Source organism: Salvelinus namaycush, chromosome 34 (genome assembly GCF_016432855.1).
Source record: "Salvelinus namaycush isolate Seneca chromosome 34, SaNama_1.0, whole genome shotgun sequence".
NCBI classification, from domain to species: domain Eukaryota; kingdom Metazoa; phylum Chordata; class Actinopteri; order Salmoniformes; family Salmonidae; genus Salvelinus; species Salvelinus namaycush.
This window is the reverse complement of record NC_052340.1, coordinates 18601818-18739389: the sequence shown is the minus strand read 5'-3', so window position 1 is coordinate 18739389 and position 137572 is coordinate 18601818. Positions and strand designations below refer to the sequence as shown.

General features: G+C 42.2%; 3 protein-coding genes across 3 annotated transcripts; 1 reads left to right on the top strand and 2 right to left on the bottom strand.

The window, feature by feature from the left end:
* Nucleotides 1-16453: 16453 nt before the first annotated feature.
* On the bottom strand, nucleotides 16454-84806 carry LOC120028880 (nectin-3-like protein). Its single transcript, XM_038974133.1, has 7 exons — nucleotides 84680-84806; nucleotides 35543-35890; nucleotides 27324-27508; nucleotides 26935-27049; nucleotides 25379-25496; nucleotides 25009-25160; nucleotides 16454-19661 (listed from the first exon to the last, which is right to left on the bottom strand). Exons 1-7 carry the CDS (start codon nucleotides 84771-84773, stop codon nucleotides 18997-18999), a joined length of 1677 nt encoding a protein of 558 aa, XP_038830061.1. The 5' UTR covers nucleotides 84774-84806; the 3' UTR covers nucleotides 16454-18996.
* Nucleotides 84807-96623: 11817 nt separating this feature from the next.
* LOC120029048 (diablo homolog, mitochondrial-like) lies at nucleotides 96624-101149 on the bottom strand. The gene is made up of 6 exons (XM_038974340.1): nucleotides 100831-101149; nucleotides 100543-100675; nucleotides 98640-98765; nucleotides 98354-98464; nucleotides 97961-98057; nucleotides 96624-97331 (listed from the first exon to the last, which is right to left on the bottom strand). Exons 1-6 carry the CDS (start codon nucleotides 100938-100940, stop codon nucleotides 97132-97134), a joined length of 777 nt encoding a protein of 258 aa, XP_038830268.1. The 5' UTR covers nucleotides 100941-101149; the 3' UTR covers nucleotides 96624-97131.
* A 14296-nt stretch (nucleotides 101150-115445) lies between these two features.
* LOC120028411 (odorant receptor 131-2-like) lies at nucleotides 115446-116402 on the top strand. The gene has a single exon (XM_038973637.1). It carries the CDS (start codon nucleotides 115446-115448, stop codon nucleotides 116400-116402), a length of 957 nt encoding a protein of 318 aa, XP_038829565.1.
* Nucleotides 116403-137572: the final 21170 nt, after the last annotated feature.

Here is a 137572-nt window from a genome sequence, read left to right as displayed (position 1 = left end):
GGTTCTGGTTTGGTTACTGGCTGTACTGTATGTGTATGTGCCTGGCTTGTCCTGGCTAGGCCAGTGAGATCCAAGGTGGAGTCCACCATGCCTGGCACCACTCCTGGTATCCCCTGCTGCAGGGATCTTTCCAGAGTATAGGCAGAGAGCTTCTTCCAGTGCCAACCAACCCTACAGGTCCCAAGCATGGGGGAGGTGACTCATAATATCAGCCCATCATCCAAGAGCTGGTCAAAAGCAGTGCCCAAATATGGGAGGCATACATGGACATGTTCTTTGTTTACAACCAAGACCCTAGGCATGGACTAAAAATGCCTTTGACTGTTGTTGTTTTTGTTGGTGCACTAGCTGGAATGCTCACAGTACCTCAGGAAATGCCCTTTTGAACCACAACGCTTCAAGGAGCAAAGCAGAGGAGCCACAAATGAAAAGGTCATTTATGTTGACAGTCAACAGTCAATATATATTTATGTTGACAGTCAACCCACACACTCAATATTCACCTTTAAAGGGACATAAAGTAAAACATACTGTAGCAGTCAAACTCAACTCATGGCTGCCATCTATAGGCTTGCAGTTACTAATGGACATTTCTGACATGAGGAAAGAGAAAATAATGTAAGAGCCAGGAAAAGCTACAGTACACTCACAAGCTCATAGTCTAAATGCTACGCTTGCAAATGTGACAAAAAACATTTCCATGACATCATAGCTCTGTAAAATAAAAGAAGACATTTGCTCTTTCCTAGACAAAAATCTCTCTCTTTTATATGAGACTGCATCCATCCACTAGGCCAGGGAAGTGGCCGTGGGTCTAAATGCTGTGTCATCCTTACTTCTGCCTCCTCCTCGCTCTAGTTCCCTCAGATCATAATTCAACTAAAATTAAAGTGGCAATTAGCAGTAGAAACAATAACAAAAGTTCCCCTCCCCTGTTTCTGTAAAAAGCTGAGGGTAGCCTAGCGGTTAAGAGCGTTAGGCCAGGAACTGGAAGGTTGCTGGTTTGAATCCCCAAAGCTGACTAGGTTGAAAATCTCTCGATGTGCCCTTGAGCAAAGTTATTAACCCAAGTTGCTTAGGATAAGAGTGTCTGCTAAATGACCAAGAATGAATGGGGTTGGAGAAATGTAACCACTTTCAAATTCATAGACAGAGCTGAGATGCAAGGACCTCATCCATGAGACCACATCATGTTTTGAGGCTTGTTACATTTACTTTGTTTATAAACATTGGAGTAAAATAAGCTTATATTTTGGGTTCTGATGGGGTACGACAGTTGAACAAAGCTCATGAGGCATTTCTAAGTTATATTCTTGAAGATGGATATATATGGATATATATCATTTATTCATAGGTCCAAAACTGTATGTAGCAATTGCTGATTTCCCCTTTAAATCAGCCCAGAATACAATGGAGGATAAACATTTCAAAGCTCTTGCTTGTGATAATGGCATCAACTGACTCTGGATGCGTCCCATGGCACTCTATTCCCTATATAGTGCACTACTTCTGACCAGAGCCCTAAGGGTTCCTGTCATGGATCCCTCCGGAACTTTCATCATGCACACCTGTCCCCTTTTCCCACTGATTAGTATTTGTTTACAGTTGAAGTCGGAAGTTTACATACATTTAGGTTGGAGTCATTAAAACTCGTTTTTCAACCACTCCACAAATTTCTTGTTAACAAACTATAGTTTTGGCAAGTCAGTTAGGACATCTACTTTGTGCATGACACAAGTCATTTTTCCAACAATTGTTTACAGACAGATTATTTTACTTATATTTCACTGTATCACAATTCCAGTGGGTCAGAAGTTTACATACATTAAGTTGACTGTGCCTTTAAAAAGCTTGGAAAAATCCAGAAAATTATGTCATGGCTTTAGAAGCTTCTGATAGGCTAATTGACATAATTTTAAGAGTTGGAGTTGTATATGTGGATGTATTTCAAGGCCTACCTTCAAACTCAATTTCTTTTTTAAAGAAATCAGCCAAGACCTCCACAAGTTTGGTTCATCTTTGGGAGCAATTTCCAAACGCCTGAAGGTACCACGTTCATCTGTACAAACAATAGTACGCAAGTATAAACACCATGAGTCCACGCAGCTGTCATACCGCTCAGGAAGGAAACGCATTCTGTCTCCTAGTGATGAACGTACTTTGGTGCGAAAAGCGCAAATCAATCCCAGAACAACAGCAAAGGACCTTGTGAAGATGCTGGAGGAAACAGGTACCAAAGTATCTATATCCACAGTAAAACGAGTCCTATATCCACATAACCTGAAAGGCCGCTCAGCAAGGAAGAAGCCACTGCTCTAAAACCGCCATAAAAAAGCCAGACTACTATTTGCAACTGCACATGGGAACAAAGATCATACTTTTTGGAGAAATGTCCTCTGGTCTGATGAAACAAAAATAGAACTGTTTCCCGAACGTGAAGCACGGTGGTGGCAGCATCATGTTGTGGGGGTGCTTTGCTGCAGGAGGTACTGGTGCACTTCACAAAATAGATGGCATCATGAGGCAGGAAAAGTATGTGGATATATTGAAGCAACATCTCAAGACATCAGTCAAGAGGTTAAAGCTTGGTCGCAAATGGGTCTTCCAAATGGACAATGACCCCAAGCATACTTCCAAAGTTGTGGCAAAATGGCTTAAGGACAACAAAGTCAAGGTATTGGATTGGCCATCACAAAGCCCTGACCTCAATCCTATAGAACATTTGTTGGCAGAACTGAAAAAGCGTGTGCGAACAAGGAGGCCTACAAACCTGACTCAGTCACACCAGCTCTGTCAGGAGGACTGGGCCAAAATTCACCCAACTTATTGTGGGAAGCTGTTGAAAGGCTACACGAAACATTTGACCCAAGTTAAACAATTTAAAGGCAATGCTACCAAATACTAATTGAGTGTATGTAAACTTCTGACCCAGTGGGAATGTGATGAAAGAAATAAAAGCTGAAATAAGTAATTCTCTCTACTATTATTCTGACATTTCACATTCTTAAAATAAAGTGGTGATCCTAACTGACCTAAGACAGGGAATTTTTACTAGGATTAAATGTCAGGAATTGTTAAAAACTGAGTTTAAATGAATTTGACTAAGGTGTATGTGCACTTCCGACTTCAACTGTATATGTGCCCTTTGGTGTCCATTGGGGGGTTGATTATCGTTACTATGTCCGTTGATCGTGTGAGTACCTGTGCTGTGTGTTTTGGCTTTCGTGCCATTGTGGATTACGCAGATGGTTACGGGTCTCGTCCCGTGTGATAATCATTGTGCACGTGTGTTATCTATTCGAGGTACTCCTCGCTCTTTCGTTTGGGTTTCAACCCTGTGTGTTGTATACGTGTTTGTTTGGTCCCTGTGCCTTTACATGGCATGCTGTAATTTGGGTGCAATAAAAAAAACTATTCCTGTGCTTGTCTCCCGATCCTTCATGCCAACATTACAGTTCCATTTGTAGCTCTGTTGGTAGAGCATGGTGCTACTAACACCAGGGTAGTGGGTTTGATTCGCGGGACCACCAACAGTAAAATGTTTACATGGATGATTATAAGTCACTTTGGATAAAAGCGTCTGCTAAATGGCATATATTATTTGGAAAAGGGTGTCATTTAGCACTCAAAGGCTGACTCCAGGGCTGGAAGTGCAGAGTGTTGGCCCGACAGGGTGACCAGGGATGATCCAAAGGTCTGGGCCAAGAATACACATGCATGGATGATGAGAGCAGAGCTCCCTGAAATCCTTCATGGTGCCTATGGGACCAATGCATTCCTGTTACTCACTCTACTGTAGGTTGGAGGCCTAGCTGTGTTGATACAGGAATCACCATAATCACAACTGGATCTGTAGAGGCAGACTCTCTCTGTCCAATTAACCTTTAACCTCACAGCAGCAATAGACCTAATCACGACCTGGCCTGATCAATATATAACCATTCACCCAATGCTTTTCACATAAGCATCCAAACAGAGAAATATTTCTTGCGGACTCTGAATAACCTTTATCCCTATTCTCTTCGCCTTATGGATCTTGACCTGTGTTGAACCTGTGCTGAGTTAGCGTTCACACCAATGTTCACACAGTCCTGGTGTCTATCTACGAGTGTGATCTATGGTGCTGATTGCTGATGACAGCCCAGTATAGGTTTGAGAGGCAATAGTTCAAACCCCAGCCCTACCTCTCCGCTCCCCATCCTCCTCTCTCCAGGCTACAAGCCTCATCCACCCTGGATCATTGTTGATGGAGCCATTGATCCCCTTAATGGGCCAAGGTTAATTAAAAGCAATTAGTCATGTCCTGCACCTATATTGTGGGGAGTAACCTATAGTCAACTCTTATCTATGCCTGAGGCTCTGATCCTGTTGAAATCTATTCTGCTACTTCATACAATATGTGCACACACATATTAACATCAAATCTAACATAATAAATAATAACTATGGTATGTCAAATATGAAAGATGTCGCCAGACAGTGATATGGTAATACTGTATGTTTTGTTTATATAGTAGATGTTATACAGTACCAGTGTATGATATCATTTGTAATATTCAGCGTGAGAGAGGACAACAAGGGAAATCCTTTTATATCCATGTAATGAAAAGAGCAGCAGTCAGTCCTTCCACGGACCCTGTGGATGGTCTCTCACCTGAATGTCAGGCTAAATGTCACTGACTATGAGCTTTGGTGCCATATCAGAGGCAGGCCTGCGATCCATAAATAAACTCCATTATTCCCCAGGCCCACCACACCATCAAAGATAAGTACAAACAACACCTTCAAAACAGCCTTAACAGCCCTAGAAAGGTCACAATAGTTTCTTCTTACATTAATTAGATTTAGTTTCCTGCATGAGAGGGAAAAGATTGCGGTTCATGTTGTCCTTGAGACACGCTAAGTCAGTGTGGGAAATGAAGTTAATGATTGAGAGGCATGTTTCAGTGACTCCAGGGCCTGGCAGTAGAAATGGAAGATGTTTAAACTGAAATAATAACCTTCAGTGAATTTTACGGTTTGGGTTTCTTTAGCATATAGTAGATTGGATAGTAAAATGCCTGCTGCCGTTTTCAAACCTGAGAGATGATCTTTATGATACCGTTTATGAGATTATTCCAGTGGCATTGGATTGCATCTAAATTCTCTCAAACAACTTGAAAACCACTTAAATGTGAAACAGGAAATTGCACTTTACAAAAGAATCGGATGTGTCTTCTAATACAAAACAATGAAATGTAAAATGAAAATGGAACAACAATGTATTTTCCACTTAGCAACTATTTCAAAATGTGGCAATCAATAAAAAATTGCTTTGTTTTATTGTACCTGAGAAAAACTCACGAAAGGAAACATCAACTGTCACGTTCCTGACCTTATTTCCTTTGTTTTGTCTTTATTTAGTTGGTCAGGATGTGAGCTGGGTGGGTATAGTCTATGTTCTATGTTTCTAGGTTAGGTTTGATTATTGGCCTGATATGGTTCTCAATCAGAGGCAGGTGTTTTACGTTGTCTCTGATTGGGAACCATATTTAGGTTGCCTGTTTTCACTATTGGTTTGTGGGTGATTGTTCCTGTTCGTGCGTTCATGTGTTCTATGTTCACTAGTTCAGGACTGTAGCTTCGTTGGTTTTCGTCTGTTTATTGTTTTTGTTCGTATTGAAAAAGTATTCCAATAAATATGGAAACGTACCACGCTGCGCTTTGGTCCTCCTCTCTTTCCACCGATGAAAGTCATTACAGAATCACCCACCACAAAAGGACCAAGCAGCGTGGTAACGGGCAGCAACAGCAGCAGCAGCAGCGGCCGAAATCTCAGGACTCCTGGACATGGGAGGAGATTTTAAACGGAGAAGGACCCTGGGCACAGGCTGGGGAATATCGCCGCCCCAAAGCTGAGCGGCGGCGATATGAGGAGGCAGCACGGCACCGCGACAGGTACGAGAGGCAGCCCCAGAATTTTTTTGGGGGGGGGGGCACACAGGGAGTGTGGCTAAGCCAGGTAGCAGACCTGAGCTCACTCCTCGTGCTTATTATAAGGAGCGCGTTACTGGTCAGGCACCGTGTTATGCGGTTAAGCGCACGGTGTCGCCAGTATGTGCCCATAGCCCGGTGCGCTATAGGGCAGCCCCCCGAAAGTGTCATGTGAGTGTGGGCATCCAGCCAGGGCGTGGTGTGCCTGCTCAGCGTGTCTGGTCTCCAGTATGCCGTTTCGGTCCAGGGTATCCTGCGCCGGCTCTGCGTGCTGGGTCTCCGGGGCGCTGGGAGGGTGCAGTGCGTCCTATGCCTGCGCTCCGCTCGTGCCGGGCAAATGTGGGAGTGGAGCCTAAGGGAGAGGTGCGTGTAGTAGGCACTAGATCTCCAGTGCTCACCCACAGCCCGGTTCAACCTGTGCCTGCACTCTGGAGGGTCCGGGCTAGAGTAGTATTCCAGCCTGGGGGAGTGGTGCCAAGGCTGCGCACCAGAGCTCCAGTGCTCCCCCACAGCCCGGTCCTTCAGGTGCCTCCTCCTAACACCAAGCCTCCTGTAGGTCTCCCCAGCCTGGTGGGTCCTGTGGCAGCCCCACGCACCAGGCTGTCTCTCCGTCTCCTCCCTACAGGTGTGCCCGTCTGCCCAGCGCCGCCTGCGCTGTCCGTCTGCCCAGCGCCATCTGAGCTGTCTGTCTGCCCAGCGCCACCTGCGCCGCCTGTCTGCCCAGCGCCGTCAGAGCCGCCCGTCTGCCCTGAGCCGTCAGAGCCGCCCGTCTGTCCTGAGCCGTCAGAGCCGCCCGTCTGTCCTGAGCCGTCAGAGCCGCCCGTCTGTCCTGAGCCGTCAGAGCCGCCCGTCTGTCCTAAGCCGCCAGAGCCGCCCGTCTGTCAGGAGCCGCCAGAGCCGCCCGCCAGTCAGGAGCCGCCATAGCCGCCCGCCAGTCAGGAGCCGCCAGAGCCGCACGCCAGTCAGGAGCCGCCAGAGCCGCCCGCCAGTCAGGAGCCGCCAGAGCCGCCCGCCAGTCAGGAGCCGCCAGAGCCGCCCGCCAGTCAGGAGCCGCCAGAGCCGCCCGCCAGTCAGGAGCCGCCAGAGCCGCCCGCCAGTCAGGAGCCGCCAGAGCCGCCCGCCAGCCAGGACCCGCCAGAGCCGTCAGTCAGCCAGGACCTGCCAGAGCCGTCAGTCAGCCAGGACCGGCCAGAGCCGTCAGTCAGCCAGGACCTGCCAGAGCCGTCAGTCAGCCAGGACCTGCCAGAGCCGCCAGCCAGCCAGGAGCTGCCAGAGCCGCCAGCCAGCCAGGAGCTGCCAGAGCCGTCAGTCAGTCCGGAGCTGCCCCTCAGTCCGGAGCTGCCCCTCAGTCCGGAGCTGCCCCTCAGTCCGGAGCTGCCCCTCAGTCCGGAGCTGCCCCTCAGTCCGGAGCTGCCCCTCAGTCCGGGAGCTGCCCCTCAGTCCGGAGCTGCCCCTCCGTCCAGAGGCGCCCATCAGTCCAGTGGGGTTCATTTGGAGGGTCGCCGTTAAGAGGAGGCCACGGAAGCGGGGATTGACTATGGTGGAGTGGGGGCCACGTTCAGCGCCAGAGCCGCCACCGTGGACAGATGCCCACCCAGACCCTCCCCTATAGGTTCAGGTTTTGCGGCCGGAGTCCGCACCTTGGGGGGGTGGGGGGGTACTGTCACGTTCCTGACCTTATTTCCTTTGTTTTGTCTTTATTTAGTTGGTCAGGACGTGAGCTGGGTGGGTATAGTCTATGTTCTATGTTTCTAGGTTAGGTTTGTCTTATTGGTCTGATATGGTTCTCAATCAGAGGCAGGTGTTTTACGTTGTCTCTGATTGGGAACCATATTTAGGTTGCCTGTTTTCACTATTGGTTTGTGGGTGATTGTTCCTGTTCGTGCATTCATGTGTTCTATGTTCACTAGTTCAGGACTGTAGCTTCGTTGGTTTTCGTCTGTTTATTGTTTTTGTTCGTATTGAAAAAGTATTCCAATAAATATGGAAACGTACCACGCTGCGCTTTGGTCCTCCTCTCTTTCCACCGATGAAAGTCATTACATCAACAGGAGACATTGTTGTTCTAGTACTGACTATTAACTAAAGGCTTTGAATTATCCCCATAACAATTTAGAACCACTAATGACTGTAAAAGACTGGTCTAAATGGATAATTCACTGGAAACAAAAAACAGCTATGTTCATAGCTATAATGTAACGGCAGATTTCCTCCTCTTCGTCTGAAGAGGAGGTGTAGGGATCGGACCAAGACGCAGAGTGGAAAGTGTCCATAATTTATTATAAAATTAACTGAACACTACAATGAAACAAATTAACAAATAGAATCCAACCGAAAACAGTCCCGTGTGGCACGAATACTGACACGAAAGACAAACACCCACAAACACACACGTGAACCCCGGCTGCCTAAGTATGATTCTCAATCAGGGACAACGATTGACAGCTGCCTCTGATTGAGAATCATACCAGGCCGAACGCACAAAACCCCAACATAGAAAACAACACATAGACAACCCACCCAACTCACGCCCTGACCATACTAAATAAATACAAAACAGGTCAGGAACGTGACATATAAAATGGAGACAAAAAGTGCTGCAGAGTTTTTAAAGCTAGAATCCTTAGTTGCTACATCCATTTTTGAACTTATGAATGAATATATATCAATCTTGAAGAATATCACTTATAAATGCCTCATGAGCTTAGTTCAACTGTTGTACCCCATCAGAAACCAAAACATCAGCTTGTTTGTAAACAAAGTACATGTACACAAACACTGTATGGCCTCAAAACATGGTTAAAACTCACATTTCTGTATCTTGGATGGTTACAGTAGTCCTTGCCTCCATATCTCTGTCTATGAATTTGAGAAAGGTTACATTTACCCAGGCACGTTCTTCAGATTTTTACCAAAACAGAGGCGTGGAATCCGCTTTGTTATTGTTTAATTTAAGGATTCTAACTTTAATTAGGTTATAACTAAAGACTAAAGTCGTTGTCCTATCAAATCTTTGTTCATATAGATGTGAAATGACTAGTCACCCAGGAGGAGGAGGAATCAACACCCATCCCCCAGCTCTGAAAAAACAGCAGACCTTGTCACAGTCGGGTGGCCCTGCCTGGCCTGGCGCCCCAACCTCCTCTGGCTACTCAGGCTTTACTTGACCGCTGTGTCCACACTTCCACGGCTCTCTCTCTCCCTCTCACAATATATCAATAATGACTCCACATTCAGACTCATAGACACACATCTGCACAAAGCCTGTTCTATTAGGTGCACCCTTAGGTGCACGTTTAGTTGTTTTGCCTAGCACTACACAGCTGATTAAAATCATCAAAGCTTGATGATGAGTTGGTTATTTGAATCAGCTGTGTAGTGCCAAGTTTGGGAAACTTGGCCAACATAAATATTGAGTCTGACTGGGATGACCTGTGTCCCTAGCAACAGAGTTACTGGAGTCATGGTTTGGTACAGTAGACATGCAGAACCTCATTAAAACACATGGGCTGCATCTGAAATGGCTCCCTATTCCTCTAGGTAGTGCACTTCTGACCAGAGCCCATAGGGATCTGTTCAAAAGTAGTGCACTATGTTGGGAATAGGGTGCCTTTTGGGACACAGCCATAGGACTTTCTCTCCTCTATAATTAGTGACTCACTCCTGTCCAGTGTTTGCTTAATGACGTCCAACATCAAGTAAAAAGAGAAAAAAATAGGCACTAAAAAGTCAAATTTTGCCACATATTCCACCTAATAATCTTAGGGGCTCAACATTTTCAGTCAATAAAAAAGGTCTGGAGCCAGACATGGTGGCCAGACGGTTTTATTGCCTTCTGGGATTATACAAGCCAGGCTGAAAAATGAAAGTGCATAGTCACGGTTACCAGCTAGCTACCAGTCCTCTGATCCTTATTGCTAGAGTGACACACTTTCATGACCCCTCCTTTCCAGGTAGCACAGCCAGGGGTGAATTGAAAAACAAAGCCATGGGTCCAAACGGCAGCGTGGCCAAAAGAGAGCTGCCACATAGCATTTGTTCTGCTGTCACCACGGGAGCCACTTGGAGATTTAGCTAATTGAAAGAGCTCAATAACTTTATGATGTTAGTCACCCTTGAGGGCATATAAAATCGTCTGTGTCTGCAAGCCATTTTTAGTTGAGGCATAATCTAAAAGGATTTGTTATTTTACTCTATGCACAGTAACAGTCACCTAAGTCATCTCTCAATAGGCAGTATTACACCATAAGAATCTGTCTCGTTTCATCTTCTTGGGTCATGTGAATATACTCCACAACTTCCTTTTGAAGTTGTGTGATAAAAACAAGCACTAACTGGTCTAAAAGAGGGTTCCAACCCTGACAGCACAGCGAGGGAGGAGACAAGGGCCAAGGTTAACAATGTCAAATCTGATTCACATGGTAAACATCTAACCCTCATGATGCCCTCTATAAGGTACTGTATTATGTAGCGCAAATGGCTCCCTATTTTCTATTTAGTGCACTATGGACTCTTGTCAAAAGTAGTGCACTACATGGGAAACAGAGTGCCTGCCATTTGGGACGCAGTCACAGTAAGTCTTGACCAGCTCCTCTCTCTCTCAATCTCTGGTCCTTTTCCAAGTTAATTTTCTTCTCTCAGTGTGAACAGCAGGCAGTGCCATGTGATTGGTCAGCGGGGAGTAAATTGGGATCATTATTGCAGGTAAACTCAGTGAGCATGAAGGTTCAACCTGACAGGAGTAATGTTGTGAAAGTAGCTGATTTGATGATGGAATATTCCTCTCCAGTCCTCCCCTCCTCTCTCCCTCAGACTGGACCAGTCAAGGTCAGAATGTTGCCTAACCTGATTATACCTAACGTTCCAGACAATGGATTATATCTGCCTCTATAACGTCTGTTATGCCCCAAGTCTCAGACCTGAGAGGCACCCTATTTCCTTTGTAGTGCACTACTTTTGATCTGGGCTCATAGGGCTCTGGTCAAATGTAGTACACTACATAGGGAATAGGGTTCCATTAGGGACAAATACACTGCCTGCAGAAGAAGGGTCCGTCAGTCTCCTCTCCTTCCTCCTAGCAGCGGGAGCAGCAGGTCTAAACTCCAGTCCAGCGCAGCGTGAGTGCAGCACAGGCCAGTGTTAAGTCCCTGTAATTAGGACTTCATGCTGCTCACCTTTAAAGGCCTCTAGATGGGGCCTCTCACATCCCCTCCCTCTATATGTCATGTCATTTATTAGTTTGACATCAGTTGTGTTTTCACCTCATCTTCCCCTCCGCTGTCACACACGTCTGTGTTTTGTTGTGGAACAATGGTATTACTTTGCTCCCTTTGTTTGATTTTCGTATTTTATCATCTAGCATGCTGGATACAGTACTGATTGTGTTTAATTAAGTCAAAAGTGCCTCTGTCTTACAATGGACAAACCTTAAAACTAGTACGTATCTTTAAGGCCAAACTTTCCTAAAATACAAGGCCAACAAAAGTAGTTCAAGTGAGCAAGTCCCAAGCAGTCATTGAGTAGTGAAAGCAGGCATATGGCACTGTCAGTGCATTAGGGTTTTGAACTGATATCTGAGACAACAATCTCAAGTGGTGCTCAAACAAAACCGACAACTCTCTTGGCTGTGAGCCTCTTCATCAAAGCAGGAGTCATATGATGTGTGGTGTCAAGTGTACAAAGGCACAGCTGGCAGTAGAGAAGAGCAAGGAGACAATCATAGACACTATAACAAGTGTTCTATACGGAGACAATACTGTCAGTCTCCAAGCAAACAGACAGCAGAGCACTATGTTTGAGAGGAGGGATGAGACATGGAGTGTGTGGTGTCTACTCCTGCTACTCCTCAGCTGTCTGTCAGGAGGAGTGCCTGTCTGTTTTGAGTGACAGACAGCCAGAGGACAGGTGGAATAAACACAGCTTTAATGCTAAGGATAACAGCAGCTGATCTCTAAAGAACAACAACATGGCCGACAGACAACCTCTCAGGCAGCCAGGGGAAATCACTGGACAGATGGTGCTCTCTGGCACCTTATTACAGTGTAGTGCACTACTTTTGAACAGAGATGAGTCCTGGTCAAAAGTAGGGTGTCATTTGGGATGCACACTAATTCTGACTATCTTGGCTAGTTTGTTGCGTCAGGACAAATATGTCTTAGGATATCGGAATGTATTATGTTCCTTTTGGTCAAATACATTACCCAGTTATGTACTGTATGGACAGTATATTTGACACCAGGCCAGTCCTACTACTATAGTAGTATCTGAGCCTCCACTTCCACCTGCTCTCCCTTGTTCTGTTGTTTTTTTTGTAGGCTATTTCCCAGGGACCATTGCAGTGTTTGGGCCTGAAGGATTTAAATCCATTGAGGATTATATGTGCTCTAGCACTGGAGAACAATGTCGGGGATGTGGGGGTCTTGTAACGTCCCAGTGCGATGACTGCCCACTCATTCTAATCACAGCCCCTTGCATACCATGATGGCAATTAGAGGTTGATCCATAAGGGGCTTAATCCGACCTATGTGAAAGCATGCAGCTCTCTGCCCCTGCCTGCCTTCATTGCAGCATGTCAATGTTTTTGTGTTGAAGTAGCTTAGCCTGGTCCCAGATTTTGTTGTGCTCTTTCCAAGTGACAAGGATTTAGCATGATAGCACAAAGAGACTGGCACTCAGGCTAGCTACTGCAGGCCCGGGATGTAGATATGCATAGTGGTGGATTTTATTAAAGGGGCATTTGGCCCATGGCTGTCATAAAACCCTGATATACAGACCTATGGTATCTAAAGACAGTACCGACCATACTGCACATCTGGACTCTGAGAATAGACACAATATGCCTGAAGTAGATTATGGTAGTACTGTCCACTGAGGGATACTGTACAGTCGTGGCCAAAAGTTGAGAATGACACAAATATACATTTTCACAAAGTCTGCTGCCTCAGTTTGTATGATGGCAATTTGCATATACTACAGAATGTTATGAAGAGTGATCAGATTAATTGCAATTAATTGCAAAGTCCCTCTTTGCCATGCAAATGAACTGAATCCCCCAAAAACATTTCCACTGCATTTCAGCCCTGCCACAAAAGGACCAGCTGACATCATGTCAGTGATTCTCTCGTTAACACAGGTGTGAGTGTTGACGAGGACAAAGCTGGAGATCACTCTGTCATGCTGATTGAGTTCGAATAACAGACTGGAAGCTTCAAAAGGAGGGTGGTGCTTGGAATCATTGTTCTTCCTCTGTCAACCATGGTTACCTGCAAGGAAATACGTGCCGTCATCATTGCTTTGCACAAAAAGGGCTTCACAGGCAAGGGTATTGCTGCCAGTAAGATTGCACCTAAATCAACCATTTATCGGATCATCAAGAATGTCAAGGAGAACGGTTCAATTGTTGTGAAGAAGCCTTCATGGCGCCCAAGAAAGTCCAGCAAGCGCCAGGATCGGGGCACCACCAGTATAGAGCTTGCTCAGGAATGGCAGCAGGCAGGTGTGAGTGCATCTGCACGCACAGTGATGCAAAGACTTTTGGAGGATGGCCTGGTGTCAAGAAGGGCAGCAAAGAAGCCACTTCTTTCCAGGAAAAACATCAGGGACAGACTGATATTCTGCAAAAAGGTACAGGGATTGGACTACTGAGGACTGGGGTAAAGTCATTTTCTCTGATGAATCCCCTTTCCGATTGTTTGAGGCATCTGGAAAAAAGCTTGTCCGGAGAAGACAAGGTGAGCGCTACCATCAGTCTTGTGTCATGCCAACAGTAAAGCATCCTGAGACCATTCATGTGTGGGGTTGCTTCTCAGCCAAGGGAGTGGGCTCACTCACAATTTTGCCTAAGAACACAGCCAATGAATAAAGAATGGTACCAACACATTCTCTGAGAGCAACTTCTCCCAATCATCCAGGAACAGTTTGGTGACGAACAATGCCTTTTCCAGCATGATGGAGCACCTTGCCATAAGGCAAAAGTGATAACTAAGTGGCTCGGGGAACAAAACATCAATATTTTGGGTCCATGGCCAGGAAACTCCCAAGACCTTAATCCCATTGAGAACTTGTGGTCAATCCTCAAGAGGCGGATGGACAAACAAAAACCCACAAATTCTGACAAACTCCAAGCATTGATTATGCAAGAATGGGCTGCCATCAGTCAGGATGTGGCCCAGAAGTTAATTGACAGCATGCCAGGGCTGTCAATTAATTGCAGAGGTCTTGAAAAACACTGCAAATATTGACTCTTTGCATCAACTTCATGTAATTGTCAATAAAAGCCTTTGACACTTATGAAATGTTTGTAATTATACTTCAGTATTCCATAGTAACATCTGACAAAAATATCTAAAGACACTGAAGCAGCAAACTTTGTGGAAATTAATATTTGTGTCATTCTCAAAACTTTTGGCCACGACTGTAAGCTCCCATCACTCTCCACCCTCTCTTTAAAACTTTGTGACAAACACAGCTATCTTCTCATCCAGCAGAGAGAGAGAGAGCAGGCTGGGAACAGCACAGCTACGGTAGAGTATAATCTGTGAAAGGCCCTCAGTCTGAAAACCTTCATTGTCTTTGCTCTCAGTCTCAGAGGAGGTGCTCAGTACAAAAGGGCTTTTGTTGTGCTGTCCTTACCTAGTCTTTAACCAAATACAACCCTTTAGCCGAAAACAATGAATATCCACTGATTCATTCAAACAAAAACGGCTGCTTCTTTCTTTCCTAAATTGCCCTGTTCATTTCACGGGTATTTGTCAAAGAAGTTTCACGCATGCAAATGACTTAATGTACTCCACATTCAGCCACATGTATGATTTGAAAAGGTCAAGTGACTAGGGGAGTATAGAAACAATTTTCTTTTAGGGAGTCATACAGTAGATACTGCATGTTTCCAGGCTTACATTATGTCTGCCAAACACGTAAAGAAAGAGAAATGGCAGTTTTATAGAGAGGAGAGGAAAATGGTGAAAAACAAAGGCTTCAGAAGTAAACCCTTAACCCTCTCCATGGCCTGGCCTGCTATATGAAGTGCACTGAACCAAGTCACCGTGGAGACAGCACTCCACTGCTGATGTATGGAGAACCTTTTCGCCCCGCTCTCCCCCTTGTCTGGCGCCCCGTCTCTCTCTCACGGTCAGAGGTGCAGCACTGACCCATGTGTTCATCTGGGACTGAGAGGTTCCTCTTTCCAAACTGGGCAGTATGACCAGATCACGACACCCATCTGACAGACAGCAGAGAGTTGCTTCTCACTCTGCCATGACATCTCTGCTGTAGATGTTCTGCAGTCCACAGTCCTCGTTACATCACACCAAGGAGAGCTGGCCCGGCCGGCGGTGGCCCTTGACAACATTTTTGTTATAACTGCGCTGCACTCTCTGCAGCATTTAGTTATTTCCGAGCCCATGAGCTCAAACAATTTCTCTGTTCATGTCACGTTCCTGACCTGTTTTCTGTTATTTTTGTATGTGTTTAGTTGGTCAGGGCGTGAGTTGGGGTGGGCATTCATTGTTTTGTGTTTCTATGTTTAGGTCAGGTGTAATTAGCCTTATATGGTTCTCAATCAGGGACAGGTGTTTGACGTTTCCTCTGATTGAGAACCATATAAAGGTAGGCTGTTCACACTGTTTGTTTGTGGGTGATTGTCTCCTGTGTCCGTATATGTTACCACACGGGACTGTATCGTTTGTTTGTAGTCGTGTACCTGTTCGTGCGTTCTTCGTTATATGTAAGTTCACATGTTTTAGGTCAGTCTACGTTCGTTTGTTATTTTGTAGTTTGTTGAAGTGTTATTTCGGTTTTCGTCTTTACTTTAATAAACTTCATTATGTCAAATTATCACGCTGCGCTTTGGTCCAATCCCTACTCCTCCTCTTCGTCTGAAGAGGAGGAGGACAGCCGTTACAGTTCAGCTATGGCCTTTGATGTTCTCTCCCTGGTGCTCTGCTTGTGTTAATTAGCTAATACTTGTTGGGTTGTTTATGGCAAGACTCAAACATTGGGTGGGGTCTATAACTTTAAGCATCAGCTATCAGAGCAGCTGATCGATCTTTGCACCTGTACACAGCCCATCTGTAAATAGCCCACCCAACTACCTCATCCTCATATTGTCATTTCTTTTTTTTCTCCTTTGCACCCCAGTATCGCTACTTGCACATTCATCTTCTGCACATCTATCACTCCAGTGTTTAATTGCTAAATTGTAATTATTTCGCCACTATGGCCTATTTATTGCCTTAACTCCCTAATCTTACTACATTTGCACACTGTATATAGATGTTTCTATTGTGTTATCGACTGTACGTTTGTTTATCCCATGTGTAACTCTGTTGTTTGTGTCGCACTGCTTTGCTTTATCTTGGCCAGATCGCAGTTGTAAATAAGAACTTGTTCTCAACTGGCCAACCTGGTTAAATTAAGGTGAAATCAATTTTTTTTAATATAAAATAATCTAATGCACTGTGACAATTTCAGACCCAAAAAATACAAAACATTTGTTTTTTAATAAAGAATAAAAAAAGCCAGCATATTTACAAAACAATAACATTGACTATGATTCTGGCCTGCTTAGTACTACCCATGTAATTTTCCAGTGAAATACAATTTTCAGGTACATTGTAACTTAAGCTGCTACAAGAGTCTGTGTGTATAAGGCTAAACAATTCACCTTAAGTCAACTGTGCTGGTTTAAAAACAAGCAACAAAATCATAAATACTAAAAAGGACATAAAAAGGCATAAGGCACCAACCTTTCTCTCCAGAGGCCTTCAGGACTTACATCAACACATGAATCATCACACATAGAAATCATGAACATATATACATAAGCAGAAGAATAAACCATAAAGGATTCAAATTAAATGAAAGCAGTATAGGCACAACAATAATCTCTTTCCATTCCAAAGAAGGTCAAGTTGAAAACAAAAGCTTTGCCAAAGTAAACATTCAATCACTTTCTTCCACTCCCAATGAAATTACATGTCAAAGGCCAGCCTGTATTTGGACAAATGTTCAAAACAGGGAGTAAGACCAAGCTAACCTCACATTGTGTGTACAGACAAACAGTCAAAGACATGAGAATCTATCCCTGCATTGTATCTAGCCTACGTGCCCACAACCCCTGGGTGGATGTCTGAGCAGTAGCTAAGCTAAGAAATGTTTTCACCGAGGGGCTTTGTCCATTTTAGTCAGGCACACGCTGGAAGCCTTGAATCAAACAGATAAAACACATGAGTATGCTTGCATACACAGATGCTCTACACATCACTGAGGTCAAACATTTGCCAAGTCCATCCAGGGAGGAGAAGTTAATTAAAAAGCTAAAACTTTGAGGTGAGGGCTGGGCTTTGAACATGGCAGGGTTGGAGTGGCCTAGGCAGCAGGCAGCATGTGGAGTGTGTGTGTGATACGCAAGTGTTTTATGAGCCACCAAAGGGTTGGGAGCAACAAAAAAAAGAAGGATCAAATTAAAAAGAGTGTGCCCTCAATCTGCAAAACCCCAGAAGAAGAAACAAAGAAACCTCAGGCTAAAACCAAGCCCCATCTTGAAATGCCACAGGGAGATCTCCCCCTCTACAACCCCCTCCTCCAACAGTCAGTGTATACATGCTCCCCTCCACCCGACCAATTGACTGAAGAGATCTTGCCTTTAACGGCGAGGCTTTGGAGAGGCCACTTTGATCCTTTAGTTTCTCAGGTAGAACGAAGCTACCGGCTGAGCAGGAACAGGAAATGGAAGGTCAATATCAGCTAATGGAGATATGATCACTGGTGATGTCAACCCTTTTGTAGCTACAACCTCATGTCATGGACTCATTCCCAAATGGAATCCTAATTCCATATATAGTACACTACTTTTGACCAAGGCCCATACGGCTCTGTTCAAAAGTAGTGCACTATGTACAGAATAGGATGCCATTTGGGACAAAGACCATGTCATGGTGCCTGGTTGTGTACTGGAGAAAATCCATCACAGATCCCACTGACACACACTGAGTTTCACTCCTGTCAGCTAACACTGGACAATTGAGGAGTGGAAAAACATTGCCTGGTCCGACAAATCCCGGTTCCTATTGCGTCATGCTGATGACAGTCAGGACTATATGGGTGTACCTAATAACCTGGCCACTGAATGTATATGGAATAGGGTGCCTTTGGGACACAATCTAGAATGTGCCACCAATGCTAAAGAACATGTGCAATACACTGTCCTAAATAGATACACACCTTGAGATGTATTCCTCCGATGTGCTTAAAAGAGTCTTATCACGTACCATAGTCCTGACAGTATCACTGTACATCCTGCTCACAACATGTGGATATATTCTATCGTCATCTAGAACCATAAACTTGGCAAATTGCTCCCTTTTTGTCACATTGTTGAATTCTTTTCCCTTTCACATCTGTATAACAGTTTTAAAACTAAAATATAATCTGATTTAGGTGCTCTCAACAGCAACAAGCAATCAGAATGTAACCTTTATGAAAAAGTCATAAAGTCATATGATTACAGGCAATTGTTTTGGGAAATGTCATTGAATATGAGGGGTTTGAATTGATGCAACATATGGGCACATAGTTTAGAATTTTCAAAAGGGATAGAAATATTTCACTAATGAGGGCTGAAATGCCAGACTCATGACGTAAGACAGGTGTTTACATACATAAAAGCAGAACGACACAACGTGAACCGCTCACATCTGTTGAAACAACGTAGTACAGAGAAAACCTTGCCAAATGAACCCTAGTTCTAAAGTTAAGCGGATAATGACAGCATATTACTGCCATTCCCAGCCTGCGATCATCTGTTGAGATGCTACGACATTATAACACACTCCATATGGAAGTCATATGGAAGTCCTTGGGGTCAGAGCACACAAATGAGCCGGGAATGTTCATTCTTGTCTAGAAGAGTCTGTTTATTGAATTGACAAATTCTCTATAACATATCTATTTCAACGCCTGTTAAATTATTGTCTCACCGAGTCATTTTGAGCCAAAAGGTATTTTCCAGCTTCCCTGTAGCTCTCAGACATACCACTCTCTGCGTGAGATCACAGACCCATCCATGTGGGACACATACTCGCTGTCTGTGCCGTTGTCATAGCAGTCCTCCGGCAGGTAGGGGGAGCCGTTGGTCACAGTGGGAGTGTGAACGAGCGGCCCTTTGGGGTGGTGGATGTTGTTGTGGTTTTCAACAGGGTAGTAGCTGCCCTCCCGGAGGCCCCTGTGGCCGTCGCCCCAGTCCTCCTTGTCCTTGATGTCATTGGGGTAAATTATGTCACCTCCCAGTCCCGGCTTGGGTTTCAGCTCCTGGCTGTCCTTGCAGGTAGAGTTGTGCCCGTCCCCGTAGACCTCCTGCAGCTCGTGGGGCTGGAGCACGTCCAGCTGGGACTCCTTCTGCATGTCGGAGGGGCCCAGGTACTGTTTGGTGTAGTAGTCACCCCTGAAGGTCCTCCGCTTGCGCATGAAGCAAGCTCCGCCCAGGATCAGCAGCAACCCCAGGAGCAGGACCCCGCCCACAGCCCCGCCCACTATGGTACCCAGGCTGCTGTCTGACAGGGAGGCCAGGGTGGGTGAGGTGAAGTGGCCGCTCGCTCCTCGCCGCTTGTTGGGGGCCATGCTGGTGTCACTGGTGTCCAGGAAGAGGAGAGTAGAGGTGGTGGGGACTGGTGCCGTGGTGGGGGGAGGATCTGATGGATGGATAGAAGATGGTTGTGAAAGAGAGAGAGGGGGGGGGCAGAGATGAGGTTTAATGGAGGGAGGGAATGGCATGACAGAATATTTTTTTTTTTAATGTCAGTTAATAATCTGTAGGAATCAATGTCTTTAGTATGAATCTGATTGGTGACACAGTATAATCATTGAATACAGAACAAATAGAATACACTAATGTTTATAACCTGTTAGAAAATGACAGTTTACAAAAAAGCTTAATTGAAATTCTAACACGTTGTTTTGAAAGAGCATATTAATTAAATAAGTAAAGTGTCTGGACAAACACCAAAGGCTCTGGGCTCTGTAAAGGAGTGAGTGACTCTGGGCTCTGTAAAGGAGTGAGTGACTCTGGGCTCTGTAAAGGAGTGAGTGACTCGGGGCTCTGTAAAGGAGTGAGTGACTCGGGGCTCTGTAAAGGAGTGAGTGACTCTGTAAAGGAGTGAGTGACTCTGGTGGAAAGTAAAGAGAAAATGGGGATTTAAGAGGGGAAGACGACTGTGTGTGTGTGTGAGTGCGCACGCGTGCATGCGTGTGATTTGGTCTTCCCCTCTCTCTGGGAAGTCATGTGAGAAGATGAAGCAGTGTGTGATCGATGCGAGGTTCCTGCCTCTGATTTGTCCTTCAGTGGCTAGTTACTGTGATGACACCCAGAGCCAGAGAAGACAGACAAGAGAGACAGACAAAGAAAGACAGACAGAGAGACAGAGCCAGAGAGAGGATTACTGTGTCTGAATATTGACCTCCCTTCAGGACAAAAAGCAGCCTGTATCTCTAGAGACACATGAAGAGCCTGACTACAAAGACACACTGAAAGCTGCACTAGGACCTCATTGTATCTCCAATTAACACTGGAGTCTAAGCTGCACTAGGACTGCTTTCTATCTCCCCTTAACACTGGAGTCTAAGCTGCACTAGGACTGCTTTGTATCTCCCCTTAACACTGGAGTCTAAGCTGCACTAGGACTGCTTTCTATCTCCCCTTAACACTGGAGTCTAAGCTGCACTAGGACTGCTTTCTATCTCCCCTTAACACTGGAGTCTTAGCTACGACTGATCAAATGCAACCAGGATGGCAGCAAGCACAGCCTTCATGGCTGAAATTTACCTGACTGAGTGAGAATCTAACTAACCTGCAATTATAAAGCAGTGACTAAGGGACCAGTGATAATGTAAAGGGGGGAGAAGGGGGAGGGGAGAGGCAGCTCAAGGTCAGTGAGCTGATATATAACGCCTCCTCCTTAGCCTTAAGACAAGCACGCCCAACCTCCAGGGCTGGACCTCCTCATATCAAATCAAATGTAATTTTTCACATGCTTTGTAAACAACAGTGAAATGCTTACTTATGGGTCCTTCCCAACAATTCAGAGAGGAAAAATAGATAATAGAAAAATAATAATACGAGGAATAAATACAGAATGAGTAACGATAACTTGGCTATATACACAGGGTACCATTACAGAGTCGATGTGTAGGGGTACGAGGTCATAGGAAATGATGGCGAAAATATTATGTACAAAAGAGTTTACATAAAAAAACACACAAAATAGCAGAATTGGTGAGGAGCCCGTAAGACAGCAGCTATCCACTGCAGTGCCATCTCATCCTGGTAGCTAGAGAGGGACATGGTGTATGATGGGGAGCACTGAGCACAATATAGGCTCCAATAGGCACAATATACAGTGCATTCGGAAATTATTCAGACTCCTTGACTTTTTCCATATTTTGTTACGTTAAAGCCTTCTAAAATGTATTTAAATTTAAAAAATCCTCATAAATCTACACATAATACCTCATAAGGACAAAGCGAAAACAGGTTTAGACATTTTTGCAAAATTATTACAAATAAAAACTGAAATACCTTATTTACTTAAGTATTCAGACACCTTGCTATGAGACTCGAAATTGAGCTGAGGTGCATCCTGTTTCCATTGATCATCCTTGAGATGTTTCTTCAACTTGATTGGAGTCCACCTGTGGTAAATTCAATTGATTGGACATGATTTGGAAAGGCACACACCTGTCTTTACAAGGTCCCGCAGTTGACAGTGCATGTCAGAGCAAAAACCAAGCCATGAGGTCGAACGAATTGTCTATAGAGCGTCGAGACACAGATCTGGGGAAGGGTACAGAAAAATGTCTGCAGCATAGAAGGTCCCCAAGAACACAGTCGCGTCCATTCTTATATGGAAGAAGTTTGGAACCACCAAGACTCTTCCTAGAGCTGGCCGCCCAGCCAAACTGAGCAATAGGGGGAGAAGGGCCTTGGTCAGGGAGGTGACCAAGAACCCGATAGTCATAATGACAGAGCTCCAGAGTTCCTCTGTGGAGATGAGGAAACCTTCCAGAAGGACAACCATCTCTGCAGCACTTCCAGACGGAAGCCACTCCTCAGTAAAAGGCACATGACAGCCCGCTTGGAGTTTGCCAAAAGGCACCTTAAAGACTCTCAGACCATGAGAAACAAGATTCTCTGGTCTGATTAAACCAAGATTGAACTCTTTGGCCTGAATGCCAAGCATCACATCTGGAGGAAACCTGGCACCATCCCTACGGTGAAGCATGGTGGTGGCAGCATCATGCTGTTGGGATGTTTTTCAGCGGCAGGGACTGGGAGACTAGTCAGGATCTAGGGAAAGATGAACGGAGCAATGTACAGAGAAATCATTGATGAAAACCTGTTCTAGAGCGTTCAGGACCTCAGACTGGGCCGAAGGTTCACCTTCCAACAGGACAACGACCCTAAACACACAGCCAAGACAACGCAGGAGTGGCTTTGGGACAAGTCTCTGGATGTCCTTGAGTGGCCCAGCCAGAGCCCGGACTTGAACCCAATCGAACATCTCTGGAGAGACCTGAAAATAGCTGTGCATTGACGCTCCCCATCCAACCTCTCAGAGATTGAGTGGATCTGCAGAGAAGGGGAGAAACTCCTCAAATACAGTTATGCCAAGCTTGTAGCGTCATACCCACGAAGAATCGAGGCTGTAATCTCTGCCAAAGGTGCTTCAACAAAGTACTGAGTAAAGGGTCTACTTATGTAAATGTGTTATTTAAGTTTATTTTTAATACATTTGTAAAAATGTCTAAAAACCTGTTTTTCCTTTGTCATTATGGGGTATTGTGTGTATATTGATGAGGAAAAAAACAATTTAAGCTGTAACATAACAAAATGTGGAAAAAGTCAAATGGTCTGAATACTTTCGAATGCACTGTACACCTTCCATGGTCAAAGGTGGTGCACTGTATAGGGAATAGGGTGCCATTTGGGACACAAACAATGAGATGCTGCTGGTAGGGAGAAACATTTGCAGCGCCATGCAGGGCACTGTGAAAACATCACAGTGTATCTGAGACAGCCAAGAAGGAGAAGGGCGGGGGATGATACAACATGCTCTGCCTGCCTGCCTGCTACTGTGGCTTAGGCCTAGATGCATCCATGTCCACAGGAGCTTAAAGTGAGAGAAGCGGCATATGCCGGACTCCTCCATGTTGTTGGCTTGGAGAGGCTAGATAATTGCTCAGTGCAAGTCCTTCCTGGACAGCGTGTCAAGCAAGCTTTAGACCACGTCCAAAATGGCACCCTATTACCTTTATAGTGCACTACTTTTGACCAAGGTCCATAGGGCTTTGGGTCAAAAGTAGTGCACTATATAGCGAATATGGTATAATTTGGGGAGCACTCTTAGTTTTCGAGTGAGCGGGACTCCAGTCCGAACCAGGCCTACTCACAGATGGAGCGTGGTGTAATCATAACAACATACAGGAACTCAAGTCTTTTTGTTCACCTGACCTAGAATTCCTTACAATCAAATGCCGCCCATATTATCTCCCTAGAGAATTCTCGTTGGTTATTGTCACAGCCGTGTATATCCCCCCTCAAGCAGATACCACGACGACCCTAAAGGAACTTCACAACTTCAACTTGAAGTCAACCTGCCCTCCAGGACACCTACAGCACCCGATGTCACAGGAAGGCCAAAAAGATCATCAAGAACAACAACCACCCGAGCCACTGCCTGTTCACCCTGCTACCATCCGGAAGGCGAGGTCAGTACAGGTGCATCAAAGCTGGGACCGAGAGACTGAAAAACAGCTTCTATCTCAAGGCCATCAGACTGTTACAGCCATCACTAACACAGAGAGGCTGCTGCCTACATACAGACTCAAATCATTGGCCACTTTAATAATGGATCACTAGTCACTTTAAATAATGCCACTTTAATAATGTTTACATCTCTTACATTACTCATCTCATATGTATATACTGTATCTTATTGCATCTTGCCTATGCCGCTCGGTCATCGCTCATCCATATATTTATATGTACATATTCTTATTCCATCCCTTTAGATTTGTGTGTATTAGGTAGTTGTGGAATTGTTAGATATTACTGCACTGTCGGCACTAGAAGCACAAGCATTTCGCTACACTCACATTAACATCTGTTAACTATGTGTATGTGACCAATACAATTTGATTTTGACCGCCTGCTTTAGTTTGAGGCTCTTCCAGCCTGCTCTCCCGCTCTCAGTGAGAAACCAGAGAGATCGTGTGCCTTGAAAGAATGTGTCTAAGAGTAGCAGTCATTATGTTTGGCTATAGATTAGAAGAAAGAGGCAAATGGGCAGCACAGTTCTCATGCTCCATACCTAAAGAATAATAGAGGAGCCAAACGTAAAGAGAGGAGGAGAGGGAGACGAGAGGAGGGGGATGGGGAAGCTGCTGGCTGTGTGTTCTCCAAGCAGTGTTCGCTTGCATCAGAACAGCCCAGTACCGTAGCCAAGTGAGGCCAAATTTATAAAAACTATGTTTCGAGAGCTTTGGGGGGGAAATCCTCTGTCTGTTTAGCGAGTCAGACATTAATTAATGTGTATTAAATTAAAGTAAATATAATTAGTAATCTCTCGATGAGTGAACGGAAACTCCATGCAGCTCTTACAGCAGAGCATGGGAGCACACATCCTATTTCATGAGGAGGGAATATACTAGCGTCTGTTACTGTATCTGTGTGTAATGCATTGTGTCCAACCCTGACAAATAACCTTGGACAACAAACAAGATAAACAAAAGAAGGGCTAAATGTCTGCACACTGTGGTCCCATTGACAAGCAGGCATATTGTTGCATATTAGTGCATACTGTGTTCCCAAAAACAAACAGCGTGAAACACTACCTCTCTTATCACAGATATCTAATGTTGTCATAACTACAACAGTTTGAACCTTTGGTGCTGATAGTGTGTGTTTATGCTGCTCTTTTCTCCTCTGGTGTCATGGTGGCAGAACTCTGTTTGAAAGGTTTAACGAAGGCCATTCTCTCTCACCTTGTATCCAGACGTGAACGTCATGACTGCGTGGACCGATGTCGTTGTACACCTCACACCTGTACAGTCCAGAGTCATTTCTCTCCAGAGGACGAGTGAAACTAAAAGTGTTGTTCACTATATCCACACCGTCAGGCATCGGCCCATCCAACCTGTAAAGAAAGGAGATCATATACAAACACAGCGATACAAACATTATCTGGATATTACTAGCCAGCAATGATCACAGTAGTCGTGCGTCCAAAATGGCACCCTATTCCCATTATAGAGCACTACTTTTGACCAATGGGGTGCTATTTGTGATGCGGTTTGTGTATAGCATGTTGTGGGGTGTAGTGGGTGGGTAAGCTGCTAGCTAGAGGACCCTGACCTGATCCAGGAGAAGTGGTGGGCAGGTGGGTTTGCTTTGGCTCCACAGTCCAACTTCACATTCTCCTGACCAACAAACCAGTTCTGATCATATCCCACCACCGTCACCTCAGGAGCAACTGGAAAAGAAGCACAATATCTATGAAAATAATGCTTTGATTCTTTATTCTACAATCCTATTATTCTTTATTATTATTATTATTTGTTACTTACTGTAGCTACTTTGTAATAAAGTAGACTAGGGTACATACCATATAGGCCTATTGTACAAGATACACTATGATCAGGATCCTTTAATAACACAATATTCTTTCTATACAAAACAGGAGATTCATTTAAAAAATAAAATACCCTAGAGTGCATTGTGCATTCTACACAATGGCCAATGTGACCTCTAGCAGTACAGTGATGACAAATGAGCTTTCCCCCCAGGAGGAAAAAGCAAGCAATATACGAACAAAACAAGTGATAATCAAAATGAAAAAGCAGAATTGAAGAATTCTACTGCACAGAGGTTTTGTTGGCTGTGTGAAACCTAGAAAACAAACAATGCATGAGAGAGAGAGAGAGAGAGACAGACAGACACAGCCTACCTCAGACAGGTCAGAGCGTGGAGATATAGGGGTAATAATCCACTCTCTCCAGCAGCTCACAACCAGACACTACCAGAGGTATTACAGATACCACTGGCTGTACTGTAATAACTGTAAATAATGACTCTGGTATCCAATTTCCCCTTTTTGATTTCTCTGGAGAGTGAGCAGGCAAAACGTATTACAGTACACGGCCAGGCAGGGAACAAGACGTTATCAGTGTGTCATGTTGACCTTTGCACTCTGTTCATGGTGAAATTGTGCTTCTTTGGCACTTAAAATCGCCTGCCTCTGCATTTGACACGATTTATTGAGCTACAAAGCCTTTCTCTTCCTAACCTCGGCTTTCTGCATCTCCACCCTTCTGCCCCCACCTCCCCCCACCTCTCTTCCACCTGCTGCTGCTGAGGCTTGATCAATATTTCATACAACGCCTTCATTAGCCTGCACTCACATAGTCCAAAATAGATACTACCCACTATTCACCAGTTCAGCTTGCCAAGGAAGCATGCATCAATGATTATAAAATGAAGATTACTCCTTAATGGCCCTTTTATGAGCAAAAGAGGGAAGACAGGGAGTCGGTCCGTTCTCTGTGCAAACTATACTGTAAATCAGGCTATCAATATGATAGGTTATAGATCAGATACAGGCAGCATCACTTCACTGATACATGTGGCAGTTGTCTAAATGTTTATGTAGTCAGAGAGAACATGCTGAAACAACATGAGCAGCAGCTGTCACTGACAGACAACTGAGACAAAACAAATCATCAACCATAAAGCCCACCTATCAGCACAGCAACCACTCTCAAACAGAACACAAAGATAGCTAGCTAGCCCTCTCCTTGTAATGGTGGCACCCATCTCTATATACAAACCATGAAAAAGCTGATCTAGTTGTTCTATTTCAATGACCCTACTGCTCTGCTGTCCTGTATGACCTGGTCCACCCCAACACTCACACTGCACATTGAGCACGTAGGGTATCCTGAACTCAGTCTGCAGGGCCGGGTGGCGCACCACGCAGGTGAGGGTGTGGCCCTGGGAGTGTCTCCGTGGCTCCAACACATAGCGCACCTGGGTGGTGGAGGTGACATGTTGTTAGACGTGTAAATATTTAAGCATATTTAAAGAGTGTTAGTGTGAGCTCTGCATACCTGCTTCATGATCTCTCTCAAATGGAACCCTATTCCCTATATATTTGGCTTTTGCCTAGAGCCCAAGGGCAAAACTGACCAAAACTGGTCTTTGTCAAAAGTAGTGCACTATATAGGAAATAGGCTGACATTTGGAACACAATATGTCGGTACTGTGGTGTGTTGTCAAAGCAGGAGCTCTGTTCTGTTTGTACCTGGGTGGTATAGGTGCCGTTGGGCTCGTCCTGCGTCTGGACCTCAGAGCGGCCAAACAGCTCAGTCTCCCAGGACACCTCAGCTGCAGGCCGGCCGCGCTCCGCTATGCAGGTGGCCGCCACCGACTCATTACCACCATCCACCAGGGCCATTGAACCGGCAGAGACGTAGACCTTGGGCTCCACTAAGGGAAAGAGAGAGATGAGAACACTAGAATGTTCCCAATGTTGCAATTCATTTCGCGGCATTGACAATATACATACAGACAAAAAAAATGAGCGAGAGACGGAGAGGAGACAGCGAGACAGAAGGAGAGAAAGAAAACAAGCGAGAGAGAGAAAAGGGCATGCAGAGAGGTAACAAAACAGAATGGAGAATAGATTACAAAATTAGTATTGATATTTTGTATATGAAGATTAATAAATAATGTGCAACATAAAACAGGGACGGAGATGTGGACAGACAGGAGGAAGTGGCCACGGTACACACACGCTGCTGCCAGACACAGATTGATTTCCTGCATTTCACAGATATCTATTAAACATTGATGAGCCAAGCAATCTGATACTATAGCAGCACTTTGGAGGGAACTCAACTATTTTTATTGTTATTGTGGTGGAGATGTTTGCGAGAGATGTTTGTGAAAGCAATATTATTGTGCAGCATCGACCAAGACATCTCTATTAGAGTGACTTTTGGAGCATCTCCATCAAGCTGTTTGAACTCCATTCCCTTCCTCCTAAATCAAAACAATGGATTTTGTGTTGTAAATGCTGTACTTTCAAACTGCTCCTACTACTCATGGCTTGCTAATATGGTTCATAATGACCTGGAAAACAGTTTAACACAGACCAATGTCAGACATAATACTCAGTGCTGTTGTGTGTCTCTGTTTCATTGTGTGGTGTCCTGTCCTGAGCTGGGGAGGTGGGTTGCTGTTAATGTGTGCTGCTATTCAGTGCTTTATATCCACGTGAAAGGAAAGTGACCGCTGTGACATAGCACTCGACCTGTTCCACAAAGCACTACTTGAACTGTTCTAGTGCACCGACAGACATACTAAATATTAGACACCTCTCATAATCACTAACTGTCAACGCTGACAGCCAGTAGGGGTTTCACTAGGGATGAATATTTCCTACTAAGCTTCAATACCGGGAAAAATGTATATTTATCCCGAGAGTCCCGGGAAATACCGCAAAAATTGGAAGTGCCCATTTAAAGTGTTTAAAACCAAGATATGGTCACTATGACAAAGTTCTCTCCAAATAAGAGCAAATTAAACTGATGATATTTAGTAATGATAGAGTAACTATCTTTGATCGCCAATGACGTTGTGAATTGCGAAACAGGCTGTTCATAAATTATGAGCGTTATCATGTTCCTCAATAACCTAGGCTCTAGGACAGGTGAAGACAACATTTTCCTCATGCCTCTCTGAATTGTTAAAAGACTTCATGTCTGTGACAGAGATACCCATGTAGTGAATTGTGTATAGGTCTATCTGTGTATAGACTGTCTGAAGAGTCACAATGACTGCTCAAAGAGACACGTTCTTGGATAGTCTATACTGTAGGTGTTTCCTGTATTTTTGTTGCGTGTGCAGTCCGGCAGTGTCAATTATGTGTGCACTTTGAATTTATGGCGACTTTGTGTGAAGTAAATACGCTAGGACTAAAGGCTTCCATGCAACAATCTGTTTGAATAATGTGTAATTAAATGTTTTGCTAAATTGATGCTACGCATGTTGTGTATTTGTGGAATTGCAATAGTGCAATTCCACAGGTTCAGGAGAAGGAAGGTGAGGGAGAGAGGCTGGAAAGCGCTACTCCACTTCACAAATTGGCTCTAGTGGTTAAATCTATGATTCAGGGAGCAGCCAGGCTGCCTTTCTTTTCCATCATTACTCATCTGAATCTATTGCCTGGCTACCCAGACACCTTGCTTCAGCCAAACGCTATGCCACACCCTCTGACGTTAGTTTCTTCTCTGCAATGAATCTGGATCTGAGACTTCCCCAACCCTTCACTGAATGTGAACACATTTGGGGGAGTTTGATTGGTCCAGAAACCAATGGGTTGGGCCAGAGCCAGAACACACGTGGGTAAAGCGGTGGTTTAAAAATTGACATTGTCTTTGATACTCAGATTGGTTAGAGACGACTTTGTTTTGTACAAAGCCCCTCGTGCCACTCATCACCTCAAACAACTTCAATGACGGCAGTCTCAGACTAAAGTATGTAGCGAACGACAGAGCAGCAGAAGAATTTAGAGTGAGTTGTCAGGCTACTGAACCTCCCCCACCCTGCTCTCTCTTTGCCATGTCCATTTCTCCTTCCCCTCTCTCTCTCTGTCCGTGGTATCCTTCTCTGCCTCCTCTCCCCGCAGAGGGCAGACACTAACAGCTGCTGGACTTCCTGTTACAGTGACAGCGTGGCACACACACACAGATCCTCCAGACAAGGCCATCGCCCCCAGACATCTGCCATACCCCTCCTCACAGTGGAACCACACCCCAGAGACTCCCTCTTCTAAAAATATACCCCCCCCCGACTGAGCGTGCACAGAAGCTCTGTTCTGTTAGGGGGGCATCCTGGCACACCATAGCCCACACCCCTATCCCCTTCCCTCCAGTGTAACAAAATTAGGGGGACGTGCTAATTTGAAGAGGCTGTCGGGGAGGGAGGTGGGTCAGTTTTATCTCATTGAGTGCAGAGGATAATGACTTTACGTCAGACAGGCAGAGAGCAGGCAGTGGGAGCCGTGTCGGCCCCGTCCCATTGCCCGGCTCCTATAGGCTCTGATGAACACCTAGGGCTGGACGGTATACCATATTTTACGATATACCGGTATTGATGCAAGGACTGGTTCAGATTTTTACTTTACCTTCTATAAAAGGTATTTGAATGTTTGGTTTGTTAAATGTGATACGCCGTGTGTAACATCCATTTTCATAGTTTACTTTGCTACTTGAATCATCTCTCTCCGCTCTCTCTCTCCATGCCGCTTTCCACACAGACCAAGCTTTGCCCCATCCCTCAAGGAGTGCATTTATTGTTCCTCAAATGCGAGACAGACACTTGCATTCAGTCTGCATAATCAATACAGCATATGCAACAATGTTGATGAAAACGATGCTGTTTTCACAATGCTTCTTTATATAAATCCACTAGCGTTCTATAATTACACTATTAGATTGTGTTTCTTACATCTACAAATAGCTAGTTTGTCTTTTTTTGGCAAGTTGGGCCTAAATCTTGTTAGCCTCTAATGCTAATCGCTAGTTAGCTAGCTAGCTAATAAATGTACTGAGTCAGAACAAATGTAATTAGCTATACATACATACAGCCTGATAATACTACTGGTGGTGTAGACCTAAATCAGCATGTTGTTTGTGTAACAGTATCTAAATCAAAGAGGAATACGCAAAGTATGAATATGTTAGCTACATCAAATAGCTGTTACCAATTTATTTTGCATTAGATGGAGTTTACCACCTGCTTTGGGCTGCATGAAGTAGCTAAGAGAAAACGTTAAATGTAGCCAAAGATTATAGGGTCCCCTATGAAACGCTTATAAACACTTTGGTTCCTACCCTGTCACAATAACTCCTCCCTGGCATATTTATACATTGTCATGTCAAACAACACTGTATTCAAAGTGCCCACTATTATATTCTAACTATATAATTAGAATAATCGTTGTATTTCCATGATTACAACAGTTCACCCAAGGGTTTTGCTCTAAATCGCAAGTCAAATAGCAATTGCAACATTTGGTTAAAAATAAGGCCTAGAGTGTTTGCCCATATCGTGCAGCCCTACGTGGCAGTATGGAAATTATCTCAAATGAGTGCAGGAAATGCAGAAAATGTATGAAAATGCAAAAATACAATTTGGGGTTGAATTGAACAGTATAAAACAACCAGAACGGAAAAAGACCCATTGCAATCACTTAGAATGTATGTGTTGCCACTAGGGCTGTTACGGTGACCATACTACTGCCACACTAGTGGTCACGAGTCATGATGGTAGTCAAATTCCATGTGATCATTTAGTCACGGTAATTAGTCTTCTCCCAGTTCTGATGCTGCTGATGGTCATTAGTATCCTACCAAACTTACTAACTGCCTGGTATTCCGCACTCTATTGTCCCTCTAATCACTCTGACATCAATGCAAATGTAATCGAAAATCTAATCAAACACTTCATGAGAACCCATTGGCTCCTGTTGCACAACATTTCTATAGGCTATGCAATTGTGTGAGAAAACAGAGTGAAGGCCTCTATTAAAAAGAGGAGGATCCCATCAGTTTTCTATAGGCCAGGTCTACTATATTTATTTCTCAACCTTCCTAATATTAAGCACATTGCTTCTCTTTAAAACAGAAGTATAGCCTACCTGGCTGGCATGAAAATGAACCACGAGAAAAGCTTCCTCCATTCGCTATTTAAGTGCATAGATGACATGCATTTTTCCCCCACTGCCCCTGTTTCGAGACAGGTGCATGATAATGTTAAAGTCCATTCTAAATCAAAACAAAATTCACACATATATTATTTAGTATATGTAAAGAGAAGATTAAATCAAGAATAGTGTGATGGGTGATAATATTAGCCTATCACCTGCAAATTATATATGATCAATTATGAATGATGACCAGCTTAAGGCAAACAGCGCATGATTTTTTATGCGACTTTTTCCAAATCCTAGTCACACACTTCATGTAGCCTAGCACATAGGCCTATATGTTTTGATATGGTTTGTATCACAACTAAAGCGGCCAAATAAATTCTTAAAATTAAGCACATTAATCCGCTTTACATTGGGTGTCGAGCCTAACTGCCACACATACGCAGCACATGAGTTTCAAGTTTGGGAAAGATCATTTTCATCATAAAAATACACGTTTATAATAAAAGCATTACATGCATAATCGCATTTGTGTTCACTTTGTGAAAATTGTGTTTTCCTTCTAATGGAACATTCAAGCTTATAGCCTACAGTCATGAGCACATTGCTGCGCTTATAATGTGAATAAATATCCTAATAGTTTATCAACACTTTAAGCTAAGCCTTCTCATCTGTTTCATCAGACTCACTGCTTAAAACAGGGTTTTTTATGCTAGTGGTTGTATTCATTTGGGATCTATCGCATATGTTTGGAATATTTATTTCTCGCACAGAATAGGTCAACTTTTGTACTATGGGGGATAGTAGATTGACATAGGCTGGTGCTTTTGCTGTTCGTTAGACCTACTCATCTTGTTGGCTGACGAAAAGTAAATGTGGACAGTTCTTCCAATATCTTGAATATGCATTTCGGAATTGGACTGTCTTCACTTGTAACCTGTAAGAAAGACCCGATCATGTGAGTGAGAGGTGCTTCGGCACACAGAGGGGGGGGGAATTATAATTATTTTCTTCATATCATGTTTCTTTAGACCTGTTTAAAATAAATAATGGATTTATTGTGATGCTGTAGTCTATATTACATGGATTTATTATACTTTAAAAAATGTAAATGTTCCAAAGGTCTACATCGGTGGCTTGTAGGCTATGAGTGGAAGACAGGAGATCCTAAATGTGTTTATGTTAATTAATGGGTCAATTACCATGAGACCAACAGTTATTTGCTTGACAATCACAGGCTGACAAAATTTCATGACCGCCACAGCCCTAGTTGCTACCCTACGGTCACGCACTACTCAAAGCAGATGTATAACTTTTATTATTGAAAAAACATCAAAATATCAAATTCCCGGCCTACCGTTCAATTTTTTTTCTTCTAAATACGTGATATAATATTTTGGCCATATTGCCCAGGCCTATGAGCGCAACTGACAAAGCGAGCCAAACAGGACTACAGTTGAACTGTATGGCCAGTGGTCAAACCATGCATTATCTCCACAGTTTTGACAGATCAATCAATCAGTACACTTTAAAATAATTACAATGATCACCAATCACTGCACTTGTGGGGCTCATTGGATGATCAAGTAAATCCTAGAGAATGGATATTTTGACTATCTAATGCAACAACTTTTAACAATAAAACAATACAATTTGACCCTGAACAAGTTTTGCAATGGCACTGCACTTCTGCAAGGTTATGTTCTCTTTAGCTTTTATGACTCAGCTGAAAAGAGAAGATGTTATTGCTCCACATCAAATGCATCTCGGAGGACCTGAGCCCTACCTAGGACCATGCCTCAGGACTACCTGGCCTGATGGCTCCTTGCTGTCCCCAGTCCACCTGGTTGTGCTGCTGCTCCAGTTTCAACTGTTCTGCCTGCGGCTATGGAACCCTGACCTGTTCACCGGACGTGCTACCTTGCTGTTTTCGACTCTCTCTCTTTCTACCGCACATGCTGTCTCTAACTGAATGATCGGCTATGAAAAGCCAACTGACATTTACTCCTGAGGTGCTGACCTGTTGCACCCACTGTGATTATTATTATTTGACGCTCCTGGTCATCTGTGAACGTTTGTTATAATCTCCACCCGCCACAGCCAGAAGAGGACTGGCCACCCCCCAGAGCCTGGTTCCTCTCTAGGTTTCTTCCTAGGTTCCTGCATTTCTAGGGAGTTTTTCCTAGCCAGTGTGCTTCTATATCTGCATTGCTTGCTGTTTGGGGTTTTAGGCTGGGTTTCTGTGTAGCACTTTGTGACATTGGCTGATGTAAAATGGGCTTTATAAATACATTTGATTGATTGATGTCATGAACAGTGAGCTATGCAGAGAGATCTGGGCCGGAGTAGAAGAACGCTTATGGTTTGATGATATAATAATAACTCAGAAAGTGAAAGTGGAGCTGGGCCAGACTATGGAGTTTGCCGCAATGTCAGGCCTAGTAGCATCAGTTGGCATCTTCATTAATGCAGCTTTTTTAAGTGTTGTCTTGTTAACTTTTAGAAATCTTGGCAGAAACTCAGTTTCTTAGAAAACTGCAGGTTTCTCACTTCCTCGCCAGCAATAAAAATCCCAAACAAAAGGTAATTCTAATTTTCAGAATTTCGGTGGTGGTGTATTATTCCCTTTCCATTGTTTACAGGTGGGGGTTGGGGCTGAAGTAGCAAAGCTCCTCCTACCATTAAAACGTAAGTAACCCTGTGCCTTTTGTGTGGTTAGGAGGAAGGGGGTGGGAGAGAAAGAAAGGGGGGGAGGGGTGTATTACCTGAAAGTAGACTGCACTCCTCTTATTAGATTAATATCTGTCCCAGACTACTTATTCTTACAACCGTCAGATTTCTAAAAAACGTTGTAAGAAAGGGAAGCATTTTTTTTTTTTACTGCTATGAGCTTCTGGTTTTTATAACAGTGATTATTCTCAGAAGCGGAGCGTACCCACTCAGTGTTAAGAAATAATACACCCCCAATAAACAACAACACAGTAAAGGAAGGCTGTGGAAGCCCAGGCTCAGTCCCAAATTACACTATTCCCCATGGGTCCTGGTCAAAAGGAGTGCACTAGAGAATAAAGTGCCATTTGGGACTCAGACAGAGTAAAGGTAGATGTGGGCTAATGGAAGGCTGTGGAGGCCCAGACACTTGAGTCGAGTCAGGCAGCGTCCTGTCACAGCAGTACTTAATGTAGCCCTAATTAGTTATCCGAGTCTCAAAATGGCACCCTACTCCCTATATTGTGCCCTACTTTCACCAGTCAAAAGCAGTGAACTAAATAGGGAATAGGGTGCTATTTGGGACTCAGTCTCAAGAGAGATACACATGAAGCCTGGCTGCAGCTTTCATCACTGTCCACAATCCAATCAACCATTATAGGGGTGGAAACATGCTGACCGCATAACAATCTTTAAGTTCACTTTCCACTTTCAGTAAGGTGCTACTTTAATGTTTCCAGACAAGTTGGAACCTTTACGTGTGGATTTGTTTATATTAAGTCAGTAAATCTATGAGGCATTTGGCTTCTACAGTAATAGCTGTATGAATATTTATCAAGGACAAGTCTGAATTGACCTCCGATTATTCATGGGACAGTGTGAAGATTTTCTGAGGAAGGACATTCAGGTAAAATGGAGCTGGTGCTGTATTCTTCATGGTGGATGCAGAGTGTATGTCCCAAATGGCACCCTATTCCCCATTTAGAGCACTCCTTTTGACCAGGGCCCATTGGGGCTGCATCCAAAATGTCCCCCCACTTCCTCTATAGTGCACCACTTTTGACCAGGGCCGACACAGTCTAAAGAGTTCCACGTACCGAGTATATTGACGGTGATGGATGCCTGCGTGTTTCCCAACGGGAAAGTCGCCACTTTACACGTGTAAGACCCAATGTCCTGAAAACCCACGCCTTCCAGGATGATGGTGGCATCGTGCACGGAGGGGTTCATGAAGGACAAGCGCCTGGCGTAGTCTGGGGAGATGGAGATGCCAAACTGGGGGTTGAAGACGGCCAGGGTGATGGTGCCTGAGGGCAGGCGACGCTCCCAGGAGCTCTGGGTGAGGCTGAGGTTGGTGTCCACCTCCACCCTGCAGCCCAGAGTAATGTTCTTCCCCAGCACAGCACTCACCCTCTCTGGGACCAGCACCTCATTACTGCTCACACCTATAGACAGGGGGAAGGGGAGGGACAGTCAGCTAGATATAAACAAACACGGTTACAGGAGAGATCCATGTTGTTGAGACCAGTCATAAAAAGAAAGACTGTAATCAGTCAAAAAGGAGAACAGCATAGTCTTACTTATTTTCAACTTTTATTACACTTTTTCTATTCCTCTTTCATGCTTTTATTCAGAAACAACCACCCCTTCCAAACCATAGAAACCAAACCGCCTTGATGAGATCATCCTACATTATGAAACATACTATATCACGTCAATTCCCTCTCATGTTACTCTTCCTATGGGAATGGGCTGACCTGACTCCTTTCTGGAACAACTAGTCATGCCGTATGTTTGTGATATTAAGATGGTATTTCAACAGTTTAGCAAGGGCTGGGATTTAAGCTTTTTGAAGGGGTTCATCAGGGAAAAGTGTCTGGATCTGGAACCCCTCAGTGTGTGAACACCACATATTCAGCCACCCTGTTCACCACATAACGTTCTCACTGTCCCTGCTGCTAATTGTTAGAGCACCTTGCCATATAAAGTCAAAGCATTAACAATAAAAAAAAACTTTTATGGAAGGAGATTAAACATAACAAGCAATTTGACGTTTTTTTCCGTTTTTGAAAGTCCCTTTCATCTGTGTCTATGCACACCACATGTTTATTTGGAAGTTATTTTCAGCTTGCTGTAACATGTAAACGTGGGAATTTCATGGGGGCTGGCTGGCTGGTTTGGATACTGTGATTGAGTAAAGGTGCAGAAAGCCAATGGAGAGAGGATGAGCACATGATTATGGCACAATGCTGTCAACAGTGGGAATCAGCCGCTTCAATGGACGGAAATTAGGCAATGAAGCCCAACATCATTCAACAGTATTGTGTCCCTCTACTTTTTGTTTTCCTTTGCTTGGAATGTAGAAGTTTCATGATACAAGCCTACTAGGCTTATTTGACTTATAGTAGATAAGACACTAGTCTGTCTAGGGGGTGTACTTGTACATCAAGTTAAGCCTACTTCTTACTAGATAGGACTAACGCCTCGTGCTGAATGTTTGCAGTAACTAGCTAGTCTAACCATTTAAAAAAATTAGCAACACATGCCTACTGTAACATTTAGAAACACCACAGGCAGCAAAATCTGAATGAATCACTAGCCTACAACTTAATGAGGGAATATGAATTTGAAATAAATGTTAAATTACTGGTTAGGCCTATATCTAGAATCATGGGAAAAATCTATTCCAACAAGGAAAAGACCCGAGTCAAATGTCTCTAACCATAATAACGCCAATGAGTTATTGATACCCACATATATATTTAAACATTAAGTTTATATGAACTTTTACAACCCTGTCGTCTAGATTGAATTGTTGGGGGCACCCCTCGTTGTAAATCTTGCACTAGCCTTGAAGTTTTTACATGAACTGAATGCCATTCAAAACATTCAGTGTAAGGTCTAAGTTTTCTTAACGCAATTTAAAAAGTTATATTTGGGAGATCTAAATTTCCACCTACAAATGTGTGTGGAGTAACCTAATAAAAGTGGCTGGTACTTTGGGATCCTTGGCATGAATATGAGTGGTAAACCGCAGCTATGCTATCCTGGCTAAGAGGGAATATAGGCTCTCCTTCTCCCGCAATTTCAGGGATCATGTACATGCAGACGCACACACACGCACTATCTTTCCACTATAAAAACTGAGGGTGAATGTGCGAGCAATCTGAGCATGTGTGTATGATTATTTGTTATTCTTTAATTATTTGTTATTCTTATCTCTTACTTTTGGGGGGGTATTTTCTTAAAACTGCATTGTTGGTTAAGAGCTTGTAAGTAAGCATTTCACTGTAAGGTCTACTACACCTGTTGTATTCGGAGCATGTGACAAATATTATTTTATTTTATTCAGGCATTTTGTTTAGAGGATATTTTCTTACCTTTACTTTATTTAACTAGGCAAGTCAGTTAAGAACAAATTCTTATTTACAATGACGGCCTACCCCGGCCCAATATTCTCTATGCATTATACCGCCTCCAACGTTCTAATTTACTTCTGACCGGGTTGATGACTTCCGGAGTGAGTTCTGCTATTATTTTTTATCATTAGCTTACTAGCTAGCTAACTGTCGCCGATGCTTTTCTGACTGAAATAGTTCGCAATGACTACGTTTAAATTACAGCCCCGCGAAGGAGGTGCTAATGAACATTGTTCAGTGCCTCTGTGTTCAGTTTCTTCCAAATGTAATGGTATTGTGACCTTCCATCGTTTCCCAGTCGATGTAGAGCTCAGAAAAAGGTGGTTGGTGGCAGTACGTCGTGACAACTTTACTGTCACCAAACACACAAAGGTGTGTAGTATACACATTTCGTCGAAAGTGACTTTGTTGAGGGAAAAATTGGGGGGCGACAATACCTAAAAAGAGGTGTTGTTCCTACTGTCTTCGCGTGGAACTGGCAAATTCAAAAGATACCTGGTGTTTGGGAAAGAAGACTGAAACCTCCTGCTCCGACTGAGGGGGTTGAAGAACAAGGTGCGCTGCCTGTGGACTGTGCCGTCTCTGATCCGGTCCAGAGCATGGGCCAAGCCAGTGTAAATGTACATGTTTATTTGCTAGCAGCAAAATAATAATTTGTTTATCTACGACATGTATCAATTATTTGTGTTGTAGTGAATATCAGTTTGTGTGGAGCTTGTATTGGCTTTAATTAGGCAATGAGGTAACAGGGGTGGGGGAAAGAAATCAAGTAAACACAGAATAGCCAGAATGCAAGATTGAATACAATGTCAGAGATGTGTAATTGATTAACTGAACTGTTGAACATTTGCTGAAATACATTTTTTAAACAATTCTATTCTACTGTAGATTTCGTCACAAGAACAATACTTATTTTTCATAAAACCACTAAACTTGGCACCCATGCAGGGGATCCATTCAGGTGCGAGATAGACACTTCTGCAAGTAGTGGTAAAAATAAAAGTGGTCAACCTTCTCTCTTATAGTTTTTGAAACCTGTAGATCTTTATATATCCTTTCAACTAGGATGTCCTCCTGTGCACAGATGACAAGGGTCACACCAGCTACAACCTGTGAGAAGGATTTGACCTTGCACCTGCCAGTAGTAAGCATGCGATCTCTTCAACTTCAGCTCTCTATTCTGTATCTTCAGGTAAGGGCAGTCAACATAACATTGGTACATTTGGGCACTTGACCTCTAAGAGTCCAAAGTGTGGTCTTACATTGGGATCAAATATGATGCCACCTGGAGAGGATCCTAACCACGGAGCATCTGAGTGCACTACGAAGCCACACGGAAAGAAGTTAACATTCTTCAGTGTGCAGTACTCCTGTACAGCCACTGGCTCCATGGGTAGCCCCCTCTTCATCTCCATGGTCTGCATACCAGATCCCTTGAACATCCGCTCAGCTAGGTGGTCAGCTGAGGTCTCTCCCCGGACATGGCAAACCTCTCGGAAACGAGAGGATGTTATCCTCATTTTCCTGAGCTGATGCCATTCCAGGCTGCTCCTCTGCTCCCTTGTAGCAACTTCGACTTTGTATGATATCTCGTAGGTTGTCTCTAATGCCTTGAGGTGGAACTGCTGATGGCTAAGGACGTAAGCACACTAGGAAGCCTGAAGCCATCTAACGGAAGTATTGGTGGAGAAGGGGCATCGGCAATCTTCACAATTTCAAGGGTCTTTGGCTGTGGAAGCTGATAGGATAGAACACTGCCGGCTTGCACTGGCCCAAAGACGGACTCAACCAGGGGCACGTCAGCTGACATTTCCATTGTTGTCACAAGAGGGGCAGTAAGTGGAGAAAAGTTGGCATACGTTTCTGAGACGTGGAGTAGGTCCATGTCAGGCATGTATCCATTGAGTGCTTTGTAGAGAGAACTTCTGCAAAACATTTAAAAACCTTAACATCAGGTTAGAGAGATTATTATGACAAAGACTCATGTAACTATTCCAGAAACAGCACAAGCCCAAAAGTTCAAATAAAATGAATAAAATATACAGATTTATAGATTAAATATTTCCCCCCAGTCTTTGTCCCAAACATTTGTCATTACATCGTAAAGACGCCACGGCTTATCATCTGGATACAAAAACAATCACAAGATAATGTTTTCTAAAATGTTCCCATTCTAGGAACCTCCAACTTACCTTATTCCATCAGCACACAAGTTAGTAGGTTTACTGAACTCTATCCCATCAACCGGACCTGGTTTCACACCCTAATTAACAAGGATTTACTGTTACATAGGCTGAATACTTTTCAGGTGCATTTTTTTTGTTGATATTGATAGACTCACAAGTGTTCTTGGCTTGTGCCAACGCTGTTCTGTGTCTGTGCAGCTGTGAACTGGTGGTGCAGCAGGAATGTTTAGTTGAGAGTAGTGTGCTGTCTGGTAAAGAAGAGCCACCAGATGATTGCACAGAGCACTTCCTGCAACACAGGAGCAGTGGCTTTGGACCACTATCACTGGTACGGAGTGCTTTAACACCATCTGTGAAGATAAGACCGAAGTGAGAAAGAATGATGCGGCCCATAAATAACAAACATAGTAGTGTCTAGTCTTCTTAACTAGGGGCTCATTTAACTATACAGGAATACATTGTGTCTCAGTAACACAATTACCAAACACGGCATCAACAGATCTTTACCAAATAACCTGTTAAGTGGGCAATTCTAAATTGGGATTGGGACCCATCATTAATATCTATCTACTGATAAGATTAAACGTTGACACTGTCTCCAACACATTTTGACCATGATGACAGTGTCCCACAGGAGATGTTTAACAAGGTCCCTAGTAGCTATCTATAACCTTTCCCTACTCTCATGCTGTGCGGCTTTTCACTCTTCCTTATGGACCTGTGACAGGCAGCCCTCACGGTGATCTCCCCTGTCAATGTATCTTTGTTAGATACTGTGTAGAAGACATGAATAACAATTATTTTTAGCTTGCAAATATAGCTAGCAAGCATAACTTAACCAAGCTAACGAAAATACACACATTCTCAGGTAGATTCTGTCAACGTTACATCCTTTTACGAAGTAACTAGCTAGCTACAGTTAATAGTTAAATTAGCTAACTAATGATTGTAGCTAGCTAACGTTATATCTGTCACTGACTTGGTACTCACCTTCATAGTTGTCTATGTAGCTTCATATATACATCTTGAACCCCTTTTCATTCTTGCTAGCTGGAGTCTCGGAGGCTGATTTAACAATTCGATGTACAGTACATCATTAATATTAATTTGAGGCAAGTCCTGAAGACACCTAGTAAAAAACTGCGACATAGTGGTAGTAACGTTATTTCGTCGGAAATTGCCAAACAGATAGGAAGTGTGTTTAGAACGTTCAATCATAGAATGTGCATAAGGGCTATTGTACTCCCAATCACAGCCGGATGTGATGCGGCCTGGATTCGAATCAGGGACTGCAGTGTTGCCTCTTGCACTGAGATGCAGTGCTTTCCATGGCCAAATAGTTGTGTGTGTGTGTTGCACCACATTGAGTTGTGTTGTGCTGTGTTTGTTTAGCGTCAGTTTGCCGTGCTGTCACAGTATCCTCTGTGTGTATTGGTGTGGTTGAGAGCCAGGGTCAGTGTAAGCTACGCAGCCAGTCTCCACTCAGAACACTGAGCCGGGACAACAGCTGCTCCTGCACTCTGACTATCCCTGGGACCAACGCACCCGGACCACCAAGTGCTTCTACTGGCCTACCTACCATAACAATGTCACACATACAAAAGGAGCGTGAGCACACACACACACACACACACACACACACACACACACACACACACACACACACACACACACACACACACACACACACACACACACACACACACACACACACACACACACACACAAGCAGGAGCAATACATAACCATGAAGACACAAGCTACTGTAACATGGGAATACATCAATCAGTAAAAACAGATGGAGGACAGGAGGGTAATAAAAAGAAACTCATTCAAACATACAGCTTTTTCTGTGCAGCAGTAGTAGGAGAGTGAGTACCCTGACATGCTTGGCATGTGTGACAGGCATGTTGATACAGGCACAGGCATGACACACGTCTCAGACTGACTGGGCCACTACGCTCTGCTAGGCTAGCAGCATGCCCCACATACTGTACCTGCCACACAGTGCCACCATTCCTACATACATAGCTAGGCTACTACAACAAGCAACCAGCAAGACAGTCAGTGTGTCTGTCTGGGACTGCCTCCAAAATGGTACCTAATTCAATTCCCAATATAGTGCACTACTTTTGACCAGAGCCCTATGGGTCTCGGTGAAAAGTAGTGCACTATTATAGGAAAAAGGTTACATTTGGGACGCCCCCGCAGTCCAAGCAAGCATCAAGGCAGTGTGTCTTTCGGTTTCAGCCTCTGGGTCCAGGTCTGTGAAAGCACACAGGGAAACTAGACTCCCTCCTAAATGCTGTTCTGTAAAACAAACATAGATGGAGGGAAGAGTTTAGTGCTGTACCCACCCCCCTCCTCCCACCCCCGCCACCACAGGAGAGGAGACAGATGGCTTCTGCCTGGGACTCCAATACTACAGCCAGGAGAGTGTGGCCGGCTAGGCTCTCCCCCAAATGGCACCCTACCCTGTTTATAATGCACTAATTTAGTTTTTGACAAGAGCCCTATGGGCCCCGGTTAGAAGTATTATAGAACAGCTCTAGGCCCGCAATCAAAACAAATAATCCAACAATGAAATAGAATCTGAAAAAAAAACTGGAGGTAAGTAAATGGGAACAGGGCGTTAAACAAAACAAGGCATGCTGTTCCACCAGGGAAGGAGAACCTTTAAAACACAGACACCCCTGCGGATCAGAGAGGAGTGGAGGCACTGTAGGCTGCAAGATGGGCTGTTTCCCAAATGGTACCCTATGCCCTATGTAGTGCGCTACTTTTGACCAGGGCCCTAGTGGCACTATATAGGGAATAGGGTGCCATTGGGGAACGCATCCATTGTCTCTGTCCAATCCACTGCCTCTCTATGAAGACACAATCTGTTCACTGTTCTATTCTAGGAGAAATAGGCTACTTTCATTTCAGATCTCATTAAAACAAAGCCATTCTCTTTATTACTAGTCCTAGTTTTTATGCCTTACTTACAGCTGATATTTTAACGCATTCTGCACTTCACTCATCCTCTGTTGCTTAATGTAGGAAGAGAATAATCACTAGTGATGCACCGATATGATATTTTTGGCAGATATCGATATCCGATATCTTCCTTGCCCCCCAAAAAATGATAGCTATATTTAACATTTTAGCAGCCTTATAAGCATTCTAGTACAGTTAAATAGTTAACACACACACACACACGCAGCGATCTAAGGCACTGCATCTCAGTGCAAGAGGCGTCACTGCAGTCCCTGGTTCGAATCCAGGCTACATCCAGGAGTCCCATTGGGCGGCGCATTATTGGGCCAGCGTCGTCCGGGTTTGGCCGGGGTAGGCCGTCATTGTAAATAAGAATTTGTTCTTAACTGACTTGCCAAGTTAAATAAAGGTTACACACACAAAAAAGTTATTTTGCTGGTATTTACATATGTCCCCATTACCAGTAAAACATAATCAAAACCTATTTCTTTCACTCACTTGCTGTGCTGTTTCGTTGTTCATTTGTTCAGTTGTTTCATTCGTTCAGTTGTTTCATTCTCAACCAGGATTTCTAAGGAAAGCCTTTTGGGTCTTTGCGTGTCAAAAAATATACTATTTAACACTATTTGACGTGTCAAATAACACTATTTGACAGCTAGCTAGCTCATGAATGCAAACAATGTTCTTCCCCAAAACATAGCAAAACGATAAACGATCATCTAAAATAACCCTAATTTATAAGACGGTTCTTATTTGATTAATGGTGGTTGGACCCATCTATGTGAAGCTAGCCACAATAAGGATTAGCCACAACAGTGGACTTTGCAGTTAGCCTTCAAAATAAAAGTATGGCATAATTCTACTATTTGTATTCATTTGCATCACTGTCAATGACATACTTTTATTTTCAAGGCAAACCGCAAATTCCACTATTGTGCCTAATCCTTATTGTGGCTAGTTTCACAACACATAACCCGGTCTGGTCGAGCATTACTAGACAGATGAAGCTAGCTGGCTGCTTATAACGTTAGCTTTGGGCAACAGGGTTAAGTAGCTGGCTCGCTATTTATTTTCATGAACTGATGTTCATTTTCAATAGGCGAACAACAAGTGGCAACCTAGCTAATACTTACTCACAACGATTCCTAAATCATTGCTAAGAATAATGAAAATGACTTCAGTTTCCACTGGTCATTGTTTTCAGGCTGGTTGTATTAGTGCTAGCTAGGTACCAAGCTAAAGCTAGTTACCCCAAAAGTTGCAGTCGAACAAATTATGCTTTATTACCAATGTGGTATTGAAAACACATCATTCGTGGCCGGTGTTTACTTGTTTGCAGACTTTTTAGTACAGCTTTGACAGTGATACTGTACCTTTTTTGACACGCAAAGACCCAAACGGCGTTCCATAGTATGTATGTCGTGAAGCTAATAGCAGTGACGCTATTACTGTGTAACTTCGGTAGGGCAACATCTGAAAAATAGCGCACTTGGTAGTGTTTCGCCAGTCGGCGAAAGCCAACATCACCCACGACAGAGAACGGTTGATTGTCAAGGGCAATGAATGCCATTATCTTGGCTTTAATGGATTTCGCCTTTGTCTCGCTGAAATGTTCTTACTCTTTCAAATGACTGCTCGACTTGTTGACTGCTCGATCCACACAGCAGACATTGTGGGCTAAGTTAGGAATGCTGTGTTACACGTGTAGCGCAAAATTTTGCGTGGCGTCATTACATCATGTAACTACGTTATATTAGTATGCACGTCAGCTTTAACATCGGTTGCATATCGACGTTAAACTAGACATCGGCCGATACCGATGTTGGCATTTTTAGCTGAAATCGTCCGATTCCGATATGTTCACCGATATATCGTGCATTGCTAATAATCACCTAGCTCTCTTGCCCCCCGCCTAAATTATGCAGAGTATTGGTTTCAATGGAATGTTTTGGCCCTAAATTAGCACGACCAAGGAAAAAGACTAGGGGAAACGCTGAAGCCTTCATGCACGGTAGTAGTCCTGGCATCAAATGAACAAGATGACTAAGGGAAAGAGGCCAAACAATCAATTGATGAATGTTATGACTGCTAACATATGAGGACTCTCTCAGAGAATAGCCTAAGCCTACTTAAGACAGGATATTACAAAGAGAGGAAGCAGAACAAACATTTATATTAGGCCCCTATATGGATGGAAAACCTGAGAACCCATCAGGCAGGGTAGGAATGAACTCATGAAAAGGATATGCTATGCTGGCCCTTTGAAGTACACTTTCTGTTTGTTTGTTTCTCTCCCTCCTGACGCCACTAATTGTGACAAGCTGCTCTGAACACTGTAATGGTAAATCAAAACCAGCTTGCTTGGCAACCAGCTTAAACATTCCACACTGGCCACTTGACGAGCCAAAATCCCCCACCCACACAGAGCTGACCCGGCCTCGGCCCTGATCTTCCCCAAAGAACTTACATGTTCCCTGGGTTGTTGTCCTCTCCTCTCCACAGTCTGGTCTGGAGGAAGCAAGAGAGACTCGGCACAGAGACAAGAGACCCAAAGCTGCAGTACAAACATGAGCAATGGGATAAACACACCACGTAGATGTGGGTAAACTCCATGAATCGATTAGCATGTCAAGTAACACTCACGCAGGACAGAACTAGATCTAAAGACCTCACAGTTGAGGTATGCAGACAAATTAAATCTGTGCAGGCGGGAGTGAGTTTAGAACAAAAACTATAGGGAACTAATGTGTAATGTGAGGAGAAAGAAAGAATAAGAATAAAGAAAGAGTGAGAGCGCAAGAGTGAGAGGAAGAGTGAGAGCGAGGTGAAGGACAGAATTGGTGATTAGACAATACAACGGAAAGGCTATACAAAAGGAAATAATGGAAGAGTTGGGTTAAGATTTGAGAAGAGGGGGCAACAGAGATGTGGCTTTGGCCAGGCAGAGGAGAGTAGAGGAGAACAAGGTCATGGCTGTGCATGGAGTCACAGGCAGGGAAGACAATAACAATGAGAGCTTGGCCAACACATCAGTGAGTCAGCATTAGAGGTGGGGTCAAATACAGTCACCCCAAATAAAACTGGTCAGACACAGATAGACACCCGCACACAAACACACACTGGCTAGGCTAAATGGCAATGTCAGAATTACAACTTGTGTCGTTAAATCATACAATACGGTCTGTATTTAGAACCCTTGTGATGAGTATAGCAGTACAGGAAGAAAATGTTGATGTTTACCAGTTTGATGTTAGAACATGCCTGCATACATTTTATGATGCGTTAAAACTTCTTGACGCACGGATCCCTTTAGCAGGATCATTTTCATCAACAACCTCTGAATTGCAGAGCGCCAAATTCAAAAAAAATTGCTAAAAATATTTATATTCATGAAATCACAAGTGCAATATAGCAAAACACAGCTTAGCTTGTTGTTAATCCACCTGTCGTGTCAGATTTTGAAAATATGCTTTACATCGAAAGCAATCCAAGCGTTTGTGTTTATCGATCACTAGACAAAACATTACAAACACCTAGCCGCAATGTAGATTGGTCACGAAAGTCAGAAAAGCAATAAAATTAATCGCTTACCTTTGATGATCTTCGGATGTTTGCACTCACGAGACTCCCAGTTACACAATAAATGTTCCTTTTGTTCATAAAGATTTTTTTTATATAAAAAAAACTCAATTTGTTTGGCGCGTTATGTTCAGTATTCCACAGCCTTAGGCAGGTCATCAAGGCTTGACGAAAATTCCAAATAGTATCCGTAAAGTTCGTAGAAACATGTCAAACGTTTTTAATAATCAATCCTCAGGTTGTTTTTAACATAAATAATCGATAATATTTCAACTGGACTGTAAACTATTCAATACAGGAGAGAAAGAAAATGTTGAGCTATCAGTGTCGCGCGCATGAACTAATGGAAGGACATTCAGCTATCCACTGACGCAATTTGATAAATCTCGCTCATTTTTCAGAATAAAAGCTTGAAACTATGTCTAAAGCCTGTTCACAACCTGTGGAAGCCATAGGAAAAGGAATCTGGTTGATATCCCTTTAAATGGACGAAAGGCAGGCAATGGAACAGTGATTTTTCAAAATAAGAGTCACTTCTGGGTTGGATTTCCTCAGGTTTTCGCCTGCAAAATCAGTTCTGTTATACTCACAGACAATATTTTGACAGTTATGGAAACTTTAGAGTGTTTTCTATCCTACTCTGTCAATTATATGCATATTCTAGTATCTGGACCTGAGAAATAGGCAGCTTACATTGGGAACGTTATTTTTCCAAACATAACAATTCTGCCCCCTAGCTTCAACAGGTTAGACAGCTTCCAGCTGGTGGTACAAGCTCTACAAGAGTGTGGAGGGGTGAACACAAGTTGAGCCCTTAAAAGGAAAATCAGTGGCAGAGCACTACCTTCCAAGTCTAACCTGGTTGCCATCATGCAATCCGGACAAAGGTAGGCCAGTTTTGCCTGTTCCAAAATCATGAAGACAAAGTGCAAACACCATAGAAATAGAATCACTCGAACGTTCCACTCATTCCAATTCTATGGAGAACACAACTAAAATGGGGAACAGTAAGATAAAGATAATTCATGTCATGTGTATTAAAGTAAAATAAGCCTCTTCCTTCATATACAGTAGGCCTACCCCCATATATATCCTATTAATTTACTAGAGGAGTTTGTCATAAACCCTCAAAGTTCCAGAATGGGGGGAAAATGGCAGCCATATTGGTCATGGAGAAATTGATAAGTCCTATCATCAACTTATTTCAGCCAGTGTATGGCTGTGGATTGAATGCATTGTTTGAATGGAATGTTGGGATATTGGCAGTTAGAAGAAAATTGTGGAATCATTCCTCTAAAACTGGCTAACAAACATAAAGTATAGGACAGATACATATTTTACACAATATCTTATCACAGCACTGGCAAGTCATGGTTGACCAACTCCCTGACCAAAATGGCTAACCTTTATCCCATCATAAGGAGGTTCATGTCCATTCAAGTATTTGAATTCCTAATTCTGTCTACCCCCTCATTGTTTGCTTTGGGAGACATGTCCTCACATTACTGATGAATGACTCACGCCAATAGAGACTGACACATGGAGAAGGTAATCGATTTAAGAACAACAATTAGCAGCCATTGAGCTGAGCTGCTCTACGGTCCTGATTGAATTTATCCTCCCCAAAATCTGTATGCACACACACTTCACACTCCCTGAGAGTTGAGTGGAGAGAATCAGAGGGACAGCAGGGTAGGGGAGTACTCAAGTTGGGCGCTCCCTTCACTCACATTAACCTGTGAGGGTATGATGAAACGCAAGACAGTTTACAGAAGGCCCACTAGTAAAAAAAAAAGTAGTTTTTTTCAATAGGTTAGCTCAAATGACAGAGACCAATTAATTAATTAATTCAGACAAAGAATGTGAGAACTGAGAATGCTCTACTGGCAAATAAATAACTTCTACAACCGGACACCATCTGTCTGGCAGTGAGTTATTAACCAAGGCACAGAGCTCTCACGATTAATCACTAGCTCTGAGAAGCTTACATCCATTTCCTGTATACTCACTCAATTCTTAGAGTACATAATTGGCAGACCGTTGTGTAACAGTTACCACTGTGCCAGCTTTTTCAAATACCATCCAATTCCCCCTTTATCTTGTTTCCGTCATTCTATCATTTTTCATGTCCCCCAGACATAGGCCCTACACTAGGCCTAGTGCTGAAACACCAGGTGGTCACAAACAGTCACGATTATTTATTGATGTGAAAGTAAATAATTTGTTTCCACAAACTTGGGAAAGGAAGGAAATGGGACAATACAGAACATCTGTTTAAACAAACAATTAACCTACTGTTGGAAAGGTAGAAGGATGCACATTCTAAGATGGTGACATCAGTGCACTGTTGTCAAGGGCATGAATGTGAAGCAAACTGTTCCCATTGATCATCTACACTTAGAATCTGCCTAAATGGCTGACATGCTTTTGGGAAAACCTTCAACTGATGTTTCCAGTTTCCACCACCCTCAAATCTCTCCATGGAATGAGAGGCAGAAACGTGGGAGATAATCACTTATCTCTAAGGGTGGTTTATTGTCATCAGCTCTCTTTGTAATCCTTGCCTCTTAAAACATTGCACACTCAGGAGACTCAATGGCTATTGAGTAGGCTTGGGCAGTATACCGTATATACAGTATAATGGGGTATTTGGAAAAAGCCACGGATGGTTTTTCAATACAGTCAAAACTATTTATTTGATGTTTTTCAATAAATGTGATTATTTGTAGCTCCTTTTTAAGTTAACTTCTGCAATACGTTAGAGGAGATAAAGCAGATTGCATTATGAATTTCACATTATGAAGCTTACCGTAGTTCTCCAGAACAGTTGAGCCAGCCACGTGTTTGTTTGTAAATAGCACAACGGGAGACGGCGGGAGCTGGTGAGTCTATAGCATTCTAAATCTATCGGAGTGGCTCTGGTGTGCGGCACACATGAGATGATGAAGTTACACTTGTATGCAATTCACTACTAAATGTTTGCCATGGGATATTTAAGTGATTGCCATGAGATACAACGGGTTACCAACATATTCAAATAATTATATTTCCATTAAAAACTTTATTTTGATTAATTTATTCATACTAACTCATCCTTCCACGAGATATAGTCCTGACACAAATCTATGGTTGCTACACAAGCCGTCTGGTCGCTCGTTCTATCGGTTCAGATGCCAGAGACACAACCCAGTCATTAAGTATTTTTGTTCTGTATCTATGGACGCGACCCAGTCATTCGTTCTAAATGTTCTATTGCCAAAGTGGCTGGCAATGTTCTTATCCCTTGCTTGATAGCTAGCCAACTACGGCTAACTTACAGTCATGTCAAACAGTGCAGCCAGAATAACAGCAAAGTAGCTGCATTTGTTTAAGCTGTTTTCTAGTGACATTTATTTGGATACATTCATAAGAATGAGTTAATGATGTGCGATTTCACCTGGCATAGAAAATATGCTCTCTCATCAGGACACTGTTGTTCAGGAGCTTTTGTTTCGTTTGATCTGTTTTCTATAGATTTATTTTGGTATATATATATATATATATATATATATATATATATATATATCCATAAAATTGATGCTGATTAATGATTTTGACTGGCTGAGAAAAGCTGCCTGCCTGTCTGTCTCGTCCCCTACTCGTTACTATGGGACAGCTGGATATCGAATTTCAACATTGAAACAATGTTGCAAATGTCAGAGACAGGCTGCAAGTTTTATACCAATCTTCGCTAGTGAAAACCAATTGCTAGTCTAAAAGAAATGGGAGATAATGTCTAGATGCTTTTTACAGTGGAGATCAAGATTATAAATTGTCTGGCTGGGCTGATGAGACAGTGGATTGCGCAGTAAAATGGAACAGAGTAAATAGGCATTTCAATGTCATAGCTTTAACTGGTGGTAACTGGTGGAATAGACACCAGCTGGAATGTGGTTTTAACCAATCAGTGTCCAGGATTAGACCCACCCGTTGTATAATTTATAATGGCTTTCTGCCAGAAGTCAAAGAGCTCTGGATTGGTTGTCTGTACACTTGTCAAGCCCTGTAACACTACCGCACCACACTTGGTCACTCCTGTCTCAAAATGATATCTGCCGAATAATGGACCATAAAAGATTAAAAAACAAACATCTGTAGCTAGCTAGGCCTTGTCAGTTTTTTTCTCTGACTGAATTTAGTGGACTCTAGTTTGAAAAACTAAAAGTACCAAACAAATGGCTCTCAATGGTGGGCTGGTATCCAGATTTTCATACTGGCATACCGTCCTTCTCTTATCCCGGGATTTACGGTATTACCAGATTTATGGTATTAGCACACAAGGGGCCAATAAAAACGCAAGAAAAGCCTATAGGACCAGAATGTGAACAAAATTGCTAACGAGCAAACACTAACAAACTATTTGCAAAGACAGGCAAATCCAGCTCATAAAGATATACAAGCATATCTAGTAGCTACCAATGTCATTTTCGGTGAGTACGAACATTTACAAGCGAAGGTGAATGAGAGAAATTGTGCAAATGAACAAAGTTGTGTTGCATGCTTTTCTGAAGGAAGAGTAGCCTGTGTACACGGAGCAGAGGGGAGAAGAACGGAGTAGAAAAAAAACACTAGTAGGAAGCACAGGGGGGGGGGGGGGGGGGGGGGGAATGGTGCCTGTACAGACGACCAATCCTGGCTTTATTACAGACAGAAATACTCCTCAGTTTCATCAGCTGTCCGGGTGGCTGGTTTCAGACGATACCGCAGATGAAGAAGCCGGATGTGGAGGTCCTGGGCTGGCGTGGTTACACTTGGTCTGCGGTTGTGAGGCCGGTTGGACGTACTGCCAAGTTCTCTAAAACGACATTGGAGGTGGCTTATGGTAGAGAAATTAACATTCAATTCTTTGACAACGGCTCTGGTGGACATTCCAGCAGTCAGAATCAGGATTGCACGCTCCCTCAACATCTGTGGCATTGTGTTGTGTGACAAAACTGTGGCCTTTTATTGTCCCTAGCACAAGGTGCATCTGTGTAATGATCATGCTGTTTAATCAGCTTCTTGATATGCCACCTGTCAGGTGGATGGATTATCTTGGCAAAGAAGAAATGCTCACTAACGGGGATGTAAACAAATGTGTGCACAAAATTGGTGAGAAATAAGCTTTTTCTGCATTCAGAACATTTCTGGGATCTTTTATCTTTCATTTCTGGGATCTCATGAAACATGGGACCAACACTTTACATGTTTCGTTTATATTTTTGTTCAGTATAGCTATTTGCATGTATTGTCATTTCCAATGTCCTAAAATAACTTTCCACCTGCACTCGTATATAACAACAAATGGCCGACACGCGGTTGTTAAGGGTGCACAGTTGATGAAACCAATGCTGCATACTCCGGTTGTGAAACACTCTCTCAAGCAATCAAAATTGGCTAGGATTCTCCTCTATTCGATACTGACCATTCAATGCTGACAAAGTGTATATTCTTAGAAAAGCCTAATTGACAAGTATGCTGTCAAGATCTCCCCTGAACACTGAATATTTTTAACTTACAAATAGATAAACATCTTAGTTAGCTGCCTTGCCATTTGATCCCTGGTTCATTGAATGAGGGAATTATTTCATAAAGACATGAAAAGTATTTGGTTGTAATTGTAATGTTTCAGGGTGGCCAACCATCCTCCATGATATTCCAGGAGAGCTACTGGGTGTGCAGGCTAAAAAAATCAGCTGCTCAACAGGACCTTGATAAGCTGACTGTGTGTTTAAGCATGGTTTGATCAAAAGCCTGCACACCCAGTAGCTCTCCAGTTGGAGGGTTGATGGACCACATGTGTTTTATACAGTAGCCTATCAGTTCAGTATTTGAATTTGTGTGGGGTTCAGTGCATTCCTTGCTCAAGGCCACAACGGCAGGAGACACTGTATAATACATGGGATTAGAGACCAGTAGCCTTCCATTGTCAATACCAGTGAGAACAAGGAATGTTATTTTGTGAAGTGGTTCCTTGAGTCATACAACACAATTTTCAGTCACCTTATTGGCCCATGGTGTTACAGACCTTTACTTTTTTGGGGGGGACAAGCGACTTGAGTATTCAGACAAGTAAAACATCTGTTCTACTTGTCCAAAGGACAAGTGGCTAAAAAAGTTACTGTCAAGCCCTGCAACACCACTCCTGTCTCAAACAGATATCTGCCGAATAATGGACCATAAAAGATTAACCACACTAATTAACCACTCTAGTGTGGTGCGGAAAAACTCATTCTGATTGGCTGGTCTTGGATCCCAAGTTGGTGGGCCTAGGCCCACCCATGGCTGCCCAGTCGTGAAATCTATAGATTAGGGCCTAATGAATTTACTTAAATTTACTGATTTCCTTATATGAACTGTAACTCAGTAAACTCGTTGGAATTGTTGCATTTATATTTTTGTTCAGTATAGTTATGTCTCTCTTACTCGCTCTCTCCTCTGGCAACGGCACAACGGCTATTACTTTTATTCCCCAGGATGAGCTTTAACTAGGAAAGTAACTCACTAACTAGGAGTGAATATCAACAAATGTGCACACGAAGCTCACTTTGATCTAAATAATCTATCTTGCGACTTCATGATTGAAAGACCGCTCATGCCTGTCAATGCAGGCCTACAATAATTATACTCCGATGCGCTCTGCAGAGATTGGGAGAACAATGTGCAACACATTGCATCCAGAGGACACTGATCCAATTATGATCGGAATAGCCGGATTGTTTGATAGTGATTTTTGTGTGATTTGTTTTTACTTGTCCATTTGGACAACTTAAATCTATATTATTCTTTTCCACACAAGCGGAAAAGGGTTAATGTCAGCCCTGTGTTTCTATTGCTGCTTTTATGACCATGTCTTTATCTCGGGTCATATTTGTGCAATGTGAAAAAGCCATTTGGCCCAACACTAACTGTAATCTGCCTCCTTTCTTCCATGAATTGTAACTTGGAGAAGGTGTTAGGCTGTTTCAGCCAGTTAATTCACGGCAGAAACAATCACATTGTGGAAGACAGGCCTTTCAGAGGGGTACGCTGACTCTTTCAGAACAACATTCCCAGTCAGTCCTCTCCAGGATCCTTGGATGCGTCTCAAATGGCACCCTATTCCCTTTACAGTTCACTACTATTGACCAGGGCCGTAGGGCGCTGGTCAAAAGTAGTGCACTATAGAGAATAGGGTGCCATTTAAGACACTGTCCTTTTCTCCTTGCTCCTTCAGAGCACCCCGCCTGACTGCAGCCCCTCTCATCCTGCCACATTTAATTAAAGATCAGCGCTTAAACAGAAAATAGAAATCAATAGTGTTAGTGTACAGAGTGTCAGGATGGGTTGCAACCTCTCGACACAGTGGACTATATACTCTCTAGGATTTGTGAAGGACGATGTCTGCCAGTGTCCTTAATAAGCAATCCAATACATCCCTCCAGTGCTCAGAAGTCTGGGTCGTGTGTTATGATTGGTTACAGGGAGAATGTGGGACACGTTGGTGAAAATATGCAGTAACAGGGATATGAGTATAAGCCTAATTCAATTCCTCAAAGAAAACTGTCTAGCCGAATTGTTTGATAGTGATTTTTGTGTGATTTGTTGTTACTTGTCCATTTGGACAACTTAAATCTCTATTTTTTACCACACAAACGGAAAAGGGTTAATGTCAGCCCTGTGTTTCTATTGCTGCTTTTAATAGATAGCTTTTAAAGATAATATATATTGTAAAGAAACACTTGACATTTTGGCAGCTCCAAATTAAGACTAAAGAGATGACAGTTAGGGGGAGTGAAAGGAAGGGAAGAACTGAAGGACGACTCGTGGTCTAGTCTCACACTCTGGTGTTTTTCAACCTGTTATGTGAATGAGATGGGTTAATTTGGTAGCTGAGGTGTCAGAGGGTCAGGCTAGGACCGGAGTCTTGCTCCATTAGAACACAAGTGTATTCTTATTTGCAGAATGGCGCCGGAGAAGATGGCTGACGTTTTACGTGCTCCTAACCAACTGTGTTATTTTGTTCGTATTTTTGCATTGTTTGTACCTTAAAAAAAAAACTATTTTGCAAATAATGTTGCTGCTACCGTCTCTTATGGGGAGGCAGGTAACCTAGTGGTTAGAAGATTGGACCAGTAACCGAAAGGTTGCTAGATCGAATCCCCGAGCTGACATGGTAAAAATCTGTCATTTTGCCCCTGAACAAGGCAGTTAACCCACTGTTCCTAGGGTTAACTGGGAACAGTGGGTCAACCCTAGACCGTCATTGTAAATAAGAATTTGTTCTTAACTGACTTGCCTAGTTAAAATTGAAATAAAGCAAATAGAAATTATGACCGAAAATAACTTCTGGACATCCAGTGATTACTCACTACGAACTGGTAGAAGCGTTTTCCTTTAACGAGTCCGACGTGAAGGATATACTACTTTCCCGGGAACAGGCCGAAAACCCCGTAATTTGCATGAGGAGAAGACAGAGAAAAAGGAGGCGGAGGTCGGGCTGCCTTCTGAGAACTCGTAGGCAAGCGAGTAAAACCCCAATGCCGTCCGTTCTATTGGAAAATAAAATCGATGACCTACAAGCAAGATTAAACTACCAACGGGACATTAAAAACTGTAATATCTTATTTTTCACCGAGTCGTGGCTGAACGACCACATGAACACACAGCTGGCAGATTTTACACTGTATCGGCAAGATAGAACAGCAGCCTCTGGTAAGACAAGGGGAAGCGGTCTGTGCATATTTGTAAACAACAGCTGGTGCACGATATCTAAGGAAGTCTCGAGGTTTTGCTCGTCTGAGGTAGAGTATCTCATAAGCTGTAGACCACACTATCTATCTAGAGAGTTTTCCTCTATATTTTTCGTAGCTGTCTACATACCACCACAGACCGAGGCTGGCACTAAGACCACACGCAATGAGCTGTAAACCGCCATAAGCAAACAGGAAAATGCTCATCCAGAGGACTTTAATGCAGGGAAACAAATCCGTTTAACCAAATTTCCACCAGCATGTTAAATGTACAACCAGAGGGGAATAAATTCTAGACCACCTTCACTCTACACACAGAGATGCGTACAAAGCTCTCCCTCATCCTCCATTTGGCAAATCTGACCATAATTCTATCCTCCTTGTTCCTGAAAGCACCAGTGACTCAGTCAATAAAAAAGTGGTCAGATGAAGCAGATGCTAAGCTACAAGATTGCTTTGCTAGCACAGACTGGAATATGTTCCGGTATTCTTCTGATGGCATTGAGGAGTACACCACATCAGTCACTGGCCTAATCAATAAATGCATTGATGACGTCATCCCCACAGTGACTGTAAGTACATACCCCTACCCAGAAGCCATGGATTACAGGCAACATGCTCACTGAGCTAAAGGGTAGAGCTGCCGCTTTCAAGGAGCGGGACTATCCCAGAAGCTTATAAGAAATCCTGCTATGCCCTCCGACGAACCATCAAACAGGCAAAGCATCAATACAGGATTAAGATCGAATCGTACTACACCGGCTCCGACGCTCGTCGGATGTGGCAGGGCTTGAAAAATATTACAGACAACAAAGGGAAGCACAGCCGAGAGCTGCCCAGCGACATGAGCCAAATAACTTCTATGCTCGATTCGAGGCAAGTAACACTGAAACATGCATGAGAGCATCAACTGTTCCGGATGACTGTGTGATCACGCTCTCCGCAGCCGATGTAAGACCTAAACAGATCAACATTCACAAGGCTGCAGGGCCAGACGGATTACCAGGATGTGTACTCCGAGCATGCGCTGACCAACTGGCAAGTGTCTTCACTGACATTTTCAACCTCTCCCTGTCTGAGTCTGTAATACCAACATGTTTCAAGCAGACCACCATAGTCCGTGCCCAATAACACTAAGGTAACCTGCCTAAATGACTACCAACCCGTAGCACTCACGTCTGTAGCCATGAAGTGCTTTGAAAGGCTGGTCATGGCTCACATCAACACCATTATCCCAGAAACCGTAGACCCACTCCAATTTGCATACCACCCTACAAATCCACAGATGATGCAACCTCTATTACACTCCACTCTGCCCTTTTCCACCTGGACAAAAGGAACACCTACCAACAAACTAAAAATGGTCCAAGCACACCAAGACAGTCGTGAAGAGGGCACGACAAAACCTATTCCCCCTCAGGAGACTGAAAAGATTTGGCATGGGTCCTCAGACCCTCAAAAGGTTCTACAGCTGCAACACCGAGAGCATCACTGCCTGGTATGGCAACTGCTCAGCCTCCGACCGCAAGGCACTACAGAGGGTAGTGCGTACGGCCCAGTACATCACTGGGGCCAAGCTTCCTACCATCCAGGACCTCTATACCATGCAGTGTCAGAGGAAGGCCCTACAAATGGTTAAAGACTCCAGCCACCCTAGTCATAGACTGTTCTCTCTGCTACCGCATGGCAAGCGGTACTGGAGCTTCTAAACAGCTTCTATCCCCAAGCCATAATACTCCGGAACATCTATTCAAATGGCTAACCAGATTATTTGCATTGCCCCCCCCCCCCCCCCCTTTTTTTACACTGCTGTTACTCTGTTATTATCTATGTATTGTCACTTTAATAACTCTACCTACACTACTGTTCAAAAGTTTGGGGTCACTTAGAAATGTTCTTGTTTTTGAAAGAAAAGCAAATGTTTTGTCCATTAAAATAACATCAAATTGATCAGAAATACAGTGTAGACATTGTTAATGTAAATGACTATTGTAGCTGTAAATGCCAGATTTTTTGTGGAATATCTACATAGGCGTACAGAGGCCCATTATAAGAAACCATCCCAAACAACTTTCTCCTGAAACTCGTCAGTCTATTCTTGTTCTGAGAAATGAAGGCTATTCCATGCGAGAAATTGCCAAGAAACTGAAGATCTCGTACAACGCTGTGTACTACTCCCTTCACAGAACAGCGCAAACTGGCCCTAACCAGAATAGAAAGAGGAGTGCGAGGCCCCGGTGCACAACTGAGCAAGAAGACAAGTACATTAGTGTCTAGTTTGAGAAACAGACGCATCACAAGTCCTCAACTGGCAACTTCATTAAATAGTACACACAAAACACCAGTCTCAACGTCAACAGTGAAGAGGCGACTCCGGGATGCTGGCCTTCTAGGCAGAGTTGCAACGAAAAAGCCATATCTCAGACTGGCCAATAAAAATAAAATATTAAAATGGGCAAAAGAACACAGACAGTGGACAGAGGAAGAATATATATTTTTTATAGACAGACAAATCTAAGTTTGAGGTGTTCGGATCACAAAGAAGAACATTCATGAGATGCAGGAAAAAAATGAAAAGATGCTGGAGAAGTGCTTGACGCCATCTGTCAAGCATGGTGGAGGCAATGTGATGGTCTCGGGGTGCTTTGGTGGTGGTAAAGTGGGAGATTTGTACAGGGTAAAAGGGATCTTGAAGGAGGAAGGCTATCACTCCATTTTGCAATGCCATGCCATACCCTGTGGACGGCACTTAATTGGAGCCAATTTCCTCCTACAACAGGACAATGACCCAAAGCACAGCTCCAAACTATGCAAGAACTATTTAGGGAAGAAGCAGTCAGCTGGTATTCTGTCTATAATGGAGTGGCCAGCACAGTCACTGGATCTCAACCCTATTGAGCTGTTGTGGGAGCAGCTTGACTGTATGGTACGTAAGAAGTGCCCATCAAGCCATTCCAACTTGTGGGAGGTGCTTCAGGAAGCATGGGGTGAAATCTCTTCAGATTACCTCAACAAATTGGCAACTAGAATGCCAAAGGTCTGCAAGGCTATAATTTCTGCAAATGGAGGATTCTTTGACTTTTATTTCTTATTCAGTTTTTTTTATTTGTTTAAGCTACATTGTTAGTTAGAGCTTGTAAGTAAGCATTTCACTGTAAGGTCTACACCTGTTGTATTTGGCGCATGTGACAAATAAAATGTGATTTGTATGCTTCTGGAAGTGTCATCACTCCAAAAGGTGTTTAGCGGACCCCGTTACAGGCCTTTCATACATTGGCGGTAGGCCTACATCTTCCAGTAAATGTACAACTAGTTTCAACACAAAGCATGAGTTCTAAGTCTAATGTGTCAGGCTTAGCCTACACACAGACCATTTTTGGAAGTTGGGTTTTGCTTTTCAGAATCAGAAACTCAGGAGCAGACGTTACTAAGCCCTAAAAAAAAAAAAAATCTCTCACCACCCCAGAGTCAGTCAGACAGCCATGAAATTCTTTGTAACGACATATGAGAGAACCAGTAAATTGAATTGCGTCTATTCACTCAGTCTTTCTAGACAAGTGCTTTATGGTTTGTTTTTGATCAATTTACCTGAATCCATAACTGAATCATTCCCAAACATCATATTACGGAGTCGTGACAAGACAAAAGGTTTGGTAAGCTGAGCTCTTTTGGGCTGTAATACACAGCTGTTGGCAAACTCATTACAATCCAGCCGATCATGCAGGCTTCCATACCACAAACTGAACAACACTATACCAACCAAGCATCTCCCACCCACTACGCGCTGTGTCTCTGAATGCATCCCAAATGGCAAACACTTTTTCCTATATAGTGCACTATTTTTGACCAGAGCCACATGGGCCCTCGTCAAAAGTAGTGCACTATAGGGTTAGGGTACCATTTGGGATGCAGTCTCTCTGACAATGCTCAAGTGTAAATCCAGCAGTGAACCATGCCTAGAAACACAGACAGACAGATGACACTCCAGGGGACAGTATACTATCTGAGCTAACAAGGGTTGGGCGCTTGATTTCCTTCCAAAATTCACACAAAGTCTCCTTTGAAGGACTAGGTACTTTCTCTGGTTCACAAACTAAGTTTAAAAATCACAACCTCAACCTGATGCACAATTACACAGACAGAAATAGACTGAAATACATCAAGCCAGAGTCTTAGGGGGATAGGTGGGGACTCACTGTCTGGGAGACAGTGGCCTATACAAATCCCAGCAGTTGGTAATTAGTTAATGTGAAAAAACAAAAACTCATCCACATCCTCAACTAAATAATGTTACTGTAGTTTCATTAATTTCACAGTTTCCTACATGCCACAGAGACCCTGGAGGAAATGGGATTGTTTGGCTTCTGGCTTTAAAATGATTCCTAGGGGTTTTTCTTACCCTTTTCAGACTTCTTAAACAGTTTTTGCCTGTATTTTTAGTTTGCAGTAGCTAACAAACTCTTTCAACAATCAGTAATCTAGCTATCCTGACATTCCTTCAGTCTAAGCTGCTACATGACGATGATGGAGGCAGTCACAAAAACAGAACAGAAAGACGTGAGATTCGTAGAGACTGAAGACATGCGATGGGGAGACGGGAGATATCAAATAGGAGGAAAACATGATGATTCAATCTTAAGGGGATGCAAACACTTTGGACAATGAGCGTTGTATTTGAGAGACATTTCCTGTGATTTTATTTATGAGCAAGGGGGTTTCCATTTACAAGGGTGTGTTCCAAGTGGCAACATATGGTCCATTCCCTATACTCCCTCCATAAGGTTCCGGTCAAAAGTAGTGCACTGTAGGGAACAGGGTGTCATTTGGGACTTACACCATCTTTTGTACATTATGAGCATTTCTTCTCCCAGCAACATTATGCTAAACTCAACTCTGAGAGCTGTGTCATCTGTCTTTGTGTAATGTCTATAAATGTTTTTTTAAGGCCAGATTCTAGTCCTTTTATCCATCTCAAAGTAATACAAATGTCAATAAAGGCTACACAAGCGTTTCACCAATTACTTTAAATCGATGGTACATAGGCTAGATACAGGATGTATCAGACATGTTACTTTGTTATACAAGAAATTATCAAATTATTCAAAGACAGAATACAGGGTTTGGAGCTAGGATGATTTGCTTTCGCTCTTTCCTAATTGAAGCCTTCCAGCATGGTCATTTCAGCAGAGGAATGGGTCCTGGGAGATTGGATCTGATTTTGTGACAAGCTATAGGCTACAATTTTTACTTTAAATAATCGCTTAAATTCACAGGCCTATTAATGATGTCTGCCCTAGCAGTGCCTAGCTATAATTAGAAAACGGTGTTTAAGAATCTTGGCAATGGGGAGGGATTAGTGAGCGAGCAAAACGTTACAATCGTTCCCATGCCTGAAGTCCTATTTTGGCCAGTCAGCTTGAGGAGGAGCAGGAAAACAAGTCAGTCATCTGATTTGTGTCTATAACCAAAATGTAATTTACTAGTTCAATTTCAAAAAGGATGTAATTAAATTCATGTCCACGCTTGTGCAGACAATATCAGGAAATAGGCTACTTTATTTCGCTTCATGTCCTAAATCCATTATGTTGACAACTCTATCGTAAGGGACAACAGTAGCATTTCTCTGTGGCGTGGAGGGAGAAAGGGAGCGGTCTTTTCTCTCATCGTAGTTGGCAAGCATCCTCTGACTGAGACACAGAATGTATTGTTTCCTAACAGTCCAAGAAAATAGTTGATCAGTACATTTAAGTTTCCTTGAGAATGCCTTGATCGTTTAGGCTAGAAATATAGGATATAATACAATGCTTGATGGGATCCATGCAGGCCATTGCTTTAGAGAAACATTTCTAAATAAGAGGATTCTAGTGAAGCTATGAACTTGTTTAAACTTAGAAAGTAAATGGTTGATATAGATCATCACTTCACTTAAGCATCAAATCCTAGCTAGCCAAGTGAACTGGCCCAAAACTGCTGAGCAAAGCTGTCTATTCTTCCTTGCAAACCTCCATGCAATCACCAGTAACGATAAGATGTTTTACCATCTAATTTGTCCAATAGCGGGACCATATTCAGCCACTTAAATTATATAATTTACAGTGCATTCGGAAAGTATTCAGACCCCTTGACTTTTTACGCATTTTGTTACGTTACAGCCTTATTGTAAAATTGATTACTTTTTCCCCCCTCATCAATCTACACACAATACCCCATAATGACAAAGCAAAAACTTTTTGCAAATGTATTAAATTACAATGTAAAATGTAAATCACATTTACATAAGTATTCAGACCCTTTACTCAATACTTTGTTGAAGCACCTTTGGCAGCGATTACAGCCTCGTGTCTTCTTGGATATGACGCTACAAGCTTGGCACACCTGAATTTGGGGAGTTTCTCCCATTCTTCTCTGCAGATCCTCTCAAGCGCTGTCAGGTTGGATGGGGAGCGTCGCTGAACAGCTATTTTCAGGTCTCCAGAGATGTTCGATCAGGTTCAAGTCCGTGCTCTGGCTGGGCCACTCAAGGACATTCAGAGACTTGTCCCGAACCTATCAATTCGAGGTCGACCGATTATGATTTTTCAACACCGATACCGATTATTGGAGGACAAAAAAAGCCAAAACCGATTAATCGGCTGATTTTTATCATATATATATATATATATATACAGTGATCCCTCGCCACTTCGCGGTTCACTTATCGCGGATTCGCTATTTCGCGGATTTTCATAATGCATTTTTTTTTTTTTTTTGGTGCATTGTGCTCTGCATTCTGATTCGCTAAAAACTCACTCCCGCTTCTTGTATCAAAACATGCTACGAATTGTGCTATCATTTAAACAGATTGGAGGAGACGGCTTTAATGACATGAGTCCGGATGACATAAACGCCCTGATTGATGGAGACGCACAGCCGCTGACCGATGCAGAGCTGGCAGAAATGACAAAGCCACAAAGCGACGATGAAAGAGAAGAGGGAGAAGAGGACACGAGAGATGAGGAGGAAGGACTAACGCTTGGTCGCTTAGCAACCATGGTGCGAATGGCCACTGAACTTAAGCGAGTAGCTGAGGAATGGGACCCTTTGATGAGCCGTTCATTACAGTTCTCCAACGTAATCGATGGTGGCATGTCGGTGTACAAGGATCTTTTTGCAAAGAAGAAAAAAGAGCGACAACAGCTGCCTATCACTATGTTCTTCTCCCGAACAAACACACCTGCACCGCGGGCTTCAGAAGAAGAGAACACTGCAGAGCGCAGTCAGGATGCAGCGGCCCAGTCTGAAGAGCAGTGAAACGGCCTACACGTGAGTCACTGTATTTGTATACATGTAATAGTTGCTAATTGTAAAAAAAAAAAAAGTTTTCTATTTCGCGGATTTCACTTATCGCGGGTCATTTTCGGAACGTAACCCCCGCGATAAACGAGGGATTACTGTATATATATATATTTGTAATAAATGACAATTACAACAATACTGAATGAACAATGAACACTTATTTTAACTTAATATAACACATAAAACCAATTTAGTCTCAAATAAATAATGAAACATGTTCAATTTGGTTTAAATAATGCAAAAACAAAGTGTTGGAGAAGAAAGAAAAAGTGCAATATTTGCAATGTAAAAAAGCTAACGTTTAAATTCCTTGCTCAGAACATGAGAACATATGAAAGCTGGTGGTTCCTTTTAACATGAGTCTTCAATATTCCCAGTTAAGAAGTTTTAGGTTGTAGTCCTATAATTCCTACTTCTCTCGATACCATTTGTATTTGTCACGGCTTTCCTCCTCCTCTTCATCCGAAGAGGAGGAGCAGGGATTGAACCAAAATGCAGCGTTGTGTGATGACATGATTTATTTCAACAAGACGAAAAAACGAACTACACTTGAATAATTAACAAAACAAATAAACGATGTAGACAGACCTGGACAACGAACTTACATGAAACACGAAGAACGCAATAACAGGAAAACTGACTACATAAAACGAACGAACAAACAAAACCGAAAACAGTCCCGTGTGGCGTAACATACAGACACTGACACAGGAGACAACCACCCACAAACAAACAGTGTGAAAACACCTACCTTAATATGGCTCTCAATCAGAGGAAATGAAAACCACCTGCCTCTAATTGAGAGCCATATCAGGTCACCCTTAAACAAACATAGAAACACATAACATAGACTACCCACCCAAACTCACGCCCTGACCGTCAAACACATACAAAATAACAGAAAACCGGTCAGGAACGTGACAGTATTTCATATACCTTTGACTATTGGATGTTCTTAAAGCACTTTAGTATTGCCAGCCTAATCTCGGGAGTTGATAGGCTTGAAGCCATAAACAGCGCTGTGCATTCCAGCATTGCTAAGAGCTGCTGTTTGAATGAATGCTTACGAGCCTGCTGCTGCCTACCACCGCTCAGTCAGACTGCTCTATCAAATAGCAAATCATAGACTTAATTATAACATAATAACACACAGAAATACGAGCCTTAGATAATTTAATATGGTGAAATCCAGAAACTATAATTTCTAAAACAAAACGTTTATTCTTTCAGTGAAATACGGAACCGTTCCATATTTTATCGAACGGGTGGCAACCCTAAATCTAAATATTACTGTTACATTGCATAACCTTCAATGTTATGTCATAACTATGTAAAATTCTGGCAAATTAATGACGGTCTTTGTTAGGAATAAATGGCCTTTCAACAGTTCGCAACGAGCCAAGCGGCCCAAACTGCTGCATTTACCCTGACTCTGCTTGCACTAAACACAAGAGAATTGACACAATTTCCCTAGTTAATATTGCCTGCTAACATGAATTTCTTTTAACTACATATGCAGGTTTAAAAAAAATATACTTGTGTATTGATTTTAAGAAAGGTATTGATTTTTATAGTTAGGTACATTATTGCAACGATTGTGCTTTTTTCGCAAATGTGCTTTTGTTAAATCATCAAGTTGAAGTAGGCTGTGATTCGATGATAAATGAACAGGCACAGCATTGATTATATGCAACGCAGAACAAGCTAGATAAACTAGTAATATCATCAACCATGTGTAGTTAACTAGTGATTATGTGAAGATTGATTGTTTTTTTTATAAGATAAGTTTAATGCTAGCTAGCAACTTACCTTGGCTCCTTGCAGCCACAAGGTCTTTTTGATGCTGCACTCGCGTAACAGGTGGTCAGCCTGCCATGCAGTCTCCTCGTGGATTGCAATGTAATCGGCCATAATCGGCATCCAAAAAGGCTAATTACTGATTGTTATGAAAACTTGAAATCGTCCCTAATTAATCGGCCATGCCGATTACATCAGCCGATGTCACAGCCGATGTCACAAAGTGCTGTACAGAAACCCAGCCTAAAACCCCAAACAGCAAGCAATGCAGATGTAGAAGCACGGTGGCTTGGAAAAACTCCCTAGAAAGGCCAGAACCTAGGAAGAAACCTAGAGAGGAACCAGGCTCTGAGGGGTGGCCAGTCCTCTTCTGGCTGTGCCGGGTGGAGATTATAAAAGAACATGGCCAAGATGTTCAAACGTTCATAAATGACCGGCAGGGTCAGATATTAATAATACTCCTACATTGTCTTGGCTGTGTGCTTAGGGTCCTTGTCCTGTTGGAAGGTGAACCTTCGCCCCAGTCTGAGGTCCTGAACGCTCTGGAGCAGGTTTTCGCCAAGGATCTCTCTGTACATTGCTCTGTTTATCTTTCCCTAAAACCTGACTAGTCTCCCAGTTCCTACTGCTGAAAAACATCCCCACAGCATGATGCTGCCACCACCATGCTTCACCGTAGGGATGGTGCCAGGTTTCCTTCAGATGTGACTCTTGGCATTCAGGCCAAATAGTTAAATCTTGGTTCCATCAGACCAGAGAATCTTGTTTCTCATGGTTTGAGACTCCTTTAGATGCCTTTTGGCAAACTCCAAGCGGGCTGTTACGTGTCTTTTACTGAGGATAAGCTTCCGTCCGGCCACTCTACCATAAAGGCTGTCACGTTCGTCGTAGTAATCATCGGACCAAGGTGCAGCGCGATATGGTTTCTACATGTTTATTTATAGAAATGCACAAAACAATAAAGAATGAATGAAACGTGAAGACAATTGAGTGCTAACAGGCAACTACACATAAACAATATCCCACCAACACAGGTGGGAAAAACAACTACTTAAACAACGATTACCAGCTGCCTCTAATTGGGAATCATACAAAACACCAACATAGAAAAAGAAACTAGAACACAACATAGACATAGAAATACTAGATCACCCCCTATTCACGCCCTGACCTACTATACCATAGAGAAACAATGGCTCTCTATGGTCAGGGCGTGACAAAGGCCTGATTGGTGAAGTGCTGCAGAGATGGTTGTCCTTCAGAGTTCCTCCACAGAGAAACTCTGGAGCTCTACTGTTGTACCTGATAATTAATTGCACCCACCTGGAGTCCCAGGTCCAAATCAGTCCCTGATTAGAGGGGAACAATGAAAAAATGCAGAGTATCTGGATTCGAGTTCCAGAGTTGAGTTTGAGGGCTCTACACTTACATAGCTTGTTTTGACAAACTGAAATTAGGCTAACTATAAAAATTTAGCAATCAGGAAATGGCCCGAGCGATTCCATTTTGCGATAAATTGCCTGAATTGATGCAATAACGATAAATAGAACGATAAGTTTAACATTCATTTTCACCAGTTGTTTTAAAAAATGATCCTTTAAACTACTACTACTAGTTTGATGGTTGTAGCCATCAATTCTCCCATTAACAATCACCCATATTAGCAAACCTATTTCATTTCAAACTTCACATTTCTCTAGTATAGGCTCCTTATCATAACAAACAATATCAGCAAAATGCCTGCGAAGTGATTGATATGGTCGGTGTCAATAACTTTCGGCTTATCGTCCCAGCTCTAATGCAGTACTGTCACACCCTGGCCATAGAGAGGTTTTATTCTCTATCTTGGTTAGGCCAGGGTGTGACTAGGGTGGGCATTCTAGTTTCTTTATTTCTATGTTTTCTATTTCTTTGTGTTTGGCCGGGTGTGGTTCTCAATCAGAGGCAGCTGTCTATCGTTGTCTCTGATTGAGAACCATACTTAGGCTGCCCTTTTCCCACCTGTGTTCGTGGGAAGTTGATTTTGTTTAGGGCACATAGCCTTCAGCTTCACGGTTTGTTTTTGTAGTGTTTATTGTTTTGTTCGGTGTCATTTTTATTAATAAAGGAAAATGTACGCTCACCACGCTGCACCTTGGTCCTCATCTTTCAACGGCCGTGACAAGTACACAGTGTCAATAATTTGACCAAGACCCAGTTTGGGGTTGAAACATTGTCCTATTAAACAAGTTGGGAGCATTACACCAGTGTGCAGATTTACTTATTGTTCTGCGGCAATCACTTGACAGCAAAGCAGAGGAGTTTCTTCCTGGTGCTCTGGGCGATCTCAAACAGTCTACATCACTGCCCATGTCAGCAATCAGAACAAACAATCGAGGAGGAAGGGAAACCAAACCAAACACAACAAAAACAAAGCCAGTAAACTGCGTGTACTCCAGTGCTCCATAAAAGCACTAGTTTGGTCAGCGTGGCATCCTACCAGAGGGCGTGTACTTTCTAGCCACTACAACTCTCTCCCTCATGCTCTCTCGGTCTCACCCTTTTCCTCCTCCAGATTAATGCAGTAATCTGTCTTGATACACTGAACCACCCACTTAGTTTGAACAGTTAGGACGGCTATGATTGGTTTAATCTGCCATTTTTCTTTTAAGGAGGGATGTGTAACCATCGCTTGGGACACATATTAAACAATCAAAACTGTCTGGACTAAAACATTTCCAGAATGACTTCACAGGAAGACAAGTGACTATTTATTATCCTAATCCTGCCTAGCCAAATGCTTACTACTCCTCCCATTCACAGATGGTACTATTGCCGTATCTTTCCTTTAGTCCTCCTTGTCTCCTTGACATTGTTTAGGGTGATTTGTGGATAAGCCTAATTAGAAATATACCAGCATTCCTTTTTAAACTTCAAATAGAATTGGCCAGTTGTTTTGATCCCTTGCTTTCACAATCCAGAGAGTAAAGTCACAATAAAAACCAAAGCTAACTGACAATCATGTTTGTCGTAAGACAGCAGAGCAATCATCTATCATCCATCCCCCCTGTTTGTAAAGAGTAGCCTAGTGGGGTTGTTGACAGATGGCCCTAATTCATCAACACAATGACAGTCACAGAAGCCTCAGTCTGCAACCCATGCCACCATCAAAGTCTGTCAGATTATATTCAATCAAGAATAGTCTGATTGGGGACAATATTAGCCTATCACTTGTGAATGATGCCGTGTGTAGTAAGGGAAGAAACAACGCATGCCTTTTTTGAGACTTTTCAAAATCATAGTCGCACACCTCATGTAGCCTAGCCTATAAGCCTATATGTTTTGACAAGGTTGGTATCACACTAAAGAGGCCAAATAACTTCTTAAAATTAAGCACATTAATAATTAATCTGGTTTACAAACAGGTGTAGAGCCCAACTGACATACATTCGCACCGTGTGAGTTTCAAGTTTGGGGAAGATCATTTTCACTATAAAAATCTTCCTTAATAATAAAAGCATTACAACAAGTGCTCAGCATATGTGGGAACTCCTTCAAGACCTTTGGAAAAGCATTCCAGGTGAAGCTGGTTGAGAGAATGCCAAGTGTGTGTAAAGATGTCATCAAGGCAATGGGTGGCTACTTTGAAGAATCTCAAATATATTTAGTTTTGTTAAACACTTTTTTGGTTACTACATGATTCCGTACGTGTTATTTCATAGTGTTGATGTCTTCACTACTTTTCTACAATGTAGAAAATAGTAAAAATAAAGAAAAACCCTTGAATGAGTAGGTGTGTCCAAACTTTTGACTGGCAATATATATTTTTTTCTCACCAATCTACACACAATACCCCAAAATGACAAAGTAAAAGCTTTTATAGACATTTTTGCAAACTTGTTGAAAGTGAAATACAGAAATATCTAATTTACATAAGTATTCACACCCCAGAGTCAATACTTTATAGAATTACCTTAAAGTTGTGAGTCTTTCTGGGTAAGTCTCTAAGAGCTTCCCACACCTGGATTGTGTGACATTTGCCCATTATTCTTTTCAAAATTCTTCAAGCTATTTCAAATTGGTTGTTGATCATTGCGACACAACTATTTTCAGGTCTTACCATAGATTTTTAAGTAGATTTAAGTCAAAATTGTAACTAGGCCAGTCAAGAACATTCACTGTCTTCTTGGAAAGTGTAGATTTGTCGTTGTGTTTTAGGTTATTGTCCTGCTGAAAAGTGAATTAATAACCCAGTGTCTGGTGGAAAGCAGACTGAATCAGGTTTTCCGCTTGGATTTTGCCTGTGCTTCCATAAATTTTTTTATCCTGAAAAACTCCCCAGTCCTTAACATGATGCAGCCACCACTATGCTTGAAAATATGGAGTGGTACTCAGTAATGTGCTGTATTGGATTTGCCCTAAACATAACAGTCTGTATTCACAACAAAAAGGTTAATGCTTTGCCACATTTTTTGCAGTATTACTTTAGTGCCTTGTTGCAGACAGGATGCAATATTTTTATTCTGTACAGGCTTACTTCTTTTCACTTTGTCAATTAGGTTAGTATTGTGGAGTAACTACAATGTTGTTAATCCATCCTCAGTTTTCTCCTATCACAGTCATTAAACTCTGTAACTGTTTTAAAAGTCACCATTGGCCTCCTGGTACAGTGGCTTGCGAAAATATTCACCCCCTTGGCATTTTTCCTATTTTGTTGCCTTACGACCTGGAATTAAAATAGATTTTTGGGGGGTTTGTATCATTTGATTTACACAACATGCCTACCACTTTGAAGATGCAACATATTTTTTATTGTTAAAACAAGAAATAAAACAAAAAAAATTAAAACTTGAGCGTGCATAACTATTCACCCCCCAAAGTCAATACTTTGTAGAGCCACCTTTTGCAGCAATTACAGCTGCAAGTCTCTTGGGGTACGTCTCTATAAGCTTCGCACATGTAGCCACTGGGACTTCTGCCCATTCTTCAAGGCAAAACTGCTCCAGCTCCTTCAAGTTGGATGGGTTCCGCTGGTGTACAGTAATCTTTAAGTCATACCACAGATTCTCAATTGGATTGAGGTCTGGGCTTTGACTAGGCCATTCCAAGACATTTAAATGTTTCCCCTTAAACCACTCGAGTGTTGCTTTAGCAGTATGCTTAGGGTCATTGTCCTGCTGGAAGGTGAACCTCCGTCGAAGTCTCAAATCTCTGGAAGACTGAAACAGGTTTCCCTCAAGAATTTCCCTGTATTTAGCACCCTCCATCATTACTTTAATTCTAATTCATTAAAATGGTCGAATCCAGAAACTATAATTTAGAAAACAAAACGTTTATTCTTTCAGTGAAATACGTAACCGTTCCGTATTTATCTAATGGGTGGCATCCCTAAGTCTAAATATTGCTGTTACATTGTACAACCTTCAATGTTATGTCATAATTATGTACAATTTTGGCAAATTAATTACGGTTTTTGTTAGGAATAAATGGACTTCACACAGTTCGCAACGAGCCATGCGGCCCAAACTGATGCATATACCCTGACTGCTTGCACGGAACGCAAGAGAAGTGACACAATTTCCCTATTTATAAGAAATTCATGTTAGCAGGCAATATTATCTAAATGTGCAGGTTTGAAAACAACAGGTAACAGGTAGTCAGCGTGTGCAATGTAAGGCAGGTGGTTAGAGTGTTGGACTAGTAACCGGAAGGTTGCAAAAACAAATCCCTGAGCTGACAAGGTAAAAATCTGTCGTTCTGCCCCTGAACAAGGCAGTTAACCCACCGTTCCTAGGCCGTCATTGAAAATAACAATGTGTTCTTAACTGACTTGCCTAGTTAAATAAAGGTGTAAAAAAATAAAGAAATAAAAAATAAATAAATCTGCCAAATCGGTGTCCAAAAATACTGATTTCCGATTAATTCAGATTAATCGGTCGACCTCTAATACCTATATAATGTAGGTACACGACGCCACGTAAAATGTTGCGCTACACGTGCAACACAGCATTCCTAACCTAGCCCACAATGTCTGCTGTGTGGATTGAGCAGTCAACAAGTCGAGCAGTCATTTGAAAGAGTAAGAATATTTCAGCGAGACAACGAAAAGGGGAAATCCATTAACGCCAAGATAATTTAATTCATTGCCCTTGACAATCAACTGTTCTCTGCCGTGGGTGATGTTGGCTTTCGCTACTGGTCGAGCACTGGTACAGACTACCAAGTGTGCTATTTTTCAGATGTTGCCCTACCGGAGTTACACAGTAATTGTGTCACTGCTATTAGCTTCACGACATACTATGGAACGCAGTTTGGGTCTTTGCGTGTCAAAAAAGATACACGTCAAACACTATTTGACATTAACACTATTTGAAGCGTTAAATAAGCTTTTAAATTTGACACGTAAAATAACACAGTTCTATGATAGAATGTTGTGTGATCTGAATTTGCACGTGCAAGCCAAGCGCCACCACTATTATCAGTAGCATGGTCAAAGCTGTACAAAAAAGTCTGCAAACAAGCAAACAAAGGCCATGAACGATGTGTTTACAATACCACGTTGGTAATAAAGCATTATTTGTTCGACCACAACTTCTGGGGTAGCTAGCTTTAGCTTGGTACCTAGCTAGCACTAATACAACCAGCCTGTGAAGAGTTTACGCAAATATTTGTGTTGTAGTTCTTATCATGAGATTGTGACTGTGTGAAATCACCTCCCCAGTCAGCCTATTGTGTGTATTGACATTCATATTGCACTGTACAGCTTTACCTACGGATTGGGGATCAATGAAATGGGGTATCAGTCTACTCAATACCCAAGATATTTTTTCCCAATGTCCTCCTCAGAGTTATCAGACTCCAAAACATCCACGCAGTATTGTTTTTCCTCTGGAATAGTGTTCAATACACATAGGTTGACAATAAATGTGGCTCCATTCACAGTTGTTTCAGAGTTTTGACGCTAATGTTCTCGGTCACTAAGTAGACTGATACCTATGGATTGTGGATCAATGACATGGGGTAAGGCTGTACAGTGAAATAAGTATGCCCCCAATGCAATTCCAAAGTATAATACATCCAGTGTGATTTCAACAGATTTTTGTCAAATTAACAAATTGTCTTTTGTTGATTTTATATAGTAATATTTTTTGTTTAACCTTTATTTAACTAGGCAAGTTAGTTAAGAACAAATTCTTATTTACAATGACGGCCTACTCCGACCAAACCCGGACAATTCTGTGCCAACTGTGCGCCGCCCTATGGGACTCCCAATCACCGCCTGTGATACAGCCTGGATTCGAACCAGGGACTGTAGTGACACCTCTTGCACTGAGATACAGTGCCTTAGATCGCTGCGTCCATGTGTGTGTGTGTGTTAACTATTTAACTGTACTAGAATGCTTAAAAGGCCGCTCAAATTTTAAATATCGGTATCGTTTTTTGGGGGGAGAAAATGTAATATCGGTGCATCACAAATTTTTAACACACGATTGCATTTAGAATTGTTGTGCAATGATTGGGTTTATAAAAGCGCTGTCTGACTAATTTTCCGCTCGTGTGATAAATAAGATACACACAAGCGACAATTTAATTCCACAAAATTATGACAATTAACCCATAGACCGACAAGCATGACCGGTCAAATGTATATCCATCAACTGGTATTTCCATCAATGAATAGGCTAAAAAGCATAATTTCGCAATGGGATTTTTTTTCTTCTGTCGGACAATTGGCCGGTGCCAAAAGCTGGCTATTACCGGCTTTTGGAAATCCTGGTCTGCACTCACCCCACATGCCTCTACTTTTAGGTCATGAGGACCATGGATGCATCCCAAATGGCAACCTATTCCCTTTATAGTGCACTACCATTGACCAGGGCCCATAGGGCTCTGGTCAAAAGTAGTGCCCTGTAGGGAATAGGGTGCCATTTGGGGGGAGAAACAACGTCAAAAGGGACCCCAGAACAAGACTGAAATTGTACTCTGTACCCTGCTACCCCTACAGCTCTGCTCCCCAGATTACTCCCTCCACACGGCAGCCACTCGTTAAAAACTTCCAGCGTAACTACAAAGACAGAGAGGAGCGCTGCAAACAAACAAGCTCTTTGTGTAATGTCCTTGGTGACAGGGACAAGGACACAGTAGCTCCCTCCCGAGTCATGACGAGTTTGTTTGATTCACATGGCCCTCCAGTACTTGTGAGCTAGAACTGAAGTGGAGAGAAGAGTACAATTGTCATTCATTCGCTTGGGATACATACCTCACATTTGCTAGGTCCGACGTAAACTGTCACTCAAAGGAGCTGATTACATGCGAAAATATGGAAGAAGCTAGACAACTTTTAATTGATTGAACTTTGAAGGTGTCCCAACTGACACATTCAGAGTAAAGACGTGATTATGATGTTTGGAAAGCGTCGCCTTTGTATCCCAGAATAAAAGTATTTTTACTTTTGGCTTTTAGGCTATTTGCATGTGGAAATCAAATTGCTGCAAACAAAAGGTATGTTGTTTTAACTAGCACTGTCTCCTCAAATCACATACATCAACAGAGCATGTCTGCAGGAGTTACCGAGGTCTACGTGACAGAGTTAGCACTGTATGTGTGCGAGGTCATTACAACTGACAGTTGAGTGAGTGATGAAAAAGGAGCCGCACTAGTTTCCCATAACCCATGAGCTCCTATCCTAGAGGGACTACTTTGCTGACTGTGCACATCCTGCCTACACTGCCCTGTGCCACTCTAATACCTCACTGTTAAACCACAATGCCCCAATTGCATCAGGTGTTTGCTATGATCTGCTCTCCCAGTGTAAAAAACTACATTCCTGACAGCGAGGCAGCAGTGGGCAAAATAGTTTTTAAAGGTTGCCTCTATTCATTCACAGTATGGTCATTAACCATGACGAATATCTGAAAGCCATTTATGCCACCCAGTTATAAATATGGAAGACTCCAAGAAGCCAGAATATAACCTAAGAAGCAATGGCAACACTTAGGTTGCCCGTGTGCCATCATGTAGCCTAGTTACTTTGCATGAAACTACAGTTTAGGTAAATAAGACCTACATGAAAAAGCCTAATGGTTGAATTGTAAGTTACAAACTTAGCTTTGTTACTGTGTAGTTATATGCAAATAGCCTAATGCACACCACAAAATGAAGACGTAAGACAACTAGTTTAATGGATTCTGTACAACTTTATAGAGCGACTGAAACATTCAGATTGACTTAGTTCATTCCAGAACAACAGTGCTTTGAATATAGAAGAAAAAAAACAGCACATCAAACAGTATAGCCTACTTCCTAAACAACAGCATGTTATGAAAGACATGAATTGAACATCATGTCACTGAACCTGATAGCGATTCCTTCCTAAAAGGAAAACAGAGCTCTGGAAGAAGTGCTGTGTCACAGCTTCATAGACAGCAGCATTGCTTACTGTTTAATCCCAGTTAGAGCCATGTTCAAGAGCGGATGTCCCATGATGCCAGGGCTGGAGGTCAATCTGTTACATTCACTAATGGACTATTACTGTAGTACCGGACGGGGTACTGCTGTACAGCCTGCATGGCTGCAGTTGCATCCCAAAAGGTGCCCATGGGGCTAGTCTAAAGTAGTGCACTATAGGGAATAGGGTGCCAATTGGGAAGCATGGCTACCTCTGTTCTGACAGTCACATCTGTCAGAGGAGGAGGGTGGGGCTTCTGCAGCATGCTCCCCACAAAGCCACCCTGCTCCCCACACAGCCAACCCACTCCTCACACAGCCAGCCCGCTCCTCACACAGCAAGCCGCCAGCCGCCGCTTCCCACAACAAAGCACAACACTCATCTTCTGATGGGTCTTCCTTCAAAAGAGCCTTTTAATGTGATTGGGAGATTTCAGACCGAGTCTGCTGCTGCCTCACAAGTGAGATTAAGAGAGGATCAGATGGGATACAACAGCTGCACATCATAGATGTGCACCCAAAACACAGCTTCTTTCGAAGCCTTGTACAGCTAAGCTTACCAATAGCAATTACGTCTTGCTTTTCCAAAACATAGCAAGGCCAGATTTGGTTTGTTGTGTGTGTACTGTGTAGACTTATTGAAATTGCTTCAAAATAGTTTGGGTGGCTCTGAACTTTAACCAATAAGAGGAAGAAAAATAATGGTAATTTATTAGTATCAGAGACTAATAAAGTGGAGAGACTAATAAAGTGCATCAGCAATGGCACCTTTTTGTAGGCACTAACGGAGGCTAACTCTGGCATGGCTCGTTGGACAAAGCCTTTAAGGAAATTAATGTTTTTTTTGTGGGGTTTCTGGATAAACAACAAAAATAAGGTATTCGGTAAACACAGGCTTAGGAGATCTTTACTTGTTGTTCTATGGGATCATTTTTAATCAGCCAACATCCCTTTGTGAATTTTGACGCAATTACAGTGCATTCGGCAAATTATTCAGACCACTTGACTTTTTCCACATTTTGTTACATTACAGCCTTATTCTAAAATTGTATTAAATGTTTTTTTCCTCATCAATCTACACACAATACCCAATAATGACAAAACAAAAACAGGTTTTCGATCGGGTTCAAGTCCAGGCTCTGGCTGGGCCCCTCAAGGACATTCAGAGAATTGTCCCGAAGCCACTCCTGCATTGTCTTGGCTGTGTGCTTAGGGTTGTTGTCCCGTTGGAAGGTGAACTTTCACCCCAGTCTGAGGTTCGGAGTACTCTGGAACAGGTTTTCATCACGAATCTCTCTGTACTTTGCTCCGTTCATCTTTCCCACGATCCTGACTAGTCTCCCAGTCCCTGCCGCTGAAAAACATCCAGACAGCATGATGCTGCCACCACCATGCTTCACCGTAGGGATGGTGCCAGGTTTCTGCCAGACGTGAAGCTTGGCATTCAGGCCAAAGAGTTCAATCTTGGTTTCATAAGACCAGAGAACCTTGTTTCTCATGGTCTGAGAGTCCTTTAGGTGCCTTTTGGCAAACTCCAAGAGGGCTGTCATGTACCTTTTACTGAGGAGTGGCTTCCGTCTGGCCACTCTACCATAAAGGCCTGATTGGTGGAGTACTGCAGAGATGGTTGTCCTTCTGGAAGGTTCTCCCATCTCCACAGAGGATCTCAGTTTGGTCGGGCAGCCAGCTCTAGTTAGACTCTTGATGGTTCCAAACTTCTTACAATTAAGAATGATGGACGCCACTGTGTTCTTGGGGACCTTCAATGCTGCATACATTTTTTGGCACCCTTCCCCAGATCTGTGCCTCGACACAATTCTGTCTTGGAGCTCCACGGAGAATACCTTCGACCTCATGGCTTGGTTTTTGCTCTGACATGCACTGTCAACTGTGGGACCTTATATAGACAGGCATGTGCCTTTCCAAATCATGTCCAATCAATTGAATTTAACACAGGTGGACTCCAATAAAGTTGCAGAAACATCTCAAGGATGATCAATGGAAACAGGATGCACCTGAGCTCATTTCGAAAGGGTCTGAATGCAAAGGGTCTGAATACTTATGTAAATAAGGTATTTCTGTTTTTATTTTTAGCAAATTTGCAAAAATGTCTAAAAACCTGGTTTTGATTTGTCATTATGGGGTATTTTATGTATATTGATGAGGAACATTTTATATTTAAGTCAAAGGGTCTGAATACTTTCCGAATGCACTGTATGTAATCAAAACAAGCACATAAAGGCTTAATAATTCATAAATGTTACCTGACTGATATCTCATACAACAAAACGTCTCCTAAGCCTGTGTTAAGCTTATTTTTGGCATTTATCCCAAAACTCCATTCTTTCCCCATTAATTTCCCCCATAGGAATGGCCAATGAACCCGATGTAAAAAATGCTAACTCATTTCTGTTTTTTAGGACTACAAGCTGGCGCGCTCGATAGTGTGATGTCCTAGTTACTACAAACAAAAGGCCAAACTGATGCTGTAGTACTGCGCATTAGACCTGTCCTTTGCATGTCTTTTTTCAAATCTATTTTCATCTTGAGCCTGTAATTTAGGTTGCTCCATTACTAAATTATTTATTTATATTGCGAAAGAACCACACAGCCCTGAGAGAAGAAACCACCAAACTATGGTCTTCAATTACAGACCTCACAGTTTGGTGGAACCACACCTGTGACTATCCCCTACCCTCCTCAGTCGACCTCATCAGTCTTTCTATACTCTGGGAGCGCTGAAAATGACACATTCAGGAAATTTCGTTTACCTTCCAACTCTATCAAATCTGCTCTTCTTAAAATCCCCCACAGTCCATACAGTCAGAGGAATCCCTAGCACACTGTCCAACACTAGTCTGCACACTACATCACCTTTTACTGCAAAAATATAGCTCCTAAGCACTGTTTATCTACTGTCTGATGGTCAAGATTTATGAACCCATAAATAATGTGGTCGTAAAGAGAGTGAGAAAGACAGCATACATGCAGGCGTGGTTGTGTGGAAGGGGAGTTATTACCAATCTAGGCTATAATGGGGTCATATCAGATTACTTCAGACTAAAACAACAATAATACAGATCAGTGATTTACTGTTATTTGCTTTGGTTAATACTTGTCCTGGTTCATTTTTTACTTTAATAAACGGTAGTACAGTTTGTGTGTTGTGTCCTGCTATGGGTATGGGGTATAGTATGGTATAGGTTACGTCCTAAATTACACCCTATTCCCTATATTGTGCATTATCTTTGACCAGAGCCCTGGCCCTGGTCAAAAGAAGAGCACTATAAGGAGAATATGGTGCCATTTGGGACGCAACCACAGAGTGGAGTATAGTATGCCTCCCTTCCCAGCTGCTCTGTTTGTGACAGCGAGACTGGAAGGTGCTCTGGAATGGAGCGCAACTGCAGGTCAATACTTCCAGACTCTGCGGCTGCAGTGCTTTTCCTCTCTCAGTCACTGAAATGTCTTCATTTCCCCTGCCGCTACACACACCCAGCCTTAAGAGGCTCCGCTTCTCTCCCCTGCTCGCCTCTCCTCCTCCTGACATGTTCCATTCCTTTCTCCTGTTTTTATTTCTCAATTTCCCATTGTATACCAGCCTCCTTAATCCTCACATCATTCAGTCTCAACTCCCTCTTTTTCCTCAAGCAGCAGCACATGTGGAATGAGATTGAGGAAATTAAAGTCTGTATTATTAGGAGATTCATGTGAGGTTAAATCAATGCAAGTCATTTAGGATATCATGATTCCAGTAGTTAGCTAAATCACTGTCACCCTTGATATCAAGGAAACATGATACAGTGGCAAAATTTTAATGTGGGGAATCTGAGGGGGGATTTTTTATTTTCTTACTTTGTTAATATAGAGTATTACAGTATGAGTCATGATACCCATAAAACCTAACAAGGAAATGGTTTCAATAAGACCCCAAGCCATAAGACTGCTGAACAATTAAGCAAATGGCCACCCGGACTATTTACTCCTCTTGCACTTTGATGCAGTGCCTTAGACCAATGCGCCACTCAGGAGCACACTGCTGGTATTCACTGTTTATTATCTATGCATAGTCACTTTACCCCTACCTACATGTACAAATTACCTCGACTAACCTGTACTCCCACACATTGACTCTGTACTGGTACTCCCTGTATATAGCCCCGTTATTTTAATTTTATTGTTACTCTTTCTTTTACTTTAGTTTATTTAGTAAATATTTTCTTAACTATTTCTGGAACTGCATTGTTGGTTAAGGGCTCGTAAGTAAGCATTTCACGGTAAGGTCTACTACACCTGTTGTATTCGGAGCATGTGACAAATAAAATTTGATTTTGATTTAATTTGTTTTTCCACCATACATTTTTCCATAGAAGATTTTAGAAACACTGAAATAAGGGCTGCGTTTTGTGTAGTCTTACCCTGGGGTGAAGTTTTGATAACCGTGTAAATCTCTCTAGGACTATGTGACTTTTATAAATATATTAGGACTATGTGACTTTTAATAAACATATTATTTAACCTTTATTTAAATAGACAAGTCAGTTAAGAACAAATTCTTATTTACAATGACGGCCTACCCTGGCGACGCTGGGCCAATTGTGTGCCGCCCTATGGGACTCCCAATCACGGCCGGATGTGATACAGACTGGAATCGGACCAGGGATTATAGTAACGCCTCTTGCACTGAGGTGCATTGCCTTAGACCGCTGTGCCACTCGGGAGCCTATCTTGCATGATGTCTACTTTTATGCTAATTAGCATTTTTGAATCAGAGCGTAAATAGAGCCGAATATATTGATAAAAGTCACCATGTCTGAGAGATATTTACATGGTTATCAAAGCGTCATGCCAGGATAAGCCTGCATCTAGTAAACATTTGCCGATTTCTGTTAGGGAACACCTACTCTGAAGTGGGTGTGTGCTCTTCACAACTCAATTCGCCTTTGAACTCCTAAACAACTGCAATTCTTCTTTTACTTTGGCAAAGGATAAAGTCTACAAAACTTTGTCCACTCTTTTCGGCACAGATTCTAGTTATGGGAACAGAAAACTGCATTGAGATCAAATGTTTTTTAATGAGAAAATTTGCAGAATGATGGGACCAAAATCGATCTCGTTCCATCTTCTCCCACTGCCGGTGTTGTGCCGAAAAGCTCCCCCTTGACAAAATTCTCCCCCGCCTTCGCGTGAACATGGACGCACTCAATTCTTCATTGCTGCGACTTGCTTGAACGCGCACTGCGACTTGCTTGCTAGTTGAGATTTCTGATCACGTTAGGCTGCGTTTCATTTTATTTTTTGTGTCGGTTTGATCGCAGGGGAGACACTAGTAATGTCTGCAGTTTTCAATTTGGCTATTTGTTTCAAGTGTATTAGTCTATAAATAAATCTCTTTGCCAAAATGTGTCATCTCTCCCATGTCTTATTTGACTAGTAGTTCTGAAATGTTTATTGCTTGCCTAAATTTTACTCCCTCCTCTATGTTTAATATAATACACATACATTAATTATTAATTTCAGTTGCCTATCCTGACGTGAAGTTTGTTCTATAGAAAGTATTTGACTCTGATGTGTGCCACAGAAAGTATTTGATTTGACTCTAGCCACAAAATTAAGGAAAATAGAAGGGGGGGGGGGGGGGGGGGGGTTCGGCAGGGCTATTTTCTTGCCTGACAAAATCCCCCCCCTTCTATCTTGGGACTGCAAGGCCTGGCACACTTCAGAATCCTCTTGTTAGCTCATGTTGACCAGTAGTGTGTGCCACAGAAAGTATTTGACTCTAGCCACAAAATTAAGGAAATTAGAGGGGGGGGGGTCGGCAAGGCTATTTTCTTGCCTGCCGAAATCCCCCCCCCCCCCCCCCCCCCTCTATCTTGGGAATGCAAGGCCTGGCACACTTCAGAATCATTTTTGGTGACCTATCATGACCTCTGATGTGTGCCACAAGAAGTATTAGACTCTAGTCACAAAAGGAAGTGGTTATTTCAGCAATCAGTTTTCAGAGCCCTCTACTGTTCTCTCTACCCATCCCTCAATCACCCATCCCATCGTGCTTTTCCCTCTAATGGCTTTTCCTACATTTTTTTTTACACTTTTTCAGTTTTAGTTTTTAAGAATGTAGGTACAGTAGAAATAATAAAATAATAATAACAATAAATCAAAAATGTGTACTCTGGGTTGAAAAATAAATATATTCAAATATATAAGTCAACATGAGTGCATATCCATATTCACAGGAAAAAGTTATAATAATAGAAAAAAATAAAAACATGTATAATAATATAATTAACAAAACTATGACTGAATGTGCCTCCGTGAAGAATCTCCTCCCCAATAGGACACCCCCAGCACCTCCACCATCTCCATCAACCTCCCCCACCCCTCAACCACAAAACACAATAATGATAATCATAATAGAAATAAAAATAAAAATACAAAATATATATACAGTCGTGGCCAAAAGTTTTGAGAATGACACAAATATTAATTTCCACAAAGTTTGCTGCTTCAGTGTCTTTAGATATTTTTGTCAGATGTTACTATGGAATACTGAAGTATAATTACAAACATTTCATAAGTGTCAAAGGATTTTATTGACAATTACATGAAGTTGATGCAAAGAGTCAATATTTGCAGTGTTGACCCTTCTTTTTCAAGACCTCTGCAATCCGCCCTGGCATGCTGTCAATTAACTTCTGGGCCACATCCTGACTGATGGCAGCCCATTCTTGCATAATCAATGCTTGGAGTTTGTCTTGGCCAAGGTCTTGGGAGTTTCCTGGCCATGGACCCAAAATATCGATGTTTTGTTCCCCGAGCCACTTAGTTATCACTTTTGCCTTATGGCAAGGTGCTCCATCATGCTGGAAAATACATTGTTCGTCACCAAACTGTTCATGGATGGTTGGGAGAAGTCGCTCTTGGAGGATGTGTTGGTACCATTCTTAATTCATGGCTGTGTTCTTAGGCAAAATTGTGAGTGAGCCCACTCCCTTGGCTGAGAAGCAACCCCACACATGAATGGTCTCAGGATGCTTTACTGTTGGCATGACACAGGACTGATGGTAGCGCTCACCTTGTCTTCTCCGGACAAGCTTTTTTCCGGATGCCCCAAACAATCGGAAAGGAGATTCATCAGAGAAAATGACTTTACCCCAGTCCTCAGCAGTCCAATCCCTGTACCTTTTGCAGAATATCAGTCTGTCCCTGATGTTTTTCCTGGAGTGAAGTGGCTTCTTTGCTGCCTTCTTGACACCAGGCCATCCTCCAAAAGTCTTTGCCTCACTGTGCGTGCAGATGCACTCACACCTGCCTGCTGCCATTCCTGAGCAAGCTCTGTACTGGTGGTGCCCCGATCCCGCAGCTGATTCAACTTTAGGAGACGGTCCTGGCGCTTGCTGGACTTTCTTGGGCGCCCTGAAGCTTTCTTCACAACAATTGAACCGCTCTCCTTGACATTCTTGATGATCCGATAAATGGTTGATTTAGGTGCAATCTTACTGGCAGCAATATCCTTGCCTGTGAAGCCCTTTTTGTGCAAATCAATGATGATGGCACGTGTTTCCTTGCAGGTAACCATAGTTGACAGAGGAAGAACAATGATTCCAAGCACCACCCTCCTTTTGAAGCTTCCAGTCTGTTAATTGAACTCAATCAGCATGACAGAGTGATCTCCAGCCTTGTCCTCGTCAACACTCACACCTGTGTTAACGAGAGAATCACTGACATGATGTCAGCTGGTCCTTTTGTGGCAGGGCTGAAATGCAGTAGAAATGTTTTTGGGGGATTCAGTTCATTTGCATGGCAAAGAGGGACTTTGCAATTAATTGCAATTCATCTGATCACTCTTCATAACATTCTGGAGTATATGCAAATTGCCATCATACAAACTGAGGCAGCAGACTTTGTGAAAATTAATATTTGTATCATTCTCAAAACTTTTGGCCACGACTGTATATGTACAGTACATATACATAGTCACAGGACACTCAACTTATCTATTTTTCTACATCAGATATGCAGGTGACAATCCACCTGGATGACAGCACATATTCAGCAAGACGGAGATGCTCTTCGAGGGAATGCCTGCCCATTCTCAGATGTTAGATAATCCGAGATGATCACATGTCATTTACATTCCAGCCATTGTCAACTCCAGATTTGACTACTTCAACTCACACCCTGCTGGAATCCCTGCATTCTCAGATTCCCCTCTGTTATTAATCTCTATATTGTAATCAATGAAGTGTTTCAAAATGCTGTACTTTTATTAACATATATGTTCAGATCATTCCTGAGAGAGAAGCGGTGTAATATCTCCAGATGGGCGTGTGGTACCCTTCCTCACCCATGCCAACAAGATGTTACTTCTTGAGGGGTCTTTGTCTTGAAAGTAAGTATGAGAGTATAAGTAATGTACAATTAACTTACTGAAAGTATACTGACTAAAAGGCAAAACAGAACTGTCAAATGATATTATAGCTGTGTCGTTGTATACTTGCGAATTAGAATCTTAACTGGAACATAATTTTGTTGGGGAAAACAAATTTCTTCCCCAGTTTGCTGAATGTGTTCTGAAGGAGGAGTCAATTGTCTTTTCAAATAGGGACAAATATGTTAATAACATCATGAGAGAAGAAATAGCAGTCACTCTTCTCCAAAACACTAGTATGTTCAATTTCTAATTTAATATAATTGTAGATTTAAAAAAAAACATTTATATGGATATTTCAAGGTTATCTTTGATCCAACTTCTGACAAGATGTATCGACTACTTGACATTATGTTTTGCTAGATGACCTGAGCCAACTGTGCCACTTCTGTGGGGAGCTGGACAATAATGAGGAAGACACTAACTGGGTAATTGCTTGTTCACTTCTAAAGGCACATTTTTAGGAGTACGAATTTGTATAAGCAGTTGTCTGATAATGAAATAATTGTAATTCAAGAAAATGTACTTAATGTTTTAAATATATTACAATTTTTCATATAAATTTCTGATTGGTTGTGACTGCCCACGATGGTTCCACCAGTCCTTTATGAAAACCATCCCATCATTGGAGGATTATGTCTGTGCTGCCTGTCAGGACTAGGTTAGGCTTGAGATCCAGGCGATGGATTCACCTGGAATACTTTCCATAAAAATTGGCATAAATGTTCTGTTGCAGCTTTCCAATATTTGTTTATGTTATTTATTGTCTTTTTATATTTGATTTATTGTCATTTTATATCTTATTATGCAAAGATTTAAATGTCTATTTCTTATTTAATGTTTGTTAACAAACTTAACTTTCTGTCATGTTTTTGTGTTATTGTGTGATAATATTTGTGTGATAATATTTGTGTATTATCATTATTTTCTTAAACATTACAAAATGTTTCTAAAATAAAAGTTTACGTTACTTTATACTCTAATTGTGTTTTCTGTGGCACACACTACTGGTCAACATGAGCTACCAAAATTTTGAAGCTATTTTGAAGTGTGCCAGGCCTTGCAGTCCCAAGATCGAAGGGGGGGAGAATTTCGGCAGGCAAGAAAATAGCCTCGCCGAACCCCACCCATTTTCCTAAATTTTGTGGCTAGTCAAATACTTTCTGTGGCACACAGAGTCATATTTTCTATGGAACAAACTTCACGTCAGGATAGGCAACCGAAATTAATAATTAATAATTCATGTATGTGTGTTAAATTAAACAGAGGGAGAAAAATGTAGGCAAGCAATAAACATTTCAGAACAACTACTAGTGGAATAAGCCATGGGAAAGATGACGAATTTATTGCTCGAGATTTATTTATAGACTAATACAATTGAAACAAATAGCCAAACCGAAAACTGCAGACATTACTAGTTCCTCCACCGCGATCAAACCGACATATAAAAATGTATATAACAATTAAACGCAGACTAAAGTCATCAGAAATCCAAACTAGCACGCAAGTCGCAGCAATGAAGAATTGAGTGAGTGCGCGTTCACGCGAAAATGGGGGGAGAATTTCTGGCAGGGGGAGCTTTTCGGCACAACACCGGCCAATGCAATGGGCTTCCTCTCACTACCATATCTGGCAATGAGTGGAAACGCCAAGTGGATGCTTCACATTTATACGTCCAGTGAAATATCTGTCTCAGTCATTGTTCTATCACTATAGTAGTTTGAATAAAGGTTAAATAAAAAATAATTTAAAAAACTATAGTAGCTTGCGCAAATCGAGTGAACAGTCTGTCATTCCACTCAAGAAAGAATAGAAACAGCAAACTTAATTAAAGCGCACAACAAACGAAATGGTCTGACACCTGAGATTAGCTAACACTAGTTAACGTTAGTTTTCAGCACACGATATCAGAAGGCTTCATTTTGTTGTAGTAAGTTACTGTAAATAGAGCCCCACAATAGATCAAACAACATTTCTGTAGTTGCGATGGCAAATTTCGATTCGAAAGATGCCGGGGAAAAAGTGAACTTCATTGCATTTTTTTGTAATAACGTACAGTAGCCAATGGAGTAAATATTAGAACGTTAACTAGCCTTGTGTTCATACTTTAACTGAGGGACTAAAAACGGTAACTCGCGACTGTGCGCACACACACGCACACACGTCGTTCCCATTCCGGCCATAGAATTAGCATTCCCGTTAGCAAAGCTAGCTAGCTACAGACAGTACTTTACCACGTAGCTACCAACAACAACTTCAAATGCCAACTTCAATATCCAGAACTTTAAAATGCATTCGTAAATACAGAAGTTAAAGAAAATTAATAACTTACAGGTAAACCCATAAATGAGAAGCAAAACTGTGACGGCTTGCAGTCCATTGAGCGGCAGAGTCTTGTGGTAATCGAGCAGCAATCTTTTCGCCATGATTTCCCCGTGCACTTTCGTTCCTTACCTCGCTCAGCTTCTACGTCTGTTCTACTGCTGATTGCTTGCTTGCTTCTCTAGCAACTCCTCTCCATAGCGACCGCCCGGGCGCGTGAGCTATACCACTTCTGGGATTGACAGGGGCACACATCTTAATCAGTCAACAAATTCCTTTTTTTATGCACTTTGTAAATACATGAATACATTTGACAGTGTATAGCTAAGTAGTTAATGTGTCAAGACTTTATATACCTTTATTAGACTTAAACCCCTTATTATTGACCAATGACTAAGTGAAATTGAAAAATGCACTGTAAATTATTTTATATCAGTCATCCATTCAAGAATAGCCCTAATATAATTTCACAATTAGGCATATTTTTGTTGTGATACTGTACTTTCACAGGGTATTTCATTTCTGTCAGTTGTGTAATAGAGTCGATCCTGTGTTTGTGATCACTTTGAGAATGATCCCTTGTCTGACAGACATGAATCAAATAAACATTTAGGAGAGGGCAAGACTTGAGTCAAGATCCCTTAACCAGTGTTAATTAAGTCTAAAAAACAACTGTTGGGATTGTTTACAGCCCCTTTAAAGAAAACACAGCAGGTCGGGAGTTAACGTTCCATCCAACCAAATAGCATAGCACCATTGCCAGGTTACCACTAAATTAACACTAAAGTCTCCATTTGGAATGCCTTGCAAAGAAGGGCACGTATTGGTAGATGGGTAAAAATAAAAAAGCAGAGATTGAATATCTCTTTGAGCATGATGAAGTTTTAAATTACACTTTGGATGGTGTATCAATACACCCAGTCACTACAAAGATGCAGGCATCCTTCCTAACTCATTTGCCAGAGAGGAAGGAAGGCCAGTGGACTTTAAAACAGTTACAGAGTTTAATGTCTGCGATAGGAAAAATGTCTAAAGATTGATCAACAACATTGTAGTTATTCCACAATACTAACCTAATTGACAGGGTGAAATGAAGGAAGCCTGTACAGAATAATAATATTCCATAACATGCGTCAAGTTATTCAGGAAAAAAAATAAATGTGATGGAGCTAAGCACAGGCAAAATCCTAGCGGAAAACCTGATTCAGTCTGCTTTTCACCAGACACTGGGAGATTAATTCACCTTTCTGCAGGACAGTAACCTAAAACACTAGGCCAAATCTACACTGGAGTTATTACAAAGAAGACGGTGAATGTTCCTGAGTGGCCGAGTTACAGATTTGACTTAAATCTACTTGACAATTTATGGCAAGACCTGAACATGTTTGTCTAGAAAGGATCAGCAACCAACTGGACAGAGCTTGAAGATATTTGAAAAGAATAATGGTTAAATGTTGTGCAATCCAGTTTTGGAAAGCTCTTGGAGACTTACCCAGAAAGACACACAGCTGTAATTGCTGCCAAAAGTGGTTTTACAAAGTATTGACACAGAGGAGTGAATATTTATGTAAATGTGACATTTCTCTATTTAATTTTCAATAAATTTGCAAACATTTCTAAAAACATATTTTTATTTTGTCATTATGAGGTACTATGTGTAGATGGGTGAGAAAAATTGATTTAATACATTTTTTATTCAGACTTTAACACAACAAAATGTGGAAGATGTCAAGGGGTATGAATACTTTCTGAAGGTACTGTATACCCCATTCTCCCCTGAAAATGAATGTTGGGCTACCACCCACCTTTACTACCAACACATTTCAGAAGGTGTTTCTCCAAACAATGTTTCTGTGGCATTTTCTTGTCTGTTTTCCTGTGTGCATTCCTGTGTTGTAAAAATACCAAGATAACACAAGAAAGTGGCAAATCCAAATGTTTGTCAGGGAACACCAGTTGTTTGGCAAATAAAGAACAAACAAACCCCAATGATTCCTAGTCATATGAGCAAAATAGTTTGAATACTTATATTGAGAGAACAATATCAGCAAGTAATTGCTTCATAGCAGTGTGCTGCAGTTATAAACAATGACATAATTCTTTCAGACCAACATATACCCAGAAAGTCACAGACTGAAAACGAACACTTGTGTATAGGCTCGAAAACACAGGCATTAAATTCCAAGGCAACAATGGGGGAATGTAAGTGACAGAGTTAATATTAACATCAAGAGGCAGTTCAACCTCCCAAGGTGTCACAGAAGAATTAGAGCAGTAAACTGGTGTAGTGCCACAGTGCCAAGCAAGACAAGCAGAGAGAGCAGTCACATGTCACAAAGGCATTCCACACACAGATGAAGAATTGCTGGCACTGATACACCAGTAAGGCCTTCACCCTGCACACTCACTAACCAGTAACAGAAACATACTGGAGCACAGCTTCTCTGTGACACACAGCAAAAATGTCACTTATTAGTTTGTAGCACCAGAGACATATTAGGGATCCATAAGAAAACAAATATGAAGCTGAGCTATAACGTTGTTGCAGGCTGCATCTATAAATATGTTCATTCTACCTCTGTATGCACTGGGGCGTGTATGACATATCCATAGCGAGGTCCTACAACAGCTGTATCTGAAAAATAATTTGTTCTCTTAGATCTTCCCATTTATCCTAATCAATCCCTCTCCCCAGACCACTTCAGAAATTAATTGTATGTTATGTTAATGTTGCTCGGTGCAATGGAAATACTTAAAATAGTAGCTTCTTGATGGGATTATTAATCAAATAATTTATTTCCGTTTAATTTTATACTAAGGTTATAGGATTTGGTAGTGGTATAGCATAGATCTGGTCAGAATGTGGGACCATTGGCAGCATAGTACTTTTCCTATGGAAAATATCAACATAATAAGGAACTCATGTGCTAGAATCAAATGGTTTATTGAGCCTTTATGGTGTGTGACCTTGGTAACAGTGGTGACTCACTGAGAGACCTCTAGACCCCACTAAACATTTAGTCTGATTGTGTTATTACAATTCCTCCCTGGCAGTCAGAGCTGTATTGCACCACCTTTCCTGTGACCAGTAGGTGCACATCCACAGGCTGATGTTCGAGGCACTTGGTTTTACAGTCTGTAAAAACAACCTTTGTTAAACTTGACATTCCTCCCCAGTTGGTCGCATTGGAGATTGCCAGAGAGCCAGCCCTAGTACACCTCAAACCCTCATGTCCCACACCCGCCTCCCCGCTGTTCCTTCTCCTTCTTTGGCCATCTAAGAGCAGCCTGGGGAGGATGAAGGTCATCCCAGTGCTGACGCTGCACACTGTTGTTTACAGCTTGAGTGGTGCCTCCCCTATAATGAACTTTCTCTGCAGCTTAACTTGACCTTAGGGGACGCGAGGGAACACAATTAGACTAATATACCTCAGTCACTTTACAGATATGCATTCTCACAGATTATCACTAAAAGGATTTCTTACTGTAAATCATTATCATCACTGACTATTCAGCTGGCTTACTATGAGCAGCTACAGTGCATTCGGAAAGTATTCAGACCCCTTTACTATTTCCACATTTTGTTACGTTACAGCCTTATTCTAAAATGGATTACATTGTTTTATTCCCTCGTCAATTTACACAAAATACCCAATAATGACAAAGCAAATTTTTTCTTTTTTAAATGTTTGCAAATTTATATAATTAAAAAAATTTGAATTATATCACATTTACATAAGTATTCAGACTCTTTACTCAGTACGTTTTTGAAGCACCTTTGGCAGCGATTACAGCCGCGAGTCTTCTTGGGTATGACGCTACAAGCTTAGCACACCTGTATTTACAGAATTTCTCCCATTCTTCTCTGCAGATCCTCTCAAGGACTGTCAGGTTGGACAGTTGGACACTGTCAGGTTGGATCGCTGCACAGCAATTTTCAGGTCTCTCCAGAGATGTTAGATCGGGCTCAAGTCCGGGCTCTGGCTGGGCCACTCAAGGACATCCGAAGCCACTCCAGTGTTGTCTTGGCTGTGTGCTTAGGGTTGTTGTCCTGTTGGAAGGTGAACCTTCGACCCAGTCTGAGGTCCTTAGCGCTCTGGAGCAGGTTTTCATCAAGGATCTCTCTGTACTTTGCTCCGTTCATCTTTCCCTCGATCCTGACTAGTCTCCAAGTCTCTGCCGCTGAAAAATATCCCCACACCTTGATGCTGCCACCACCATTCTGCACCGTAGGGATGGTGCCAGGTTTCCTCCAGACGTGACGCTTGGCATTCGGGTCAAAGAGTTACATTTTGGTTTTATCAGACCAGAAAATCTTGTTTCTCATGGTCTGAGAGTCTTTAGGTGCCTTTTAGAAAACTTCAAGCGGGCTGTCATGTGCCTTTTACTGAGGAGTGGCTTCTGTCTGGCTACTCTATCATAAATCAAATCAAAGTTTATTTGTCACGTGCGCCGAATACAATAGGTGTAGGTAGACCTTACAGTGAAATGCTTACTTACAGGCTCTAACCAATAGTGCGAAAAAAAAAGGTATGTGTGTGTGTGTGTGTGTAGGTAAGTAAAGAAATAAAACAACAGTAAAAAGACATTTGAAAATAACAGTAGCAAGACTATATACAGACACCGGTTAGTCAGGCTTATTGAGGTAGTATGTACATGTAGATATGGTTAAAGTGACTATGCATATATGATGAACAGAGAGTAGCAGTAGTGTAAAAAGAGGGGTTGGCGGGTGGTGGGACACAATGCAGATAGCCCGGTTAGCCAATGTGCGGGAGCACTGGTTGGTCGGGCCAATTGAGGTAGTATGTACATGAATGTACAGTTAAAGTGACTTTGCATATATGATAAACAGAGAGTAGCAGCAGCGTAAAAGAGGGGTTGGGGGGGGGGGGTCCGGGTAACCATTTGGTTACCTGTTCAGGAGTCTTATGGCTTGGGGGTAAAAACTGTTGAGAAGCCTTTTTGTCCTAGACCTGGCACTCCGGTACTGCTTGCCATGCGGTAGTAGAGAGAACAGTCTATGACTGGGGTGGCTGGGGTCTTTGACAATTTTTAGGGCCTTCCTCTGACATCGCCTGGTGTAGAGGTCCTGGATGGCAGGCAGCTTTGCCCCAGTGATGTACTGGGCCGTACGCACTACCCTCTGAAGTGCCTTGCGGTCGGAGGCCGAGTAATTGCCGTACCAGGCAGTGATGCAACCGGTCAGGATGCTCTCGATGTTGCAGCTGTAGAACCTTTTGAGGATCTCAGGACCCATGCCAAATCTTTTTAGTTTCCTGAGGGGGAATAGGCTTTGTCGTGCCCTCTTCACGACTGTCTTGGTGTGTTTGGACCATTCTAGTTTGTTGTTGATGTGGACACCAAGGAACTTGAAGCTCTCAACCTGCTCCACTACAGCCCCGTCGATGAGAATGGGTGCATGCTCGGTGCTCCTTTTCCTGAAGTCCACAATCATCTCCTTAGTCTTGGTTACGTTGAGGGATAGGTTGTTATTCTGGCCCCACCCGACCAGGTCTCTGACCTCCTCCCTATAGGCTGTCTCGTCATTGTCGGTGATCAGGCCTACCACTGTTGTGTCGTCTGCAAACTTAATGATGGTGTTGGAGTTGTGCCTGGCCACGCAGTCGTGGGTGAACAGGGAGTACAGGAGGGGACTGAGCACGCACCCCTGGGGAGCTCCAGTGTTGAGGATCAGCGTGGCAGATGTGTTGCTACCTACCCTCACCACCTGGGGGCGGTTCGTCAGGAAGTCCAGGATCCAGTTGCAGAGGGAGGTGGTTAGTCCCAGGTTCCTTAGCTTAGTGATGAGCTTTGAGGGTACTATGGTGTTGAACGCTGAGCTGTAGTCAATGACTAGCATTCTCACATAGGTGTTCCTTTTGTCCAGGGGGGAAAGGGCAGTGTGGAGTGCAAAAGAAATTGCATCATCTGTGGATCTGTTTGGGCGGTATGCAACTTGGAGTGGGTCTAGGGTTTCTGGGATAATGGTGTTGATGTGCGCCATTACCAGCCTTTCAAAGCACTTCATGGCTACGGACGTGAGTGCTACGGGTCTGTAGTCATTTAGGCAGATTGCCTTTGTGTTCTTGGGTACAGGGACTATGGTGGTCTGCTTGAAACATGTTGGTATTACAGACTCAATCAGGGACATGTTGAAAATGTCAGTGAAGACACCTGCCAGTTGGTCAACACATGCCCGGAGCACACGTCCTGGTAATCCGTCTGGCCCCGCAGCTTTGTGTATGTTGACCTGTTTAAAGGCCTTACTCACGTCGGCTGCGGAGAGAGTGATCACACAGTCGTCCGGAACAGCTGATGCTCTCATGCATGCCTCAGTATTGCTTGCCTCGAAGCGAGCATAGAAGTGATTTAGCTCGTCTGGTAGGGTCGTGTCACTGGGCAGCTTGCGGCTGTGCTTCCCTTTGTAGTCTGTAATAGTTTGCAAGACCTGCCACATCCGACGAGCGTCAGAGCCCGTGTAGTATGATTCAATCTTAGCCCTGTATTGACGCTTTACCTGTTTGATGGTTCGTCGCAGGCATAGCGGGTTTTCTTGTAAGCTTCCGGGTTAGAGTCCCGCACCTTGAAAGCAGCAGCTCTACCCTTTAGCTCAGTGCGAATGTTGCCTGTAATCCATGGCTTCTGGTTGGGGTATGTACGTACAGTCACTGTGGGGACGATGTCCTCGATGCACTTATTGATAAAGCCAGTGACTGATGTGGTGTATTCCTCAATGTCATCAGAAGAATCCCGGAACATGTTCCAGTCTGTGATAGCAAAACAGTCCTGTAGTTTAGCATCTGCTTCATCTGACCACTTTTCTATAGACCGAGTCACTGCTGCTTCCTGCTTTCATTTTTGCTTGTAAACAGGAATCAGGAGGATAGAGTTGTGGTCGGATTTACCAAATGGAGGGCGAGGGAGAGCTTTGTGCGCGTCTCTGTGTGTGGAGTACAGATGATCTAGATTTTTTCCCCCTCTGGTTGCACATTTAACATGTTGATAGAGATTTGGTAGAAATGATTTAAATTTCCCTGCATTAAAGTCCCCGGCCACTAGGAGCGTCGCCTCTGGGTGAGTGGTTTCCTGTTTGCTTATTTCCTTATACAGCTGACTGAGTGCGGTCTTAGTGCCAGCATCTGTTTGTGGTGGTAAATAAACAGCCACGAAAAGTATAGCTGAGAACTCTCTAGGCAAGTAGTGTGGCCTGCAATTTATCACAATATACTCTACTTCCGGCGAGCAAAATCTAGAGACTTCCTTAGATTTCGTGCACCAGCTGTTGTTTACAAATATGCACAGACCACCCCCCCTCGTCTTACCGGAGTGTGCTGTTCTATCCTGCCGGTGCAGCGTATATCTCGCTAGCTGAATATCCATGTCGTCATTCAGCCACGATTCCGTGAAACATAGGATATTACAGTTTTTGATGTCCCGTTGGTAGGATATTCATGATCGTACCTCGTCTAATTTATTGTCCAATGATTGCACGTTGGCGAGTAATATTGACGGTAACGTCAGCTTTCCTACTCGCCTTCTGACGAGGCATCCGGCTCTTCATCCTCTGTAGCTGCGTCGCTTCCTCTTGCGAATAACTGGGATGTCGGCCCTGCCGGGTGTTTGGAGAATATCATGTGAGTCTTGCTTGTTGTTCAAAAAATCTTTGTCTAATCCGAGGTGAGTGATCGCTGTCCTGATATCCAGAAGCTCTTTTCTGCCGTAAGATACGGTTGCAGAAACATTATGTACAAAATATGTTACAAATAACGCGAAAAAAACACATAATAGCACAATTGGTTGGGAGCCAGTAAAACTGCTGCCATTTCTTCCGGCGCCATTTTACTGTGGTGGAGTACTGCAGAGATGGTTGTTCTTCTGAAAGGTTCTCCCATCCTGACAGAGGATCTCTGGAGCTCTGTCAGAGCTCTGTCAGAGTGACCATCGGGTTCTTGGTCACCTCCCTGACCAAGGCCCTTCTCCCCGATTGCTCAGTTTGGCTGGGCGTACAGCTCTAGAAGGAGTCTTGGTGCTTCCTAACTTTTTACATTTAAGAATGATAGAGGCCACTGTGTTCTTGGGGACCTTCAATGCTGCAGACATTTTTTGGTACCCTTCCCCAGATCTGTGCCTCGACACAAATCTGTCTTGGAGCTCTATGGACAATTCCTTCAACCTCATGGCTTGGTTTTTGCTCTGACATGTACTTTTAACTGTGGGACATTATATAGACAGGTGTGAGCCTTTCCAAATCATGTCCAATCAATTTAATTTACCACAGGTAAAGTTGTAGAAACATCTCATGGATGATCAATGGAAACAGGATGCACCTGAGCTCAATTTCAAGTCTCATAGCAAAGGGTCTGAATACATGTATACAAGCTATTCTGTTTTTTATATTTAATACATTTGCAAACATTTCTAAAAACCTGTTTTCGCTTTGTCATTATGGGGTATTGCATGTAGATTTATACAGATTTTTTTTATTCAATCCATTTTAAAATAAGGCTGTAACGTAACAAAATGTGGAAAAAGTCAAGGGGTTATACTTTCCGAATGCACTGTATTTCTGATCTCTAACAATTGATTGTCATGTTAAAAAAGGGTTATGTTAGCTTTGGCTACATAAGGACATTATCCAGTCATATGAATGTCTCTCTGTCCAGAGCTTAGTGTGCAGCTTTCTACTGAGGTATGAGAAAGTATTGTCAAACTACTATGTAATTACAGTTTTTCTCAACCTCATACAAGCAATTTTGTGATCTATGTTGAAACATATCTATAGCGGAATGGCAACGACCAAATGCTTAAATAGATTTACAGAACTTCTGATAATTTACTTGCTTTGTACCTGACTTGCATATCTTAAACCACCTTTTGCTAAACTTTAAATACAAATGTCATCAGTGAATACAAAATTCATTGTTAAGTGTTTTGTTTAACGAAAATTAACACATTGTTTTCATCAGAAGAAAAATGTGTGAAATTGTGTTCACTGTTTCCGGCAATCAATAAATACTACTGTCTAACTCCTACTGTCATCATCTCCAACATTGTGACCTTCCATTTTAGAGCTTTGCTTTGGTGTGGATTGCGGCCTATACATTCATATCAGTTGTGTTCTTTTATGGAACGTCTACGTCTTTTCTTCTTTTATGGACTGTGTTTCTGGGCGCCAATGGAACGTCTACAAAACTATGAGCAAACCAGCCTATGTATTGAATAGATGGATTTGGATTGTGATGAAACCGATTGAGGAATTCTGCACACAATATGCTTATTGAGAGTAATTGGCCATAATTCTGCCCGTAATAGTTATACTTCCATTTTTGATCCTCTTGATTTAGTCAAGTCAAAGTTTATTGGTCGCGTATACAGTTTAGCAGATGTTATAGCGGGTGCAGCGAAATACTTCTGTGACTAGCTCCTAACAATGCAGTAAAATGGCAAACAAGTGCACAAATAATAATATATATTTTTTAAATATAAAAAACATCAAGAAATCAAGAAATCTTGTAACGTATCCAATTAACAAACCAAATAGCACTGTAACAGTAATACAAATACAATCTATACGTATATACACCAGATGAATTTACACAAGATATACAGTAAGAATGATATGTACAGCAGTAGACATACAGTACAGTATAAAGTGGGAAAAACGGTATGTAAACATTATTAATAAAGTGACCAGTGTTCAATGACTCTATGTACATAGAGCAGCAGTCTCTAAGGTTCAGGGTGGAGTACTCGGTGGTAGCTGTAAGAATATAGAGCTGGGACACCACAGTGTTAGCTTTAGGAAACTGTTTAGTAAGTTAACACAGGATATCGTTACAGAGCATTATGTGTCCTGTAGTACATCATGCTGTAGTAGGCGGCTACTGACGGAGTCTGGCTAGTGGTGACTGTTTAACAGTCTAATGTCCTGGAGATAGAAATCTCTCGGTCCCAGCTTGGATGTTCCTGTTCTGTCTGAGACTCTCCACCTTCTAGAATCTAGATGGTAGTGGGGGGAACAGGCTATGGCCAATGTCCTTGATGATCTTTTTGGCCTTCCTGTGACACCGGGTGCTGTAGTTGTCCTGGTGGGCAGGCAGTGTGCCACCGATGATGCGTCGGGTTGAAGGCACTACCCTCTGGAGAGTCCTGTGATTGTAGGCGGTGCAGTTGCCATACCATGCGGTAATACATCCATACAACAACCTCTCAATGGTGCATCTGTAGAATTTTGTGAGGTCTTAGGGGCCAAGACACATTTCCTCAGCCTCCTGAGGTTGAAGAAGTGCTGTTCCACCTTCTTAACCTTGCTGTTGGTGTGAAGTGACTGCAAAGAAAACGTATTGATCTACTAGGAGTTTAAAGACAGAGTTCTGTCATTGTTCCAAAAAAATGGTCACACCCCACTGAGAAAAAACGGAAATACTGGAATTCCAGGTTTGATTGAATTGAGCCTTTTATTGTATTTTATTATAGATTTAGACTGCCATCTACAGGTACAGTTTTACACTAAAACAATATTACACATGAAGGTCAAACAGTAAAGAACACACAGAGCATGCTATACAGTTATCTATGTTTGGGGATTTTCTGTTTCAGTTCCATTTGACTCCATAAAACCTCATAAAGATAGTTATATCAAGTATTAAAGAAATCCATACAATTACCACACAATGAGACAAAGTAAAACACTAAAGTAAAACACTACATTTCTATTAAAAAAGTGTCTAATTAGAATTCACAAAGCAATCCATAAAGCTGCTCAAATGTTTCACACAGTCCAAAGAGCTCTTTCATAGTCTAGTGGGTTTTGCTTTGAACTGCTTCCCACATCATGAACTTTGACAGCTGACACAAGTTATCTTCAGCTCATTCATTCACCTGTTCACATGTCCCCCCAGCCTTCTGTGTGTCTAATGGACAACACATTACACTCTCATAGATTGAGAATTGTTTTTGTACTATTTCCTTTCTCTTCTTCACAAAGAAAGAAACAGTACCAGACATTACACACACGATCACTGGTTTGCCTTATGTTCAAGGTAATATTAAAAACTAAATAAACATGTCAAATAAACATAAACTGACCAAAAAGAAGCCAATTCAAGTATCAACCTGTTTTCCAAACCCATTGACCTCGTATCTTAATGTTATTTTGTGTGTTGTCAGAGCCCTTGGTTTAGGTGACATGGTGGATTGGGTGATGACAGCAGGGGTTAGCAAAATAGACTGAAAGCTGTGAGGAGGAAATGTGTGCGGATTATTAGCAAAGAATAAAAAGTGTTGAGTGAAAGGGCAGACATAACAAAGACATGGTGGAGGGGCAGATCCAAGTACCAAGAAACATTTTGATATTTCCTCTTTCAGAAATCCTGAGAAATTAGTGAGGGAAAAAAAACAGCACTTTGCCATCAACTACTAGATGTGTATATAAAAAACGGTTTTCTGACAACATGCAAAAAATGAAGTTCTTCTTGGCATAAAAAGTACCTGAAACCCTAAAAATAGTTGGCACCTCGTTTAGATTGGTCAATGAATGTCTCAAATGACGTCACTGGTTTTATGCAGAGTTAATAGGGGAAAACAGCCCACTTTTGCAAACAAAATATGTCCCCAAGAGGACCACAAGTGGTATTTTTCTCTCCAGGTTGGCAGAGACACAGTTCCCAACTATGACATCTAGTCTCACCCACAATTAACAGTAAAGAAAAATCCTTACTGCCAAATACCACATTTTTACAGAACTCACACGGACTCTCAGGCAACCCCATAACATGCAGATAAATATTAACTTCCCTCCTTCTCTGTAAAAGTTAGACAATTGTTTTATTTTTTATTCTTCAGCTGAATTGTATTGTAAACTTTGAGTATTCAAATCCATACTGACAAGTATATTCACTCTGGAGAAAATGTCCAATAAACCAAAAGAAACAGAATACAATCCAAACAGCTATATGGAAAATATACTTTTTATTATAAAGTTATTTAATTTACATATCATAAAATACAAATAAACAAATGCCACCATACTGTACTGCTATGTTGACCATAGTCCATACAATTCACTTAGGATACCCTGATTGTCAATTATTATTTTCAGTTTAAAGACTTGAAGTTGTTATTCATAGCTGTATTCAAATAAATATTATAATTTAATGTTACAGTTCAAATTCAAATAAGTGCATGAAATTGTAATCAACTCAGCTTTATAAACAAGGAAGCATGACATTTCATCCACTAAAATATAATAACTTTGTGTTATTAAATAAGATTGGTGTTATTCAATTCACCACTAAATTCTCTACATTCTTTTTGTTTATCATAATAATTTTATATAAACAACAACCCCAATGACTCAAAACTCCTGAACTTCTCAAATGATGGACTGTGTACTGTCTACTTGTTGAGGATTTAAACCACAATAAATTACTCAAACTTGTTTTACTCTCAGGATTAGTCTTAGTCCTCTCTGATGTAAGCCTCATGCACGTCATCACCGCCACTCTCTATGAAGGCATACTCTGCCATCCTCTGGATCTCCTCGGCCTGGGTCTCAGTCAGCTTCCTCTCAGCATCCACAGATATCTGCCGGACCTCCTCCACCTGAACCTTGGCCACCTGCAAATTGGTCTTGGCTGTGACGGATGCATGCTCAGCTCCTGGGAAACAAACATAAGACGGTGTCTTAGTCAAATTTCACCATAACAGAGAAAGGGGCCGAAGATGAAACCTTCAATCCATGATGATAACGGGTGACACTGAGCAGGTGCCCTTGTCCATCATTTCTCTATTGTGCTGCATCATGGGAATTAGAGTACATGGTGACCTGGAGGTTTAAGTCTTCTTTACCATCACAAAGCTGTATTCACTAACAGCTACTGATCCATACATTGGCCAAAGAGTGAGACTGACAGGTTTTGAAAAAGAGGGGCATAAACAGCAAACTACAAAGTAGTGAGATGGAGAAAAACAAACATTATGGGGGCCTTTATTAGAGCTCGTAGGTTTATTACTGCACTGGCAGGTTAACGTCTGTGTGAGAATAACAGTAATGACTGAGGAATGCTAACTGTCATGGGGAGCAAGGAGCATCAGGTTGTCGTTAAGTTCCTCAATTTAGTGATAAACAGGTTGTATTGGTTTATTCGAACCCCATTGTCTTTTGCCGAAGCAGGAGCTATTCTTCCTCGGGTCCAAACAAAAACATGACAAGTAACAAAACACTGATGGACAGTCACAAACATGTTTAACACAACCTTTTCAGTAATGTCACTGGTAATAAACATACCTGTGTTGTATGCTGCCTCAGCTGCCATTTCACAAAGGTTGACGGCATTAATCCAGTTTGACTCGAAGCGGTTGCATTCATCTAGTCTGTCACCAACCTGACAGAACAGAGAGAAACCCATCAGAACATTTCATTACATTCTTGAGAAGTTTATAGAACTCAAACCATATTTACTTTTAAAAATTGAAAAGGCAAACAGGAGTGACTAAAGCGTTTACTATTTTAGATTGTAAATCAAGTAAAAAGTTATTTGGAAATAACAAGACACCCTAAAGACATAGCTTTTCCAGATGGCTGGATACAAAAATACAGGAACATATATTTTTTCTGAAAGATGACTTAAGACAACAGTGTATTTTTGGTTTATTTTGAGGACACATTTCATACACCTACTTCAACACGCTGGGCAATGATCACTTGCCAAATGGCATCCTCCTCAGCAGTGGAGAGTTTTTCCAGTGAAGCCAGATATCTCCTCTGAAGGGCGATGAGGGTATGGAGAGCCTGAGGACAACGCAAACAAAACAAACGGTCAAAAACATGAAGGGTCATTTAGGTAGCATGATGCCATTGCCTTACTGGTTAAATTAGCATTTGATATTTATGGATATAATTATCACACTGTACATCTTAGCATATACGATAACAAAAATCCACTATGACCCCTTCAGGTACTTACTTTGGAATATTGTGTGATGGAGTCTACGAGAGCCTGAGTGGTCTGGGAGAGGTAAGTGTTTGCACTGTCTGTAACCATAGAGGATGCGCTTCGGATCAGGGATTCATGAGAGAGGTTCTCCACTTGCTGGATAGGGAGAGAAACAGAAAAAGTTCAATATATGAGCTGAAAGGGGGGATTTTTACGATTAAGGCATTCATGTGCAGTGCATTCGGAAAGTATTCAGACCCCCTGACTTTTCCCACATTTTGTTACGTTACAGCCTTATTCTAAAATGGATGAAATTGTTTTTACCCCTTATCAATCCACACACAATACCCCATAATGACAAAGCAAAACCAGGCTTTCATAATTTAATTTTTTTAAATAACTGAAATATTACATTTACATAAGTATTCAGACCCTTACTGAGCACTCTGTTGAAGCACCTTTGGCAGGGATTACAGCCTTGAGTCTTCTTGGATATGACGCTACAAGCTTGGCACACCTGTTTTTGGGTAGTTTCTCCCATTCTTCTCTGCAGATCCTCTCAAGCTCTGTCAGGTTGGATGGGGAGTGTCGCTGCACAGATATTTTCAGGTCTCTCCAGAGATGTTCAATCGAGTTCAAGTCTGGGCTCTGGCTGGGCCATTCAAGGACATTCAGAGACTTGTCCCGAAGCCACTCCTGCGTTGTCTTGGCTGTGTGCTTAGGGTCGATGTCCTGTTGGAAGGTGAACCTTCACCCCAGTCTGTGGTCCTGGGCGCTTTGGAGCAGATTTACATCAAGGATCTCTCTATACTTTGCTCTGTTCATCTTTCCCTCGATCCTGACTAGTCTCCCAGTCCCTGCCAATGAACGACATCCCCACACCATGATGCTGCCACCACCATGCTTCACCGTAGGGATGGTGCCAGGTTTCCTCCAGACGTGACGCTTGGCATTCAGACCAAGGAGTTCAATCTTGGTTTCATAAGACCAGAGAAAATGGTTTCTCCTGGTCTGAGAGTCTTTAAGTGCCTTTTGGCAAACTCCAAGCAGTCTGTCATGTGCCTTTTACTAATGAGTGGCTTCCTTCTGGCCACTCTATCATAAAGGCCTGATTGGTGAAGTGCTGCAGAGATGGTTGTCCTTCTGGAAGGTTCTCCACAGAGGAACTCTGGAGCTCTGTCAGAGTGACCATCAGGTTCTTGGTCACCTCCCTGAGCAATGCCCTTATCCATCAATTGCTCAGTTTGGCAGGGCTGCCAGCTCTAGGAAGTCTTGGTGGTTCTGAACTTCTTCCACTTAAGAATGAAGGAGGCCACTGTGTTCTTGGGGACCTTCAAGGCCGCAGAAATGTTTTGGTACCCTTCCCTAGATCTGTGCCTCGACACAATTCTGTCTTGGAGCTCTACAAACAATTCCTTCAAACTCATGGCTTGGTTTTTGCTCTGACATGCACTGTCAACTGTGGGACCTTTTATAGACCGGCGTGTGCCTTTCCAAATCTTGTCTAATCAATAAAATGTACAACAGGTGGACTCCAATCAAGTTGTAGAAACATCCCAAAGATGATCAATAGAAACCGGATGCATCTGAGTTCAATTTCGAGTCTCGTAGCAAAGCGTCTGAATACTTGTGTAAATAAGGTATGTATGTTTTTTATTTTTTTGTACATTTGCAAAAATGTCAAAATCTCTTTTGGCTTCGTCATTATAGCTTATTGAGTGTAGATTGATGAGGATTTTTATTTATTTAATACATTTTAGAATAAGGCTGTAAAGTAACAAAACGTGGAAAAAGTCAAGGGGTCTAAATACCTTCCGAATGCATTGTATATGATGTCAGCCTTATTCAAGTTGTTCAGCATTATTCAATGACACTAATATAAAGTATTGAGTGACCCGCGCGTGCGCGCAAGAGAGGGAAAATGGTCCTTTACCTGCATGAAGGGGACAGCGCTCAGTCCACTGCCAACACTCAAAGAGACCAAGCTCGTTCTGGTAACATCTCTGAAACGCACGAGCCTCTGGCGCAAGGGTTTCCTACTGTTGAGGACACTCGCTGCTGTGCTCCTGCAAGGTAATGAGAGTAAACAACAACACTGATATTAGCAAGCTTTAGTGATTACAGCAATTCGATACTTATCTAAGACGAAACTGTTTCTGTTTGCGTACGAATACAATGAATTAGGGTGCAATGATGCAGTTGTTATTATAAAGATATTTACCTGAAGAAATGTAGACATGCAATGCTTCTTCTGAGCGCGGCCATATTGGTCAGGAGCAAAAGGAAGTCCGTCCCCCAGTAGCACAAACAGCATTGTCTAATAGCTTGCATTTTACTTGTAATATCGTTTATTACTCTTCAACTAAAATAAATTATATTAGGTACATTTATATGATGTATTAAAGTCTCAATAAATAATTTTAAACTTTACCAGAATTCTTTACGACAAAAAGTAAGTCTCTGTCGTCACCTAGTGGTAAAATAGTTTCAAATTTGTATGCTGTGTTTCTGCTGTAGTCTTGTATTCCTTTGCCCAACTGTGCTTCCTGAATCCTGTAGAGTCACAGGGGTATTTTTAAGGCCACAGAACAAGCAGCCTCCCATCACACAGATGTATTGATTTGTTTACTGTCTCCTGAAATGTGCCAACTAGACATTGCCTGAAGTTTCAGGAGGGGGCTCAAGCACAAGGTTACGTAAATTGAACTAATCCGTCCACAGTTTTTTTCTGGCAAAACAAATATTTCAATATCATCCTCGAGTTACTTTACTGATTAATTTACTGATGAATCAGTGTCCCTCCAATTAAAATTAGTGACAGGCAGTTCACCCCCAAATGTATCAGACATTCACATCAAAGGTGATCTAATGTTGAGAAGAGTCCATGTCCCCCACTACATCTGTTGTGTAGATCTAGCTATACAGTATGTCAGACACAAATAAATGGTAAAGTTATAGGCACCATCTAATTGGATTATTTAATGGTGGTTTGATCTACACATATCCACAAAATGGTGCTCCCAACTTCAGGCTGATCCTGACCTCAACCATTATGTGTGGCCAAATTGATTTGGTATGTAGTGACAATGAACATTATACTGGTTTTCAAAAGCCAGAGATAATGGTTAAACATATAGGCTGGAATACAATAAGGAGAGTCATCTTGTTTGTGTTTGGGATATTTTCTTGGAATGCCTCTTTGGTCTTATTCTGGTCATAATTTCTCAATAGTTTGATCTACACACATCGTAGATCAAACTATTGATAAATGATGTGACTAAACTCAACAATAATAAGAAGAAACTGTATTATGAGTAAATAATGATGGAAATAAAAAAAATGTAGTACTTTAAAGGAAATTATGGGCAGAAAGACAAACTCAATTTCATCAAATCAGATGGCTTATTCATCACAAAACCATTTGATGTTGCCAATTATTTTTATGAATCTTCATTGACAAAGTTGTTAAACTTAGGCAGGAAATGCCATCAACGAACCCCGAGCCATCATATTCCTATCTGTCATATCTATTTATTTTACCCCATTTTTCTCCAATTTAGTGATATCCAATTGCGATCCAATTACGATCTTGTTTCATCCCTGCAACTCCCCAACAGGCTCGGGAGAGGAGAAGGTCGAGTCATGGGTCCTCCGAAACATGACCCGCCAAACCACGCTTCTTTAAAAAAAAAAAAAAAAAAAACCTCCACCTTCTTCGGAGGACAAATATCTTTGTTTTTTTACAGCTTTTTTACTACATATAAATACATTTTACATATGAGCCTTTCATAATAATCTACTGGAGAACCATTTTGGGTTTAAGAATAATTTATGTATGAGTGAAGCTTTTAGTGAGAGGTTTAAAGCTTTAATATTGAATAATTTAGGCCCCTCATATTCATTATATAAATAGGCACGTTTAATTTTGTCTGGTTTAGCATTCCAAATAAAATGAAATATTTTTTGCTCATATGATTTAAAAAACAAGTAATCTGGAGTAGGCAGTGCCATTAGTAAGTAAACTGTGATAAGACCAAAGACTTTCCATAGATAGACAAGTATTTACCTCTCCATGGTTGCAGAATCTTATCTATTTTTGCTAACTCTATTGAAATGAATTGTGGTAAGTTCATTTATATTTTTTGAGTTGTGAATACCAAGTATATCTACTTAACCATCCACCCATTTTAATGGTAAACTACAAGGTAGTGTAAACACTATTTTTGTAACGATCCAATACGTAATATGGTACACTTGTCATAATTAGGTTTTAATCCAGAGAGGCTAGAAAAGTTATCAAGATCTTCAATGAGACTGTGCAGGGATCCAGATTGCGGATTTAAAAACTAGAGTTATCGGTATACAATGACATTTTTGTTTTTATCCCCTGGATTTCTAACCCCTTGATGTTCTTGTTGGATCTAATTTTACACCTGGGGTTGCTGTACATAACTTTAACCCATTGTATAAGAGATTCACCAAAATTAAAGTAATCCGGGCATTTATATATAAATTCTAGTCGTACTTTATCAAACGCCTTTTCAAAATCTGCTATGAAGACCAGGCCTGGTATCTTCGATGTTTCATAATGTTCAATTGTTTCAAGTAATTATCGTATCTTATCTCCAATATATTGTCCATGTAAAAAACCTGTCTGACCAGGATGAACAATATCTGGTAAAAACGTTTTATATTTTATGTGCTATGCATTTCGCCAGGATTTTCGCATCACAACATTGAAATGTTAGAGGCCTCTAGTTTTTTAAATGGACTGGATCTGTATACTTACCACCTGGGTCCTGTTTTAGTACTAACGAAATCAAACGTTCTTGTTGAGTACCTGAAAGTCTACCATTTGTATAAGAGTAATTAAAACATGCTAATAATGGTCTTTGAGTACTTCAAAAAGGTCTGATATACCTCTACTGGTATACCATCAAGCCCTGGTGTTTTTCCAGACTGAAAATATTTTATTGCCTCAAAAAGTTCCTCTTCTGTAAGTTGGCCTTCACACAGGTCTTTCTGTAAATTTGTTAATTTTACATTATTATTATTATTATTAGGAAAGAAATCCTTACAGTTGACATTCAGTGGAAATGGAGGAGACATATGCTTAAAATATCATTTGGTGAATCATGGATACCTTGATTATTTGTAACGAGTTTCTGTAAATTCTTTTTGGTAGAATTTCTATGTTGAAGATTCAAGAAATTGTGCATTTTTCACCATATCCCATCAAATTCGCTTTATTTTTGTAATACATTACACTTGATCGTTCTTGAATATGTACCTCCAATTCTTTTTGTTTTTCGTCTAACCTTTTTTTGTGCCTCTGTAGTACAGTTTCCATTACCATCTACCTGCTCTGTTTCTTCCTCTATTTCCTTTATCAGTCTCATCTCTTTTGACCTAAACTGATTTTGTTTTAATGATGAGTATTGTATTGAATGGCCTCTAAAAGTACATTTGAAAGTGTCCCATACAATAAGGGGATCTGCTGTACCAATGTACTTATTTCCACACTTTCCATAATAATACCCAAGTTTCAATTATACTTACCACAACCAATGTTTGTAAACTTACCATTAAAAAGCACAATGATTATTAAGTGTCCATATAGTTGTACCATAATAATTTACACTGTAAAGCATACTATAGCTGCAACTTTGTAAACCTCCAATATTCCTAATATTCCACCCACTAAAACCTCCCCCCATATCTAGGTCTGTTGTCACTAAGACTATCAGATCATCTCCCTGACTCATGACGCGCCTTTGCTTGTAAGTAAGCATTTCACGGTAAGGTCTACACTTGTTGTATTCAGAGCATGTGAAAAATATGAGCAGTCCCATGATAACATAAATATCTATGAGGATGCTTAAGGGAACTAACCAAATAATATGGAAAACAGTCAGAAAAAACAATAATAGATCATATTAATAGAAATAATAACAGCACAATCTTATAAATGCATGCTCATATTTAGAAAGGCCTAGCAAGGCTATAAGCATGTCAGCCCAGCCTGCACAGTTCATTGGATTCAATTGTTTAAAATAATACTAATAATGAAGAGGAAACAACCTAAATATATCACAAGACCAGTGCTTTGTTATGTCCATTACATGCAAGACATAGTTCATGTAGTCCTCATTGTATCCTGTTGTATTCCGACATAAAAAAGGAAGAAAGGTTCTAACGGCCGCTAATGACTAACTAAAAATGTGTCTTAGGCATCACATTATATCCTGTTGTTTTGTGCCATGGCTGTGCCAGAGCCGACCGCAAGCCAACCTAAGCCAACCTTAATCTTTTGACAACAGTGACAGCATGTCAGACAATTTATGATATAACACAATGGATGGCTGATTCGTCACACTGCATTGATATTTGATATTATTTATAACGTGTTACGCTTTGTTTTGTTTTAGATTGAATGTTTTGCATGCCAACGGTGGTTCCATGTGCTGTGCCTACGAATGAAGACAAAATAGTTCAACAGAGTAAAGAACACAAACTGGAAGTGCAGTGTTGTTGAAAATGTATGCTATACCCCATCCACACTGAAGAGGCTCTGAAATGTACATCAACCAGGAATAAAGAGAAAGTTAACACTGTGAAATGTTTTGTACTTATTTGAAGTAAAGTGTCTGTTGACATGTTGGAAAAGATTAAAGGTCTACAATTTCTGTTTAATTTGTCAATATTACATTTTTATTCATTGATTTACTGGCCACCATTACTGTGGTTACATGTTCAGTATATGTATTGACCAGCAAACCCACTGCAGCCTAGCTCACTCTCCATCCCTGCTTTGGACAATTAATAACATGACTCTAGTACTTTGTCATTTTCCTTTATGGTTGATATTAACGACGAAAGGAGATATCTGTCTCTCTCCTATTGTGTACCGCTGTTAAGTTCTGTGGAAAAATAAAAAAACAGGGAAAATAAGTACTTAGAACTACCAATTATTATAGATAAATATTAAAGAAAAGGGTAAACACAACACTGGGCTAAACCCCCTAATTGTCAAACTAATATTAATGTAAAACAATATAGAAGAAGATACATGACTAGAGGTTATGCAATATGGGTGTATATCCACAGCATGCTTAGGTGTGAAATTGACATGACCAAGGAGCTATTGAAATTTAAACCTATGAAAAATGTACATTACAGCTTGTGATTTTACAGTACACAAACAAGAGTGTGTGCAATATAGAAGGGAAGTCAGTGGACATTCTGAACCTTCTTTGAAGTCAGAAGGTCACATGACAAAGGAGCGATTGAAGTTTGAAAAATGAACGTAAAAACGTGTGAGATGAAAATGGACAAAGTAAAGGGTGTGCAATGTGTAGGCACACTGAGTGTACATTCTGAACCTTGTTTGAAGTCAGTAAGTCACATGACCAAGGAGCTATTGAAATTTTAAATTTGGAAAAATTCATGTAAAATCTTGTGAGATGAAAATGGACAAACTAAATGGTGTGCAATATAGAAGGGTAGTCAGTGGACATTCTGAACCTTGTTTGAGTCAAGTAGGTCACATGACCAAAGAGCTATTGAAATTTGAATGTAAAAAAAGTTTGTACTTGTTTACGCTCCCTAACTAATTCAACTAGGAATACAAAATGCTGCTCACATTTCCACGTTTATTAGCTTTGGAAAGTGAGTTAATGTCCAAACCGTGAAAATACGACCTGTGCAATGTTGTGTGCAATTTTTCCAACATCATGACACTTTTTGGAGTCTGTGGCTCAAGTGGTTTGAAAGCTATTGAGGTTTGAAAGCGCAAATATCCTACTTGAAACTGTCTTTACCTCGGTCCTGTGTGTCTGTCATCTTGAGATTACGTTTCATGAACACCTTGACTTTTTCCTCCGTTGACTGATAGTTTTCATTTTCATCCTCCTTTATTCCCATTATAACAATATTTTTTCATACTTCTGCACTTTAGATCAAGTAATTCGGGTTTTATTGTTTTATTATCATACCGTAGCCTCTCTGTAGTGTCTTTTAGGGAGTCCACGGTAGTTTTCAATATATTATTTTCCGCTCCTATTTCTTCCATCATTTTATTACTGTAATCCATTCCTGTTTAAGGCCTCAACCTCCCCCAGTAGCCCAGGCAATAGATCCCATTTTTTTTAACTGCTCGCTCATGCTTGTAAGCAATGCTCTATCTTCTGGACACAAAGTTATAAAAACGTCCCGCTCCAATGTTAAATTTGATATTTTAGACGGTGGCTTCCCTCCCGTTTCACTCCAGAACTCGAGGAAAGGTATTCTCTTGTTCACTTCAATGTGTTTCTTTTTCGAGCATATCAAAATGCTGATCAATAAATAGTTCCAGATTCTCTATATTATCCAGAATGTTTGTTTTTCGTAGTTATCAGCTAATCCTCAATTTTTGTGATTCATTCATGGGACAAGCTGTGCCTACCACGCTGCCACCTGATCACGAAACCCAAACCGCGCTTCTTAACACCTGCCCGCTTAACCCGGAAGCCAACTGCACCAATGTGTGGGAGAAAACATGGTTCAACTGACAACCGAGGTCAGCCTGCAGGCGCCCCACCCGCCATAAGGAGTCCCTAGAGTGCTATGAGCCAAGTAAAGCCCCGCTGGCCAAACCGTCCCCTAACCCGGACGAGCCTCCCTATGGGACTCCCAGTCACGACACAACCTGGGATCAAACCTGGGTCTGTAGCGATGCCTCAAGCATTGCAATGCAGTGCCTTAGACCGCTGCGCCATTCGGGAGGCCCCTGTCATATCTTTAATTTGAGCCTAGAGAAAGTGATCTGTTCTCAGGCCTGGAGGGAAGCCAAAGTCATTCCGCTACCGAAGAATGGTAAAGCAGCTCTTAGCAAACTGTTGGAAAAAATGGTGTTTGACCAAATACAATGCTATTTCTCTGTTAAAAAATTAACAACAGACTTTCAGCATGCTTATAGACACGGGCACTCAACATGTACTGCACTGACACAAATGACTTATGATGTGTTGAAAGAAATTATGTTAGATTTCAGTGCAGCCTTTGATATTATTTACCATAACCTGTTGTTGAAAAAATGTATGTGTCATGGCTTTTCAGCCTCTACCATATCGTGGATTCAGAAAGTATTCACACCCCTTTACTTTTTTCACATTTAGTGGTGTTACAGCCTGAATTTTAAATGGATTCAATTGAGATTGTGTGTCACTGACCTGCAGACAATACCCCATAATGTCAAAGTGGAATTATGTTTTTAGATTTCTTTTAACAAATTAATAACAAATTAAAAGCTGAAATGTTATTGAAAGAAAAGTAGTACCTGCAAAACACCAGTCATAACGTCAACAGTGAAGAGGCGACTCCGGAATGCTGGCCTTCTAGGCAGAGTTCCTCTGTCCAGTGTCTGTGTTCTTTTGCCCATCTTAATCTTTTATTTGTATTGGCCAGTCTAACCTCTGCCTAGTAGGCCAGCATCCCGGAGTCGTCTTTTCACTGTTTACGTTGAGACTGGTGTTTTGCGGGTACTATTTGTACTTGTCCTCTTGCTCAGTTGTGCACCGGGGCCTCCCACTCCTATTTCTATTCTGGTTAGAGCCAGTTTGCGCTGTTCTGTGAAGGGAGTAGTACACAGCGTTGTACGAGATCTTCAGTTTCTTGGCAATTTCTCGCATGGAATAGCCTTCATTTCTCAGAACAAGAATAGACTGACGAGTTTCAGGAGAAAGTTCTTTGTTTCTGGCCATTTTGAGCCTGTAATCGAACCCACACATGTTGATGCTCCAGATACTCAACTAGTCTAAAGAAGGCCAGTTTTATTGCTTCTTTAATCAGCACTACAGTTTTCAGCTGTGCTAACATAATTGCAAAAGGGTTTTCCAATGATCAATTAGACTTCTAAAATTATAAACTGGGATTAGCTAACACAACATGTCATTGGAACACAGGAGTGATGGTTGCTGATAATGTGCCTCTATACGCCTATGTAGATATTCCTTTAAAAACTAGCCGTTTCCAGCTACAATAGTAATTTACAACATTAGCAATGTCTACACTGTGTTTCTGATCAATTTTATGTTATTTTAATGGACAAAAAAATAGCTTTTCTTTCAAAGACAAGGACATTTCTAAGTGACTCCAAACTTTTGAACGGTAGTGTAAATTGTAAAGTATTTGATCTACAATGTATTTTTTGTTATGTGTTGGACCCCAGTAAGACTAGCTGTCGCCATCGGCTAATGGGGATCCTAATGAAATAACATTAAAATAAACCCCCCACTAAGCACGCACCGACGGAGACATCCTTTGGGAAACTATTTTTTTCAACGTTTTCCCAACGTGGTCACCAACTCATTCCAGGGTTTTTCTTTATTTTGACTATTTTCTACATTGTAGAATAATAGTGAAGACATCAAAACTATGAACTTAAAAAAAAAATAAAAAAAATTGGTTACTACATGATTCCATATGTGTTATTTCAAAGTTTTGATATCTTCACTGTTATTCTACAATGTAGAAAATTGTAAAAATAAAGAAAAACCCTTGAATGAGTAGGTGTGTCCAAATTTTGGTCAGCACACTACAGTAGAGTACATTACAGTACAGTAAAGTAGAACACAGTAGAGTAAGTCAAGTATAGTTCAGTACAGTAGACTACAGTACAGCACAGTAGATTATAGTACAGTATAATGTACTGTATTGTACCCTACTTTACTCTAATGTACTCTACTGAACTAAACTGTGCTGTGCATTAGGGAGTTCTTATTTTTAGTTTTTGGTGGTGGTGTCGGGTCCGGGTGCCGCTGCCGATTGAACCGGGGGTGCCTCAGCTGCCTCGTTGGGCTTCCATGGCTTAGCCGGCTTGAGAGGTTTCCTTGCCTTGGTTGGCTCGGCAGGCTCCCATCCCACGTCATGCCTCAGCCAGCTCGTCGGGCTCCTACGCCTCAGCTGGCTCATCAGGCTCCCATCCCATGTCATACCTCGGCCGGTCTGTCAGGCTCCCACGCCTCAGCCAGCTCGACAGGCTCCCACGCCTCAGCCGGCTCGTCAGGCTCCCACGCCTCAGCCGGCTCGTCAGGCTCTCACGCCTCAGCCGGATCGTCAGGCTCCCACGTATCCGCCGGCTAGTCCAGCGCCCATGCATCGGCCGGGCCCATCAGGCTCGCCCAGGTGGGACGCCGGGTGACGCCCCTAGTGGAAGGTGCACTGTCACGCCTGCTTCCCCTCTGGAGCTTGAGGGCGCCAGGCTGCCCTTCTTTACGCACACCTGTCACCATCATTACGCGCATCTGCGCTCATTGGACTCACCTGGACTCCTTCACGTTGTTGATTGCCCCTTACTATATCTGTCTGTTTCTCAGTTTTATTCCCCATGTCAGCATTATTGTCGTAATGTCGTGTTGTTCCCCCTGTCCAGACGCTGTCCGCGTTTTGTTTTATGTCCGTTTTCCATTAAATGTTCACTCCCTGTACTTGCTTCTCGTCTCCAGCGTCTGCCCTTACATAGAGTAGATAAACAACAACATATCACAGACACAACAAGAAAAAAATATTTTTGTAACCATTACTGAAAACATTGTAGTTGAATTGGTCTGTTGGTTTATTCTATAAATTGTACTACTTTGAGCGTCATCACTGCTAGTTTCAAAGGGAGGAAATGTGCACTTTCTTCATCCATTTTAAGACTTTTAAATTAATTATAAATACCTATTGATTCTTGAAGAATAGAACTTATAAATGCCACAGGAGCTTACTTCAACTTTCATTCCCCTTCAGAACCCAAAACATAAACTTGTTTTACTCCGTTGTTTGTAAACAATGTAAATAGAAACAAATACTGTTTGCTTCAAACATGGTTAAAACTACAATTTTATATGGATGGTCAGTCCTTGTATCCATATTTCTGTCCATGAGTTTGAGCGTGGTTACATTTTTCCAGGCCCATCCCTCAACTGTTTACAAAATCAATGGTGGGGTGCTTCTTTGTTATAGTTCAAATTGCAGATTGCCCCTTTAAAGCATTTGAAAAAGCTAACATAAATGCCTGTGTCATTGGGAACACTAATAAATATTCTATGTTGCGATCTTCTGTTGGCTTCTCTTTCCAATATTAAATTGATTAAAAAAATATTATTGTGATATGAAGCTTACTTCATTGAGAATCCATGTGCAGTTGAAATTTGGACATAAAATCAATGACCAAAACATTTTGTATTTTCAATGTCTGTAAATGACGTCTTTTCAACTTTCATTAGGAACTGAAAATGAACCTGATTTCAATGTCCGGAGAATATGTATTTTCAATGTCGGGAAAATACGTATTTTCAACTTTCCTTTAGAACTGAAAATTAACCTAATTTCAACGTCCGGAAACTATTTATTTGAAACATCTGGAAAATATGTATTTTCAATGTCCAAAAATACTTATTTTAAACGTTCGGAAAATACATCTTTTCACCTTTTAATTCAGAACCTAAAATGAACCTAACTTCATGTGGAGAAGATGTTTTTTCAACGTAATTTTGCTTACCATACATGGGCGATACATAAAAGAGCAATGCAACTTGACCTCTATGGTATGAGGTCATATTATGGGACGTACAGTAGTGGCCTAGTAGTTGTTGATCATTTTTTTAATAGAGATATACAGTATATAATTATGAGACTTATTGTCTGAGAAGGAGCGTCAGACATGTGGCCATTGAGCATCATCACCACCAGCTGGTTGGGGGCTGAGGGGCTCATTAGGACAACTCAGATCTCTCTCTAACTTTCGCCTAATTAAACCTGATATTAGAGAGCAAATACTGAGCCCCGGCTCTCCCTGTACAGCAACGAATTGTTGTTGCTTTTCAAAACAAACAATGATCATAAGGTACTGCAGAATGATGAATAATTAATTACATTTTTTAATGACTTTCAAAAAGAGCTAATTAGCCACAAAGGAGTTCTAGCAAGTATTTCATCACCATTCTCATTATGAGGGACCAGCATGGAGAAAAACATATCAACAGTGAAGACAACAAAAGTCAGGCCCAGAGAGGATATGTTTTGGCTATGTTTTGGTCAGTCACATTATGATGTCTGCCTATTGGCTACTAACAGTCAGGTACAGCAGGCTATGTTCTGGTCAGACGTTGTTTTGCCGGTAGTCTTCCCAGCTGGCTGATGGGAAGATGGATGGGAAGCCATCTAGCTGTGTATTAGAAATGATAATCAACAACATGTGCATAGTAGTTGTCACCAAACCTGGTCCCAGAGCAGCATGGTACAGACATTGTGTTGCAGCAGCCAAAGACCAAAACAACTAATCAACCCATGGTCAAAGCTACACTACCGGTCAAAAGTTTTAGAACACCGACTCATTCAAGGATTTTTCTTTACATTCTACATTGTAGAATAATAGTGAAGACATCAAAACTATGAAATAACACATATGGAATCATGTAGTAACCAAAAAAGTCTTCAACAAATCAAAATATATTTTTTATTTGAGATTCCTCAAATCGCCACCCTTTGCCTTGATGACAGCTTTGCACACTCTTGGCATTCTCTCAACCAGATTCATGAGGTAGTCACCTGGAATGCATTTCAATTAACAGGTGTGCCTTGTTAAAAGTTAATTTGTTGAATTTTGAGCCAATCAGTTGTGTTGTGACAAGGTGTGTGTGTGTGTGTGTGGTGGTGGTGGTGGTGGTGGGGGGGGGGGGGGGGGGGGGGGGGGTATACAGAAGATATTTGAGGATAAGTTCATTAGAGTTACCAGCCTCAGAAAATACAGCCCAAATAAGTGGGCCAAGAAATACGAGCAATGGACACTAGACCAGTGGAGATTTGTCCCTGGAGATTTTTGGTTCCAACCGCCGTGTCTTTGTGAGATGCAGAGTAGGTGAACAGATGATCTCAGCACGTGTATTTCCCACCGTAAAGCAAGGAGGAGGAGATGTTATGGTGTGGGGGTGTTTTGCTGGTGACACTGTCTGTGATTTATTCATAATTCAAGAGTACACTTAACCAGCATGGCTACCACCGCATTCTGCAGCGACACGTCATCCCATCTGGTTTGGGCTTAATGGGACTATCATTTGTTTTTCAACAGGACAATGATCTAAAATAACCCTAATTTATAAGACAGATCTTATTTGATTAATGGTGGTCGGACCCATCTACAGTTGAAGTCGGAAGTTTACATACACCTTTGCCAAATGACCCAAACATTTTTCCTACAAAACGTAGTCTGGCTTTTTTATGGCGGTTTTGGAGCGGTGGCTTCTTCCTTGCTGAGCGCCCTTTCAGGTTATGTCAATATAGGACTTGTTTTACTGTGGATATAGATACTTTTGTACCTGTTTCCTCCAGCATCTTCACAAGGTCCTTTGCTGAAGTTCTGGGATTGATTTGCACTTTTCGCACCAAAGTACATTCATCTCTAGGAGACAGAACGCGTCTCTTTCCTGAGCGGTATGATGGCTGCGTGGTCCCATGGTGTTTATACTTGCGTACTATTGTTTGTACAGATGAACGTGGTACGTTCAGGCGTTTGGAAATTGCTCTCAAGGATGAACCAGACTTGTGGAGGTCTACAAATTTTTTTCTGAGGTCTTGGCTGATTTCTTTTGATTTTCCCATGATGCCAAGCAAAGAGGCACTGCGTTTGAAGGTAGGCCTTGAAATACATCCACAGGTACACCTCCAATTGACTCTAATGATGTCAATTAGCCTATCAGAAGCTTCTAAAGCCATGACATATTTTTCTGGATTTTTCCAAGCTGTTTAAAGGCACAGTCAACTTAGTGTATGTTAACTTCTGACCCACTGGAATTGTGATAGAGTGAATTCTAAGTGAAATGATCTGTCTGTAACCAATTGTTGGAAAAATTACTTGTGTCATGCACAAAGTAGATGTCCTAACCGACTTGCCAAAACTATAGTTTGTTAACAAGAAATTTGTCGAGTGGTTGAAAAACTAGTTTTAATGACTCCAACCTAATTGTCTGTAAACTTCCGACTTCAACTGTAGATGCCAGGCGCACTGGTTTGTGTCAAGAACTGCAACGCTGCTGGGTTTTTCACGCCTAATTTCGACACTCTCATACAACATACAACAATTCGTCATTTTGTGAACATATTATTTTCTTTGACAGATTTTGGGCGGAGTAAAACCTCTCGCTTTGCCTCTTCCTCTCTCTCTATAATTAGACAAATGCAGCTTCTCTTCTGTCATTACTTGTTGCCCTAAAATGTTAAATAAACTCTTGCTCATCAGAATAATGTCATAATTCGCTAGAATTATTGCTTTAATCTAATTGACATCGGTGAAGTTCTCTTTCATCTCTGCTTCTCTCACGCACCAAATACATTCAGGGGCGGAGGGGAAAATGCAATAATTTCAAATGACATCAGCTTGACTGGATTTAAGGAAATTAAAACCTGTTAAAACGACCCAAAAGGTTTCTGATAAGATTTCAGTTCGGCTTGGATGCATATTTTATGTGGTTCAAATACTATTTGATTTTATGATGCTAATAAAGATAGCACCTTTACAGACGTCGCTAACCGTGCACTCTCAAGATGCTGAAATAAATAAATAATATTTCTCCAAATGTACATTTGGAGTTAATATTATATTAGGCTATGTGAGAGGTTATAGACCTACAGTCAGTGTCCAGACTACTATTCAATTTAACCCATCTGAATAGTAGCCTACTGTTCCCTTGACGTACCATTTTTAGGTCTCTGTCTTGTGATTGTCGAATTTGTATAGCGCCTCACAATCATCACACATAACATAGCCGCAGCACTGCTATCATGCTCTTTTACCATTTCACCAAATATTTCGCAAACATTAGGCTACTGTTCTGGCCCTCCCTGCTATTTCTTTTCAACCCTCCATTTCACAGATTTTCTCTTATTGAAATAAACTATGACATTGTCCTTTTTGCCTCAGTGGATCGACATGAACTTTTTCTGCCCAAGTTCCCAAAAGCATTTAACAATTGGCGTGTATTTGGCGAGCATAGCCTACCTACAGTTAGGGCCTAAAGTTTAGGCTTAGGCTACGCACTAACGCCAGATAAAAATAACGAAAGAAAAACCTCAATGTAGCCCATAGTAATGAATTGCAGAAGAATGATACATATAATGGCAGGAGGGACTGCGGGTTATGAGTAAACTTCCGCATCAATAGTATCTACAGTACAACTGCACTTGTACTGCTACACAACAAACACTGCTAACACTCACATGTAGGCCTATTTACACATCTCAGTCAGAAATATCACTATATTTGATGAAAAATGTTTACTGTAATCTGTGAGTTACTCCTCGTGAAAGCCACACATAGGCATATATCCTGAAAACATGTTGAAATGTTATAATCCTATGAGATTACTGTGCAGTACAGTAATTATATGGTTGGTCTAAATATAGGAATGAGGTGTATCTGAAGGTTCATGACAACATTCCTTTGAGAAATCCTCCATAAATAAAATTTTCTATAAAGACTTCATGCAGAGCACTCTGTCAGTAGATCTTTGCCTGAGGATTCAAGAGGAGACTGAGAGAATACCTGTTTGTACTGTGCTGCTTCAATGGCATATTTCCTTTCTAAGGCAACCTGCCATATTTAAATCTATATCCTACGACCAAGAAGAAACAAAGCATTGTATTGGAAATGTGCTTCTGCTTTTTTAATTTCATCTAAGATTTTAAATATATTTAAATATGTTATCTATTGCTAGAAAGTTAACATGATTTCATGTTTAAATGTCATCCTTTGTAACATGTTTATGAAATGCAATTCCTGTACATAACTTCTTGTTATTGGCTATTCCCTTGTGTGATATGGCTAACAACAATACAACAACTGCAGATGATGGTAGCAGCTCCTCTCTGCAAAAAGTTAATGACAGGATCATAATAGTCCAGGTGATAAATGCAATCTTCATTTACATCATCTGCCTGCTCATCTTCACCTTCTTCAAAAAGGACACCTTTCTCTCAAACACACGTTATGTTTTCTTTGCTCACACACTGCTGGCTGACTGTCTGTACCTAATCATGACTAATAACTTGCTCCTCCTGACTTACTTTAGTGTCACCCTGCCAGCTGCTGTGTGTGTTGTCTTCTGTGTGTTGCTAAGTGAGTTGACCTTTGTCACGCCGCTGACTCTGACAGCCATGAGCCTGGAGCGGTATGTGGCCATCTGCATGCCCCTGCGCCACGGAGAACTCTCCACTGTGCGCAGAGCCATTCACTGCATCCTACTCATCCACAGCATCAGCGCCATACAGCCCATCATAATTGTCTCCATCTTCTTTGCCTCAGTCCCTCTGGGCTTCTACACGCAGTATAAGCTGTGTTCAGCAGAGATGTTTATTGCACACAAGTGGCAGAGACACCTTAGATCAGTTATAGGTCAGTTCTACTTTCTGGTCATGTCCATCACCATTGTGTTTATCTATGTTAGAATAATTGCAGTGGCCAAAGAAGCATCGGACAATAAGAAATCTTTATCTAAAGGTCGTAAAACGGTGATTCTCCACGCTATCCAGTTGTTCCTGTGTCTGATCCAGCTGTGGTGCCCGTTCATGGAGGCTGCCATCCTGCCAATTAATTTGAAATTGTACATTGATGTGAGATTCTTTGATTACATTGTTTTTATTCTGGCCCCGCGATGTCTTTGTCCACTTGTCTATGGCCTAAGGGATGAAAAGTTTTTTCTTGCAATTAAATATTATGTATTTTTTGGGGTGAATAAGAACATTTCCCCAATAATTACTGGTCATATGAAAACATAACACTTGCTTAACAGGCAAGGCCATTGGTATTGTTATTATTTATCATGTGCTTCTACACCTGCATTGCTTGCTGTTTGGGGTTTTAGGCTGGGTTTCTGTACAGCACTTTGATATGTCAGCTGATGTAAGAAGGGCTAAATAAATCAATTTGATTTGATTTGATTTGATCACATGATTTTGTGGTATTGAAATGCACTTTTGTTTTCAAAGACCACAGACAATGATATATTGTGTTAATCTTAAGGTATATTTTAATGAACAGCTATGTTACATATGCTTATGTGTTTAAGCTAATTATAGTATATGCATTGCAGCTTGTCTTCTAATTAGAAAAAATGTAAACGTCTCAAACAACATTAACCATGTGTGTAATTGTCACGTTCCTGACCTGTTTTCTCTTGTTTTGTATGTGTTTATTGGTCAGGGCGTGAGTTTTGGGTGGGCAGTCTATGTTTTCTATTTCTATGTTGGGATTTTGTGTTCGGCCTGGTATGATTCTCAATCAGAGACAGGTGTCTATCGTTGTCCCTGATTGAGAATCATACTAAGGCAGCCTGGGTTTCACTTGTGTTTTGTGGGTGTTTGTTCCTGTGTCAGCGTTTGGGCCACACAGGACTGTTTCGGGTTTGTCACGTTTGTTGTTTTGTATGTTGAAGTGCTTTGTTGTTTTGTCATTAAATAATGAACACTTATCCCTCCGCATCTTGGTCCGATCCATGCTCCTCCTCGTCCGAGGAGGAGAACGACATTGACAGCCGTTACAGTAATTTCAAAGATGACCTGATTGAGAGAAATAAAACATTGCTTTAATAAGTGGCTTTTGCAGTGAGTTACAGTTGTGATTAGCTCCAGGAAATGTACGGTAACTGTATCAATGACATGAACCTTGACTGTTGTGTGCCAGTATATGCATCTAAACAGACCTGTGAAAACCTGCAGTGAGGAGCTATAGAGACAGATTTGAAAGATTACAGTAACAAAGTATGAGCTGATACTCAACTCTGCTGATTCTGAAATTCACTCAACAGTTATTGTGACAAACTCTTGGGGTTCTATTACTCACTGGGTCGTCTTCCCAATTCCCATCAAACTACATTAGTTCCTGAGAATTATGTCATAGGCCGTCGTGTTCCCACAAGGCTGTCATATCAATCCTTTCATAAGTGGAGTAGGCCTCACAGCAAGAAATATAACAGCAAGTTGGAATAGCCTATACTTTTAAAGCATATTGAAAATATCTATAGTTAGCACTTTTCTCAGTAACCATAAATCACACTTATCCTACAATACATTCTGCATGAAAGGGACGAGAGCATGCATCTGTGTTTAAATGAGTCCCAAAGTTTCAAGTTGTATTGTCCCATGCACAAGTACAGTGAAATGCCTTTCTTGTGAGCTCTTTTCCCAACAATGCAGTAATCAATATCAATGTATATTACTATAAATAAAGTAAAGTAGAACAAAAACACATGAGAAATAGACATTAAGAAGAACATGAGAAAGCTAGTAAGCTATATACAGGATCAGTTCCAGGGTTAGTGCCAATACCATATTTACAATGTTCAGGTACACTGGAGTGGTAGGGGTAGATATGTACAGTGCACATTTTTCACATTTTGTTAGGTTACAGCCGTATTCTAAAATTGATTAAATTGTTTTTTTCATCAATCTACACACAATAACCCATAATGACAAAGCAAAAACAGGTTGTTAGACATTTCTGCAGATAAAAAAAAATGAAATAAACTGAAATCAGATTTACATACAGTACCAGTCAAAAGTTTGGACACACCTACTCACTCAAGGGTTTTTCTTTATTTTTACTATTTTCTACATTGTAGAATAATAGTGAAGACATCAAACTATGAAATAACACATAATGAATGATGTAGTAACAAAAAAAGTCTTAAACAAATCAAAATATTTTATGTTTGAGGTTCTTCATATAGCCACCCTTTGCCTTGATGATAGCTTTGCACACTCCTGGCATTCTCTCAACCAGCTTCACCTGGAATATTTTTCCAACAGTCTTGAAGGATTTCCCACATATGCTGAGCATTTGTCTGCTTTTCCTTCACTCTCATCCCAAACCATCTCAATTGGGTTAAGGTTGGGTGATTGTACTCCATCACTCTCCTTCTTGGTCAAATAGCCCTTATACAGCCTGGTGATGTGTTGGTTGATACAAATGATATTCCCACTAAGCGCAAACCAGAAGGGATGGCGTATCGCTGCAGAATACTGTGGTAGCCATGCTGGTTAAGTGTACTCTTGAATTCTAAATAAATCACAGACAGTGTCACCAGCAAAGCACCCCCACACCATAACACCTCCTCCTCCATGCTTCACGGTGGGAACCACACATGCGGAGATCATCCGTTCACCCACTCTGCGTCTCACAAAGACACGGCGGTTGGAACCAAAAATATCACATTTGGACTCATCAGACCAAAGGACAGATTTCCACCGGTCTAATGTCCTTTGCTCATGTTTCTTGGCCCCAGCAAGTCTCTTCTTATTATTGGTGTCCTTTAGTAGTGGTCTCTTTGCAGCAATTCGACCATGAAGGCCTGAAATTACGCAGTCTCCTCTGAACAGTTGATGTTGAGATGTGTCTGTTACTTGAACTCTGTGAAGCATTTATTTGGGCTGCAACCTGCTCAATTTTGAGTCTCATAGCAAAGGATCTGGATACTTATGTAAATAAGGTATTTCTGTTTTTCAAAAAAAAAAAGGGTTTTTCTCTGAGGATTCTTTTTTTAAGTCAAGGGGTTTGAATACTTTCCGAAGGTACTGTATAGGGTTAAGGTGACTAGGCATCAGGATATATGATAAACAGAGTAGCAGCAGCGTATATGATGATTGTATTTGTGTGTGTGTGTGTATGTGTGTGTGTGTGTGTGTGTGTGTGTGTGTGTGTGTGTGTGTGTGTGTGTGTGTGTGTGTGTGTGTGTGTGTGTAGAGTCAGTATAAATGTGTGTGGGAGTTATATATGTGTGAGGAAATTAAGTGTGTATGTGTGGGTGTGTGTGTGAGTGAGTGTGCATAGAGTCAGTGCAAAAATACAAATAAAATAAAAGGGTCATTACAGATAGTCCGTGTAGCCATTTTGTTAGCTATTTGTTAGCTACAATGTTAGCTACAATTTTCCAGGCCTACCTTTCACACCGCCTGATATAGGGGTCCTGGATGGCAGGGAGCTCGGCCAAAGTTATGTACTGTGCTGTTCGCACCACCCTATATAGCGCCATGTGATCGAGGGTGGTGCAGTTACCATAACAAGCCATACCAAGCAGTGATGCAGCCAGTAAAGATGATCTCAATTGTGCAGCTGCAGACCTTTTTGTGGATTTGAGAGCCCATGCCAAATATTTTCAACCTCCTGAGGGGGAATAGGCTCTTTTTCCCCTTCTTCACGACTGTGTGTGTGTGGACCATTTTAAGTCCTTAGTGATTTGGACACAGAGGAACTTGAATCTCTCGACCAGCTCCACTACAGCCCCATCGATGTAGATGGGGGCATGCTCGCCCGTTTCCTGTAGTCCAAATCAAATCAAAGTTTATTTGTCACTTGCGCCGAATACAACAGGTGAAATGCAAACTTACAGGCTCTAACCAATAGTGCAAAAGAGGTATTAGGTGAACAATAGTTAAGTAAAGAAATAAAAACAACAGTAAAAAGACAGTGAAAAACAGTAGCTAGGCTATATACAGTAGCGAGGCAATAAAAGTAGCGAGGCTAAATACAGACACCGGTTAGTCAGGCTGATTGAGGTAGTATGTACATGTAGATATGGTTAAAGCGACAATGCATATATGATGAACAGAGAGTAGCAGTAGCGTAAAGAGGGGTTGGCGGGTGGTGGGTGATGGGTGATGGGACACCATCAGCTCCTTGTTCTTACTAATGTTCAGGTAGAGATTGTTGTCCTGGCACCATACTGCCAGGTCACTGACCTGACCCCTGTAGGCTGTATCATTATCGCCGGTGATCAGGCCTACCACTGACCTGTCGTCAGCAAACTTGATGATGATGTTGGAGTCGTGCGTACAGGAGGGGACTAAGCACACACCACTGTGGGGCCCCAGTGTTCAGGGTCAGCTGGCAGAGGTGATGTTGCTCACTCTCATCACGTCAGCCCGTCAGGAAGTTCAGGATCCAGTTGCAGAGGGAGATGTTCAGTCCCAGGGTCTCAAGCTTGGTGACGAGCTTGGAGGAGACTATGGTGTTGAACGCTGAGCTGTAGTCAATGAACAGTATTCTTAAATAGGTACTCCTCTTATCTAGGTGGATGAGGCCAGTGTAGAGTGCAATTTAGATTGTGTTGTCTATGGATCTGTTGGGCGGTATGCAAATTGGAGTGGGTCTAGACCAGGGATGGGAAACTCCAGTACTCGGGGGCCAGAGTGGTGTCACACTTTTTCAACATCCTTAGCAAACACAGCTGATTAAATTAGTTGCATTCTAAACTGAAGATCATGATTAGTTTATTATTGGAGTCAGATGTATCAGCTGGAGCAAAAGTGTGACACCAATCAGGCCCCCGAGGACTGGAGTTGCCCATCCCTTGTCTAGGGTGTCTGGGATGATGGAGTTTATGTGTGCCATAACCAGCCTTTCAAAGCACTTTATGATTACAGATGTGAGTGCTACAGGGCAGTAGACATTGTGGAAGGTAGCCTTAGAGTTATTGGGAACAGGAATGATGGTGGTCAGCTTGAGACGTGGGGATTACAGACTGGGACAAGGAGAGGTTGAAAGTGACCGTGAATATGCCTGCCAGCTGTTCGGCGCATGCTCTAAGAACATGGCCCGGAATCCCGTCCGACCCTGCGGCCTTGCAAGTGTTGACCTGATTAAAAACCTTACTCAAGTAAGCCTCGGAGTGTGAGATCACCCAGTCGTCTGGGTCGACGGGCGGCCTCATGCTATTCTGTCAAGGTGTGCGTAAAATGCATTGAGTTTGTCTGGTAGAGAGGCATCTTTGGACAGATCACATCTGGGTTTTCCTTTGTTATCCGTAATGAACTGTAGCCCCTGCCACATGTGACGGGCGGTGGAGCCTATGTAATAGGATTCCACCTTGTTCCTATATTTTTCTTTTGCTTGTTTGATGGCTCTGTGGAGGTCATAGAAGGACTTCTTGTACTTGTTCGTGTCCTCAGCTGTAGCCTCTGGGTTGGCTGTGATAGCCCTGTGCGCGATAGCCCTGTCCTTTAGTTTAGTAGCGCCAACCTATGTGTTCATCCGGGGTTTTGATTGGGGAAGCAGCGAACCTTCACTGTGGGAACAATGTCAGTTATGCATTTCCTAATGAAGCCGGTGACGGCGGTAGTTAGCTCGTGGATGCTATCGGTTGGAGTCCCAGAACATATTCCAGTCTGCGCTAGCAAAGCAGTCCTGTAGCATTGCCTCCAATTCGGGGGACCATTTCTCTACGGAGTGCGTCATGGGTACTTCCTGTTTGAGCTTCTGCTTGTAGACAGGAAGCAGGAGTATAGAGTCATGATCTGATTTGCCGAAGGGGCGACGAGGTAGAGCGTTGTATGCTTGCTTGTGGGGAGAGTAACAGCGATCTAGGACTTTATCACCCCTAGTGTCTTAGTGACTTGGAATTAAAATCACAGGCAACCAGAAAAGCAGCCTCTGGGCACATGGTTTCCTGCTTGTTTATAGCCTTGTACAGTTTTTATTTTTACATCAGTTTTTATTATTTCAATTCATAGGATTCATGCAATACATTTTATTAATATATTTTTTAACCCCCCCCCCCCCCCCACCAGCAATCTGATAGCATGTAAAATAAATCATGAGAAAAACATAAATATGGCATAGTTAATCTACTGAACAATACATCATATAGTCTCAGAAATAGTGACACATTATTGATACACATTCATGGATGTAAAGATGTAAAGGCCCATTGGTTAATTAAGAGTTCAGAAATGTCCACTACTGCTTTTTTCCATGTGTCCAGAGTGGACACCTTGGCCCTGTAGATCCTGGCCGTGGAGAGCTCCATAAATACAATTCCCTTAAATGTGAGCAGCCATTGTCGCAATGGTAACTGATGAGGTGGAATCCACCTTTGTACAATCATTTTCTTAGCAGCTGTGGTTCCTGTTACATATTTAATCTGTGGTCTTTTTCTCCCCCAAATGAACTTCTTTATGACAGAGTCAAGTTTAGTCCAATAGTCAATAGGAGGAGGCAGTGGTAACATGGAACTCATAAAATTGATACAAGGGAGAAAATTCATTTTACTGATTGGCTGAAAATTAGCACAATTTGTGTGTTTTTTTCCTTTCTTAGGGATTATGGATATACAGTAATAGCTGTATTGATGTCTCTGTGGAATTGTACTTTTTCAATAGCAATGTTAAGTGATTCAAGAATATCTGGTCCTGGCTCGTCCCAAAAGTTGAGAATGAGTTAAGGAGGTTTTCCAGCAATACTAGGCACTTTATCTTTCTTCATGTTTAAAAGAGAAGCTTTCAGTTCAGATAAAGTGACAGGTTCCTCGAATAAAACTGTTTCTTCTTGAGAGGGTTTTGGCAACGTAAGGTTCTCCAGGGACTGCCAACAAGCAGAAGTATCAAAGCTATGTCAGGAACTGTATAAATCTGCATAATATGCACTAAAAGTTGTATTTATCTCTGTAGGATCAGATATCAGTTCCTTAGCAGGGGATCTGATCAACTGTATGGATGATCTTGTTTCAGCATGTTTAAGGTGCAATGCTAGTAAGTGGCTAGGCCTACTAAAATAGTATTTTCCGTATTAAGTTTCAGTCTACATGTTTTTAGCTCAATTTTTCTCTGTTGAATAGTTGTTTTTAAGATGGTCTTCCAGCATTTTACAATGATTTTCCAATTAACTGATCTTCTGAAGTCTTAATTTCTGTAAATTAGAGGAAAAATGTGTAGTGTTTTGTCACGCCTGCTCCCGCTCCCCCTCTTTGGTGCTCGAGGAGACCACCAGGCTGCCCATCATTACGCACACCTGTCACCGTCGTTATGCGCATCAGCGCTTCATTGGACTCACCTGGACTCTATCACTTTATTGCTTGCCTCCCCTATATCTGACGAGGCTTTGGTGAAGGTGTTGTGGGCATATTCAACCCAGGGTAGCTGAGCACTCCAGGAGGAAGGGTTAGCAGAAGTCATGCAGCGTAGGGAAGACTCCACCTCCTGGTTGGCCCGTTCGGTCTGGCCGTTGGTCTAGGGGTGATATCCAGAAGAAAGACTGACATCAATACCAAGAGTTGAACAGAAGGATCTCCATACCTGGGATGTAAACTGGGGTCCCCTGTCGGAAACGATGTCAGTGGGAATGCCATGCAGACGAAACACATGGGACACCAGCAGGTCTGCAGTCTCCCTGGAGGACGGAAGCTTGGAGAGGGGAATGAAGTGAGCTGCTTTGAAAAATCTGTTGATAATGGTGAGGATGACTGAGTTACCGTTAGATGGGGGAAGGCCAGTGACGAAGTCCAGAGCTATGTGTGACCAGGGGCGACTGGGTATGGGAAGAGGGTGAAGCAGACCGGAAGGGTTTAGTGGAGGTTTTGTTCCGGGCACAGACAGAGCAGGTTGAGACAAACTCCCGGGCATCTCTCTCCACAGTGGGCCAGCAAAAGCACTGACGCAGGAAGGCGAGGGTCCGGTTCATACCAGGGTAACAGGTGAGGTGGGTAGAATGGGCCCACTGAAGAACATCAGCGCAAACAGAATCTGGAACAAACAAAGCATTTCTAAGACCGTTACCTGGGTCAGGCTGGTTCTGATGAGCCTGGCGGATACGGACTTAATCTCCCAGGAGATGGCGGCAACGATGCAGGTGGATGGCACAATGGAATCTGGCTCGGAACCAGTGTTGTCTGCGGTGAACTGGCGGGAGAGGGCTTGGTATTCCTAGAAACGGGGTGATAAGTGAGTGTGAAATTGAATCTACCGAAGAACAAGGTCCACCTGGTTTGCCAGAAGTTCAGACATTTGGAGGTCTGGATGTAGGACAGGTTTTTGTGGTCTGTCCACATGATGAAGGGGAGTACAGAGCCCTCCAGCCAGTGACGCCATTCCTCAAGAGCCAGCTTAACTTCTTGACGCTACGGATCCCATTACCGGGATCATTTTCCTAAACAACCACTGAATTGCAGAGCGCCAAATTCAAAAATAATACAAAAAATATTTATAATCATGGAATCACAAGTGAAATATACCAAAACACAGTTTAGGTTGTTTTTAATCCACCTATCGTGTCAGATTTTGAAAATATGCTTTACAGCGAAAGCAATCCAAGCGTTTGTGAGTGTATCAATCAATGCTAGAACAGCTAGCCTTATATTAGCTTGGTCACGAAAGTCAGAAAAGCAATAAAATTAATCGCTTACCTTTGATAATCTTCGGATGTTTGCACTCACGAGACTCCCAGTTACACAATAAATGTTATTTTTGTTCGATAAATATTAGTTTTATAACATATGTTCAGAAAACCACAGCCTCGTTCCGTTCCTGAAAGGCAGACAAATTCCAAAAAGTATCCGTAATGTTCGTGGAAACATGTCAAACGTTTTTTATAATCAATCCTCAGGTTGTTTTTAACATACATAATCGATAATATTTCAACCGGACGGTAACCTATTCAATAAAAGAGAGAAAGAAAATGTCGAGCTACCCCTCTCGCGCGCAGGAACTAATCAAAGGACGCCTGACTCGTTTTGAAAAATCTCGCTCATTTTTCAAAATAAAAGCCTGAAACCAAGTCTAAAGCCTGGTCACAGCCTGAGGAAGCCATTGGAAAAGGAATCTGGTTGATACCCCTTTAAATGGAAGAGGGGCAGGCAATGAAACAGGGATAAAAAAATAAAAAAAGCACGTCCGGGTTGGATTTCCTCAGGTTTTCGCCTGCAGAATCAGTTTTGTTATACTCACAGACAATATTTTGACAGTTTTGGAAACTTTGGAGTGTTTTCTATCCTAATCTGTAAATTATATGCATATTCTACGATCTGGGCCTGAGAAATAGTCCATTTACCTTGGGAACGTTATTTAAAAAAATAAAATAAAAAGAATCTGGCCCCTAGCGTCAAGAAGTTAACTACCAGGAGTTCCCGGTTACTGAGGGGAACATTTTTCTCTGCAGGCGAGAGCTTACAGGAGAATAATGCACATGGGTGGAGCTTCTGATCTGAGGGGGAACATTGAGACAGAACAGCACCTACCCTGGTGTTGGTGGCGTTCACCTCTACGGTGAACTGGAGTTCTGGGTCTGGCTGAGTGAGGACCGGAGCGGGAAGTGAATCAGCGCTTGAGTTCCAGGAACGCTGCCTCGGGTCCAGTGGAACAGAGTGGAGGTGAGAGTGATGAGAGGTGCCTCAGTTACGGATGAAACGTCTGTAAAAATGGGCAAACCCCAGGAAACGCTGTAGCTGCTTCAGGTTAGAGGGCGAAGGCCACTCTGTGGCTGCCATGACTTTGGCGGGGTCCATACATAACTGTCCCTGTGCAATAATATAACCCAGGAAAGAAAGAGGAAGCATGGAACAATATTATAACTTCTCAGCATCTCCACAAGCTATGGTCTCTTCCATGAATGCCGTGTAGTCCTTGTAGTCCTGCTTGTCTCTCCTTAGCCTCCTTTCCAGGCACTTGAGACAGTGAACTGCACATGTTTTATTGTTCGGCAGGTTGGGTCTTTCTTCCTTAAACGGCAGCGGCATCTCGTAATGTCCATCGTCCTTGCGTCTGATGCCCGCTTTCATTTTTGTCAGGAACCGGATATCCTCTTGAGATATGAGGTCCTCTTCTGCAGCTCTCTCGTTGAAGTCGGATTCAAGCGTCTTGATAATGTCCAGTGCTGTGATTACCTCTCTTATGTGTGTTCTACAAACATAGTGTACTTGATTTGTGAGGTTTGAAGAAGATTGAAGACTTGACATCACCTGTCTAACGATAACCCGATGACTCACTCCAATAGCTTCGCCATAGTCGATACATGGGTTTCCATAGCCGACTATGCTCTAGCCAAAGTCTGTTCTCTGAGCAAAAGGCTGATTTCCCTTACCTGTTACGGCTGTCCTCGCTGACAGAAGGTGTGGACCAAAACGCAGAGTGGTTAGTGTTCATTCTTTTAATGAAAGTCAACAAAACACTTAAAAATACAAAACAACCAACGTGGCAAAACCGAAACCGTCCTGTGTGGCAACAAAACCTCCACAGGAACAAACACCCACAAAACACAAGTGAAACCCTGGCTGCCTAAGTATGATTCTCAATCAGGGACAACGATTGACAGCTGTCTCTGATTGAGAATCATACCAGGCCGAACACAAAATCCCAACATAGAAAATCAACCATAGACAACCCACCCAACTCACGCCCTGACCAACTAAAATAAATACAAAACAAAGGAAAATAGGTCAGGAACGTGACAGAACCCCCCCCCCTTAAGGTGCGAACTCCGGGCGCACCAGCACAAAGTCTAGGGGAGGGTCTGGGTAGGCGTCTGTCCACGGTGGCGGCTCTGGCGCTGGTCGTGGTCCCCACCCCACCATAGTCAACCCCCGCTTCCGTGGCCTCCTCCCAATATCCACCCTCCATGTCAATCCCACTATTCCAAAGGGCAGTAACGGACTGAGGGGTAGCACCTGACTGAGGGGCAGCACCGGACTGAGGGGCAGCACCGGACTGAGGGGCAGCACCGGACTGAGGGGCAGCACCGGACTGAGGGGCGGATCCTGGCTGGCTGGCTCTGGCGGATCCTGGCTGGCTGGCTCTGGCGGATCCTGGCTGGCTGGCTCTGGCGGATCCTGGCTGGCTGGCTCTGGCGGATCCTGGCTGGCTGGCTCTGGCGGATCCTGGCTGGCTGGCTCTGGCGGGTCCTGGCTGGACGGCTCTGGCTGGTCCTGGCTGGACGGCTCTGGCTGGTCCTGGCTGGACGGCTCTGGCTGGTCCTGGCTGGACGGCTCTGGCTGGTCCTGGCTGGACGGCTCTGGCTGGTCCTGGCTGGACGGCTCTGAAGGCTCGGGACAGACGGGCAGCTCTGACGGCTCGGGACAGACGGGCAGCGCTGGGCAGGCAGACAGTTCAGACAACGCTGGGCAGGCAGACAGTTCAGGCAGCGCTGAGCAGGCAAGCAGCGCAGGCGGCGTTGGGCAGACGGCCGACTCTGACCTGCTGAGGCGCACAGTAGGCCTGGTGCGTGGTGCCGGAATTGGAGGCACTGGGCTGGAGACACGCACCACAGGGAGAGTGCGTGGAGGAGGAACAGGGCTCTGGAAACGCACTGGAAGCCTGGTGCGTGGTGTCGGCACTGATGGTACTGGGCTGGGGTGGGAAGGTGGCGCCGGATATACCGGACCGTGAAGGAGGACACGCGCTCTTGAGCACCGAGCCTCCCCAACCTTACCAGGTTGAATGGTCCCCGTAGCCCTGCCAGTGCGGCGAGGTGGAATAGCCCGCACTGGGCTATGCTGGCGAACCGGGGACACCATCTGTAAGGCTGGTGCCATGTACGCCGGCCCGAGGAGACGTACTGGAGGCCAGATATGTTGGGCCGGCTTCATGGCACCCGGCTCGATGCCCAACCTAGCCCTACCAGTGCGGCAAGGTGGAATAGCCCGCACTGGACTAAGCACGCGTACTGGGGACACCGTGCGCTTTACCGCATAACACGGTGTCTGACCAGTACGACGCCCTCTCACTCCACGGTAAGCCCGGGGAGTTGGCTCAGGTATCCAACCCGGCTTCGCCACACTCCCCTTTAGCTCCCCCCCAAGAAATTTTTGGGTGAGCCTCTCGGGCTTCCGTGCTAGCCGCGTACCCTCATACCTCCGGTTCCTCTCTCCGGTTGCCTCTGCTCTCCTCGCTGCCTCCAGCTGTTCCCATGGGAGGCGATCCTTTCCAGCCAGGATCTCCTCCCATGTGTAGCAACCCTTGCCGTTCAAGACGTCTTCCCATGTCCATTCCTCTGTCTGTCTTTGCTGCTGTTGCTGCTCTTCTCCACTCCGCTTGGTCCGTTTGTGGTGGGTGTTTCTGTTACGGCTGTCCTCGCTGACAGAAGGTGTGGACCAAAACGCAGAGTGGTTAGTGTTCATTCTTTTAATGAAAGTCAACAAAACACTTCAAAATACAAAACAACCAACGTGACAAAACCGAAACCGTCCTGTGTGGCAACAAAACCTCCACAGGAACAAACACCCACAAAACACAAGTGAAACCCTGGCTGCCTAAGTATGATTCTCAATCAGGGACAACGATTGACAGCTGTCTCTGATTGAGAATCATACCAGGCCGAACACAAAATCCCAACATAGAAAATCAACCATAGACAACCCACCCAACTCACGCCCTGACCAACTAAAATAAATACAAAACAAAGGAAAATAGGTCAGGAACGTGACATTACCAGACACAATTTATCGAAGGAGAGCCTGGGAGCAGAGCCTGGGAGCAGTAAGAGACCGACATCACAGCTCTGTTGAGGAGCAATCTCCTCTGCAATGTGTTCAAGATGAGACCATGCTCTTGCAGTCTCTGGAGTAGGAATATGATCTCTGTTTGCAGGAATAAACTCTCTCGAGTAGGTCGTTGGCAGAGGGATTTTCTTCTCCAAGTAAAACCCACTAACCTGCAAACCAGACAGCTTCTGGCAGGGCACGATGGTATTCCTTGAAGCCATTGTAGAGAGTTTCAGTTGTACTGGCTCCTTCCTTGTATTAAGAGCTTTTGTTGTCTCTTCAAGGATAAAAGTGGTGTCGCTCTGGGTGTCAAGAAGTGCATACACGAGAACTTCATGATCTGGCTTGCTTGTGGTTGACACCCATAGTGGAATGATTGTGGAGGTGTGAGTGTTGTTAACCTCTCTAGGGTACGTGAGACGGTAGCGTCCCACCTCTTCAACAGCCAGTGAAACTGCAGGGCGCCAAATTCAAAACAACAGAAATCCCATAATTAAAATTCCTCAAACATACATGTATTTTACACCATTTTAAAGATACACTTGTTGTAAATCCAGCCACAGTGTCCGATTTCAAAAAGGCTTTATGACGAAAGCAAACCAAACGATTATGTTAGGTGAGTGCCTATTCACAGAATAACACAGCCATTTCTCCAGCCAAAGAGAGGATTCACAAAAAGCAGAAATATAGATAACATTTATCACTAACCTTTGATGATCTTCATCAGATGACACTCATAGGACTTCATGTTACACAATACATGTATGTTTTGTTCGGTAAAGTTCATATTTATATCCAAAAATCTGAGTTTACATTGGCGCCTTACGTTCAGAAGTTCCAAAACATCCTTTGATTTTGCAGAGAGCCACGTCAATTTACAGGAATACTCATAATAAACATTGCTAAAAGATACAACTGTCATGCATGGAATTTTAGATACACTTCTCCTTAATGCAACCGCTGTGTCAGATTTCAAAAAAGCTTTATGAAAAAAGCAAACCATGCAATAATCTGAGTCGGCGCTCAGAGCCCAATCAAGACACAAATATATCCGCCATATTATGCAGTCAACAGAAGTCAGAAGTAACATTATAAACATTCACTTACCTTTGATGATCTTCATCAGAATGCACTCCCAGGAATCCCAGTTCCACAATAAATGTTTGTTTTGTTCGATAATGTCCATCATTTATGTCCAAATTCCTCCTTGTTGTTCTAGCGTTCAGTACACTTTCCAAACTCACGACGCGCGGGCAGGTACAGCGGAAAGTACGGACGAAAATTTTTAGAAGTTATATTACAGTCCGTAAAAACATGACAAACTATGTATTGAATCAATCTTTAGGATGTTTTTAACATAAATCTTCAATAATGTTCCAACCGGAGTATTCCTTTGTCTTCAGAAGTGCGATGGAACAGAGCTCGCTCTCACGTGAACGCGCATGGTCAGGGCATGTTCAGGTCATGATAGACCTGACTCATTCCTCTCTCCTTCGGTCCCACTTCACAGTAGAAGCATCAGACAAGGTTCTAACGACTGTTGACATCTAGTGGAAGCCTTAGGAAGTGCAACATTACCAATATCCCACTATATCGTCAATAGGAGCTGAGTTGAAAATCGACCAACCTCAGATTTCGCACTTCCTGGTTGGATATTTTCTCAGGTTTTTGCCTGCCATATGAGTTCTGTTATACTCACAGACATCATTCAAACAGTTTTAGAAACTTCATAGTGTTTGCTATCCAAATCTACTAATCATTTGCATATTCTAGCTTTTATGGCTTTGTAGCAGGCCGTTTACTCTGGGCATGCTTTTCATCCGGACGTGAAAATACTGCCACCTACCCCAAAGAAGTTAATGTCCCTTACGGCTCTGTTAGATATGGCCTCACTTGACGCTCTTGTCCCCTTATCTTTTGGGGGCTCTGTCTTCCTATCCCTTGACCTTTCTTTAGTACGATCTTTGTGCAGGCAGGATGGATGCCTCCTCTGACACGTGTCACAGGTGTTCCTGTTATCACAATCTTTCGAACGATGCCCAGGCCTTAAACAGCCAAAGTACAATTTATTCTCTTGAACAAACTTCTGTCGCTCTGTGGTGGGCTTATCCAAGAACTTCCAACATTTTGTGGAGACTGTGACCTGACCTCTCACAGAAGACACAACTAGTAACAGTATCTTTATCATCAGAGTTAGTTGCTAATACCCTTGCTCCGGGGCTTTGAATCATTGGCGTCTTAGGTTTTCCATCTTCGCTTGGTTTCAAAGCATGAAGGGATGTTACAGGATTGCAAGCGATCTTGGCATCTCTCGTGAGAAACTTCACAAACTGACTGAAGCTTGGAAAGGTCTCAGCTTCTTCTAAGATGTCTATGACCTTTCTATTCTATCTTGAAGTTAGCCAATCTGGAAGTTTAGCGAAGATCTTTTGGTTTTCATTACAGGCATTAAGCACCTCCAGGCCCTTATTCTGAGACATAGCAGCCTCACAGCTGCGAAGAAAGTCTACAAGGTCTCTAAGTTCAAGACTGTCCTTGGACCCTATCTTAGGCCATGCATTGAGCTTATCTCTGAAGGACTTGGCGGTGAGGAATTTGTTTCCGTACCTTTCTTCAAGAATGATCCACGCAGCATGGTAGGCTGACTCTATTCCGAACATAAAATAACTTTCAATGGCTTTCTTGGCAGTCCCACTGACATATTTTCTTAAGTAATATATCTTCTCAGTTGCTGGTATGTTCTTCCTGTCTATCAGAGTCTGAAAAGAGACCTTCCAGTCAGTGAACGAGAGTGGTTCTCCATTGAATGTTACTGGTTCTGGTATGGGGAGGCGGCTTTCACTGATTGATTCTGCTAGTAACCTGAACATGGTCTTGGTGCCATCTTCTTGTTGTGTGCTTGTCACAACATGTTGTGGATGTTGTTCGATGTTCGAGCTGTCTCCACCTTTTGTCGCGCAGTTCCCTGCCCTTTTCAGTTAACCCTCTCACCTTTTCGTGGCTCCTGTTTTGATGTCTCATTATCAGCCTCTGTATCATCATTCGCTGGCAGCCGTGACTCCACACCAGTCTGGGTCTCTTCCTGCTGCTCTGTTTGTTCTGATGAAGGCTTTGAAGTTTGCGAGGTGTTGCTGCGGCTGCTCAACTTGACCCACCCCATCTCTATCACCTTTAGTGAAACTACCTCTTTCTGACATTCCAAATCAAATCAATTCTAGGTAAGGTTTCGATAAGTGAGTAGGTAATTTATACTCCAATTCACTGTAATGTAAACCTTAGTAAGTGGTATAAACATGTATAATGCTTGTAACAAAGGCTTGAACAAACACCTTACCAAACAATTACACTATTAACTTACAGGTGAAAATATAATGAATAGGTGTACGCTGACCCTTAATGTTTTGTAACTATATATATATATATATATATATAAATATATATATTTTTTGTAAGTATCAAATCATATTTTTCCAGTCATTCTCATACCAGCGATACATTAAGATAGAAAGAGCAAATGCATAATACCAGCGTCTTGATGAAATACACAACTATCTCCAGTCCTTACGAATTGTAATCTTAAAGTCTCTTATTAGCTGTTCACAAGGCTAGGACTACCTTCAAACACCTTGACTTGTACTTGCTTGTCTGACTTTCCTGTTAGCCTTGACCTTATGTTGCCTCACGACGCTTCCTTATGTGGAGATTTTCTTCTTAGGTTGCAGGTAGGTGCAAAACTCTTATCTGGCAGATGACAGGGCCTACCAGGACTTGGGAATCTTGTAGACGTTTTACAGCTGGATGAGATTCTTCTTTCTCTCTTGCTCATGAAGAGCATTGAGTTCTCACTGTAGCTCCCTCCAGTAACTACGAGCACAACCATTCCTTGATTTTAACTGGCAGCTTTATTCTGTAGATTTAGTCAGAATTATCACCTTCCGTGAGAACTCTAAAGTAAATGAAAATACAGTTAAGCACACCCGTACAACCTTCTTGTCTTACGAGTGACTTATTAGCTTGGTATAACTCTGAAGTGCTTACATACATAAACAGTGTAGCCGGAGCTATAACAGTATCAGATTAAACATATGAATAAAGGAAAAATACATCATTGGCTGCTTATTACAGAAGGGAGGAAATCAAAAACTTCACACTTATTATTCCTGGCATAAATTCACACTTCATTGTTAATTATTATAATGTTACCATCCTACCATACACACTTCAACCTTTACGAACTACACCTGAAGACATGAAAACTTAGCTAACACAGCGCGGGATTGTCTTCACTCCAAAGGTGTGTTGCTACGATAATGATCCCCGTTACAACAGTTATTAGCCACACAGTCCGCTTGTCTTATCATTCCCCGCATAGCGAACAAGTAAACAATTCAAACAAAGAAACAACGACATAGACTTACAGGTTAATTGTCAGTTACATTATTCTCAATGGCTTACAATTACTCCTTTGTTTAATCCAGTTCTGGTGTCCTATGATATAATTAGCTATAATGAAGATCAATTTGAATCTGTTTATTCAGCTTAGGTATATTGACTATGTTATTTTTTATTCTTGCCCCTTGATTAAGGGATAAGGATTGTGTGGTGGTTATGAAATATTATGCCCTGTTTGGATATTCAAAAAAAGTATTTATATGTAATATTGATTCTATAAAGGTGTACTGTACATTCTCAGTAATATATTGTTTCAAACCCTATCTCTGTTGTTTCAGAAGTTGATGTCAGTGGCCATTTTTTCATGATAGAGACCCAGGGAGAACACACTGATTGGACCTGGTCCCAGCTTTCTTCATTACTGATGCATGACTTTTGTCAAGAGCAGACCAAGCCCTGGTGTGCTACTCTCAATAGAGTCATCTTGTTTGCCAAACAAAATAAAACATACGGTTGCACAATTAGGCTCTACTCAGAGGCGCTCTGTTAATAATCAACCAGTCTGTTAATTACTAATCAGGGAACAGGGGACCCGCTCTCTCCCTAACTGTACTCTGGAGATATCTGGCAACACAGTGAACACGCCTCCCTATTCATCAAATGCAATCCATGCAAGTTCCCTCACAAACAACCCCATCCCAATGTTTCCTTTACGGTTTCATCATTCTCTCTGAAAACAATAACAAACGCTGGTTGACGGACATGCCTTTTACTCTAGGCCCTGGTCTGCATGCATTTCACCCAAGGTTGATAGAACACCCTTTAACTTCTCTAGGATATGTGGGACGCTAACGTCCTACTTGGCCAAAATCCAGAAAAAATGTAGCGCTCCAAATTCAAGTATATTACTATAAAAATCAATCTTTCATGAAATCACACATGAAAGACATCAAATTAAAGCTACACATGTTGTGAATCCAGCCAACATGTCTGATTTCAAAAAGGATTTACGGGGAAAGCACACCAAACTATTATGTTAGCTCAGTACATAGCCACAGAAAAACACAGCAATTTTCCTAGCAAAATATAGTAGTAACAAAAAGCAGAAATAGAGATAAAATTAATCACTAACCTTTGAACATCTTCATCAGATGACACTCATATGACATCATGTTACACAATACATTTATGTTTTGTTCGATAATGTGCATATTTATATCCACAAATCTTGGTTTACATTGGCGCCATGTTCAGAAATGCCTCCAAAATATCCGGAGTAATTACAGAGAGCCACGTCAAATAACAGAAATACTCATCATAAACTTTGATGAAATATACATGTTTTACATATAATTAAAGATACACTTGTTCAACCGCTGTGTCAGATTTTTTTTTTTTAATTACGTAAAAAGCACACCATGCAATAATCTGAGACGCGCTCAGATTTAACAACATTTCTCCGCCATGTTGGAGTCAACAGAAATACGAAATTACATCATAAATATTCCCTTACCTTTGATTATCTTCATCAGAATGCAGTGCCAGGAATCCTAGTTCCACAAATCGTTGTTTTGTTCGATAATGTCCATTACTTATGTCCAATTAGCTAATTTTGCTAGCATGTGTAGTACACATGTCCAAACGCTCGCGCAGATGCAGGCAAACGTCGGACGAAAACTTAAAAAAGTTATATTACAAGTCGAATAAACTGGTCAAACTTAGTAGAGAATCAATCTTCAGGATGTTGTTATCATATATATCCAATAACGTTCCAACCGGAGCATTCTTTTCAGTCTCTATAAGTAATGGAACGCATGGTGATATCATGAGGAAAGTGCGTGACCAAGAACTGGCACTCTGCCAGACCACTGACTCAAACACCTCCCATCCGGTCCCACAACACAGTGTAACGGATGTGAGCTAGCTAGTTAGCGGGTACGCGCTAGTAGCGTTTCAATCAGTTACGTCACTTGCTCTGAAACCTAGATGTAGTGTTGCCCCTTGCTCTGCAAGGGCCGCGGCCTTTGTGGAGCGATGGGTAACGATGCTTCGTGGGCGACCGTTGTTGATGTGTGCAGAGGGTCCCTGGTTCGCGCCCGGGTCGGGGCGAGGGGACGTACTAAAGTTATACTGTTACATTGATGCTGTTGACCCGGATCACTGGTTGCTGCGGAAAAGGAGGAGGTTGAAAGGGGGGTGAGTGTAACGGATGTGAGCTAGCTAGTTAGCGGGTACGCGCTAGTAGCGTTTCAATCAGTTACGTCACTTGCTCTGAAACCTAGATGTAGTGTTGCCCCTTGCTCTGCAAGGGCCGCGGCTTTTGTGGAGCGATGGGTAACGATGCTTCGTGGGTGTCAGTTGTTGATGTGTGCAGAGGGTCCCTGGTTCGCGCCCGGGTCGGGGCGAGGGGACGGTTTAAAGTTATACTGTTACAACAGCATAAGCTTCATTCCACGTTCTACTGACTGGTGACATCTAGTGGAAGGCGTAGGAAATGCTAACAGATCCATATATTACAGGGAATTGATTAGGCGATGACTTTAACATCAACCACTCTCAGAATTCTCACTTCCTGTTTGGATTTTTTCTCAGGTTTTTGCCTGCCATATGAGTTCTGTTATACTCAATAGACATCATTCAAACAGTTTTAGAAACTTCAGGGTATTTTCTATCCAATAGTAATAATAATATGCATATATTAGCATCTGGGACAGAGTAGGAGGCAGTTCACTATGGGCACGCAATTCATCCAAAAGTGAAAATGCTGCCCCCTATATCAAAGAAGTTAAACATAGAACAAGGTTTTAGACATATAGTTGATACTTTATTACATATACTGATATCACAGTACTGAGGACAATAAACACATTTGAAGAAATGTTGATGCAAATTCATAAATAGCAGGCCTCCTTTTCAGCCTTAAACACCCACACCAGTGGAAATCCACTTTTTCATGCTGAAAGAAGATGGCCAGAGCTTTCCCAATGTTTTGCACAGTGATTTAAGTCGTTGTTTTAGACAAAGTATGATATATTTGGCCTTGAAGTGACAAATCGGAAGTGCCCACTTCATGCAAATCCATGTGAATGTGGTGTATTTTCCTATGATATGACATGGATTGTGTATGTGGGTGAGTAGGCAAGACAAAAGATTGAAATGCTTTTGAACGGGGTATAGTATAGTGGAGGCTCCTCAGAGGAGGAAGGGGAGGACCATCCTCCAGCGTAAATTTCCTAAAAAATATAAATAGTGAAACATTGAAAAAGTTATCCTTTAGATTAAACTAGACTAAATACAGTTGAAGTCGGAAGTTTACATACACCTTAGCCAAATACATTTAAACTCAGTTTTTTACAATTCCAATTCACAATTTAATCCTAGTAAAATTCCCTGTCTTAGGTCAGTTAGGAACACCACTTTATTTTAAGAATGTGAAATGGTATAGAATAATAGTAGAGAGAATTATTTATTTCAGCTTCTATTTCTTTCATCACATTCCCAGTGGGTCAGAAGTTTACATACACTCAATTAGTATTTGGTAGCATTGCCTTTAAATTGTTTAACTTGGATCAAACGTTTCGGGTAGCCTTCCACAAGCTTCCCACAATACGTTTGGGATCAGTTCTGCCCACAAATTTTCGATAAGATTGAGTTCAGGGCTTTGTGATGGCCACTCCAATACCTTGACTTTGTTGTCCTTAAGCCATTTTGCCACAACTTTGGTAGTATGCTTGGGGTCATTGTCCATTTGGAAGACCCATTTGCGACCGAGCTTTAACTTTTTGACGGATGTCTTGAGATGTTGCTTCAATACATCCACATAATTTTCCTGCTTCATGATGCCATCTATTTTGTGAAGTGCACCAGACCCTCCTGCAGCAAAGCACCCCCACAACATGATGCTGCCACCCCCGTGCTTCACGGTTGGGATGGTGTTCTTCGGTTTGCAAGCCTCCCCCTTTTTCCTCCACACATAACGATGGTCATTATGGCCAAACAGTTCTATTTTTGTTTCATCAGACCAGAGGACATTTGTCCAAGAAGTACGATCTTTCTCCTCATGTGCAGTTGCAAACCGTAGTCTGGCTTTTTTATAACGGTTTTGGAGCACTGGCTTCTTCCTTGCTGAGCGGCCTTTCAAGTTATGTTGATGTAGGACTCGTTTTACTATGGATATAGATACTTTTGTATCTGTTTCCTCCAGCATCTTCACAAGGTCCTTTGCTGTTGTTCTGGGATTGATTTGCACTTTTCGCACCAAAGTACATTCATCTCTAGGAGACAGAACGCGTCTCCTTCCTGAGCACTATGACGGCT

Excerpts from the sequence above, each read along its gene's own strand:
- LOC120029048 (XM_038974340.1), bottom strand. The coding sequence starts at position 100,940 with ATGCAAGCTATTAGACAATGCTGTTTGTGCTACTGGGGGACGGACTTC. Across the intron at positions 100,676-100,830 it reads GCATGTCTACATTTCTTCAG|GAGCACAGCAGCGAGTGTCC; the intron begins GTAAATATCTTT and ends ATTACCTTGCAG. Across the intron at positions 98,465-98,639 it reads CCATCACACAATATTCCAAA|GCTCTCCATACCCTCATCGC; the intron begins GTAAGTACCTGA and ends CGTTGTCCTCAG.
- LOC120028411 (XM_038973637.1), top strand. The coding sequence starts at position 115,446 with ATGGCTAACAACAATACAACAACTGCAGATGATGGTAGCAGCTCCTCT.
- LOC120028880 (XM_038974133.1), bottom strand. The coding sequence starts at position 84,773 with ATGGCGAAAAGATTGCTGCTCGATTACCACAAGACTCTGCCGCTCAAT. Across the intron at positions 27,509-35,542 it reads CATCACCGTCAATATACTCG|TGGAGCCCAAGGTCTACGTC; the intron begins GTACGTGGAACT and ends TCTTTCCCTTAG. Across the intron at positions 25,497-26,934 it reads CTACGTGCTCAATGTGCAGT|TTGCTCCTGAGGTGACGGTG; the intron begins GTGAGTGTTGGG and ends CTTCTTTTCCAG.